The 140,868-nt window shown below is 38.0% G+C and overlaps 4 protein-coding genes across 6 annotated transcripts; 2 read left to right on the top strand and 2 right to left on the bottom strand.

Annotated features, from left to right (window-relative positions):
- Window positions 1-21,973: 21,973 nt before the first annotated feature.
- On the bottom strand, window positions 21,974-41,674 carry LOC121379754 (peptide-N(4)-(N-acetyl-beta-glucosaminyl)asparagine amidase-like). 3 transcript variants are annotated; one of them, XM_041508407.1, is made up of 7 exons: window positions 41,449-41,674; window positions 40,787-41,020; window positions 33,953-34,452; window positions 31,773-32,025; window positions 30,746-31,226; window positions 27,013-27,123; window positions 21,974-24,642 (listed from the first exon to the last, which is right to left on the bottom strand). In XM_041508407.1, exons 1-7 carry the CDS (start codon window positions 41,662-41,664, stop codon window positions 24,470-24,472), a joined length of 1,968 nt encoding a protein of 655 aa, XP_041364341.1. In that variant the 5' UTR covers window positions 41,665-41,674; the 3' UTR covers window positions 21,974-24,469. The 3 variants fall into 3 exon arrangements, with proteins under 3 accessions (XP_041364341.1, XP_041364348.1, XP_041364356.1); XM_041508414.1 differs by having other exon boundaries at window positions 24,480-24,642; window positions 27,047-27,123; XM_041508422.1 differs by having other exon boundaries at window positions 24,509-24,642; window positions 27,051-27,123.
- A 242-nt stretch (window positions 41,675-41,916) lies between these two features.
- LOC121379159 (coiled-coil domain-containing protein 112-like) lies at window positions 41,917-107,810 on the top strand. Its single transcript, XM_041507658.1, has 15 exons — window positions 41,917-41,937; window positions 43,777-43,862; window positions 47,329-47,450; window positions 48,733-48,822; window positions 50,697-50,772; window positions 52,359-52,542; window positions 53,178-53,264; window positions 53,576-53,725; window positions 55,188-55,322; window positions 57,024-57,119; window positions 58,109-58,258; window positions 60,392-60,487; window positions 65,508-65,626; window positions 66,086-66,237; window positions 106,938-107,810. Exons 1-14 carry the CDS (start codon window positions 41,917-41,919, stop codon window positions 66,117-66,119), a joined length of 1,446 nt encoding a protein of 481 aa, XP_041363592.1. The 3' UTR covers window positions 66,120-66,237; window positions 106,938-107,810.
- Window positions 107,811-110,724: 2,914 nt separating this feature from the next.
- Window positions 110,725-121,665, bottom strand: LOC121376488 (alpha-methylacyl-CoA racemase-like). The gene is made up of 7 exons (XM_041504373.1): window positions 121,501-121,665; window positions 119,429-119,548; window positions 118,752-118,887; window positions 115,557-115,700; window positions 113,556-113,738; window positions 112,195-112,362; window positions 110,725-111,135 (listed from the first exon to the last, which is right to left on the bottom strand). The coding sequence occupies exons 2-7, from the start codon at window positions 119,534-119,536 to the stop codon at window positions 110,732-110,734; spliced, it is 1,143 nt and encodes a 380-aa protein (XP_041360307.1). The 5' UTR covers window positions 119,537-119,548; window positions 121,501-121,665; the 3' UTR covers window positions 110,725-110,731.
- Window positions 121,666-134,968: 13,303 nt separating this feature from the next.
- Window positions 134,969-139,050, top strand: LOC121379177 (putative amine oxidase [copper-containing]). Its single transcript, XM_041507679.1, has 2 exons — window positions 134,969-134,991; window positions 137,250-139,050. Exons 1-2 carry the CDS (start codon window positions 134,969-134,971, stop codon window positions 139,048-139,050), a joined length of 1,824 nt encoding a protein of 607 aa, XP_041363613.1.
- The last annotated feature ends 1,818 nt before the right edge of the window (window positions 139,051-140,868 follow it).

Here is a 140,868-nt window from a genome sequence, read left to right on the forward strand (position 1 = left end):
TCAGGCCACAACACCAGTCAAAGTGCCTTATGCACCGTTGACTTCACCCATAACTCCAGTTATGGGTGAGTGCATTCAATCACCTGCACAACACTCACCAGTCAAAAAACATTCAACACCAATCATACCTTTCGAAACAGTACCAGGGAACATTTTAGAAGTTTTAAATGAAGAACAGGTTTTCAGTCAACCCATTAATTACTACGGGTCCCCCATTGCCCCAGAAGTATTAGATTCAATCAACATTGAAGACATTATGGCCACCTTTGCCCCGGGGAATGAAATACTTGCTGATCAATACTTGAGCTCACCTGAGGTAGCATTACCAGTGGAATGTGATAATCCATTTGTAAGCGCACAAGACGCGCATGATGACTTTAGTGTAATGAATGAGGAAGTTGAGTTTTTGAAAATGTTGGATGCCATCGAACAGCAGAAGAAATAACTTTTCTGAACTCATCTAATGTGATGAATGATATTATGTTATATATACACCTTTACATATATTTATGAATAATTACTATGAACCTTTATCCTGTCTTGTGTTGTCTTTTTAGTATTATAACTGTCCTAGAAGACACCATGGTGGGTGGTATTAAAATAATAACAAACAAGTAATAAATATTACATATTTATTCAAACAACAACATCATATATACATATCATATTGGATAATTGTGATCTTTAACAGATAACCTATTTGGACAAGTCCGATCTCCATAAATACCCTTGACCTTCCACAACATTCTCCTTTTATTCTTTCTCCCCTGAAAATTAACCCATTGAGGTCTCTTTATTCTATTCTTCCACTGACTATTTATTCTCTTTTTATACACATCATCACCTTCATCCTTAAATTGCATAGAACTAGTATTTTTTAAGTTCTCCTTATACCCTTGTAATACTCCTTTATCATCATAATACAAGCCATGCATCTCACTACTAGGTACACCTCCCAATCCTATTGGAATATACTTAGGGCAGAAACCTATCTTAACAGTGAATTCCACAACACTGAAATAGGTAATTTGAAAGTTAGCATGATAATTAAAATATACATTTGTTGCAGATGTAGGTTCAACATCAGGATAAACACCTATCATATACAATGGAGGTCTATTACAAAGACCACTTCGTCTATTAAACCCATCTTGATCAGTATTAATATGTGCTCCATCTAAACTATTTTTATTAATACCAGGTTTTTCAAAACCAGTTTTACTAGATACTGCAGAAGTACGTGCACCCAATTCACCAGCAGTAACTGCATTTGTCGTATCAGAGGAATGCGTTTTAGTATATTGCTGATTAAAATATGTTGTTTCAACATTACCCATATTAGCACCAGAAACAACATTCTTTACATAATCTTGAGTAGGCCATACTTCTAACTCAACTGCTTCTTTATGCGGACATTGATAATTCTTTTTAACACCTCTACCACTGATATGTCCGAACCTTAAATCATGACTAGTTTCAGTAGGGAACAAACAAACAGGACCACCTTTAACTTCATATTCTAAGGCAAAACCACCACTACTAATAACAGTTTCTCTATACCCATCATGTTTCTTTATGTTATATATATAATTAGGGGATATAGCCTCAAAGCTATCATGATCAAGACGTTTCCATGCAGGATTTAACAATTGCATTCCTACATCACTAGGTAACCATAAATGTCTAGTTGGCTGAATTGATAATTCTCTTTGAGTAGTATTATCAATACAATCTTCATCTCTAAAATAATCATTATGACTAAAGTCAGTATCTTGCCATGCTGGCAAACCATAATCATTATGGAGATCGGTAAAGGTCCATACTCTAGCATTGGGTGGAGCTAATACAGGTATTTGATTAACATCAGACTTATTGTTATTCATAATATAAAGAGTCATATTTGGAATATTAAAACCAAATTTTTTTATTTTATATCCTAAAAATTCATCAGGCAAATTCCAATCTTCATCAGTCGTACTGGCATTCTTATACCAATAAGGTATAATATAACCACCATGACTGAAATGTAATTTACATAAACAAGGATCACCTATTGCATTACTCCACCCTTCACCACCTTCATTAGGATATATAGTCATAGTAGCATGATTAAATTTTTTAAATGTAATAGCACTACTAAATGTTCTTTTATATGTTCTTGTAACTTTAATTATAGTAGGATAAGATGTTTTTGTAATAGTTCCAAAGCCTTGATACAATACATTGTTGCCGGTAGCAGAGGCCATTGGTGACCCTTCGACAGCATCGCTACCACCAGTTGGAGCCAATTCTCTATCACCACCACCAGCACCACCAGGCATAACGTTTTCTTGTGGCATCGTTGCGACTCCCTCATCCATATTGTCGTCAATCACATCTACATCAAGTCGAGGAGCTATATTTCCAGCCATTTTTCTGCTTTTAGGTTCAGATGGTCCAGCTGTTTCTTTCTGTCTTTTCATAACACTCTCAATACTTTGAGAAAAGAGTTCAGGAGTAGCAGGTTCTTCTGATGTACTTGCAGCAGGTTGAATATCAGCTTCAGGAGACGCTTGTTTTTCCTCACTGAAAGAATCTCCAAGATAGTCTTTTTCAATATGATCGATATAATCGTATACCCTTCTATCTGGTATAAACGCGTTAGTAAATTGACGTCTAGTATTCAGCCACTCTTTTAACGCTTCAGAACGATCAAATCCTAGTTTCAAATACTTTCCTATAGCTTTGGCTTTAGCAATAGCCCATAGACGAGTTACAGCAGGTCTATTAAGTTTCTTTTTACTCATTAGGTACTACATTAGTATCGAAATTTCCTCTCTTATTAATGGAAACTTCGTCTTCTTCTTCTTCGTTTTCTTCTCTTTTTCTTTTATGAGTAATATCAACAAGTTCTTTATACGCTGTTTCAACACTATTCTTCGTATACTCTATAGCAGCTTCTGTAGCACCTTGTACAAGTTGTTCAGACACATCAACAACAATGTCAATAATAGGATTTTCAACACCAAGAACTTCAATTAAGGCAGGAGCATTTGTTTTCAATAATTGCAGATACAGCTTCACTTGTTACAACAGAAAACAATCCTTCTAATGCTTCAGTAGCTAGGAATGCCAATGCACAAAACATTAAAACAGTTTATGCTTCAATATGATTTGTTGTAATGAATTCATATGTAATGTATTTAAAACTAACTCCAACAATATAAACATCAACGAGATAATTGTAAAGAACAGAATAACTTTAAAGAGACGTCCGTCCACTTCGATAATTCTTTATCGTGTGACGATCTATTTGAATTTCCTTCCTTATGAACATCTTCAATTAATTGATTTACAAATGCATCCAATGAAATTCTTTCAATGTCGGAAATGACGCATTGTATACGTTGCTCTTCTTTTTCGTCCATTTTCATTTTCAATAATCGCATATCACGTGATTCCTTCATTAGTTTATCCAAACGTTGAAAATAATGATAATCACAAAGTTCGTTTGATTCATTTTCACATCTCAGTTTTATATTTTCAATTTCTTCATCAGACAATCGGTAATAATCCGACAATTTTTTTTCAACTTTTTTTCTTTCACTCATTCTTTTATCTTTTTTTACACAATCATCAATATATTGATCTAAAGTATTTGAACAATATTCAGACATGTTCACAAATCAAATAAATATTAAGTAATGACACATATACTGTAAGTAATGATATATATACCTCCGGTGGTGTTCAGATAAAATGGTATTGTGATAGATCCAACTTCCCTACTTCTAGCGAAGAGCATAATAGCTTGGCTACTAGATGGTATTTGGTGTTTAGAAACTAACTCAACGTAAACCTAAATAACCTTTCAGAAGCTCAGGCCTAATGCATCATGGGTAATCCTTCGGATGACACGGCGTACGCCCGAAGGTGTCATAGTTTACCCATGATGCATTAGTTTCTAAACACCAAACACCATCAAGTAACCAAGCTTTTTAAAAACTCGTTAGATGTAGGGAAGTTTAATCTATCACATGCGTACGCCCGAAGGGAGCTTGCGTTATTTAGGTTTACGTTGCAACTCTTCTTTTTGCTCATTTCTTCTTCTTTCTTCCCTTCTATATTGTCTAGATTCCTCTAGCAATTGATCCAATTTACAATAATAATCTTTTCCTGTTAAACCAGACAATTCATCTTTTTTTGTATGAGACATGTTGTCAATTTAAAAGTATATTATACAATGACATATATTTTTAATACACATATATATATATATACCTTCGGTAGGAATATATTTTGGTCTTTGGAAAAAATGGTATTGTGATAGATAAATCTTCCTACATCTAGCGAAAGCATAAAAGCAAGGCTACTTGGTGGTGTTTGGCGTTTAGAAACTAACTCAACGTAAACCTAAATAACGCAAGCTTCCTTCGGGCGTACGCCTAAGCTTCTGAAAGGTTATTTAGGTTTACGTTGAGTTAGTTTCTAAACGCCAAACACCACCAAGTAGCCTTGCTTTTATGCTTTCGCTAGATGTAGGAAGATTTATATCCAACTTTCCTACATCTCTAGAATTTTAAAAAGCCATAGGTACCTAGATGGTGTTTGGTGTTTCTGCATCTGAAAGCCAAAATGTACTTGTAGCTAAAAGCCAAAATGTACTTTAACGTGAACCCTTCGGATGTTGGGCGTAGCCCGTAGGAACATAAGTTCACGTTAAAGTGCATTTTGGCTTTTAGAACCTAGAACACCAAACACCATCAAGTAGCCTATGGCTTTTTAAAAACTCCAGAGACGTAGGAAAGTTGGATCTATCACATTCCCTTTTTCCCCCATACACACTCGGAAATCATTCGGGAATTTTCGGAAACCCGAACATTTGGACAACATACGAGATCTAATTATTAGATCTGTTATAAAGAGTAGCTTTGTATAAGTAATGTTTTCTTCCCTACATCTAGACCAGTGAAGCCATTTCACCAACATTTCTTTCTGTCTGTTCCTTGTTCTCCTTTTCACAATGTCTTGAATGTGGTACAGTTGCTCATTTGAAGTTCGGCAGCATAGAATGTTCCTTCGATGGGATCTCCACCCCAGTCTTTTAATTTGTACAAGTCTTTTCCTTGAGACCAGTACCTTTTCTTGATGATAAATATTTCACCAGACCATTTCTCTTGGTATTCCCGATCAAAGGTGCTCCGGGGATGACCGACTCGTACTATGTCAAAGGTAAACGTATTCTGGATTACCGTTTTCCTTGATTTCCAGAATTCTGTCAAAGTCTCTGCTACGTCTTTCCCCACTTTCGACACGTGGTAACACCCACAAGTCTATGAGAACAGGTCAGTGATCACCATGAGATATTTCACCCCATCGTTGTATTGCGCCAAACTGACCATATCCATATTTCACCAATTTCAGCAAACTCGTTTGTGGCCAATACAGCACAAAGTTAAAATTCAGTATCTGTAAAATTCTGTGATATTTGTGTTTTTGCACTGTTTTTGTTTAGGTCTTGAATTTTTGTATTGATGTTGATCATCACTTTGTTTTGTTTGCATTACCATAGTTTGACACCCAATAGCCGATGTATTTTTCGTGCTGGGGTGTCGTTAAACATTAATTCATTCCCTCTCTCTCTCCCTCCCCATGTAACATGACGTCACACGTACCCGCACTCATACACATAACCAATCTAAACCGCTCTGATAGTATGTTTTGATGTACATTAAAATGTATCAATTAAACTGCTTTGTACAGAAAGCCAAAACACAAGAACAATAAATAAATAAACAAAACAAAATGGGTCGTGTGAAATAGTATTACCTGGGTCTGGACATGAGAACATGTATTCGGACAATCCTCTTGCATTACTCTTGTATTCTATCTCATAAGCTTACGAGACAGGAGCGGGGCAACTGCTCCCTCAACCCTCCCCTGTAGTGTTAGAGCAAAACCTCAAATTCGGGCAAAAATGATAAGATATTTGGGTAAAATGTGCTAACCTGAGAACTTTTTACCATATATTTCCATCATTCTACCCTCAAACTTTGTTGTAAACCAAGTTAAAAAATGCATAGTGATTCGCTTACAACATATAGCTGTTTGACAGTAATGTTAAAGGGACATACTCTAGTTTTTAAACACCAAGGAATATTTTTTACTATTATAGCCGTTTTATTTTTAGAGGGTATTTCACCATTTCAAAGTCACAGACTCATGTTTCACTCAATTGTAACTTTATCCAAATGTGTTACAGGTTTGCAGATTAACTAAACTTAGTGTTAATTTTCACGTGTTAAAACTAGTCTGTCCCTTTAATAGGAAGAAATATAGGCCCGTATGCCCATGTTCTATCTGGTATGTATGCTGCTCTTCGTGCATGTGTGTGCAAGGTGTACACACGTTTATTAGTGATCTTCCGGCAGAGTTAGATCCTGTCCCCACACTCCCAATGTTTAAGTAAGACAAATTATCTTTGTCACACACAACAACAAACACATTCAGTGTGTAATAATAGGCCCGTAGGAAAAATTCCATTCAGGTTATAAAAGTGAAAGAAACATTAAATGAATGAATTGAGCAAGTATATATTAAGCTCTGACATAGATAACAAGTTAACCATACAGAGTTAATACCACACTCCCTCTAGAGGATATTGTTAAAAGTCTGTCCTCAGTTTCCTGTTACTGTTGAGATGTTTTCAACTATTAAGCGAATTTTCAAGGACTAAAATTACATGCCGTATTAAGTAGAGAAAACTACAGTAATGACTGACCGTCCACGGTGACGCAGTCGTTAAGTCATTGGACTACAGGCTGGTACCGGCTCCAACCCAGAGCGAATTCTTGAGGGCTCAATGGGTACTTTGTAAGGCCACTACACCCTCTTCTCTCACTAACCAATAACCAACTGATAACTAACAGACAGACAACCCAAATAGCGTGCTTCAACCTTAATTGGATATAAGCACAAAAATAAGTTGAAATAAAATGATTGTTAGATACCATTTATCTTACTAGTTGTTTCAAAAACATATTGAATGACTAAAAGCAAGTAGGTATATATTTAAACAATGAATTCTAAGATAAATGGTATCTAACGGACACGAATGTCATATTTTGTTTGTTAAATATTTTTAAAAACCGGTTTAAAATAAATTTAATTGTCTTTTCCAACTGAAACTTGCTGCAATGAAGTTAATTTGTGTCATAGACTAATCAGTTCCAGGTAAACATTTCATGGCACAATCAATTCTGATTATGTTTATTGTGGTATCATAAATAACGAAAATAAATAAATCAAGAAATGTTTTATTTAACGATGTACATTTTAACTACACTTATTTGGTGCCGGACATATGGTTAAGGACCACAGAAATAATGAGAAAGGAAACCAGCTACCACCATTCCATGGTCATCTCTTTTCTATTATCAGCAAGGAAACTTTTGCAATCATCATCCCACAGACAGGATAATGCATAACATGCCTTTTGCTACACCAATTGCGTAGCGCTTACTGGAACGAGAAATAGCCCAATGGGCCGCAGACAAGAACTGATCCTAGACTATCCAGACATCAGGTGAGCACTTTACCAATGGGCTACCTTCTACCCAGCATAAATAACAAATGGTGTTTATATTGGTGCCTATTAGGGGTGACTATTGCTGTCAGTTTTACTATTTTGTAATAGTATTGGATACTTAAAATACTATTGTCATAGTATTGCAATACTATTGTGAATACTTAAATCGCTTGATATGTATGTATGAAGGTAGGTAGATGGGTATGTATGTGTGTGTTTATCTGTGTGAGTGTACATACACTGTATTTGTTTTGTACATTTTAAATTATTAGGAGGAAAAAATAAATCTGAGCTGCTATAAACATTAAGATGAACAGAAAGTATATATTTAATATGCAATTTTAGTCATTAAAAAGAACTACGATCTCTTTAAAATGCAGGGTTTAAGCAGCTATTTTCCTAAATTGCCAAATACAAGCTATTTTTAAAAACATATTTCTTTTTACAAAATCAAAACATTGAAAATTCAGCAATAGACATGCAGGATTAAGCATTGTCAATAATTTTTAAGGGTGCAATTTTTCCCTCATCAACATTTTGAGAGAGCAACTTTCCATTCTCCCAAGTTTTTCAAAAATGTAAGTCTGTAAAAGTATTTCCTGTTGGCTGCTCCGTGAAGGTAAACGTACAGCAAGATCATCCAATTTTCAGATATTTTGTTGCTTTGGGGGAGGGGCCATATCAAGCGAAAAGAAGGAAGGAAAATGTTTTATTTAACGATGCACTCAACACCTTTTATTTACGGTTATATGGTTAAGGACCACACAGATATTGAGGGAAGAAACCCGCTGTCACCACTTCATGGGCTAATCTTTTCGATTAGTAGCAAGGGATCTTTTGTATGCACCATCCCATAGGCAGGATAACACATACCATGGCCTTTGATGTACCAGTTGTGGTGCACTGGCTGGAGCAAGAAATAGCCCAACGGGCCCACCGACGGGGCAAGCAAAAAGAAAACCACCATAACCAAGGATATTTCTCACATCTTGCACATTGTATCTGTTTGATTTCCTCACATTGAATTCTCTGGATTTGTGGATCACTTTCCAACTTTCACATGATGTGTGTTGGATTTCCAAGACACTTTTAGCCAAAACCTGACGCAAAAGAACAACTCAGTATATTTTTAAAATATTTCTTCTCTGTCTGTTTGGTATTTTTAATAGCTTGGCTACTAGATGGTGTTTGGTGTTTAAGCAACTAATGATCATGGGTAATCCTTCGAGTAAACTTACTACATCTATCGGTATTTTTAATAGCTTGGCTACTAGATGGTGTTTGGTGTTTAAGCAACTAATGATCATGGGTAAACTATGACACCTTCGGGCGTACGCCATGTCATCCGAAGGATTACCCATGATCATTAGTTGCTTAAACACCAAACACCATCTAGTAGCCAAGCTATTAAAAATACCGATAGATGTAGTAAGTTTACTCTATCATCATAACATTTCGACCAAAGTCCACCGGAGGTATATATATCATTACTTATATTGTATGTGTCATTATTGCATATACATTTGACTTGTAATCATGTCTGGTGATGCTACTACTGATATGGCTTATGCATATAGAGATTCAATTAAACGTCTCTGTTCATCTTCATCTTTTACTATTTCAATACACGAATCTCTATATGCATAAGCCATATCAGTAGTAGCATCACCAGACATGATTACAAGTCAAATGTATATGCAATAATGACACATACAATATAAGTAATGATATATATACCTCCGGTGGACTTTGGTCGAAATGTTATGATGATAGAGTAAACTTACTACATCTATCGGTATTTTTAATAGCTTGGCTACTAGATGGTGTTTGGTGTTTAAGCAACTAATGATCATGGGTAATCCTTCGGATGACATGGCGTACGCCCGAAGGTGTCATAGTTTACCCATGATCATTAGTTGCTTAAACACCAAACACCATCTAGTAGCCAAGCTATTAAAAATACCGATAGATGTAGTAAGTTTACTCTATCATCATAACATTTTCTCCGAAGTCCACCGGAGGTATATATATCATTACTTATATTGTATGTGTCATTATTGCATATACATTTGACTTGTAATCATGTCTGGTGATGCTACTACTGATATGGCTTATGCATATAGAGATTCGTGTATTGAAATAGTAAAAGATGAAGATGAACAGAGACGTTTAATTGAAAGGGAATATAGAAAGTACCAGATCCATGAGGCATTACATTCTCCTGAGGCATAGTCGCAACACCTTCATCCATAGAATTATCTACAACATCCACATCTAAATTACGATCCAAATGTCCCGCCATTTTGCTTTTTTTTTGCTTCTGAAGGTCCTGCAGCTTCTTTCTGTCTTTTCATTACAGTCTCAATACTTTGAGAAAAAAGTTCTGGACTAGTAGGTTCAGGAGATATATTATTTTCAATTGGAGCTTCAGGTGATGGATTGTTTTCTTCACTGAAATCTTCTCCAAGATAGTCTTGTTCTATGTGGTCGATATAATCGTATATTCTTCGATCAGGAATGAAAGCGTTAGTAAACTGACGTCTGGTATTTAACCACTCTTTCAAAGCTTCAGATCTATCAAATCCCAATTTTAAGTATTTACCAATAGCTTTAGCTTTAGCTATAGCCCATAGACGTGTTACAGCTGGTCTATTAAGTTTTTTCTTACTCATTAGATTTTACATCAATATTATTATCAAAATTCAATCTTTTGGTACTAGATATATCTTCGTCTTCGTCGTCTTCTTCTTCTCTTTTTCTTTTTAAAGTAATATCAATAAGTTCAGAATATGCTTTTTCAACACTATCTTTTGTGTATTGAATTGCTGCGTCAGTTGCTGTTTTTACAAGTTGTTCAGAAACATCAATTGCAAGATCCAAAATAGGATTTTCCACTCCAAGAATCTCTACTAATGCCGGAGCAGTTGTTTCCACAATAGCTGTTACAGCTTCACTGGTGACGACTGTAAATAATCCTTCTAAAGCCTCAGTTGCCAAGAATGCCAAAGCACAAAACATTAAAATAACTTATGCTTGAGTATAACTTGTTGTAATGATTTCATATGTAAAGTATTCAATATTAACTCCAACAATATAAATATTAACGATATAATAGTAAATATGAGAATAAATTTAGTAATACTATGACACCTTCGGGCGTACGCCATGTCATCCGAAGGATTACCCATGATCATTAGTTGCTTAAACACCAAACACCATCTAGTAGCCAAGCTATTAAAAATACCGATAGATGTAGTAAGTTTACTCTATCATCATAACATTTCGACTTTGCTTACTACATCTATCGGTATTTTTAATAGCTTGGCTACTAGATGGTGTTTGGTGTTTAAGCAACTAATGATCATGGGTAAACTATGACACCTTCGGGCGTACGCCATGTCATCCGAAGGATTACCCATGATCATTAGTTGCTTAAACACCAAACACCATCTAGTAGCCAAGCTATTAAAAATACCGATAGATGTAGTAAGTTTACTCTATCATCATAACATTTCGACCAAAGTCCACCGGAGGTATATATATCATTACTTATATTGTACGTGTCATTATTGCATATACATTTGACTTGTAATCATGTCTGGTGATGCTACTACTGATATGGCTTATGCATATAGAGATTCGTGTATTGAAATAGTAAAAGATGAAGATGAACAGAGACGTTTAATTGAATCTCTATATGCATAAGCCATACATCAGTAGTAGCATCACCAGACATGATTACAAGTCAATGTATATGCAATAATGACACATACAATATAAGTAATGATATATATACCTCCGGTGGACTTTGGTCGAAATGTTATGATGATAGAGTAAACTTACTACATCTATCGGTATTTTTAATAGCTTGGCTACTAGATGGTGTTTGGTGTTTAAGCAACTAATGATCATGGGTAATCCTTCGGATGGCATGGCGTACGCCCGAAGGTGTCATAGTTTACCCATGATCATTAGTTGCTTAAACACCAAACACCATCTAGTAGCCAAGCTATTAAAAATACCGATAGATGTAGTAAGTTTACTCGAAGGATTACCCATGATCATTAGTTGCTTAAACACCAAACACCATCTAGTAGCCAAGCTATTAAAAATACCAAACAGACAGAGAAGAAATATTTTAAAAATATACTGAGTTGTTCTTTTGCGTCAGGTTTTGGCTAAAAGTGTCTTGGAAATCCAACACACATCATGTGAAAGTTGGAAAGTGATCCACAAATCCAGAGAATTCAATGTGAGGAAATCAAACAGATACAATGTGCAAGATGTGAGAAATATCCTTGGTTATGGTGGTTTTCTTTTTGCTTGCCCCGTCGGTGGGCCCGTTGGGCTATTTTCTTGCTCCAGCCAGTGCACCACAACTGGGTACATCAAAGGCCATGGTATGTGTGTTATCCTGCCTATGGGATGGTGCATACAAAAGATCCCTTGCTACTAATCGAAAAGATTAGCCCATGAAGTGGTGACAGCGGGTTTCTTCCCTCAATATCTGTGTGGTCCTTAACCATATAACCGTAAATAAAAGGTGTTGAGTGCATCGTTAAATAAAACATTTTCCTTCCTTCTTTTCGCTTGATATGGCCCCTCCCCCAAAGCAACAAAATATCTGAAAATTGGATGATCTTGCTGTACGTTTACCTTCACGGAGCAGCCAACAGGAAATTACTTTTACAGACTTACATTTTTGAAAAACTTGGGAGAATGGAAAGTTGCTCTCTCAAAATGTTGATGAGGGAAAAATTGCACCCTTAAAAATTATTGACAATGCTTAATCCTGCATGTCTATTGCTGAATTTTCAATGTTTTGATTTTGTAAAAAGAAATATGTTTTTTAAAAATAGCTTGTATTTGGCAATTTAGGAAAATAGCTGCTTAAAACCCTGCATTTTAAAGAGATCGTAGTTCTTTTTAATGACTAAAATTGCATATTAAATATATACTTTCTGTTCATCTTAATGTTTATAGCAGCTCAGATTTATTTTTTCCTCCTAATAATTTAAAATGTACAAAACAAATACAGTGTATGTACACTCACACAGATAAACACACACATACATACCATCTACCTACCTTCATACATACATATCAAGCGATTTAAGTATTCACAATAGTATTGCAATACTATGACAATAGTATTTTAAGTATCCAATACTATTACAAAATAGTAAAACTGACAGCAATAGTCACCCCTAATAGGCACCAATATAAACACCATTTGTTATTTATGCTGGGTAGAAGGTAGCCCATTGGTAAAGTGCTCACCTGATGTCTGGATAGTCTAGGATCAGTTCTTGTCTGCGGCCCATTGGGCTATTTCTCGTTCCAGTAAGCGCTACGCAATTGGTGTAGCAAAAGGCATGTTATGCATTATCCTGTCTGTGGGATGATGATTGCAAAAGTTTCCTTGCTGATAATAGAAAAGAGATGACCATGGAATGGTGGTAGCGGGTTTCCTTTCTCATTATTTCTGTGGTCCTTAACCATATGTCCGGCACCAAATAAGTGTAGTTAAAATGTACATCGTTAAATAAAAACATTTCTTGATTTATTTATTTTCGTTATTTATGATACCACAATAAACATAATCAGAATTGATTGTGCCATGAAATGTTTACCTGGAACTGATTAGTCTATGACACAAATTAACTTCATTGCAGCAAGTTTCAGTTGGAAAAGACAATTAAATTTATTTTAAACCGGTTTTTAAAAAATATTTAACAAACAAAATATGACATTCGTGTCCGTTAGATACCATTTATCTTAGAATTCATTGTTTAAATATATACCTACTTGCTTTTAGTCATTCAATATGTTTTTGAAACAACTAGTAAGATAAATGGTATCTAACAATCATTTTATTTCAACTTATTTTGTGCTTATATCCAATTAAGGTTGAAGCACGCTATTTGGGTTGTCTGTCTGTTAGTTATCAGTTGGTTATTGGTTAGTGAGAGAAGAGGGTGTAGTGGCCTTACAAAGTACCCATTGAGCCCTCAAGAATTCGCTCTGGGTTGGAGCCGGTACCAGCCTGTAGTCCAATGACTTAACGACTGCGTCACCGTGGACGGTCAGTCATTACTGTAGTTTTCTCTACTTAATACGGCATGTAATTTTAGTCCTTGAAAATTCGCTTAATAGTTGAAAACATCTCAACAGTAACAGGAAACTGAGGACAGACTTTTAACAATATCCTCTAGAGGGAGTGTGGTATTAACTCTGTATGGTTAACTTGTTATCTATGTCAGAGCTTAATATACTTGCTCAATTCATTCATTTAATGTGTTTCTTTCACTTTTATAAACATGGAATTTTTATTACATACTGAATGTGTTTGTTGTTGTGTGTGACAAAGATAAATTTGTCTTACTTAAACATTGGGAGTGTGGGGACAGGATCTAACTCTGCCGGAAGATCACTAATAAACGTGTGTACACCTTGCACACACATGCACGAAGAGCAGCATACATACCAGATAGAACATGGGCATATGGGCCTATATTTCTTCCTATTAAAGGGACAGACTAGTTTTAACACGTGAAAATTAACACTAAGTTTAGTTAATCTGCAAACCTGTAACACATTTGGATAAAGTTACAATTGAGTGAAACATGAGTCTGTGACTTTGAAATGGTGAAATACCCTCTAAAAATAAAACGGCTATAATAGTAAAAAATATTCCTTGGTGTTTAAAAACTAGAGTATGTCCCTTTAACATTATTGTCAAACAGCTATATGTTGTAAGCGAATCACTATGCATTTTTTAACTTGGTTTACAACAAAGTTTGAGGGTAGAATGATGGAAATATATGGTAAAAAGTTCTCAGGTTAGCACATTTTACCCAAATATCTTATCATTTTTGCCCGAATTTGAGGTTTTGCTCTAACACTACAGGGGAGGGTTGAGGGAGCAGTTGCCCCGCTCCTGTCTCGTAAGCTTATGAGATAGAATACAAGAGTAATGCAAGAGGATTGTCCGAATACATGTTCTCATGTCCAGACCCAGGTAATACTATTTCACACGACCCATTTTGTTTTGTTTATTTATTTATTGTTCTTGTGTTTTGGCTTTCTGTACAAAGCAGTTTAATTGATACATTTTAATGTACATCAAAACATACTATCAGAGCGGTTTAGATTGGTTATGTGTATGAGTGCGGGTACGTGTGACGTCATGTTACATGGGGAGGGAGAGAGAGAGGGAATGAATTAATGTTTAACGACACCCCAGCACGAAAAATACATCGGCTATTGGGTGTCAAACTATGGTAATGCAAACAAACAAAGTGATGATCAACATCAATACAAAAATTCAAGACCTAAACAAAAACAGTGCAAAAACACAAATATCACAGAATTTTACAGATACTGAATTTTAACTTTGTGCTGTATTGGCCACAAACGAGTTTGCTGAAATTGGTGAAATATGGATATGGTCAGTTTGGCGCAATACAACGATGGGGTGAAATATCTCATGGTGATCACTGACCTGTTCTCATAGACTTGTGGGTGTTACCACGTGTCGAAAGTGGGGAAAGACGTAGCAGAGACTTTGACAGAATTCTGGAAATCAAGAAAACGGTAATCCAGAATACGTTTACCTTTGACATAGTACGAGTCGGTCATCCCCGGAGCACCTTTGATCGGGAATACCAAGAGAAATGGTCTGGTGAAATATTTATCATCAAGAAAAGGTACTGGTCTCAAGGAAAAAGACTTGTACAAATTAAAAGACTGGGGTGGAGATCCCTTCGAAGGAACATTCTATGCTGCCGAACTTCAAATGAGCAACTGTACCACATTCAAGACATTGTGAAAAGGAGAACAAGGAACAGACAGAAAGAAATGTTGATGAAATGGCTTCACTGGTCTAGATGTAGGGAAGAAAACATTACTTATACAAAGCTACTCTTTATAACAGATCTAATAATTAGATCTCGTATGTTGTCCAAATGTTCGGGTTTCCGAAAATTCCCGAATGATTTCCGAGTGTGTATGGGGGAAAAAGGGAATGTGATAGATCCAACTTTCCTACGTCCTCTGGAGTTTTTAAAAAGCCATAGGCTACTTGATGGTGTTTGGTGTTCTAGGTTCTAAAAGCCAAAATGCACTTTTAACGTGAACTTATGTTCCTACGGGCTACGCCCAACATCCGAAGGGTTCACGTTAAAGTACATTTTGGCTTTTAGCTACAAGTACATTTTGGCTTTCAGATGCAGAAACACCAAACACCATCTAGGTACCTATGGCTTTTTAAAATTCTAGAGATGTAGGAAAGTTGGATATAAATCTTCCTACATCTAGCGAAAGCATAAAAGCAAGGCTACTTGGTGGTGTTTGGCGTTTAGAAACTAACTCAACGTAAACCTAAATAACCTTTCAGAAGCTTAGGCGTACGCCCGAAGGAAGCTTGCGTTATTTAGGTTTACGTTGAGTTAGTTTCTAAACGCCAAACACCACCAAGTAGCCTTGCTTTTATGCTTTCGCTAGATGTAGGAAGATTTATCTATCACAATACCATTTTTTCCAAAGACCAAAATATATTCCTACCGAAGGTATATATATATATATGTGTATTAAAAATATATGTCATTGTATAATATACTTTTAAATTGACAACATGTCTCATACAAAAAAAGATGAATTGTCTGGTTTAACAGGAAAAGATTATTATTGTAAATTGGATCAATTGCTAGAGGAATCTAGACAATATAGAAGGGAAGAAAGAAGAAGAAATGAGCAAAAAGAAGAGTTGCAACGTAAACCTAAATAACGCAAGCTCCCTTCGGGCGTACGCATGTGATAGATTAAACTTCCCTACATCTAACGAGTTTTTAAAAAGCTTGGTTACTTGATGGTGTTTGGTGTTTAGAAACTAATGCATCATGGGTAAACTATGACACCTTCGGGCGTACGCCGTGTCATCCGAAGGATTACCCATGATGCATTAGGCCTGAGCTTCTGAAAGGTTATTTAGGTTTACGTTGAGTTAGTTTCTAAACACCAAACACCATCTAGTAGCCAAGCTATTATGCTCTTCGCTAGAAGTAGGGAAGTTGGATAGTAAACTTACTACATCTATCGGTATTTTTAATAGCTTGGCTACTAGATGGTGTTTGGTGTTTAAGCAACTAATGATCATGGGTAATCCTTCGGATGACATGGCGTACGCCCGAAGGTGTCATAGTTTACCCATGATCATTAGTTGCTTAAACACCAGTAAACTTACTACATCTATCGGTATTTTTAATAGCTTGGCTACTAGATGGGTTTGGTGTGTTAAGCAACTAATGATCATGGGTAATCCTTCGGATGACATGGCGTACGCCCGAAGGTGTCATAGTTTACCCATGATCATTAGTTGCTTAAACACCAAACACCATCTAGTAGCCAAGCTATTAAAAATACCGATAGATGTAGTAAGTTTACTCTATCATCATAACATTTTCTCCGAAGTCCACCGGAGGTATATATATCATTACTTATATTGTATGTGTCATTATTGCATATACATTTGACTTGTAATCATGTCTGGTGATGCTACTACTGATATGGCTTATGCATATAGAGATTCGTGTATTGAAACAGTAAAAGATGAAGATGAACAGAGACGTTTAATTGAAAGGGAATATAGAAAGTTCACCATTCCCATCACCAGATCCATGAGGCATTACATTCTCCTGAGGCATAGTCGCAACACCTTCATCCATAGAATTATCTACAACATCCACATCTAAATTACGATCCAAATGTCCCGCCATTTTGCTTTTTTTTGCTTCTGAAGGTCCTACAGCTTCTTTCTGTCTTTTCATTACAGTCTCAATACTTTGAGAAAAAAGTTCTGGACTAGTAGGTTCAGGAGATATATTATTTTCAATTGGAGCTTCAGGTGATGGATTGTTTTCTTCACTGAAATCTTCTCCAAGATAGTCTTGTTCTATGTGGTCGATATAATCGTATATTCTTCGATCAGGAATGAAAGCGTTAGTAAACTGACGTCTGGTATTTAACCACTCTTTCAATGCTTCAGATCTATCAAATCCCAATTTTAAGTATTTACCAATAGCTTTAGCTTTAGCTATAGCCCATAGACGTGTTACTGCTGGTCTATTCAGTTTCTTCTTACTCATTTACATTAATATTGTTATCAAAATTCAATCTTTTAGTACTAGATATTTCTTCGTCTTCGTCGTCTTCTTCTTCTCTTTTTCTTTTTGAAGTAATATCAATAAGTTCACCATATGCTTTTTCAACACTATCTTTTGTGTATTGAATTGCTGCGTCAGTTGCTGTTTTTACTAGTTGTTCAGAAACATCAATTGCAATATCCAAAATAGGATTTTCCACTCCAAGAATCTCTACTAATGCCGGAGCAGTTGTTTCCACAATAGCTGTTACAGCTTCACTGGTGACGACTGTAAATAATCCTTCTAAAGCCTCAGTTGCCAAGAATGCCAAAGCACAGAACATTAAAATAACTTATGTTTGAGTATAACTTGTTGTAATGATTTCATATGTAAAGTATTCAATATTAACTCCAACAATATAAATATTAACGATATAATAGTAAATATGAGAATAAATTTAGTAATACTATGACACCTTCGGGCGTACGCCATGTCATCCGAAGGATTACCCATGATCATTAGTTGCTTAAACACCAAACACCATCTAGTAGCCAAGCTATTAAAAATACCGATAGATGTAGTAAGTTTACTCTATCATCATAACATTTCGACTTTGCTTACTACATCTATCGGTATTTTTAATAGCTTGGCTACTAGATGGTGTTGGTGTTAAGCAACTAATGATCATGGGTAAACTATGACACCTTCGGGCGTACGCCATGTCATCCGAAGGATTACCCATGATCATTAGTTGCTTAAACACCAAACACCATCTAGTAGCCAAGCTATTAAAAATACCGATAGATGTAGTAAGTTTACTCTATCATCATAACATTTCGACCAAAGTCCACCGGAGGTATATATATCATTACTTATATGTACGTGTCATTATTGCATATACATTTGACTTGTAATCATGTCTGGTGATGCTACTACTGATATGGCTTATGCATATAGAGATTCGTGTATTGAAATAGTAAAAGATGAGATGAACAGAGACGTTTAATTGAATCTCTATATGCATAAGCCATATCAGTAGTAGCATCACCAGACATGATTACAAGTCAAATGTATATGCAATAATGACACATACAATATAAGTAATGATATATATACCTCCGGTGGACTTTGGTCGAAATGTTATGATGATAGAGTAAACTTACTACATCTATCGGTATTTTTAATAGCTTGGCTACTAGATGGTGTTTGGTGTTTAAGCAACTAATGATCATGGGTAAACTATGACACCTTCGGGCGTACGCCATGTCATCCGAAGGATTACCCATGATCATTAGTTGCTTAAACACCAAACACCATCTAGTAGCCAAGCTATTAAAAATACCGATAGATGTAGTAAGTTTACTGGTGTTTAAGCAACTAATGATCATGGGTAAACTATGACACCTTCGGGCGTACGCCATGTCATCCGAAGGATTACCCATGATCATTAGTTGCTTAAACACCAAACACCATCTAGTAGCCAAGCTATTAAAAATACCGATAGATGTAGTAAGTTTACTATCCAACTTCCCTACTTCTAGCGAAGAGCATAATAGTTTGGCTACTAGATGGTGTTTGGTGTTTAGAAACTAACTCAACGTAAACCTAAATAACCTTTCAGAAGCTCAGGCCTAATGCATCATGGGTAATCCTTCGGATGACACGGCGTACGCCCGAAGGTGTCATAGTTTACCCATGATGCATTGGTTTCTAAACACCAAACACCATCAAGTAACCAAGCTTTTTAAAAACTCGTTAGATGTAGGGAAGTTTAATCTATCACATGCGTACGCCCGAAGGGAGCTTGCGTTATTTAGGTTTACGTTGCAACTCTTCTTTTTGCTCATTTCTTCTTCTTTCTTCCCTTCTATATTGTCTAGATTCCTCTAGCAATTGATCCAATTTACAATAATAATCTTTTCCTGTTAAACCAGACAATTCATCTTTTTTTGTATGAGACATGTTGTCAATTTAAAAGTATATTATACAATGACATATATTTTTAATACACATATATATATATATATATACCTTCGGTAGGAATATATTTTGGTCTTTGGAAAAAATGGTATTGTGATAGATAAATCTTCCTACATCTAGCGAAAGCATAAAAGCAAGGCTACTTGGTGGTGTTTGGCGTTTAGAAACTAACTCAACGTAAACCTAAATAACGCAAGCTTCCTTCGGGCGTACGCCTAAGCTTCTGAAAGGTTATTTAGGTTTACGTTGAGTTAGTTTCTAAACGCCAAACACCACCAAGTAGCCTTGCTTTTATGCTTTCGCTAGATGTAGGAAGATTTATATCCAACTTTCCTACATCTCTAGAATTTTAAAAAGCCATAGGTACCTAGATGGTGTTTGGTGTTTCTGCATCTGAAAGCCAAAATGTACTTGTAGCTAAAAGCCAAAATGTACTTTAACGTGAACCCTTCGGATGTTGGGCGTAGCCCGTAGGAACATAAGTTCACGTTAAAGTGCATTTTGGCTTTTAGAACCTAGAACACCAAACACCATCAAGTAGCCTATGGCTTTTTAAAAACTCCAGAGACGTAGGAAAGTTGGATCTATCACATTCCCTTTTTCCCCCATACACACTCGGAAATCATTCGGGAATTTTCGGAAACCCGAACATTTGGACAACATACGAGATCTAATTATTAGATCTGTTATAAAGAGTAGCTTTGTATAAGTAATGTTTTCTTCCCTACATCTAGACCAGTGAAGCCATTTCACCAACATTTCTTTCTGTCTGTTCCTTGTTCTCCTTTTCACAATGTCTTGAATGTGGTACAGTTGCTCATTTGAAGTTCGGCAGCATAGAATGTTCCTTCGATGGGATCTCCACCCCAGTCTTTTAATTTGTACAAGTCTTTTCCTTGAGACCAGTACCTTTTCTTGATGATAAATATTTCACCAGACCATTTCTCTTGGTATTCCCGATCAAAGGTGCTCCGGGGATGACCGACTCGTACTATGTCAAAGGTAAACGTATTCTGGATTACCGTTTTCTTGATTTCCAGAATTCTGTCAAAGTCTCTGCTACGTCTTTCCCCACTTTCGACACGTGGTAACACCCACAAGTCTATGAGAACAGGTCAGTGATCACCATGAGATATTTCACCCCATCGTTGTATTGTGCCAAACTGACCATATCCATATTTCACCAATTTCAGCAAACTCGTTTGTGGCCAATACAGCACAAAGTTAAAATTCAGTATCTGTAAAATTCTGTGATATTTGTGTTTTTGCACTGTTTTTGTTTAGGTCTTGAATTTTTGTATTGATGTTGATCATCACTTTGTTTGTTTGCATTACCATAGTTTGACACCCAATAGCCGATGTATTTTTCGTGCTGGGGTGTCGTTAAACATTAATTCATTCCCTCTCTCTCTCCCTCCCCATGTAACATGACGTCACACGTACCCGCACTCATACACATAACCAATCTAAACCGCTCTGATAGTATGTTTTGATGTACATTAAAATGTATCAATTAAACTGCTTTGTACAGAAAGCCAAAACACAAGAACAATAAATAAATAAACAAAACAAAATGGGTCGTGTGAAATAGTATTACCTGGGTCTGGACATGAGAACATGTATTCGGACAATCCTCTTGCATTACTCTTGTATTCTATCTCATAAGCTTACGAGACAGGAGCGGGGCAACTGCTCCCTCAACCCTCCCCTGTAGTGTTAGAGCAAAACCTCAAATTCGGGCAAAAATGATAAGATATTTGGGTAAAATGTGCTAACCTGAGAACTTTTTACCATATATTTCCATCATTCTACCCTCAAACTTTGTTGTAAACCAAGTTAAAAAATGCATAGTGATTCGCTTACAACATATAGCTGTTTGACAGTAATGTTAAAGGGACATACTCTAGTTTTTAAACACCAAGGAATATTTTTTTACTATTATAGCCGTTTTATTTTTAGAGGGTATTTCACCATTTCAAAGTCACAGACTCATGTTTCACTCAATTGTAACTTTATCCAAATGTGTTACAGGTTTGCAGATTAACTAAACTTAGTGTTAATTTTCACGTGTTAAAACTAGTCTGTCCCTTTAATAGGAAGAAATATAGGCCCGTATGCCCATGTTCTATCTGGTATGTATGCTGCTCTTCGTGCATGTGTGTGCAAGGTGTACACACGTTTATTAGTGATCTTCCGGCAGAGTTAGATCCTGTCCCCACACTCCCAATGTTTAAGTAAGACAAATTTATCTTTGTCACACACAACAACAAACACATTCAGTATGTAATAAAAATTCCATGTTTATAAAAGTGAAAGAAACACATTAAATGAATGAATTGAGCAAGTATATATTAAGCTCTGACATAGATAACAAGTTAACCATACAGAGTTAATACCACACTCCCTCTAGAGGATATTGTTAAAAGTCTGTCCTCAGTTTCCTGTTACTGTTGAGATGTTTTCAACTATTAAGCGAATTTTCAAGGACTAAAATTACATGCCGTATTAAGTAGAGAAAACTACAGTAATGACTGACCGTCCACGGTGACGCAGTCGTTAAGTCATTGGACTACAGGCTGGTACCGGCTCCAACCCAGAGCGAATTCTTGAGGGCTCAATGGGTACTTTGTAAGGCCACTACACCCTCTTCTCTCACTAACCAATAACCAACTGATAACTAACAGACAGACAACCCAAATAGCGTGCTTCAACCTTAATTGGATATAAGCACAAAAATAAGTTGAAATAAAATGATTGTTAGATACCATTTATCTTACTAGTTGTTTCAAAAACATATTGAATGACTAAAAGCAAGTAGGTATATATTTAAACAATGAATTCTAAGATAAATGGTATCTAACGGACACGAATGTCATATTTTGTTTGTTAAATATTTTTAAAAAACCGGTTTAAAATAAATTTAATTGTCTTTTCCAACTGAAACTTGCTGCAATGAAGTTAATTTGTGTCATAGACTAATCAGTTCCAGGTAAACATTTCATGGCACAATCAATTCTGATTATGTTTATTGTGGTATCATAAATAACGAAAATAAATAAATCAAGAAATGTTTTATTTAACGATGTACATTTTAACTACACTTATTTGGTGCCGGACATATGGTTAAGGACCACAGAAATAATGAGAAAGGAAACCCGCTACCACCATTCCATGGTCATCTCTTTTCTATTATCAGCAAGGAAACTTTTGCAATCATCATCCCACAGACAGGATAATGCATAACATGCCTTTTGCTACACCAATTGCGTAGCGCTTACTGGAACGAGAAATAGCCCAATGGGCCGCAGACAAGAACTGATCCTAGACTATCCAGACATCAGGTGAGCACTTTACCAATGGGCTACCTTCTACCCAGCATAAATAACAAATGGTGTTTATATTGGTGCCTATTAGGGGTGACTATTGCTGTCAGTTTTACTATTTTGTAATAGTATTGGATACTTAAAATACTATTGTCATAGTATTGCAATACTATTGTGAATACTTAAATCGCTTGATATGTATGTATGAAGGTAGGTAGATGGGTATGTATGTGTGTGTTTATCTGTGTGAGTGTACATACACTGTATTTGTTTTGTACATTTTAAATTATTAGGAGGAAAAAATAAATCTGAGCTGCTATAAACATTAAGATGAACAGAAAGTATATATTTAATATGCAATTTTAGTCATTAAAAAGAACTACGATCTCTTTAAAATGCAGGGTTTAAGCAGCTATTTTCCTAAATTGCCAAATACAAGCTATTTTTAAAAACATATTTCCTTTTACAAAATCAAAACAATGAAAATTCAACAATAGACATGCAGGATTAAGCATTGTCAATAATTTTTAAGGGTGCAATTTTTCCCTCGTCAACATTTTGAGAGAGCAACTTTCCATTCTCCCAAGTTTTTCAAAAATGTAAGTCTGTAAAAGTATTTCCTGTTGGCTGCTCCGTGAAGGTAAACGTACAGCAAGATCATCCAATTTTCAGATATTTTGTTGCTTTGGGGGAGGGGCCATATCAAGCGAAAAGAAGGAAGGAAAATGTTTTATTTAACGATGCACGGTTATATGGTTAAGGACCACACAGATATTGAGGGAAGAAACCCGCTGTCACCACTTCATGGGCTAATCTTTTCGATTAGTAGCAAGGGATCTTTTGTATGCACCATCCCATAGGCAGGATAACACATACCATGGCCTTTGATGTACCAGTTGTGGTGCACTGGCTGGAGCAAGAAATAGCCCAACGGGCCCACCGACGGGGCAAGCAAAAAGAAAACCACCATAACCAAGGATATTTCTCACATCTTGCACATTGTATCTGTTTGATTTCCTCACATTGAATTCTCTGGATTTGTGGATCACTTTCCAACTTTCACATGATGTGTGTTGGATTTCCAAGACACTTTTAGCCAAAACCTGACGCAAAAGAACAACTCAGTATATTTTTAAAATACATCAATTTGGTGCCTGACAGATTAACTTCCCCCAGAAATAGGACAGAACATACCACAGCCCTTGACATACCAGTGGAATGAGACAACGCTAATGGGAACTCCAAATTAATGAGGCCAATTCAACTGATGAAAATGGGAGAATTGGATTGGTGCAAAGTACCTGAACCTACTACTAAAACAGACCTGACTTCCCCCCACCCAACATTCCATTTCTTCCACATGGCACAAATAAATAATGATATTCATCACAGATGAAGAATAATAATAATAATAATACCACTGTCCGTTTGAAGTTATCAAAATCATGTGGTGATTATCAAACAAGATTAATCTTGATTTCAAAAGGGTAATCTGTCGCATCCATTGGTTGTCGGAAAAGCTGAGTGTGTTGCCAGGCAACGTCTCCCTGTCCTCCACTCAAACGAGCAGTCACACTGAATATCCGGCTGCCTTTAATATTCACATCTGTCAGTGTGTGTAGTTCCTCACCTGTAACAACAATAATAAAACTGTCACACACACACACTTATTAGACTACCATACTATATTTCTGTTTAATGACACCTCAGCACATTGTTACGTTATGACCATAAGTGTACGAGCTCCCATTTTTGTAGAGGGGCAATGCTGCTTTTTGCCCGAATTAACATAAATGCCCATATACACATTTTTACAAGGCTTACAGCCAATTTTGGGTGTAGAAGGGCGTCAGTTTAGCACATTTTGTCAGAATATCTCTAATTTTTGCCTGAATTTAAGGATTTGCTCAAGCACATTTCCCCCTCCTGTTACCCTCTCCAACCCCGTCTCATACACTTATGGTTGAGGCTACCAGTATTTTATGTCTAACATATGGCTATTTTGACATTTGGTTGAGAGAAAAAAGAAAAGAAAACCCACCAACACCATACAGGATATTCATGCTGATAAAACACATCTATTGTTCACTGGGATATACACTACAGTAGCTAATTTTTCCTTTAGTACACCTGTTCAACATCCATTTTCTACACACGAAAACATGCCCACATCACAGCATATTTACATCAATTCCATCATCAAAACTGTACGAATAATTAGTTTAAAGTTAACAATTATCGTTAAAAGATTGTTTTGTTTAATGACACCACTAGAGCACATTGATTAATTAATCGTCAGCTATTGGATGTTAAACCATTGGTCATTCTGACTCGGTAATCATCAGAAGAAATTTGCTACATTTTTCCTAATGCAGCAAAGGATCTTTTATATGCACTTTCCCGCAGACAAGAAAGCACATACCAAGGTCTTTAACTAGTTGTGGTGCACTGGTTGGGAAAAAAATAACCAAACAATCAATTGAATGGATCCACCGAGGTGGTTCGATCCTGTGACACAAGCACCTCAAGCAAGCATTCAACCGGCTGAACCAAATTCTCCCCAGCAATTGTTCAGGGATAGCTCGGAGTGAGCAAACAATATCGCCAAATTCTCCCCAGCAATTGTTCAGGGATAGCTCGGAGTGAGCAAACAATATCGCCAAATTCTCCCCAGCAATTGTTCAGGGATAGCTCGGAGTGAGCAAACAATATCGCCAAATTCTCCCCAGCAATTGTTCAGGGATAGCTCGGAGTGAGCAAACAATATCGCCAAATTGTCTATAAAACTTGAACATTTTCAGGAATCGACAGTTATCTTATCTAAATTGTCAGTTATTACATGAAATTATTTTGCCAAATTAAAATAAAATTCGCCAAACTGCTTTCAAATTCGCAAAATGGCTAGCCCTGGGTGGAATTTGTCGAAGCACGGAATCCTGTCAAATTCCCCCCACCCACCAATTGATGATGAAATTCCAACTGATTCCCAACATTACACCTTAATTATTAAAAGGCCATGTTTCGTTTCTACAGACACTACCTCTATGTATAAAGTTAAACATTTGTGTTGTTTAACGACACCACTAGAGCACATTGATTTATTAATTGTTGGATATTGGATGTCAAACATTTGGTAATTTTGACATACAGTCTTAAGAGAGGAAACCCAGAACAATTTTCAGTTAGTATCAAGGGACCTTTTATATGCACCATCCCACAGACAGGACAGCACATACCACGGCCTTTGATATACCAGTCATGAGGCACTGGCTGGAACAAGAAATAACCCAATGGGCACACTGACGAGGATTGATCCCAGGCATCAGGCGAACGCTTTACCACTGGGCTACGTCTCGCACTCCTACCTGTATATAAAGGTAAAATGTGTTTTGTTTAATGACACCACTAGAGCACACTGACGAGGATTGATCCCAGACCTACTGTGCATCAGGCGAACGCTTTACCACTGGGCTACGTCTCGCACTCCTACCTCTATATAAAGGTAAAATGTGTTTTGTTTAATGACACCACTAGAGCACACTGACGAGGATTGATCCCAGACCTACTGTGCATCAGGCGAACGCTTTACCACTGGGCTACGTCTCGCACTCCTACCTCTATATAAAGGTAAAATGTGTTTTGTTTAACGACACCACTAGAGCACACTGACGAGGATTGATCCCAGACCTATTGTGCATCAGGCGAAACGCTTTACCACTGGGCTACGTCTCGCACTCCTACCTCTATATAAAGGTAAAATGTGTTTTGTTTAACGACACCACTAGAGCACACTGACGAGGATTGATCCCAGACCTACTGTGCATCAGGCGAACGCTTTACCACTGAGCTACGTCTCGCACTCCTACCTCTATATAAAGGTAAAATGTGTTTTGTTTAACGACACCATAGAGCACACAGATTTATTAATCATACGCTATTGCATGTCACCTCTATATAGAGACCAAGGTTTCAGTTCTATAGACATACACGTATACGGTACCTCTAAATACAAGACACTCGTCGTCGGTACACACTTGCCAGTTAATGACGCCATTCTCGAATGTTGCACCTTGAGCCTTAAGTTGAAGTCGTCCTATCTTCAAATCTGTATCTGGATAAAGAACAAATGGCAGGTAAACCATTCATGCTTTTACTTCTAAGTCAGACACTCATGGGTTGAATTCTGGGAAATTTAAAGACATTGTACAGAGATTTACCTAGGCATTCTTTGGGTCTGAACATAGGCCCCTTCCCAAAAGAAAGCAGCACTCAAAATTCCCAATTTCTGTTCCAAACATTCCCAATACATACATACATACATACCGGTCTGCCTACTGTTTCATGCATGTAAGCGGGATCGACCGCGTAAATTGTAGGCCCCATGCATGTGGTTGAGTTAAAGAGCATCCTTTTTATGGATGCCTCAATAGCTCAGAGCGCATCGTGGTTAGTCTTGTAATTTGCGGGCAATTCGGTGCCACAGGTTCCGAGTCCCAGCAACGGCATGGGACAATTTGTGAGGCCAGAAAGGATTTAATTATCCCCTGCGCCAGTGCCTTAATATCTATGTATGTAACAGTCAACCTCGACATACATACAATATATAGATATTCATACATAAATACATACATACATACATACATACCCAAAGATTTCTTTCAAGCAGAAACACTGTAGGCCTACATATATATTTAATTATGATTGTTCTAATAAATTAATTTAACAGCCTGAAAACATATCCCAAGCATGATATTCTTTAGCTAATTTTCCCAATGCCATCACACATGAAATGCTGGTGAAATATCCCTGTTATATATATAACTGAGAATATTCAGTTCAACTTAAGAAACATAAATATAAAGTAGCAGTACAGCCATGGCCATGCCACTTTTTAAAGAGCCATGGCCATACCACTTTTCAAAGAGCACTTGGCCGTACCACTTTTCAAAGAGGCATGGCCGTACCACTTTTCAAAGAGGCATGGCCGTACCACTTTTATGTGTGTGCGCGTGTGGGTTATATTTATTGTATCTGTGAAAATGTCTTACAAGTAATTTGAAAGGCAAGTCTGGCAACCACGATCCGTACCACTATTTTTTAAACTGTGCCGCCCTTGAGTAGCCTTCATGCATATGCATGTTGAAATAATCAAATATTCACACAGAACTGCTGTAGCAAATGTCCAAAATATATTCATTGAAAGGTATATTTATAAAAGTTAAAGAGAAGGGAATTTTTACAGAAGTCTTGTATGGGAATTTTGTCTTCAAAATTGTGAATATAAAGTGATTTCCTATGGGGAATTGTTCTTAGAGACGAACAAGACAAACCCTGAAATCAGAGTGCAACAAGTATTCTGAGAGTACTGATAAAGCCATACCGGACCCAACACGTTTTCTTACGTTCAAGGGTTGTAACTGTTAATAAATCACCATGACAGTTAAATTTAATCTGTAACTGTATATAATAAAGCAATATTCAGGCAATGCAAACAAACAGTCAGAAAAACTAATCTTCAAGGGCCATAACTCAAACAAATTTTCATATCCCCTATGTATTGTATTATACTTTCACCCACAGCTCCTTACACTGTGGTTTTACATAAATAAATCTAAATAATATTTTCATATACTTACCATTTGTGACACCCAATAGCCCATGTGTATTTTTGTGCTGGGGTGTCGTTAAACATTCATTCATTCATTCATTCATTCACGTTCAGGGGCCATAACTGTCAAAAATGGGTAAATTGTCATGAAATTCAAACTTGATTTGTAACAGTAGATAGTAAAGCCATACTAAATGTTTCAGCTCAATATCATTGGGGGGAAAATCTGGAAAACAAACTGCCTTATTTACTAAGTTCAAGGGCCATAACTCTGTCAAAAATGGGTAAAGCATCATGAAAGTCGAACTTGATCTGTAATAGTATGTAATAAAGATATACACAAAATTAGAGCTCAATATCTTAAGGCATTTGAAAAAAAAAAAATTCTGAAAAACTATAAGTGGGATAGACAGACAAAAGGACAGAGATAAAACTTAAAAGTTAAAGTTTGTTTTGTTTAACGACAACCCTAGAGCATATTGATTTATTAGTCATCGGCTATTGATGTCAAATATTTGGTAATTTTGACATATAGTCTAAGAAAGGAACTCGCTACATTTTTCCATTAGTAGCAAGGGATCTTTTATATGCACTATCCCAGACAGGATAGCACATATCATAGCCTTTGATATACTAGTCATGCTGCACTGGCTAGAACGAGTAATAGCCCAATGGATCCACCTACGTGGATTGATCCTAAACTGACAATGCATCAAGCGATTGCTTTACAACTGGACTACGTCCTGCCCTTGAAAACTATAGTACCCATCGGTTGGACTGGTAGGGGACTAACAACCAAAACAACACAATTACTGGAACATTATAAGGTACTGGCAGAGCTTCTAGAATTTTTATAAAATCCACTAGCCATGGGATCAGTGATTTAAACAGGTTACTAGCCGCTATTAAAAATTCACTAGCCCTACTTTACTTTAAGTTAATATAATTTTACTAAATAATAGTAATAATCAGATGTCAGCTAAAGAGGGAGATAGAGCTTAAAGAAACTAACATTGGGGGTTGGGGTGGGGTCAGGCTATTCATATTTACAAAATAGACTTAACTGCAACATTTGACTTTTTTTCACTAGCCATCAGGCATAGGAATATTAGTTATTTACTAGCCCAACAATGAATATCACTAGCCATGGGAGTGGGGCTACCATAATCTAGAAGCCCTGGTATCAGAGAGAAGTATTTTACAACCACCGGTCTGTGTTAACATTATTTTGTTTAATGATACCACTAGAGCACATTGATTACTAATCATCGGCTATTGGATGTTAAACATTTTCTTTAACAAAAAAAATAATAGTAGGTACCAGTGAAGTCAAACATCCATGAAACTGACCGGCCTCGGTGGCGTAGTGGTTAGGCCATCGGTCTACAGGCTGGTAGGTACTGGGTTCGGATCCCAGTCGAGGCATGGGATTTTTAATCCAGATACCGACTCCAAACCCTGAGTGAGTGCTCCGCAAGGCTCAATGGGTAGGTGTAAACCACTTGCACCGACCAGTGATCCATAACTGGTTCAACAAAGGCCATGGTTTGTGCTATCCTGCCTGTGGGAAGCGCAAATAAAAGATCCCTTGCTGCCTGTCATAAAAGAGTAGCCTATGTGGCGACAGCGGGTTTCCTCTAAAAACAATCTGTGTGGTCCTTAACCATATGTCTGACGCCATATAACCGTAAATAAAATGTGTTGAGTGCGTCGTTAAATAAAACACTTCTTTCTTTCTTTTCCATGAAACTGAAGGTGTCAAGCAGCAGAATTAAAAAAATAACAAACATAGGCGTGTTGAGTGAAATAAAGTTCTGTTCTGCTCTGTGATTTGAAGGGTGGGGAAGAAAGGTATTACCAATGAAGTCAAACTTCAACAAAATTGAGGTTAATTGGTGTTGCATGTGTCAAATTACAGAAGTTAAAAAACCCAGAAAAAACGTAACTGTGTTCTGCGATTTGTAGGGTAGGGGTGGAGGGGTATTACCAGAGAAGTCGAACATCCACAAAACTGAAGGTGTCAAGTAACAGAATTAAAAAAAGAACTAAACATAGCTGTTTTCTGCTGATTTCTAGGGTGGGGAGGGGATGTGAGGAATAGAGAGCATTGCCCAACAAGTATTACCAGTGAAGTCAAACTTCCACGAGACTGATGCCGCTGTCACAGCTGCCGAACCCTCCTGCCTAGCGATGTAGACCATCCTCCAGTCCCGCTCCTCCTTCCTGGCCAGGTTCCGTGCCTCGTTTACGCAGCTCTGCCAGCCAGCGACCTGCACCCCTCCGGAGGATGCCCTGTGGTAGACGTCTCCAGCACAGCTGTACGACACGTGGAAGAACTCGCTCTTCTTCTCCTCCTCGGTCAGCGTGAACATGAAGCCAGACCCCTGAGCACCGTCTGGATCTGCCCCTGCCCCTGCCCCTGCCCCTACCTCCCCCCGAGACTCCCTCCAGGCCAGCGAGCCAGACGTTCGGCCGGAGAGATTCTGACCATCAGCTGACCGGACAATGGTGAACTCTACGAGCTCCGAGACCAGCCGGACGGTCAGTTCGTGACGTCTCTCCTCGGACATCGCCTGTAGCTTCCTCTTCCAGTTCTGGTGAATGACCTGCAGCGTAATATAGATTGTTGAATGTCGTTTAAAAACCTGTATACTTATTGTATTATAAAAGCAGGGCTAGCTCTGAGTGAGCAAAATATTTCGTCAAATTGTTTATTAAACTTCAAAAATTGTAGAAATTGTCAGTTATTTTCAAAAAAATGTCAATTATTACATGAAATTATTTCGCCAAACTAAAATAAAATTTGCCAACTGCTTTCAAAATTCGCAATTGGCGAATTTGACGAGTGCCAGAGCTAACCCTGTAAAAGATTTATAGGATATTAATGAGCTTCCAGTACGTATCATGTTTATGTCCCATGTGAAATAATTGTCATTGTCAGAAGCCTAGCAAGTGACAATGAACATTATATGACAAGGGACATAAACATATCACTTTGACATGTACCAAGATATTTTTAACCATACGGGTAATAATTGTATAGTCAACTGTTTTAATTACACCTCCAGTTGAGCCTCCGTTTTAAAAAGCCATCTTAGCGCTGAGATCACCTTTCCATTTTCAGAACACTGGAAAAATTCCTAATCGTGTACCTGCAGCAGCCAGTGTTCCCGACACTCTGTTCTCCTGGCTAAGACCTGTTCGTGGTTCGTTGTGTACCTCCACGTGACGTCCTGCACCTCGTCCCGAGAGAAGGCCAGCACGTACGTGAGTTTCTTCTTCCAGCCGGCCTCATACAACAGAGGCTTGTCACAGATGTTCTCGCACGCGTCGCAGTGCATCCAGCGACTCTGAGACCGGGAGTAGACCTCTGTCCACACGTGATCCGTCCAGTCTAGGACATACCTTGAAACACCAATATAACAAACAATTACTATTTTCTGTAGCTTAAACAAAATTCTGTAACTTTGACATCCAATAGCTGATTATTAATAAATCGATGTGCTAAAGTGGTGTCGTTAAACAAAACAAACTTTAACTTTTTACTCTGTAAATAAAATAACAATTACTGTTTTCTGTAACATAGGCCATGATCCATCCTGTCTAGGTTGTACCTCGAAACCCCAATATAACAAACAATTACTGTTTTCTGTAACATAGGCCATGATCCATCCTGTCTAGGTCGTACCTCGAAACCCCAATATAACAAACAATTACTGTTTTCTGTAACATAGGCCATGATCCATCCTGTCTAGGTCTAGGTCGTACCTCGAAACCCCAATATAACAAACAATTACTGTTTTCTGTAACATAGGCCATGATCCATCCTGTCTAGGTCGTACCTCGAAACCCCAATATAACAAACAATTACTGTTTTCTGTAACATAGGCCATGATCCATCCTGTCTAGGTCGTACCTCGAAACCCCAATATAACAAACAATTACTGTTTTCTGTAACATAGGCCATGATCCATCCTGTCTAGGTCGTACCTCGAAACCCCAATATAACAAACAATTACTGTTTTCTGTAACATAGGCCATGATCCATCCTGTCTAGGTCGTACCTCGAAACCCCAATATAACAAACAATTACTGTTTTCTGTAACATAGGCCATGATCCGTCCTGTCTAGGTCGTACCTCGAAACCCCAATATAACAAACAATTACTGTTTTCTGTAACATAGGCCATGATCCATCCTGTCTAGGTCGTACCTCGAAACCCCAATATAACAAACAATTACTGTTTTCTGTAACATAGGCCATGATCCATCCTGTCTAGGTCGTACCTCGAAACCCCAATATAACAAACAATTACTGTTTTCTGTAACATAGGCCATGATCCATCCTGTCTAGGTCGTACCTCGAAACCCCAATATAACAAACAATTACTGTTTTCTGTAACATAGGCCATGATCCATCCTGTCTAGGTCATACCTCGAAACCCCAATATAACAAACAATTACTATTTTCTGTAACATAAAAAAAATTCTGTAACTTTAACAACCTATAGCTGATGATTAATAAATTGATGTGCTAATGTGTCTTAAACAAAACAAACTTTCACTTAACCTTTTTTCTTAAATTTTTTATTAAAAAAGGTGAGACAAAAAAACAGGAAAGAAGAGATATGCCAGACATGACAGACTGAAAGGCACTTACACAGAGTCCAGCTCTTGAATACAGCAACGTGCCTACGTGGACAGGAAGAAGAGAAAATAACCCATTTCCTCCAGGATTGCAGGCAGCATCAACAAATAAGTTGACTAAATATGGCCTGCTTACATATCAGTGGCAGAAAAATTACATACACATGTAGCAACAAAGAACACCTTAAGAAAACTGCTCAGTTCACCCTGATGTCTGGTAGAATCGTTTAAAGTTGGAAAAGCAACCTATTTAGGACTTGACAGTCATGATCAGTGAAAAAAAAGAAGAGGAGACAGATACCTGGCTGATTGGCCTCAGTGGTCTCGTGGTTAAGCCATCAGACTACAGACTGGTAGGTACAGGGTTCGCAGTCTGGTACCAGCTCCCACCCAGAGCGAGTTTTAACGACTCAATGGGTAAGTGTAAGACCACTACACCTTCTTCTCTCTCACTAACCACTAACAACTAACCCACTGTCCTGGACAGACATGCCAGATAGCTGAGGTGTGTGCTCAGGGCAACGTGCTTGAACCTTAATTGGATATAAACACAAAAACAAGTTGAAATGAAATACTGCCCAGTTCATCCTGATGACGGGTAGAATCACTTAAGTTGGGAAAAGCAACCTGGTTAGAACTCGACAGTCATGATTAGAGTGACCGGAAAAAAAGAGTAGGAGAAATACCTGGCTTCAAATCCGACTGCCCTGCAGCAGAGCGTGAAGCAGTTGGCCCACTCTCCACACCTCCCTCTACGAGTCTCCAGCAGCTTGCCGGGGTGGTTGTACCGAGGAAACCGCGTCAACTGGTTGCACGAAGAACACCTGTAGTTCTCCACCCTCGCCGCACCCCATATCTGTTCAGCCGGGGAGGGAGTCACCCCACCCAGCAGACTCGTCGTGTTGGCACTGCACGCATCACACTGCGGGGCATCCACCCATCTGAAGAACGACGTCTTGAACCAGTTGAGAAGAGCAAGCAAGAGGAAGTCTTGGGCATCATACGGAGGCTGCTGGGCACTGTGGTTGCTGGAATGCTGTAATGTCTTTAATTGTTTGTCAGCTTCTGTCTGCAGGTTGGAGAGCGGAATTATCTCCCTTGCTTTCCTCTGGAGGTTTGCGTCTTCGTACAGCAAAACGTGCGACAGATTGGTCTGGATCTTATTGAGGAAAACGGCCTCAGATACCTGAAAATATAAAAAATACCATATTTAACAGGTATCGGAAAATTGGGAGAATGGTCGTTTCATTCGTGCATTGCTCATGCATAACTAATTTTGTGTAACCTATTATTTGTTCCCACAAAATTTCTAGCACCATGTACATGGATATAACGGGTTACGTAAAAATTAAATGGGTTACAAGTACAGTATCACATCACGATTTGCTACACAAGTCTTAGAGATTGCTACACAATTTCAAAACATTAAACTGTTACAGCAATTGCTTGCTAATCAATTTTCAATCAACTAGAAATGTCACTAATCACGATTTTGAAAACAGAATGTTCCTTGGTACATGTAGGTGTATGTGCTTATATCCTCAGGGTTCATACACACTTACTGTGGGCACAGTCTCATATTAAAATCAGGAATTGTTCCCATAGTAAGATGGGCAGACATTTTCTATACATTTAGTCTAATAATAAAGTTTAATTTGCGACAAATTTAATTAATGTGCACTAATTTTTTTTATGGGGTTTCCAATGCTTTAATATGTTATTGTGTGTAACTGGTACTAAAAAAGTCAAAATACCCATCCCATTTCTTTGTGTGTTTGTATGGTATGTATTAACATGCTTATATAGTTTAAACAATATTTATTGCCGTCAAAATGCGGTTTGGGATTGGCCAACAGGCAAGAGCCTGAACATGCTTATATCCCTGAGGGTTCAAGCTCGGTGTGGGCACAGCCTCTGATTCAATTTACGAATTGCTCCCACAGAAAGAGTGGGGATGGGATGGGGGAATTTGATGGGTAGACATTTACAATACATGTAGGTTAATACATGTAGGAAAATTGAATAAACCCTACCATTTTCATTTCATTCATTTATAGTTATTTTCCGTGCTTATATCCAATAAAGGTTGAAGCACACTGTCCTGGGCACACACCTAGTCTATCTGGGCTGTGTGTTCAGGACAGAGGGTTAGTTGTTAGTGAGAGAGAAGTCAGTGTAGTGGCCTTACATCTACATGTACCCACTGATTCATTAAACTTAATTTTTCTAGGTGGGAGCCGGCACTGGACTGCGAACCCAGTACCTACCATACTAGCCGTATGTCCAATGGCTTAACAGTACACCACCGAGGCCCTATACCCCCATTACATAAACTATTTCTTAACAGTTCTTAGCTATAATATCACTGAATCCTGTTAAGAGAGATCAAATCTACCAATGTGCTAATTAAGCTGGTAATTAACCACACCACTAATCCTCTTGACTGGAGACTTGAAAGAAGACTGAGCTGCTTTGTCTCTCACATGAGTGACCAAACCAATTCCATTAGCTGTTGTTTGAACTTACTGTTTATTCAGTTGTTAGCTGCTATTGTTTATTCAGAATAACTGGCCTCCTGATACAAACAGGCTATATAATCACAAAGAAATTGAAATTTTAAAATATCATTTTGTGCTAACAGCGTGCATTTGTTCATTAACCCAAACTGATATAGACTGCAATACCGAGGTGTTTTTGTGTGTTTTTTGTTAGAACGGCAGATATTTTGTGAATTCGTGGAGATGGAGAGATTTACTCTGAACATGTTGCGTTCCTACATTAGAAATCTTTTACTGAGCTGTGATTCTGCATTAAGTCAGCTGGAATATTTAAGTGAGTACTTACTTATTACTTGATCATCCAATTCCTAAATTAAATAAACTGTATATGCACTCCAGTTTTATTTATCTATAGATAACAATTCTGCTTTTATCTACCTGTATATAAATAGAGATTATTAGCTAATCACATAAGATATTGGCTTTATCCTGTGCAGGTAAGAATGGGAAATTTCTCATTCGGTCTGAACAGGATAAAGTCGATATCCCACTTCATTAACTAGTTATTATCTTTATCCTGCAGGCCATAAAAATTAATGGAAAAGCTGTTGTTTCTGTTATTTCAGCTACATTGTATGATGACCTAGTGGTCAAATGAGTGATTTTGTAAACTAGTTGTTTATAATGTGTTTATATTCTGCTATGCTATTTGCTTTATCCGTCCCCATAATCTGTCAACAGAAACAGTGGTTGCAGGATAAAAAGCAAGATTGTAATCTAGCTATAGATACATAAAAGTGCATATACATGTACAGTTTACTTAATTAAAGAAATGTATGCAGTTTATTTAATTTAGAAACAAAATAATTTGACAACATCAAACATGTTAATAGAATATTAGATCTGTCTCATCCTTATAGAATTAATCACACCCCTCTATTTGTTTCACTGCGAGATCTCTCTCATCCTTATAGAATTAATCACACCCCTCTATTTGTTTCACTGCGAGATCTCTCATCCTTATAGAATTAATCACACCCTTCTATTTATTTCACTGTTAAATATGCCTCATCCGTATAGAATTAATCACTGCCCTCAATGCGACATCTGTGCTATCCTGTCTGGGATGGAGCATATAAAGGATCCTTTGCTACTAATGAAAACAACTGAACGGGCTTCCTCTCCAAGACTACATGTCAAAATTATAAAGTTTTGTTGACATCCAATAGCCAATGGTTAATACATCAATGTGTTCTAGTGGTGTCGTTAAACAAAACAAACAACCAACAAACAAACAAACAAACATCCTTATTGCATGTGTCCAATCTTTCAGACATCTACATGGGGCGACTCTCCACCCTGCTCACATCATGGACACCGAACGGCCACATCGTGGGTGGCCTCCAGCTCGTACAACGGCAGATGATCGTGCAGGGTCTGATCGACGTGTACACCATCTACTGCCACACCAAGCAGACCGAGTCTGACTCTTTTCTCAGCCACTTCGACAACCATGGTGACCAGCGCAGCGACGATGAAGACAACGATGATGATGTGTTGCATGTCTCAGACGACCATGTGCACGTGTCTGACATAGGAAGGATGTTCAGCATCGACTTCTGCCAGTTCCAAAGAGGATGTTAAGATGGCATGCCAATTCTATAGAGGGATGTCTTGTTGATGCTAAAGTGGTTATTACGGATGGCTTATTGATTCTAAAGAAGGTGTTAGGATGGTTTGTTGGTGCTAAAGAAGACGTTAGAATGGCTTGATGATTCTAAAAACGATATTAGGATGGCTTGTTGATTCTACAGAGGATATCAAGATGGCTTGTTGATTCTAAAGACAATATTAAGAATGGCTTGTTGATTCTAAAGACAATATTAAGAATGGCTTGTTGATTCTAAAGACAATATTAAGATGGCTTGTTGATTCTAAAGACAATATTAAGAATGGCTTGTTGATTCTAAAGAATATTAAGATGGCTTGTTGATTCTAAAGACAATATTAAGAATGGCTTGTTGATTCCAAAGACAATATTAAGATGGCTTGTTGATTCCAAAGACAATATTAAGATGGCTTGTTGATTCTAAAGACGATGTTAGAAGATCAGATCTTCTGATTCCAAAAAAGATTTTAGCAGTATAACTTTTGCAATTTCCAAAGGATGTTACATTGCTGGGAAAACTGGTGACTTCCAAACAGGATGTTACTGTACGGATTTAACCTGTTTTGTGCTGAACTGTTCGTAAAAAGTTAATTATATGACTCAATACTGAACCAAATGTAACCTGGAATAGTGTGCAATTTTGGTGTAAAAAATTTTAAAGTGTCATAAAGACTCTCTGTTTGCAGTTATTTAGAACCTGCCACCAACCCAACGAGCCCTGCTGTGCGTCTCCAGTAGAACAGAAGATACACTAAATGTTTTGCATGAAACCATGGAAAATATTGCTATTCATGACTGTGGTTTCCCAGGATTTTGAGATATATGTTGACTGTCATTTCAAAGAATCAATGTAATTTGTACAAATAGTGTGGGTTCTTATGCTAGCTAAGTTAGAGAGTCCTATATGATTTTTGAGAGCCTCAAGCTCCCGGACTCCTCAAAATTGCACACTTGAACCTGGTTTTACTTCGCAGTGCTAATATTATATGAATGGTCCATGTACTGGATTCTCTACAATGAATTATGTCATAGTTTACATGTATTTTATATGAACTCTTCTTAAAAGGGCTTCTACTGTATATTGTATTACAATGTATGTGTTTAGTTTAAAATAAACAATACTCGATGTATGTGCTACACTGAAGATAAACTATTTTATCCATACATGTTAAGTGTTCTCTTTTATACAGAATAGTAATCACTGCAACACAAAAAAACTGTGTACATGCATTACTACAGATCATGATGTGCGGTTGCTTTGAGATCGATCCCAGTCAGTGGTCCCATTGGGCTATTTCTCATTCCAGCCAGTGCACCACAAGTAGTACATGTATGTGCTGTCCTGTCTGTGAGATGGTGCATACAAAAGGAAGGAAGAAAATGTTTTATTTAACGACACACTCAACACATTTTATTATATGGTGTCGGACATACAGTTAAGGAGGACAGAGATGTTGAGAGAGGAAACCCGCTGTTGCCACTTCATGGGCTACTCTTTCCGATTAGCAGCAAGGGATCTTTTATATGCACCATCCCATATACAGGATAGCACATACCACAGCCTTTGTTACACCAGTTGTGGAGCACTGGCTGGAATGAGAAATAGCCCAATGGAGTTGCATATAAAAGGTGCATATAAAAGATCCCTAGCTACTAAGGAAATAAATGTACATAGCATGTTTCCTCTCTAAGATTATATATCAAAATTACCAAATGTTTGACACCCAATAGCCGATGATTAATATATCAATGTGCTCTAATAGTGTCGTTAAAAAAACAACAACTCTACTACAGATCAGTGATTTGAATGTTAACCAAGTGTTCTTAGTTACAAGCCACTTGTATTTTCTTTTCTCCATTAATTTGTTGTGGAATAATACAGGCACAGTCAAATCTGCTTATTTGAAAAAAAAAATTATTTAATGACACTCAACACATTTTATTTACGGTTATATGGCGTCAGACATATAGTTAAGGACCACAGATATAAAGAGGAAACCTGCTGCTGCCACTTCACGGGCTACTATTTTTGATTAGCAGTAAGGGATCTTTTATATGCACCATCCCACAGACAGGATAACACATACCACTGCCTTTGATATACCAGTCGTGGTGCACTGGCTGGAACGAGAAATAGCCCGATGGGCCAACCGACCGCACATCAAGCGAACGCTTTACCACTGTGCTACTGCTTATTTGGATACATGTGCCTAGTGCAACAAAAATATATTCAAATAAGCAGTTTACACAATAAACCAAAGTTACGTTTTCGACATGATAAACCCAATTACCCCTTCACAATTTATGCAAATCCAAATTAAGATTCTCCCAATTGGAGCCTCTTGGCATGTGCAATTTTCGTCGAAACGGTTAAGTATTTTGAAGTATTTAGCCTGGTTACTTGTAGGCCTACCTGAAAACTGTTATTAGATGAATCTTGACTAGCCTGGATACTTGCAGGCTTACCTGAAAACTGTTATTAGAATCGATGAACTTGACTAGCCTGGCTACTTATAGGCCTACCTGAAAAATGTTATTAGATGTAGCTTGACTAGCCTGGATACTTGTAGACCTACCTGAAAACTGTTACTAGATGTAGTCTGACTAGCCTGGTTACTTGTAGACCTACCTGAAAACTGTTACTAGATGAAGCCTGACTAGCCTGGTTACTTGTAGGCCTACCTGAAAACTGTTATTAGATGTAGCCTGACTAGCCTGGATACTTGTAGGCCTACTTGAAAACGGTTACTAGATGAAGCCTGACTAGCCTGGTTACTTGTAGGCCTACCTGAAAACTGTTATTAGATGTAGCCTGACTAGCCTGGATACTTGTAGGCCTACCTGAAGACTGTTATTAGATGTAGCCTGACTAGCCTGGATACTTGTAGGCCTACTTGAAAACGGTTACTAGATGAAGCCTGACTAGCCTGGTACTTGTAGACCACCTGAAAACTGTTATTAGATGACGCCCGACTAGCCTGGATACTTGTAGGCCTACCTGAAAACTGCTATTAGATGTAGCCTGACTAGCCTGGATACTTGTAGGCCTACCTGAAACCTGTTACTAGATGTAGTCCGACTAGCCTGGATACTTGTAGACCTACGTACCTGAAAACTGTTATTAGATGACGCCTGACTAGCCTGAATACTTGTAGGCCTACCTGAAAACTGTTACTAGATGTAGCCTGACTAGCCTGGTTACTTGTAGATGTACTTGAAAACTGTTACTAGATGAAGCCCGACTAGCCTGGTTATTCGTAGACCTACCTGAAAACTGTTATTAGATGACACCTGAATAGCCTGGATACATGTAGACGTACCTGAAAACTGTTATTAGATGAAGCTAGACGTACCTGAAAACTGTTATTAGATGACGCCTGACTAGCCTGGGATCTTGAGCACGTTGTTTTAGATGGAACACTAGCTGTGGTGTTCATGCCGACCCTCTCATTTGGTTCTTCTCCACCAGAGGTCTCTAGCGGGGTCGAGTTAACACCCAGTCGTTGCCGCTGTTTAACTAGTTCATCATACACATGCTGCATTCGGTTCAGACGTGATGTTGCTGGCATCGTCAAGAAATCCCCGTCCTGAAAGAATGAAAAATATTTAACATCACCTTGACACAGAATGAAATTTTCTCCTTTTCCAAATAACAGCTTTTTTAATAAATGAAAGTAAATATTTTAAATATATTTTCTTATTTGGAAGGATGGATGAAATGTTTTGATTGTATTGCGTCGTAGATACATATATACATATACAAGGACCACACAGATAATGAGCGAGTAATTGATACAATAAGCTTAATTGAATTGAATTGAATTCATAATCCCACAGACAGGATAACACATACCACGACTTGATATACACCAATCGTGGTGCACTGGTTAGAACTAAAAAAAATTTACTACTTTTCTATTTATATATTGTAAAGATAGACTTGTAGAAGTGTCACAAAGATCACTACCATACGCATTCCTGTTACAGTGTGCATGGTTATGATCATGGTACAAACCTCTAAAAAGCCCATTTCAAATAAGCATTCTAAAGCACCAGAAACTGGTAACAATTTTGTTTGTACTACGGGGTTGCCAACTCTGATTTTTCTATATTTGGGATCATTGGGATTTTTCAAAACATTGCTGGCAAATTTTAACAATATTTCTGATGCTTCTAAGAAAGAATCTTTTGAGTTTTCTGACAAAAGCTGTTGTATGGAATCCAAAGCCATCTCAGCAGTAATGTACTTCCGGGATAAGCAAATGTAAAATGACAATTGTTACCGGGGTTATAAATTATTATAATTATCAATATGCTAACAAGTGAAGTGAAAGAAAATTTAATTAATTATCGCTTCATTTTATATTAATATATTACTCGTACTCGTTTGCATAATACAAATTAATATGATATGGATTAATAATAATAAATCCTTAATTCGGAAAATATATCGAACGTATTTTAGTCAGAATGAAAAAAAAAAATGGCTTCGAAAGGAAAAGAGGTTTGCGTTAAGTTTTTGAGCTGTTGTAAATTTTGTAATAGATTGTTGGGGTTTAATAGTTAACCACTCTGTTTTAACTCCTGTTAATGCATTCGTACTTCTAGATCACCAACGTTTTGGTTTTATTATATTTGTAGTTTTTAGGTTTTGTAAAAAAAAAAAAAAAAAAAAAGTAGTCTGCGAAAACATGATGATGATGATCATGAACATTACACTTGCAGCTGTGTCCGATGTATCTGCGCTTCCGGTGATTCGGCGCACTTGGTATTTTGCTTAGGAAGTTGTTATGTTGTCGGTGTTTTTATTATTTTAACGGATTAAAGTTCAATTCCTTTTTCAGTGGTTAATCAAGTATCAACATTTATTATTTATTATTTAAGGTTGCAATTAAAAATTATAGTAAACGGTATAATTATGTGTATTTAAACTGAAAATGAGAACATAGACAAATGCAAACAAAAGTCTTAAAATTTGAAAAGTTTTGCACCTTAACTAACGGTCATTCCAGTTCACAAATGTCACATTGTTACAAAACTCTTGAAAACATAAATTTGATAAAAGCGAAATAAAGATCCATGTGTGTGCACAATCTACCTGAGAAAAAAATCCATGTAGGCATCTTAGCCATGCATGACAATGAACATAATGTATGCATCTGCAGTGCTGTGCCACTCAAAAAAATGATTCCGAAACTGATTATGATCTAGTTCATAAAAATATACTCAAATGTAAATGCACATTACTGAGTTTATAGGGCCGATCAAATTTTCCATAGCAAAGACACATTGCGGTCGAAATAGCAACTACCACCACCTTTTCCAACCCTAATCGTGTAGTGTGATCTTTTTCAAGCATATGGAGACTAAGAAATACTTACTTTGAAACGATCTTCACTTTGAATTAAAGGAAAAACGACTGACTGCATGACTTGTGTTTGAAACGCGCTGTGCATTATGATAGGAAAATGAAACTCGGAACAATCTTGTATGTGGAAAAGGATTGGTGAAGTCATTTCTCGTTCCATAATGAATAAAAAAAACAATAAAACTAAAAATTTATTAAAGTTAATAAAATAACTTAAAACGTCAAAATAAATTAAAGTTAATAAAATAAAGTAAACTAAAATAAAAGAAATAAAAATTGCTTTTTCTAAAGCGCTTCAAATCAAGGCGTAGCGGCAATTGATTTACAGCGCTTTCACGCTGTCAAATCGCTTACTTTATGGGCCAGGGCGTGTCGGGCCACTACGCCTAACGGCCCTGGGGAAACCCCTGTGTAGTGTATTTCTGATTATGCACTGCCTCATTGGTGAGAGACACATTTTATTCAGTATTTCACAGTGTTCGCATAGAAAATGGTTTTTGAATGCTTAGGTGTGTTGATACTGTATTAATTATCATAATTCAATATACTTTGCTATTTTAAAGTTATTTCAGTTACAAACGTGACATTTCGTAGACCTCACCGCAGTGACTACGCAGTCATGAATTATTTTATTTTTTAATTGTAATTTGTTTAACGTTTATTTTAATACCAAATAAGTTATTTGGCTTGGCTTCATCATTTCATGGAAAGATATCATTTCCAAATGAAATTGTAACTTAACAGAAAGTCAAACGAACCATCGACTTGTTTGATAACGGCGTTCAAAATAAGCAAGTTTGTCCTGACAAGTGAACATTACTATTACTAAACTCCCATAAACTCCAACTAGAAGTCAGGACCCGAATGCCTGTGTAACTGGTAATGGGTTGGGGGGGCGAATTAACATATTTTGGGGGGGAGGAGGTGGGGGATTAAAAATTAAAAAGTTACCTGTTTCCTTTTGTTTGTTTTCAGACTGAAACCTCATCTGCACTAAGATGTAGGAATAATCAAACAAAGAAGACAGAAACACTTCGAGAGATACACAAGTTAGCCGTGCAGTACGTTTTGTTTCTTTCTAATTCACCGTTTTCTTTCTTTTTAATATAATGTTTTTTTGTTTCCAAGCTGGAGGTTACATGTGGAAATACTGATGAATTGTATTTCAGCGGCATTTAGTAATTCTCAGATCATTTAATCAGTCCACTCTTCTAACACCCCTTCTACCCCAGTGTACATTTAATTTTTATCTCTGAAGCATTTTTATGGTCCACCTAAAAACATTATGTTTGAATTTCATTATACTGATTCAGTGATTGTTCAATGTGCAATAAAATTTACTTTTGTTAATTAATATATGTAAGCTTTACTCAGAGTATGACAAATATTTTGAAAAGTCACTAGTCACAGGGCTAGTGGGTTTGTGAAAACCACCAATATAAGCTATAATAAAAATTTAGTTTAACAGATTTTGAAATTTTCACACCCATGGACCAAATACCACGGAATGGCCCTAAACTTAGAACCTGAGCAGGGTAAATCAAATATGTTAACGACAGAAACCAGTTATTTTAGTTATCCTGCAATTCACATAGAAATAAAATAAAAAAATGAAATGAGCCATTTTATTTCACAACTTTACCGTTTTTAGATAAGTACATGTATCTCCACAAGTGTTGAATGCCTTGTCGTCTACAGTATTTATACACAACAAAATGTTTTTTGTTTTTTTGGGGGGGGGGGTTAATTAAAATTTGTCTTCAATTTCAAAACGTTTTTAAATAATCAAAACAATCACTGGAAATAAAAGAATAAGTAACTTTGAACAATATATTCATTTGCTAATTGTAACTAGTGCAGAAAATACATGTAGATCCGTCCCAAAAATCTATATTTTTGGTCATTGACTGGAAATATAGTTTTTTATTTAGTCATCATACATTGTACAGATCTTAACAATACATGTACATGTATATGTGGCTTGTGACAGATGGAACTAAATGCAAACATCTATTGTTGTCACCGTCAGAAATGTAAAACCTATTCCGACGGCGACAACAATAGATGTTTGCATTTAGCTCCATCTGTCACAATCCACAAGATGTACATCAATGAAACTTAATTCATAGCTATGTGGGGCGGGATATAGCATACTGGTAAAGTGCTCGCCTGAAGCGCGGACAATCTAGAATCGGGTAATTTATCATTCCAGCTAGTGCACCATGACTGGTATCTCAAAGGCTGTGGTATGTGTTATCTTGTCTTTGGGATGATGCATTTATGTGTAAACGATCCCTAGCAACTAATGAAAAAATGTAGAATAGCTAAATGTTTGACATCCAATAGCCAGGGCTTATTGCATTTTTATAAAATCCACTAACCATGTGTTCAGTGATTTCAAACATTTACTAGCCACGATTAAAAATTAATTAGCCCTACTTTACTTTTAAGGTGATACAATATTACTAATAGTAATAATCGGATATGTCACCTAAAGAGGTATACACGGCTCATACGCGGTTAAGGAAAATCTGGAAAGTTATGGAATTTACAAATACTTTTTCCAGGCCCCCTGTCGGTGGACCCATTGGGCTATTTTTCGTTCCAGCCAGTGCTCCACAACTGGTGTAATAAAGGCTGTGGTATGTACTATCCTGTCTGGGATGGTGCATATAAAAGATCCCTTGCTGCTAATCGAAAAGAGCCCATGAAGTGGCGACAGCGGGTTTCCTCTCTCAATATCTCTGTGGTCTTTAACCATATGCCTGATGCCATATAACCGTCAATAATATGTGTTGAGTGCATCATTAAATAAAACATTTCCTTCCTTTCCCCAGGCCCTTGAAGGTACTGGAAAAATTTAATTTTATTAAAAAGTATTGGAAAGTTATGGAAAATCGTGAGGATAGATATTTTTTGTCAATTTACAACGATTACTCAAATGGCCAAATGGTGACAATGTCTTAAGTGAACTCGGCCAATTGATGCCCATCTATTAAACTGGAACTATATAGTGTAAATAAGTTAAATAGTTAGGCCTAGTTTTTGTTTATAATGTATGTGAGATACCTGTGACCCAGCAGAACTTATGAGTACAAGACTAAAATTGATGCTCATTATAGAGCTAAAGGTACCGTATGTATGTTTCATATATCATGATATATTGTAGACCAAAAATCATGAAACATGCGGTGCTGTGGAAAAAACCCTGTAAGTTAGCACATTTGGTTGTTGGAAAATTATGGATGACGGTCCTGGAAAATTTTGGAAATTTGTTCTGCTAAAAGTGTAGAACCCTGGTATATAGAGCTTAAAAACACTAAGATTGTGTGGGTGGGGTCAGGATATTCATATGTACAAAATAGACAAATGCAGCATTTGACAACTTTTTTTATCACTATGGCAATAGTGGTTATTTACTAGCCCAACATTGAATATCACTAGCCGTAGCAGTGGGGCTACCATAGTCTAGAAGCCCTGAGTAGCTGATTAATATAGCAATATGCTCTAGTGGTGTCATTAAACAAAACAACCAATAGACCTCTTTCACATTCCACTGCGCATGACCCTATCTGATAGACGCTAACTGTGAACTCACGTGAGATCTCGCAAAAATAGCCCTGTGTACATTTTGGGGGGCACAGACAATGGGAGGCCACGCAATAGGAATGTGAATATATCTCTATGATTAATTATTCTATCGGTAGGGAATCCGAAAATTCGGTCGACATCCAACAAAGACTTATTAGAATTTAAGCCAAAATAATTAATTGTATGAATCTTTTAATTTTGCATTGTTAAAACCCTTGACAGGCGGCTCTAGAGACTTCGTCTAAGTTAATGTTTTACTGCTTTTGGTCTTAAACCATTCCGATGTCAACTTTCTGATAAGAAATATGTACATTTGTTGCTAGAGATTCACAGCTCCTACGAAGCTACTCATGACGCTCATGACAACTGTCGATCATGCCGCCCCAAGTTGTATATATAGCTTGGATATATTCTAATTCGGCAAGGGACGTTACTCTTTGCGCACAATGGGAATGTGAAAGAGGTCTATTGTATATGTATGAATGTATCTAGGTGCATGTAAAAAAAAAAAAGAAATTTATTGAATTAAAATTTGAATTTAAAAAACTGCTTGCCTTGTCACATGCCGATATTGTTAATTATTTATTTACTCAAAATTACTGTGAACTGAGAGCTACTGCTCCCTACATAATTTCAGGAGAACTGTTTCTCACTCACTATTGATTTTCAAACCCTAAAGCTCTGTCCTAACCAGCTGCGAGTGATTATTTTAGAAATCATTAATTTCCATTGCCTCATTCTAACTGTGCGCAACGCAACAGATTTATATGTCACATGCGTACGGTTAGGATACAGCAATTGAAATCAATGATTTCTAATATAAACCCTCGCGTCGCGCCCACCCGGTTAGGATAGAGCTTAAGGCTAAGCACTGTATTCAATGTTATTGAAATTACTTACTTGTTTATTTGTGTTTTCTTTTCTTTTTATTAATAGAATCCAAGCCCTGGAGGGTGAAAAAGGCACACATATTTACAGTAAACGAAATGATTTTTATGCTGACTTCAGACAGCTGGAAGAAACCGATAGCAAACAGACATCTGAGAGAAAAACAGAAGGTACAATGTAGCTGGTACTAGAGTTTTTGTGAACATACACAGCATAGCTCTGCTACTCACCAAGTTCACCATTTGCAAATTTTAGTTTAGCTTAGTAAAATTATTTCTTTTTTAACTTGGGCTGACCTGAACAAACGGCATTTTCTCCTATGTTAATTGACTGGTCTGAACATCCCAACAGCCAATGAGATGGCTTAAAATCTTCCAATGAGTCTTTTTATGAGTCACTTTTCAATTTACTTAGTAATAGATATTGTTATGTAATGTAATAACAAAAATTGGCAAATAAAATCTGTTTTGGGCTTCTACCAATATTAGTATGACAACAACAGACACCTTGTTTATGTATATCTATAGCGATATTCCAAACAGAAAAATATTGTCAATACCTACAGGTATGTTATTTTAATTATTAAAACGGATCTACTAGTCATAAACATGTTACAATAGTAGAAAACTCAAGCTTTTATCACCTATGTTTCTAGAATCCAATAATCAACATCATTCCTCAAATACTACCGGTATGTAAATTTTTTAATTACCAATCTGAATGTAAATTATTATTTTTTAAATTATTATATAAAGATATATTTTAAAAACGATACGTAACACAGGACAAACACTGCTTCTCTCACCCAAAATAGATGTATTAATTTCAATAAATTACAAGTATATGCATAGTATTAATCTTTCAAATTCTAACATGGCTTACTGGTAATAAGATGTTTTTTACAATGAAACTCAAAATTCCTTTTTTTTTTTTCTCTTTTTTTATTATAAAACAACGCTAAAAGTTCAAGTTAAGGGCTTCCAGTCAAATTTTAGAAATAAAAACCTGAAACTCTGGACAGTGTCATTAGAGTCTGACAGTCTCTGTTTCCTACTCCTCAAAATGAAGTTTATGTCATGATGAACATTATACATAGTAGGCCATTCTCAAGTATCCTTTCTTTCGTTTTTCCTTTTTTGGATGAAGTATTACAATTGCCATGTTAAACAGTTCCACTGCAAGTAATAGCCAGCATATATACTGCCACACATCTAAATAAGTGTTCAAACTGGAAATAATGTTATTGCAGTATGTAAAAATTTGTGAATGTTAAAATACTTTTTGTATTGTGAAATAACATAAAGTAAAATTCTTGTTGATAAATAAAATCTTTTTACTAAATCCGGTATGATAAAGAATGTTTTTTGTTTTTTTACCAGCACCTAAATCTCAGTAATTGCATATTCTTTTTATTAAGTTTTATAAATATAATATTTTGTCTTTTTTTCTCAGGTATCAAACTGAGGCAACAGCTTGATAAGATAAGCCACATGGTGAAGCGATTTCAGAGAGAACTCAGGGATGTGAAACCCACTCCAGAATGTTAGTAATGTTTTGTAAAATACAATCATAGTACAAGTCAGGGCTTTTGCCAGAGTGTAAAACGGGTATGGCACCATTCTCAATTATTTTGCTGATTATTATTTTAAGTTTATCTTTTGACAAAATTAATGACTTGTCATTATTGTATGATTTTCTTAACCCTAACCCTAACCTTAAACCTAACCTATTTTTGTTCTTGGTGAGAACCCCAATCCCCCCTGTTGACTGCATTCAGCACACCCCAATCCCCCCTGTCGACTGCAGTTGCATTCAGCACACCCCAATCCCCCTGTCGACTGCAGTTGCATTCAGCACACCCCAATCCCCCTGTCGACTGCAGTTGCATTCAGCACACCCCAATCCCCCTGTCGACTGCAGTTGCATTCAGCACACCCCAATCCCCCTGTCGACAGCAGTTGCATTCAGCACACATAATGAATATTGTAAAGCAAGGCTAGCTCTGTCACTCGCCAAATTCGCAAATTTTATTTTGATTTGGCAAAAACATTTCATGTAATAATTGGTATTTTGTTGAAAAATAACGGTGGATTTTGCATATTTGAAGATAATTTGGCGAATTGTTTTGCTCACCCAGAACTAGCCTAAATATTCAGTTCCATAGCTCCATAACCACAAATTTGTTTCTGGCAGAAACCCTGCAAATTAAAATGGTTTAACTTTCAGATCATTGAATGTAGATTAGAGGTAAAGTGCAGTGCAGTCATACCAAATTGTCAAACATTTTTATCTTGGTATATCTTCATGTTACTTTCAAAACCATCATGTCTAACTATTAGGTAACTTTCATTTCTATCATCTTCATTAATTTATTACCAGCGTCGTGGTAGGCCATCGGTCTACAGGCTGGTAGGTACTGGGTTCGGATCCCAGTTGAGGCATGGGATTTTTAATCCAGATACCGACTCCAAACCCTGAGTGAGTGCTCCGCAAGGCTCAATGAGTAGGTGTATACTACTTGCACCGACCAGTGATCCATAACTGGTTCAACAAAGGCCATGGTTTGTGCTATCCTGCCTGTGGGAAGCGCAAATAAAAGATCCCTTGCTGCTAATCAGAAGAGTAGCCCATATAGTGGCGACAGCGGGTTTCCTCTCAAAATCTGTGGTCCTTAACCATATGTCTGACGCCATATAACCGTAAATAAAATGTGTTGAGTGCGTCGTTAAATAAAACATTTCTTTCTTTCTTTCATTAATTTACTAAATATGTGTCTGTGTATTAAATGTAGGGAGAGGCCCTAATATAGGCATCAGCCTAGGTGCCAATCTCAAACTGCTGTATTTGATTGCAGAATAAAATGTAGTTCAAACCAGTGTACTAAACACATACAAATTATTTTTAGCTATTTCAGCTATTTTGTATCATTAACGTACACATCACTTCTTGTGACAAATTTACAGTCCTGAATCAAACTGAAGAGTTCCCACCAACAGCAGTTATAAACAAATTGTCCAATGATGGCAATTTTTTTAAAAGTGACTCTTGTAGCAAATAAACATGACTGGAAGGTTATATTAATGTATGTTGTCATATTTCAAATGTACAAAACTTCAAGGATCAATAAAAGTATACATTATGCCGTCATCGACAGCAATAAATTTTATCCAGCAACACAAACGTGCAGTTGATGACCCCCTGACCCCCTGACCTATGACAATTTATAATTGTATCTCAGCAAGAGCAATTGCCGTCAGTGCCATTGTTATGTTCGAGCCATGAATCCAACGTTGTCTTGTTGTTAGCAGTATCTCAAAATTAATTTTATGCAAAACCCAAAAATGTTACGTAACTTAATCTAGTGTCTGCAGTTTGAAGACCTAATGTAAAGTTTATGTAATGTTTTTATCTTCCAGTTGTGACGAAGCTCAAATCAATTATGGAGGATATTGAATCTACTATAAACACTTTCAAAGAACAGCAGCGTTCCAAGTGAGTTATTGATCATATTTAAATACGTCACTTTGTATGATGAGGCCCCTCAGCTGACCATTAGGGTTGTTTTGTTTTGGTTTTTTCCTCTTCCAAACATTACCCCATGACTGGTGTATCAAAGACTGAGGCATAAGCGTACGTGCTCCCATTTTGGTAGGGGGACAGGCTGGCTTTTGCTTACATTAAAGAAAAAGAAAAATTAGGGATCACATTAATGCCACCACTAGAGCACAATGGATGCTGAATGTCAAAACATTTCATCAATCTGACACAGTCTTCAAAGGAAAGTTAAATCTGTTTTGTTTAATGTCATCACTGTAGCCCATTGATCAATTAATGTTTCACAGACAAGACAGTATATACCTCAGTCTATAAGCAAACAAGTGCTGGAGGAAAACCTCACATTCGGGTAAAAACAGCAGATATTCGGGGAAAATATGCTAACCTGAAACCTTTTTACCATGTATTTTCATAATTCTACCGTCCAAATTAGTTGTAATCCATGTAAAAATGCATAGAGATTCATTTGCAACCCTATATAGCTATTTGGTAGTTATGCTAATATGACCAAATGTTCTTATCCTGACTGGCATTTTTCACTATTAGGGACATTTTTGATCACTGAAAGCAGACGTTTCTTAGACTTTATTATTTACATTAACAATTTCCAAACAACCGAAGTGGTTCTGGTCATCCTGGTGTTTCTAATATACAAATGACATTTTTCATATTTTAAAAACTTCACATACGTCTGTCATCTAAGGGTTATGGAGACGAGCTCTAGTCGTATTTCCCCATTTCAACATCACACACTCATATTTTAAAAACTTCACATACGTCTGTCATCTAAGGGTTATGGAGACAAGCTCTAGTCGTATTTCCCCATTTCAACATCACACACTCATATTTTAAAAACTTCACATACGTCTGTCATTCAAGGGTTATGGAGACGAGCTCTAGTCGTATTTCCCCATTTCAACGTCACACACTCATATTTTAAAAACTTCACATACGTCTGTCATCCAAGGGTTATGGAGACGAGCTCTAGTCGTATTTCCCCATTTCAACATCACACACTCATATTTTAAAAACTTCACATACGTCTGTCATCTAAGGGTTATGGAGACGAGCTCTAGTCGTATTTCCCCATTTCAACGTCACACACTCATATTTTAAAAACTTCACATACGTCTGTCATCCAAGGGTTATGGAGACGAGCTCTAGTCGTATTTCCCCATTTCAACATCACACACTCATATTTTAAAAACTTCACATACGTCTGTCATCCAAGGGTTATGGAGACGAGCTCTAGTCGTATTTCCCCATTTCAACATCACACACTCATATTTTAAAAACTTCACATACGTCTGTCATCCAAGGGTTATGGAGACGAGCTCTAGTCGTATTTCCCCATTTCAACATCACACACTCTTTCACTCTATTGTGTTACAAGTTTGTAAATTAACCAAAACTTACTTTTCATTTTTACGGGTTCAAACTAAAGACTTGGGCATTGAACGAAACCTGCTTTATTTACACTAATTTTGAACATTATAATTGGTGTGCTGTGTGCTGTTTTCCAGGTATGAAGAGTTGATGAAAGAGGAACGAACGACAAGTCAGGAACTGCATGCCCTGGAGAAGCGGTTTGAGTCGTGGAGTCAGGTTCCCGACCCTCCCACCTCATCCAGAGTGGCCTCCTCCAGGCCTCCAGCCAGCGCTAGAGACGTCACCAAAGACCTCCCACCTGAAGTAGCACAGTTTGAGGTGCGTAGCATTGTTGCTTTTTGTCTTGCCTTTGCGAAGTAAAAAGGCAAGATTTAGGTGTTACTTTTACAACAGTAGTGTCAAGTTTGGCATATAGGTCAGTTTGCCACAAACTGTAAGTCCTAGGTCAGTGAAACGTGGTTTGTAGTTGTACCTGTAGATATTCATCACTTTGCAAAGTGTAAAAAACAAAAAAGATCTTACCCGAGGAAAGCCATACTGAACTGAAATGTTTAGTTGTTAAATGTACAACAAAAAGTACACTGATATTTTATTTTTGTCTGGACTAGTGTTTGTACAAATTGCGTCTAAAACTAGAAAGTTTTTTCTTTCAAAATACCTTTTCTTGCTCACCCTAGTTCCTAGGATACATACCTTTTTTGTTTCACATAAAATTAATATTGACCAGGACAATCGGAAACACTGATAACTTAAGCAAGAAGTTGTAAGTAATATGTGATAAAGCTGTGCTTGCCAAACATTTTACACTGTCAATGGTAGCAGTCTTCGATTATTTACACGTGAACCTCATGTATCAGATTTCAGTACAAAGATACCATTCTTGGATTCATTACTGTGTTCATGGATTATGATGAAAAACACATGTTGTAGTTTCTTTGTTGTTTCGTTTTCAGAAATTTCTGCAGCAGAGTGGAGGAGTGAGGGGTGGATGGGATGAGTACGATCACCAAACATTCCTCAAGTTCCGCAGTCGATACAAGGTGAGCTTTACACTCCATACAAGGTGAGCTTTACAATTGTTACAAGGTGAGTTTTACTATCGATATAAGGTGAGTTTTACAGTCGATACAAGGTGAGTTAGTTTCCATACAAGGTGAGTTTTACAGTCAATATAAGTTGAGTTTTGCTATCTATATAAGGTGAGTTTTACAGTCGATACAAGGTGATTTTTACAGTTGATAGTGTTGGAAAGACATTTACAAAAGACTAGATCACTTCAAGCCCACACTACCTACACAGACTGAGGGGACTTGTATAGTAGATTTATTTTAATCTGTTTTATTTCCTGCAGGGGAAGATCGTGTTTGTAGATCACCTCAAGCCCGCACTACCTACACGGACTGAGGCTGAGATCCGTGAACACGAGGTGTGGTACGAGGAGTATCTCTTCCTCAACGATGTAAAAAAGGACAGTATCAAGAAGTGGAGAATGCAGAAGGAGGTACGTTACCAATATCTGTGAGGTATTGGGCGGGACGTAGCCCAGTGGTAAAGCGCTCACTTGATGCACAGTCAATCTAGGATCAATCTTTGTCGGTGGGCCCATTGGGCTATTTCTCGTTCCAACAGCCAGTGCACCACGTATGTGCTATCCTGTATGTTGGATGGTGCATGTAAGAGATCCCTTGCTATTAGTGGTAAAATATAGCAGGTTTCCTCTCTAAGACTAAATGTCAAAATTACCAAATATTTTACATCCAATAGCCGATGATTAATAAATCAAAGTGCTCTAGTGGTGTCGTTGAAGAAAACAAACTTTAACTTCAGTCAGGTATCAAAATAACCATATATATCACTTTACAGTTGTAATTTAATGTGCTGAAGGTGGGTGGTATGTAGTCCAGTGGCGAGGTGCTTGCCTGATGTGTGGTCAGCCTAGGATCGATCCCCGTCAGTGAGCCAATTCTCATTCCAACCAGTGCTCCTCCTCTGGTCTAACAAAGGCTGTGGTATGTACTTTCCCATCTGATTGTGCATATCAAGATCCCTCACTGCTAATCTAATAGTAACCCATGGAGTTGTGCAGTGGGTTTCGTCTCTAATTAACTGTGTGACCGGCCTCGGTGGCGTCGTGGCAGGCCATCGGTCTACAGGCTGGTAGGTACTGGGTTCGGATCCCAGTCGAGGCATGGGATTTTTAATCCAGAGACCGATTCTAAACCCTGAGTGAGTGCTCCGCAAGGCTCAATGGGTAGGTGTAAACCACTTGCATCGACCAGTGATCCATAATTGGTTCAACAAAGGCCATGGTTTGTGCTATTCTGCTTGTGGGAAGCGCAAATAAAAGATCCCTTGCTGCTAATCGGAAGAGTAGCCCATGTAGTGGCGACAGTGGGTTTCCTCTCAAATTCTGTGTGGTCCTTAACCATATGTCTGACGCCATATAAGCATAAATAAAATGTGTTGAGTGCGTCGTTAAATAAAACATTTCTTTCTTTCTAATTAACTGTGTGGTTCTTAGACAAATGCCAGATGTTATGTAACAGTAATATCGTTGACACACCAAATACAGTTCTGTCAGTGCATATCAATGCGTACTGATCTGATAACAAGTGACAAGGCACTGTCCAAATCGAGTGTGTCGATAACATTAAGCACAACACTAGCCTTCGTCATCGAGTACAACAATGTTTTAAATAGTTCTTTTATGTACTTGATGTGTTGCTTGTGGCATTATTACACCAGAATCCAAAACCGTACTGACCCATAAGCATGCTGTTCAATCCACATACATATGTGAATTGAGACCAAAACAGATTGATATAATTTTTTACCTGTATTTGGTGTATCACGACCCATATCCTTTCCAGATCAAAACTCATTGATACGTTTTGAAGTTTGGTGTGTCAACGGTATAAATAAAAATGAGATAGTGCCTTGTTAATTCTTGTCGTTTATTTCAGGAACACAAAGATGAAGTGATCATTCGGGCTCAGGAGGATGTATCCATGGCAATGCAGTCACATGACCCATCGACACTTGACGAGCAAACTCAGGCAGAGAGGCATGAAAAACTGGTCCAATTAAACGCTTGGAAGGTAAGTACATGTGTGACTAAAACACGGTCTTTGTTCTGCTGTGTAACATCTCGAAATGAATAAATAAATATCCCTTGTGTATGACTTTCACAGGATCTATTTTTAGGTCCCTACCAGTTTAACTGTCTGTTCATCTGTCTGTCTGTTCCACGTGTAGATTTTCTTACATTTTTTGCTTCACAATGCCTCAAGATATTGTGTATAGCTTTACCACAATATTATAGAGTTACAGGTCAAGTTGGACTTCCATGATGATTATTTACCCAACGTGTTGGCCTTAGAACTTGGTGTTGGCCCTCGAACTTAGTGTTCACCCTCGAACTTATGAGATATAAAACTTGGACCCAGTAGGGGACGTACTGCTTAGCTGTACTCTCAGAATGTTTGTTGTCATTTGCAAAATTCATAATTTAATTGTGCTGTGCTGTCATTAATTTTTGTGGGGAGTTTTGGTGATGTCCTGTAACTACCGCGGAGAAAACCCTTGGGATTTTTAAGAAATTTGAACCCAGTCTGTAATTTTAATTATGTTTTTAATTCCATCGCAAATAGTACCCCATGACTGGTATATCAATGGCTGTGGTATGGTTTTTTTTTTTTTTTAATGCATTACGTCAGAATTATTAATCCAATGTTTGACATCCATTAGCCGATGAGAAATAAATCAGTGTGCTCTATTGGTGTCGTTAAACAAAACATACAAAATGTTTCACACAAAGCTTACTGTAGCCCACTACTTTACAAGACTAAGTAGTTTTGTTTTTGTTGGGGTTTTTTTTTTGGGGGGGAGGGGGGGGGGGTTTGTTCTGTAACTTTTTATCCTTGTTATTTAGTCCATTAACTACTCTTGATGCCATCATGCTCGTTTTCATATTAGTTCCATACCGGACCGGTCCAACCAAAATGGTTATAGGTTTTGTCTCTGTTCATGTGTTTGAAATATATACTTTTGCAAAACAATTTTAGTGTACAGGGGGCAAGACGTAGTCTAGTGGTAAAGCACTCGCTTGATGCACGGTCGGTCTTGGGTCGATCGCCATCAGTGGGCCTATTGGGCTATTTCTCGTTCCAGCCAGTGCATCACGACTGGTATATCAAAGGCTGTGGTATGTGCTATCCTGTCTGTGGGATGCTGCATATAAGAGATCCCTTGCTACTAATAGAAAAATGTAGTGGGCTTCCTCTCTACGACTATATGTGAAAATTACCAAATAGCCGATGATTAATAAATCAGTGTGCTCTAGTGGTGTTGTTAAACAAAGCAATCCTTTTTTTCTTATCATCTACAGATAAAAATCAAGTTTGTCTTTCATAGCGATTTGGAACAGAATTTAGCTCAGTCAGTTGAATGCTCGCTTGAGGTGCTTGCTACCACCTTGGTAGATCTATTTAACTGATTGTGTTTTTTCTTGTTCCAGTCAATGCACCACAACTGGTCAAAGGCTGTGGTATGTACTTTCCTGTCTGTGGGAAAGTGTATACAAAAGACCCCTTGCTGCATTAGAAAAATGTAGCCCCTTTTAAGACCATATGTTTTAGAAGCACTCTCAAAATGTTTGTTGATGCCGTTTTGTTTATGGGTTTCTGACTATGTTTTAGGTTCATTTTTGACACCTAATAACCTAATAGTGTATTTTTGTGATGGGGTGTCGTTTTAAACATTCGTTCTTTCATACATTTATTCATTTGTTCATGTTTTAGGTTCAGAAAGAGTTGGAAAAGGCCCAGGAATCTGAGCGTAAATTACGAGAAGAACTCAACCTAAAAAGGAAGAAAGAAGAAGACAGAAAGAGACAGGTTTTTATAAGAATTACTTTTTGTTTTGCTCAACTCACATTAGTGATGTTACAATGATTGTTTATAATTTCAACCTCTGCAGTTAACAGGGTTCGTACGGAGTCCGGAAAACCTTGAACATTATGAAATTTTGAAAATCCATTTGCCAGACCTGGGAAAAAGTATGGAGAAATACCATTTTTGTGAGTTGGTTTGGAAAATGTACATTTGGGAAATCAAGACTAACAATTGCCGACATTTATTGAAGATTTGAAGTATGCGCTTGCACAATGCATATGACAAAAAGATCGTCTATTTTGAGTAACGTGAGTCTTGAAAAATATTTTTTTGTCTTGGAAAAAGTCTGGAAACAGTCTGGAATATTTTTGTTTCCAAAGTGTATGAACCCTGAATTAAGAAAATGTCCATGCTAAAAATACATGCCATTGAAAAAAAACCTGAATATAGTCCAGTGCAAAAAACTGCTGTAGGGAATTAAAAATTCCACGGCATTGATTTACCGTGGGCAAATGCAGGGGTTGAATTGAAAATGGATTGGTAGGGTTCTACTGGTGTGATAATTGATTATTAAAATCCATAATTGATGGTTGTGGGAAACGTTAACTGTGCAGGATCTAGATGGGTTGGTAGAGTGCTCACCTAAAGTGCTTGGGTTGTAGAATTGATAGAGATAGAGAGAAAATTATCAGTTTATAGGCTTGGCAATATATACATAGTCGTAACCATTCTGATCTTCCTTAGGTTCATATACATACTAACTGACTGTATTATAAAAACTTGATTCTTAGGACGTGGTGCTTAGTAATGATGTTGAATGAATTAATTAATGGATTAATGTTTAACATCACCCCAGCACATCGGCCAACTACGGTTAGTCCCGCCTGTGATTACTTCTATGTCTTGCTTGGGTGTAATATTTCTGGCTAGTATTTTTTTTTCTTTTTTAAATTTTAAAAATAACCTCTCTTTTTTTTTGTTCTTTGAAATAGCTTGCAATAAAGGCCCAAGTTGAAGAGAACCGGAGACAGAGAGAGGAGGAGGAAGAGTTTCTCAGGCGACAGAAGGAAATGTGGGAAGAAGAAGAAACTGAAAGAAAGCGACAGATTTCTGCGAGAGAGATCGCAAAGTTTAGAGAAAGGGTATGTAGATGTTTAAGCATTGTAAGTATTAGGGGTGTCACGATACACCTACCTCACAATACATAGCCCATTCCTGTTTACACAGATGGATCACGGGATGGGAATTCTGTGGCTTGTGCTACAGTTTTTCCATCAGACGCAATAATTTCCATGAGATTGCCCGATTCAACATCAATCTTTACTGCTGAAATTTGGGCAATCATTAAAGCCCTGGAACAGATTAAGGATTCATGTGCATCTAAGTATATTATTTTTACAGACTCACTTTCGTGTCTCCAAGCTCTACAGTACATGAAATTGGACCATCCCTTAGTTGGGATGATGATACGAAAGTGTCTTTTTATCAATTGCCAATAAAGATGTTATATTTTGTTGGGTACCCAGCCATGTTGGCATTACGGGTAACGAAAAGGCAGATGTTGCTGCCAAGTCTGCTTTGAACTTGTTCCGTGTCCATGTTGGTGTCCCCTACAGTGATTTTAAATTTCATATTAACCAATATATCTTTTCGACTTGGCAAGATGATTGGGACGGTGCGGTTGCGAATAAGCTTCATTCTGTCAAGGCAGTCCTGGGAGAGTGGCAGTCATCCTACAGGTGGTGCAGGGAGGATGAAGTAGTCTTATGCCGTGCCCGCATCGGCCATACATATTTGACTCATTCATTTATTTTAAAGGAGGACCCTCCTCCTCAGTGTACACTGACTGCGGTACATTTTGGTGTGATCATCTCAAGCCAACGAGAAATGATATATTTGGCAACAGAAATGTTTTGGAATCGTTTAAATTCCATCCAGTGTTAATTGTAAAGTTTTTAAAACACTTTGACTTCTATACAAAATTTTAAGATATACTTAACTTGATTTTATATATTGTATGATACTTTCCCGCCACAGCTCCTTACACTGTGGTTTTACATAACTATATATAAATAATATGTTCATATACTTACCATTTGTGACACCCAATAGCCGATATGTATTTTTGTGCTGGGGTGTCGTTAAACAAACATTCATTCATTCATTCACGATACACCTACCTCACAATACATAGCCCACGATACACCGACCTCACGATACATAGCCCACGATACACCTACCTCACGATGCACAGCCCACGATACACCTACCTCACGATACATAGCCCACGATACATCTACCTCACAATGCATAGCTCACAATACACTTACCTCACGATACACCTACCTCACGATACACCTACCTCGCGATACATAGCCCACGATACACCTACCTCACAATACACAGCCCACGATACACCTACCCACGATACACAGCCCACGATACACCTACCTCATATACACAGCCCACGATACACCTACCTCACGATACATAGCCCACGATACACCTACCTCACGATACACAGCCCACAATACACCTACCTCACTATACATATCCCACAATACACCTACCTCACGATACACCTACCTCACAATACATAGCCCACGATACACACTCGGCCCATGATACACCTACCTCACGATACACAGCCCACGATACACCTACCTCACAATACATAGCCCACGATATGATATGTATCATGATTCATTATTCACAGTGTTTTCCCTGTAAAACAAAAGGCTGAAACAAAGAGAAAATATTGATTAGCCACAGTTTTAGTGTAGAATAACTCAAAATAGACCTATAAACATAAGCAGTTATATAATGTTCTCTCTCCACTTCACTGTGATTCCTTGACTGAAATAACTTGTCAATAAGTACATCGCAGTTGGTGTTAGTAAATAAATACGAAATTAAAATAGGAATATATATATATGGTCAAAATAGGAATCAATACACGAACAAGGGTATTATTTATCGTATCATCAGCAATAGTATCGTGATGCATCGTGACACCCCTAGAAACTATATGTAGTTACATGCATGCAAGACAACAACAGACTGAAAATTTGGATTTATATATTCATGTTTTACTATCTAAATTTGTACACTGCAACTGGTTTAATGTTTTATGGGCCAGGACCCTGATTAATTAAGTGTACTGTCGCGAACAGGTTAATTTTATGGTTATTGACCCAAGTACCATATGAAGTTGCATGAAATAATAAAATTATCTTACTGTACAGTAAATATAATCCACATACTTTCTTTCACAGGATCTAAATGCAGTACATCAAAAAGTTCAAAAGGAAAAAGAACAAAAGGAACTTGAAAGGGAAAAAGAAAGACGGCTGGAAAGAATAAAACAGCAAGTAAGAAACGTCCCACGGAATACCCATTGTATGAAACTTGGGGATAACTTTACTGTTTTCTATTTTTTGATGGAGATTGATGGTTTTAGTGTCACAAGATAAAGCAGGAAGTTTGTTACGGAGGAAGTATTGATCTGCAAGTATTGATCTGCGTGCCCGGGACAACCAAAATATGTTGCGGGCAACCATTCTTTGTCAAACAGTTGCCCCGACGGGCAACCAAGAAAATCATAAAACAAGTAAAATGAAAAGCAAAACTTCCCAACACTCGGACAGTCACGGGCAATTCAAAAGTATCGAAACTGATAACTTGACTGACAGGCAATATGAATATCCACCCTAACGCTGCCATCCACTCATGGTCGACCGTGCATGATTTTGACGAGTTCAATGCAGACAGATACGTTTCAGAATGGTGGTTATTAGCAAAGGGCACAAGACATGTGAAAGGCCACAAACTACACCAACAAGCATCCAGTTCTGAGCTAAAAATTTGGCTAAGCCATTTTCTATCTTCCGATGTGAACAATCAGTTACATAATCTATCTGACACCTAACATATAATAATAATACCAAATATTAACAGGGATCTCGTGACTGGTAATGAGAAGCGGTGTCATCAAGAATTCAGCATAACAATGTTTGATTATTTTAATAATTACAGTTATTAATTTTAATGGCAACATGTATGCAAGAAAAGTCTGGAAAATCTGTAGCCTGTTATTTTAACTCTGTAAAGTCTTTGAGCCAAAGTAATAAAAATGGACCGAAATTGCGTGTCAGTTTCAATACACATGCTAGTTCAGGGCCAAAGACAAGTAGGCTAGGGCCGAGTTCAGGTAGACCGAGCAAAACAAAAACGTCCACTAAACTGGTTTATGCGCTTCACGTTAAACCCAATGTCCATGTCAGGAACCAATCGCATACTTCGCGAACGTCGTTGGCTGTTCTCAGTGTTCATATAGGTCACGCTTGACAGTCAGCCGAGACTTGCACGTGTCAAAAGACATTGTTGCAGACATTAAACAATACGATTACACGTAAGTAAATCTTGATGTAAATTTGTGAGAAGAAACCCCACCACCAAATAGTTGTTCGCATTAATGAATACTTAATTGCTGTTTCGTTTGTTTATTTCCGTTGTCTTTGTTAATTTCGCACTCATGCATTTCGCGATGACGTAAATGGATAGTTGTTATAATGTGAAGTCAGCATTCTTAAAGCCGCACGCCCTAGTTCCATCCAGCGAAAATAAATTATAATTTTGGTTAATCTACAAACCTGTAACACACTTAGATCACATTTTTATCGAATGGAGTGAAAAAGCAGGTTTTATATCGATAAATACCATGGGAATCCCCATGTCCCAATTGCTTGAAATAATTTTGAAAGTTAGTATTCTGATGTTACCGGTAGATGTCGCTCGAAGCACAACAATGCCTACGTCACGACAAATTTCACAGAGTCCTGGTTGTATCCCCTCTCCAGATATCGTCAGACTTAGCAAAATTATTGGTTTTAAGGGTTTGTAACGTTTTGTATTGAGATACTTACTTGTCTGAACTTCCTCTCCAGATATCGTCAGACGTAGCAAAATTATTGGTTTTAAGGGTTTGTAACGTTTTGTATTGAGATACTTGTCTGAACTTCCTCTCCAGATATCGTCAGACGTAGCAAAATTATTGGTTTTAAGGGTTTGTAACGTTTTGTATTGAGATACTTACTTGTCTGAACTTCCTCTCCAGATATCGTCAGACGTAGCAAAATTATTGGTTTTAAGGGTTTGTAACGTTTTGTATTGAGATACTTGTCTGAACTTCCTCTCCAGATATCGTCAGACGTAGCAAAATTATTGGTTTTAAGGGTTTGTAACGTTTTGTATTGAGATACTTACTTGTCTGAACTTCCTCTCCAGATATCGTCAGACGTAGCAAAATTATTGGTTTTAAGGGTTTGTAACGTTTTGTATTGAGATACTTACTTGTCTGAACTTCCTCTCCAGATATCGTCAGACGTAGCAAAATTATTGGTTTTAAGGGTTTGTAACGTTTTGTATTGAGATACTTACTTGTCTGAACTTTATTGTTAACAGGCTTGCAAGCGGGCCCATATTTTCCTAATTTTCCTTATTTTTTGACAGCAGCCCTAATATTCCTTATTAAAGCTTCAAAATCCTAAAAAGCCCTAATTTTTTGGTGAAAATCCGAAATTTTGAAATTTTTTGATAAATGCAACATAAAATAAGTTGGAATTAATTAAATCTAGCCTTAGTATACTTTCAGATAATTAATATTTTGAATTAATGTATTTCTCAGAAGACATCTTGGTGGTTATCAGCATCATATTCAGCATGGATTTGCACCATATCAGATTACTTTAATCTGGTTGTATTGATATGCTGAATATCGCTGTTGATGACCATTGGCATGATCTTCTGAGTTGGTAATTAGCTTTTGTATTTATGTTCTCCCTGGAGGTGAGAACAGAATGTTTTTCTTTTATATTGATTATTGAATTTCAGTCCTTATTTTTGTCAAAAAAGTCCTAAAAATTCCTAAAAATAGACCTTATTTTTTAAGAATTTTGCCCTAAAAAAAGCCCTTATTTTTCACAAAATCTTGCTTGAAAGCCTGTGTTAATGAAAATGTTCACGAACTGTGAAGAAAAATCTCACACATGAACAACAAGCAAACGACAACAAATCAGATGTTGATTGCGCGAACCATGCACGAGAAAACAAACCGAACCAAAATGATAACGGCCACGTGGTATACCAACGTCTGTGACATTGAAATGGGAATATCCCCTCTAAAAATAGATTAGACCTTGTCTGCTTAACGGTTTTTTCTCAGAGGCCTGTCGCTTTTTAAGAAATATGAAAAATGCATTTTGTGATATTACAAACACCAGAATTACCAGGATTACCAAAAAACACTTCAGGTGAATCGAAATGTATATTGTAAATAATAAACGGTAAGTAAAGTGCAATTTTATTTGTGAAAAAATGGGTTTAATAGCAAAAAACAACGGCGTAATAGTTAACAACTATGGCGTGTCCCTTTAAGGCTACGTATTTTACAAGCTGAAATCAACAGCAAGCATTTAACATGACGCTGAAATCAACAAAATGGCGCAAATTACGAAATTGTTGGGGTGTGGAATAGATGGGTTATTTTAAAATACAATTAAAATAAAGATTGCCATTTTCCAGAAATAATGAGCACTGTTTAAAAAAATAAGTAGAGTATTGGCTCTCAGATTTTTATTAATGCCATAGGCCTTACAATTTTGGGTGTGTTTGCAGAGGGCACTGGCTTCCAACTCTGCATATCCTCCCTCACCCACTGAAAATCAAAGTAATATATTAACTGCTCCTACCCCCATTGCTGTTTTTGATTTTGATCGGGGATAATTTTGTTATTCAGATGTATTCCAGTTTGTACATAATTAGCTGGAAAAGATACAAGTTTCATATTCATATATAAATACTCTATATAGTACTACACAAAACAATTTTGGCTAAAACATTTTCATTATGGCAAATAAAAATCCCATTTGGCAGTTTTTTTGGCAACAGGTATTTTTAATCTTGGATGAGCCCTGAGTTCATCAAGTATTATGACTGACAGCCCAAGCGAGATCGAACCACCTCTGTGGATCCATTCAGCTGATTGGGTTGTTTCTCGTTCCAACCAGTGCACAACAACCGGACAAAGGCTGCGGTATGTGCCTTCCTGTCTGTGGGAAAGTGCATATAAAAGATCCCTTGCTGCATCAGGGAAAATGTAGCAGGTTTCCTCTGATGACTATGAGTCAGAATTACTAAATGTTTGACATCCAATAGCCGATGATTAATTAATCAGTGTGCTCCAGTGGTGTCGTTAAACAAAACAAACTTTTTTTCAGCCTAAGCAAAGATGAGCTGTAGATAAATAATGTTAAAAAAGAAATAAAACTAAAGTGATAAGTAATGATAATAAAAACATTTTAAATTTTAGTTCGAAATTATATTCATAAAACATTTTATGAAATATGTGGGCAACCAAGAGATGATGTTGGGCAACCAAACTTCAGCTACTGGTTGCCCACCGAGCAACTATCACAATTTCACATTTGTGCACCCCTGTGATCTTATGTAACCAGCTAATAAAAAAAATAAAAATAGGTTGTTTCCAGGGCTTTAGATCTGACTGATTTGTCACAACAGGCTTTTTGTGTGTTCTGAACACACCAAGGTCATTTTAGTTGCAGTACTGTTAATAATAGCTGTTGTACATATTCAGAAATGCATTTCAAGTTACAGTCAAACCTGTCCTAGCGGCTACCTGTAATCAGCGGCCACCTTTTTCCCTCCCAAACGATTTATAATGTAAATACACGTGTAATAAGCGGTCACCTGTCTAACGTGGCCAGCGGCCACCTAAATCGGATCCCAAATCGCTAAAATACCTGTATTAAGCAGCCACTTTTATCTACTCCCTTATGTGACCACTTAAGACAGGTATAATCTAATTATATCTTATACATTCCATTGATTTTAGAGGTGAAATGATTATTTTGGGCATATTTGTTTTCGGCACACCCTTTATTGTATTAGCTTTGGTGCAATCTAAAGCCCTGTTTTAATTGGGTTTTTGGTAACAGATTTTATAAATTTTAGTAGAATAAGCTGATAAAATTCTTACTTAACCCAAGTAGCCGAACCATTAATGGTTGTAACATAGAGCTCATTCACCAGCTCTCACGAATGGATGAAGCCTCATAAAACAATACACTGATTTCTCATTTAAAAATGATCCAGCATTTAATGAATTCTATATGATGTATGTACACTGGTGAAATTTTCTTCATGAGGTCACTAGAAAATGCACAGTTCTTGTTTTAAATTATGACATAATTCGCCTTTGAACATAAACCGCAGGTTTAACAAACTCGGTTCTTAGTAGAGAACCCTTGAATTTGTTTTCTTACAAATATTTTGAATTATTGCATCTTGACAGGTCTGTTTGTTTTTTCTCAGGTTGAAGCTGGTGTGACGAGAGATCCCAGTCGATTGATTAAACCAACGCAGGGATGGAAACAGAGACTTAAAGAAATTGGACCAAGTGGGTCGGGGCCAGTCTTACAGATTCCTCACAGGTAAACAGAGACTTAAAGAAATGCATGCATACATTCGGAATGGAGGCCACTATTTTAGACCATTGTGCCGCCCCAAATCCAATGGCAAATATTAATATTTCCAGATTGGTTTTTTTTTCTTCTTTTTTCGTAACCTGCTTTAATCTCTGGGTAAGCCTCATACATGTTTCTCTTGATCGAGTATTGGTGTTTTATAGATTCAATAGTGGTTTTACAAATTACACATTAAAAAATAGAACATTTTTGTTAGTTCCAAAGCCAGTTTCTTTTTCCATTTATGTCAAGACAGACTAAAATAATTAATGAAGAAACTTAACATTAAGTTTAATCTGGAGGCCAACCTATTAGTATTCTTTAAAGTAATTATGCACTATCTCAACATTTAAAATGTTTTGAATAATTAACTGTTAAGATTTAACTTTATTTGTGAATTTATTTTTTCTCTTTTTATTTTTTTAGGGCCGTACCATCATGGCGACAAGGCATGCACTGACCGTGTTGAAAGAGAAATATTTGTACTTAAAATAATCCGTCCAGAAGCCGTCCGTGGTGCTGAAGACATTTTTCTCTCATTTTGTGTTCGAGCAGAAGGTAGACGACGCAGCTGTCAGGTGTGTTAATATTCACGGAATGTGTGTGTGTATTCTGCAATTCCTGCTGAAAACAAGGTGATGTTACAAACCTAGCATGAATTCAGTTACAAATTTCTTCAACAATCCAGACGTTTGTATGCATATTTGTTGTGAAAGATTACATATTTTTTTTTTTTTTTTTTTTTTTTACAGCTCTGTACATTTACAAATTTCTTCAGTGATCCAGATATTTTTATGCAAGTGTGTTGTGATAGATTACATAGTTTATTTTTTAATTATTTTTACAGCTCGGTACAATGACATAGTCCCTAAAATGGGCATTCTTATTATCCAATTAGTCGCACAGACTTGTCGCATGTGATAGAATCGTACTTTGAGAACACTTTATTTTTCAAATTATTTTTACAGCTTGGTACGATTACAAACTCCCTTAAATGGGTGTTCTCATTATCCTATTAGTCACACAGAGAGAGAGAGAGAGAGAGAGAGAGAGAGAGAGAGAGAGAGAGAGAGAGAGAGAGAGAGAGAGAGAGAGAGAGAGAGACTTGTCGCATGCATCGAATCATACTTTGAGACCACTTTAGTTTTCAAATTATTGTTACAGCTTGGTACGATTACATATTCCCTTAAATGGGTGTTCTCATTATGTGATTAGTCACTCCAACTTGTCACATGCTATCGAATCGTACTGTGAGAACACCTGAATCGGAACGACTTTAGTCTTATACATTCCAATTTTTGTAGGGTCGACAAATTGCATGCGACAAGTCGGTGTGACTAATTGTATAATGAGAATGCCACTTAACGATCCATATGTTTGTATTGCATCTGCATTGTACATGATCAAATATTTAATTTTTTTACAGCTCGGTAAAAATTAAATAATTGTTTCTTGGGTAAAAAAAATCCCATTGATAAAACAGAACTGTTCATGTTCCACAATTAAATCACTTTTAAAAGTAATGGGTATTTTTTTAACATTCCAAAATTGAAATGCCATGTATTCCTCTATCTTAAAAATAATCTTGCTTGCGTGAAATAGAGACAAGCATAAAATTGCCTTGACCTCCAGTATCTTGTGAGAATAGGCTATCTCAAGGTCAGGAAATGGTGCCATGGCATGTTTTTCACTAACAATATCTCAAGTTTGTTGGCTCAGTCTCCCTCAACATCAAAATGATGAAGATTGACTATATACATTATTAAAACATTTTTAAATATCTCAATTCCCTTTTATAGTAAAAAGTGTTAGTGGCTTTATTAGATCAAAGTTTTGATATTCAGATTAATTCAAACAGCAGCTAATGCTGCTTTGAAATATATATATATATATATATATATTATTGGGGTTTTTTATTTGTTTTTTTTGTTTTATATTTAATGATAGCAGTGTGTTTCAGTACAAGGAATAGTTCATCTCGTAAACAATAGGTGATTTGCATGAATTTAAATTTGCATAACTGACGCACAAGCAGAACTAGGGTTCACGTAAAATATTGTGCCTTGAAAGCAGTTCCCTGTGGAATACAAATTGTTTAAATTTGCCTTGTTGCAGTGAAACAGATCAATTCCAATAGAGAATAACACGTTAATGACATAGGATATCGGCTGTATCCTGTGATGGTAAAGATGGTAATAAGGATTGTCGGGGTGGGTGAGTGCGGGGGGTGTCATGTTCATCTGGGTATGAAAAAAAAAAATCATCCACAAACGTATGTGAAAACGGCTTCACCGATTCCACATTTTGCTGAATATTTTATTTTTTTCATACCCTGATGAACATAATAGAAATAACAGACCGAGTACGGTAATTAAATGACCCAGTACAGTAAAACGGTGCAGAGGGTGTTCCTAGCTTTGCAATGATTGGCACGTTTCTTAAACCATTAAGGACATTACAATGTCTCCAACATTCATTTCATTTCATTTCAACTTACTCTGGGCTGTCTGTCCAGGACAGTGGGTTAGTTGTTAGTTGGTTAGTGGTTAATGAGAGAGAAGAGGGTGTAGTGGCCTTACACCTTAAGAACATGAGCTCTTAAGAACTCGCTCTGGGTTGGAGCCGGTACTGGGCTGGGAACCCTGTACCTACCAGCCTGTAGTCTGATGGCTTAACCACGACGCCACCTAGGCCGGTAATGTCGCCAACAATCAATTACATATCAGTTATTGTGTTTTCAATTTTGTACAAGTTATTTAGCACGAATCTTCAATTTGGTTTTCTCATAGAGTGTTGGTCAATTGATGATGTGTCGATTGGCACTGTCACTATCTCCATCTTTCTTAGTCTTACGGAACACCTCCGTCAGTGAGTTCGATTGATGACGTGTTGACTGGTACTGTCACTATCTCCGTCTTTCTTAGTCTACCAGACACCTCCGTCAGTGAGTTCGACTGATGACGTTTTGACTGGTACTGTCACTATCTCCATCTTTCTTGGTCTACCAGACAACTCCTTCGATTGATGACATGTCGACTGGTACTGTCAATACCTGCATCTTTCTTAGTCTTACGGGACACTTCTGTCAGTGAATTCGCTTGATGATGTTTCGACTGGTACTGTCACTACCTGCATCTTTCTTAGTCTACCGGACACCTCCGTTAGTTGAACCATCTGCATGTTAGTAATTTAGACATGTATTGACATCAAAAAAAGAAAAGAAAAGAGATTCTTGTTTGGTCCGAGCAGGTGGGCTGATTCCAACAGATGTGTTGGTCTTCGCAGATGGGCGGGTCCTGGCAGGTGGACTGGTCCTCGCAGATGGGTGGGTCCTGGCAGATGGGCAGGTCCTGGCATATGGGTTGGTCATAGTAAGGTTGGACCTCCTGCATTTGAAGGTACTAGGGCAGGAGCGCACATCCTTCACTGGTCGTGATTTCTTTGGTGCCATGAGTAGTATCGTGATCTAAAATACAGAACATAACCCATACCGGCAGAAGTGAAAAATATACATGTATGTTACATCCACAAACAAAACATCTTAGGGTGTTTGCCAAAAAGTAAGAAACACACAATTTGTGAATTATGTTGAATTCACAACATAATCTAGTACACTATCTGGTACACTATCTGAAAGAATTATACTGAATGCTGGGTTTAAATTAATATTAAGAAGCCATATAACATGTATTATACTGAATACACACAAGGCTAACACAGCAAACAACTTTCTGTATCTGAATGCAATTGTAATTACATATATGTGTAAACATAAATAATCACGTCAAACAAAAACCTTTGCATCTGCAAGAAATAAATGGAGATAAAAAATTATCCATAGTGAGTACATCAGTCATGCTTTGCACTTAAAATGTCAGTAACTTATTGGCTTGCAGGATGGCACTCTTTATGCTCTGCAAATACTTTCCCATGGCACGTTTGTTCAGATGAACTCCATCAAATGAAAGGAATGACAGGTCCTCTGTCCAAAAGCCACGAGGTTTTGTTTTTTGCAAAATTAAGTGTGGTTACTCTCATTGATCTACATCAAAGCGTTACGCTTTACCAAGCTCCAAGGAAAGACTTTCTTGAGACGAGCATCAGAAAAACTCATCTACAAAAGGATGAGTGCCAGAAATATTTTCCAGGTCAATCAATCTAATAATTTTACTATAATTGTATAAAATTCACTGCATTTTATTTTTGTACCATGATGTCTCTCAGTTAATATATATTATGTATGTCACAAGAAGGAATGCGCAGTGTTACTTACATATATATATATATATTATGTATGTCACAAGAAGGAATGCGCAGTGTTACTTACATATATATATATATTATGTGACGTCACCTACTACCTTTGCTTAGGGAATGATGTAATTAGCAGGTAGCAATGGCCGTCTCCCTACTAAACGACAAGCCCAATTAGCAAACGAAAAGGGCGCATTACCATCTAGACGGTTTTCTTCAAGCACAGCTCTCTGGTATCTTTTTACCAGCTGATTGAAGTAAAGTGTTGTTACCCATTACAACAAAGACCCCACCGAGGTCTTCCCTAGTGGTACTACCCTCTGTGATATTCTATGGTGTCTCCATCTCTGAAGAACATAAATAAAATGATAGGGAAACAGGACGAGAATCAAAGAAAGTTTCATGTTCCATGACTCATCTGTGGTGACAGAACAACACATTTCTTTTGTCCTTTTCTCAAAAAAAACAACCCATTATATATATATGTTGAAACAAGTATCGCAACACCAGTGAGGTGTCACTACATATAATGATAATGTCATGTTGCCAAATGATGCTTATCGTTATGAATTGGGAGAAGCAAATGTCTGTGAGTGATTTATTGGTTGATGTAAAAGGTACAAACTTCTTTGAAAAAACTATGGGGATTCCAAGACAGTACAACTGTCCACACTCCTGTGCTACACGTGCAGTCCTAGACAAATGATTAAAATCACCAAGACAGGTGATAATGTCAGTGTCGAGTGTAGCCACCATGTGCCATTATGACCGCTTGAAAACGTCTCCTCATTGAGTGGATAAGACACTGGATCTGTCTTTGAAGCAGCATGTTCCACTCCTGGTTGAGAGAGTCTTCCAGTTCGGTCAGATTCTGTACTGGTGGAACCATTTGATGCACTGGCGTAGGAAGTGAGGGGGCACTTTGTTGAAGCAGCCTTGGTTTTTATATATTTATACATGTGTGTGTGGGGGCCCCCCACCCCACACACACACACACACACTTTTTGGCACCTTCCTATGCCTGTGTCAGACATAAACAACACCTTAAAATGTCCCAAAGGTGCTCAATTGGATTGAGATCTGGACTTTGTGCTGGCCTCTAATGATGTGTTGTGATATTCCGTAATGCCATCCTCTGTGATATCATCTGTGTTGTCTTCATCTCCGAAGAACACAAATAAAATGACAGGGAAGTATGGCGAAAATCAACGACAGCTTCATGTTCGTTACTGTCATCTGTGGTGACAGAACAACAAATTGTCCTCTTCTGTCAAAAAAAAAAAATATATATATATACATGTATATATATATATATAGTACTCAAAAGAATTTAAGGGTCAAAAATTTATAACCAAATAAGTTTCAGAGTGTATTAGATTGATGATGTAAACTACAACAAAAAAATTATTTATTGTTCCATATTTACAAAAAAACACAAATAAGCGTCACTGTATACAAGAAAGTCACATGACATGCTGTCAAAGTTGAAGGTTGTCAAACATGGATTTTACACATTAGAACATTCGTTTAATAGTGTGTGAATCCACCCCTGGCGCGAATACACTCGACACATCGTTGCCTCATGCTGTTGATCTCTTAGGGAATGGCCTGCCACTCTGCCATAAGAAGTTGACCCAGATCATGAAGGTTGGCCGGAGGGGCATGGTTATCCCGAACTCTCCTGCCTAATTCGTCCCAGGCGTGCTCTATTGGGGCCAAGTCAGGCGAATATGCTGGCCAATCCATCCTGGCGATACCTTGTTGTCTGAGAAAGTCCGTTACCACCCTGGCGCGGTGGGGTCTGGCATTGTCATCCTGCAGAACTGCCCCGCCGCCAATCTGCTGAAGGCCTGGGAGAACCAACGGCCGGATAATCTCATTCAGATAGCGGATTCCATTCAGATTGCCATCCACCACATAGAGAGGGGTCCTGTGGTGGATAGAGATGCCACCCCACACCATGACGCTGCCACCACCGAACCGGTGACATTGTCTAACATTAACGTCAGCGTTGCTCCCCAGGACGTCTGTAGACACGAACCCGACCGTCGTTGAACTGGAGACTAAACCTGGACTCATCAGTGAACATCACTCGACCCCACTGAACACGTTGCCACCGCAGATGAAGCGTGCACCAGTGACGTCTGGCCGTTCTGTGACGTGGTAGGAGTGGTGGTCGAACTGCCTGGCGACGGCAGCGTAGATTATTGGCTCTCAGACGATTGCGTATGGTTTGATCACACTCGAGTTCCAGTCACAGTCCGCAGATTGTCACGTAATCGGCGTGCAGTGGTTGTGCGTTGACGTAGAGCCATATTGGTGATGTAGCGGTCCTCTCTATTTGTAGTGCTTCGGGGTCTTCCCGAACGTGGACGATTTCGAACAGAATTCGTTGCTTGGTACCGTTGCCACAGTCGGCCAACGACACTCTGACTGACACCAAGTCTCAGAGCAACATTTCTTTGCGTATTGCCATCCTGAAGCCAAGCAATAGCCCTTCCTCGATCTTCGATAGTCAGTTGAAGTCGTACCATTGTCGAATTTGGAGTGTGCACCGTACATGAACGCAAGCTCTAATTATACGGAAATTCAGCATTGGGAACATGGAATACACGTGCAAAGCGTGCAAATGAAGCGCTTTGTGAACAAGCAAGTTATGGGCACTTAGCAGACCTTTCGCTTTCGCCCTAATTTACGTGCAAATGTAAGCATGTTTTCGCCATTAGAACTAGTCGACAGTGTCAATGACAGTGGATTTTAATTCATTTATGGGTTGCTTAGACCCACTTTTGTCAAAATGGAACAATACCATGCGTGACATTATGGTCTAGCTAATATAATTGACATTCAGAAAATATCGTCCGACCCTTAAATTCTTTTGAGTAGTATACATATATACCAATAGTTAGTTTGATACTGTTGTTACCCGTCTCCATTGATATCTTCCCTAACACCCTCCTCCATGATATCCAATATGGTGTCTCCATCTCCGAAGAACACAAATAAAATGGTGGCAAACAGGACGAGAATCAAAGAAAGCTTCATGTTCGGTGACTGTCATCTGTGGTGACAGAACAACAAATTGTGTCCTCTTCTGTAAAAAAAAATAAAAAAAAATAAAAAAATATATATAGTTAGTTTGATACTGTTGTTAGCCGTTAAGACACAGTCCCCACCAATATCTTCCCTAACACCCTCCTCCGTGATGCCTCCATCTCTGAAGAACACAAATAAATGGTTGCAAACAGGACGAGAATCAAAGAAAGCTTCATGTTCATTGACTGTCATTTGTGGTGACATAGGTTAACAGAAACTGGGAGAAATTTTGACCAAGTGTGGTAGGGTTTTTTAAAAAAAACACCTACTTAATAACGGGTATGACCACCTCTTGAATTGACCACTGCAGTGCATCGCAGGCGCATAGAATTGACTAAAGTGTTGATTTCTGCCTGTGGAATATTGTTCCATTCCTGAATGCGCGCTTGACGAAGTTCGTTGACGTTAGCGGGTGGGTTGGGACGATGCCTCAATCGTCTGTCCAGACTATCCCAGACATGCTCGATGGGGTTGAGATCAGGACTTTTAGCTGGCCAGTCATCAATGAAATCAATGTTATTTGTCCTAAGAAAATTTACAGTGTCTCTAGCTGTATGAGAGGTGGCATTATCATGCTGAAAAATTGAGATGTTGGCGTTGTTATGGAACAGAGGAATGACGTGATGAGCGAAATGTCATCGTGGTAACGTTGAGCATTTAAATTGCCATCAATGACGACTAGTGGTGAACGATAACCATGAGCAATGGCTGCCCAGACCATGACACAACCCCCACCCCCGAAACTATCTCGTTCAAGAACACAACAGTCAGCATAGCGTTCATTTCTCCTACGGTAGACGCGCACCCTGCCATCACCACGTTGTAAAGAAAATCTGGATTCATCCGAAAAAAGAACGGTATTCCAGCGTCGACGTATCCAACGAGTGTGTACACGTGCCCAATTAAGACGATTTAGACGATGACGTTGCGTTAAAACGCATCCGACTTCAGGACGTTGTGCATGTGAACCGTTCTCCCACAGACGATTACGAACAGTTTGCCCACTGATTCGGTTATTATGAAGCCCAGGTGTGTTAGCAGCAGTAGCAGTGGCAGTTTGGAATCGATTGCGCAAATGCGTGTTCATGATATAGCGGTCTTGACCACGCATTGTAACACGCGGACGTCCACGACGTGGCAAGTCGTTGGTGCTTCCTGTCGTTCAAAATCTTACGCGAAGATTTCGTATCGCTCGACTAGAACTCCCAGCATACCTTGCAACGTCTTCTGTCGACATGCCAGCATCAAGCATGCCAATCGCCCGTTCACATAAATTATTGGGTATTCTTGGCATACTGAAAATGCTACAATGTAAAAAACATTAATTTGTTTACATATTTTGAAGCGTTTTCATTCACTTGACAACAATGTCAGTAAGACAAGTAAAACAAATTGACCGAATACTACACGGGACATGTCGAACCATGCAAATTGAATTTCACGTTGTCGACGATTAACAGTGCAAAAATAATCGATAAAATTCATGAATCCTGATAATACAGCTCACGGCTAATACTACACAATGAATTCTTTAACACAACAAATAGTATATGTACAAATCGGAAGTTTCTTTTTTAGTTCAGTATATATCATAATATCCAGTGCAATCAAAGTATGTAATATTTTTCAGATCACATACTTTTAAGTATTTGATTACTTTACAAATTAAAGTAACCGAGGTCACAGCACTAGGTTTATTGACATTTAAGCAAACGTACTAGGGTGACACTCCATAATTCATGTGTGCATTCATAGTCATCAAGCACAAACATTACAATATCAACTTTACATTGAAAGCTGCCCAGCGTTTAGAAAACCAAAACGTTATGCATTAATTCATTTTTGTGTAAATTTAGATATCATTTGAGTTCGATGTCATTTCCATTTAAAAAGACGCCGCGTCATATATGTATACGTCATTTGAATATCGGATAATGGCTCACTGGAATTAAAGTTGTGTATACAGTTAATAAAACATGTTGTATCAAGCTTGAGATTATATGATAAAGACTATCAAACTAACGATTGGTATATATGTATGTATATATATACCAATAATTAGTTTGATACTGTTGTTACCCATTATGACCGATATCTTCCCTAACACCCTCTTCCCTGTTATCCTATGGTCTGTCCATCTCTGAAGAACATAAATAAAATGGTGGAAAACAGGACGAGAATCAAAGAAATCTTCATACTTCGTGTTTGTTACTTTCATCTGTTGTCACAGAACGACAAATTGTCCTCTTCTGTATATGTATATATAGTGGACTCTGTATATATAGTGGACGCTGTCTAAACCAGACTCACTTCATACCGTCGAAATAGTCCGGTTTACATAGAGGACCTTTTAAGACAGAGTTCATCCAGAGTTATGGTTCCGGAATGATCAACAAATTTTTTATTGATTTAATAGACATAAAATAGCACACAGAGTTTGTTGTTTTAACAAGTGTCACATTGACTGGATGAACTATATCGAATAAACAAACATTTTATTTATTTAAATAGCAAATGTGAAATCAGTTAGGTATCAACACACACACTAATATTAATCCGATTGATTTACCGCAATAAATGATTTTATCATCGGCTATTGGACGTCAAACATATGGTTATTCTGACACTGTTTTTAGAGAAAACCCACTGTTGCCACATAGGCTACTCTTTTATGACAGGCAGCAAGGGATCTTTTATTTGTGCTTCCCACAGGCAGGATGGCATAAACCAGGGCCTTTGTTGAACCAGTTATGGATCACTGGTCGGTACAAGTGTTTTACACCTACCCATTTAACCTTGCGGAGCACTCACTCAGGGTTTGGAGTCGGTATCTGGATTAAAAATCCCATGGCTCGACTGGGATCTGAACCCATTACCTACCAGCCTGTAGACCGATGGTCTAACCGCGATGCCACCGAGGCCGGTACATCGCAATAAGAGTAAACTTCACATGAGTGCGATTCCATTTGTATTTGATCTTGCGATGTGTCCTGATTACTTCGCAATTGACGATCAGTGTTCAGCTAATTAAGCAGCCTGTCGTTCAGTTAAATCCCAGTCTGGTGTAGACAGAGGTAATTAATGCATGAACAGTTCTTTCATTCTTGATTTTTGATCCGGAGTTTGGAGTAGACAGAATACGGATTAGGCAGAGATTTATACCTAAGAGATAAACGGTAGCTGGACGGGGCTTTAGAAATGGACCGGTTTACGTAGATCGCGATCCGGATTACACACAATCTGGTTTAGACAGAGTCCAATGTGTGTGTGTGTGTGTGTGTGTGTGTATATATATATATATATATATATATTTATTAGTTACGCGGTTTTTGCCAGGGCGTACGGGATTGTACGCCCCCTGTATACAGAATTTGAAGGGGCGTACAATCCCGTACACCCTGGCAAAAACCGCGTAACGAATTTATTACCTTTTAGATCTTTTTCAAAAATTTTGAACAAATCACACAAAGATTTTTAAGGTTTTTAAAGGTTTAAAATATTTTTATAAGATAAAATTTCAACATCATTTAGCTCAGAAGCATTAAATTCTTCAAAATTAGTTGGTTTCTGTTTTTCTAACAAGTAGCTACGTAACGTATTTGCGGCCTTTTTGTTTGCTGCTTGTGTGTTGCTTGGAATGCTGTTGATTCTTTTTTACAATATTTCTGATTCTGTATGATTTCCGAATCGTTTAGCCATTGTAGCGAGCTGTCAAATGCAGACGATTTGTAAACAAAGGGGGGCAACTCTTATCACCTTAATGACACGGGTCTTGTCAATTTAGAAATAAAAATCATTACACGGAAAACTACCAAACAACTGATTACACTCGGGCACATAGATATTTATCAAACTATACTTACCCATATAACATTCCAAAGAATGTATGTCATGCGTTTTTCAAAGAAATAGTTTTTTTATAGTTCGGTCGCCTACACAGTGATAGTTCCCGCCATTAAATTTACAATGCAGTAGCATGAGTATGCGAAAATCAACGATTTTCTATATTTTTTGGTTATAATATGTTCAAGAAAGTATGTATTTAAAAATAATAAAGTAATAAAAAAACACTTACCATAAATCGCAATCTCTTTCAAACAGAATTCAATACGTATTTCCTAGTTTAAGAGCTGAGGCGCGAGAGTGAAAAAACAAAACGATAACAATTCTGCCGAACTTACAAAGCAGAAGTCACGTAACAGTTTCGTACACCCTGGCAAATTTTGTATTGGTGCCCAAATTCTGTATTGACCCTGAAAATGACACGGTGTACCTGTGGTATGGATTAGCTATTGACCAAATAAAAGATTAAGCATTTTCTTACAAACTGTATACCATGTATAATTAATATAAAGTCTTTCTTATAGCAATTTTGCACCCACCAGTATTGTTTCAGTTCACAGTTACCACCTTCTATATTCTCTCTGTTCATCTCTCCATTCTCTTTTTCTCATTCCTCTCATTCTCCCGTCTTTTCCCAAACAACCTTGATCTTTCTTTCTCATTCCCTCAATCTCTTTAATGTTCCCTGTTACTATGCATCCACATTCTTTCCTGCATGGTTATCCATATCTGCTCTTTCTAATAAAACAATCGTTTAGATTCTTCATAATGGTTGAATTCTTGAGAGCCTCAGCTAAATCAGACATGCTACTCATAATTAATGATGGCGTCAAATGGTAAACAGTTCCATGGCTTACAATGTTAACTGCTTATTTTCCGCACTGCTAGACCCTGTAGAAGAAACCGATCCAGGTGGCAAACTTTCTGCCTTGGAAGGTTCTAAGTTCTTTCATTCTTTCCACCTTGGCTGCTACTGGCTCTACAGTTATCTCGTCAAGTAGAAAATCAGTAAACTAGGAAATTGCTGAAGACATCTCCTTCTTGTAGTGTCACCGTGCAGGTCTGGTGCAGGTTGTTTAGTTGTTGTTGTTGCAGCCACTGGAGCCTTTGGCATTGGAATGTAGATGATCTCTTTTGTGGGCTCTATCGCTGGCCTAATTTGCCTCTGCCAAACCCTTTCAGAATGTTCCTTATCAAGGCGCACAGTCTCGCTCTCTTGCACCTTGTGTGGCTTCACACTTCGTTTTTGGTGGTAGTATTCTGCAAACTCTGTCTCTATCCATGATATACTTGCACTTTTCCTTCTGAGGCTTGTAGGTTGTAAGGTGCTTCTCCAGTTCTTCTTGTCTTTCACATCTGAATAGACAGCGTGCAGTAAAAGGGTGCTTCATCTAATGGCACATGTGTCTTGTATATGTGGCTGACAAACCTTCTTCGTTCTCCGATATAGGAACACCTCCCACTGATACACCCGACCATGTGCTGTCACCATGCTTATTCTTGCCTGCATGTTGATGATGTTGTTAATAACCACAAGAACAAAATTTTATCCATTATATCTTCTCTGAAAATGTTTGCATGTTAAATGTATATATGTCCACTAATTTATACCTTCTACTGGCTCTACATGTATGTATTTATTATGTATTAATATACTTTTAACAGACTTCTAGATGCATGTACTTTTATCTGCATAAATTACTTCTTCTCAAATTGACTAGTTTAACGTTAAAACCATGCAGGAAAATTGTTATGTTTTTAATCTAAAAAAATAATAATAATCCCTATCGATAATTCTTTATCCATTCTTCTCTTATAAGATTGACTAAATGTTCTTGCTTTCTAATGACTTCAAATCCTCTACTCTCACAACTATACTCCAGTCTGTGTTCCTCTTCCTCCTATATCTCATCAAACCCATCTGTCACATACCTCCAAAATATACTCTTATATTAAAAAAAATTCTGGCACCTTTCTACCGGTTGACTGAACTATACTGTAATTTCACAGTTGAACAATACCTACAGGTTGCATGATAAGGTTCGATAGACACGTGGGGTCAGTTTGTGAATTGTGCTGAAATAAACATGGTCAACTTTTCCAATACATTTGTAGGCAATGAATGTCTAATAACGGGTATGGCCACCCTGAGCATCAATACACACCATGACGTCTCATGGAACGGGTCAATCACCTGATGACGTCATTGGGTATTCTTCTCCATTCTTCTGCCAGAGCCTGTGCAAGCTGTTGTCTGTTACCTGGGGGGGTTGGGACGTTTCGGATTTGTGTATCAAGTTGATCCCAAAGGTGTTCAATCGGGGACATGTCTGGAGATCGAGCTGGCCAAGGTAAAACATCGATGTTGTTAGCTTGTATGAAGTTCTGTACTATCCGAGCAGTATGGGGCCTGGCGTTGTCGTGTTGAAATATGGTTCCACGTTGCTGTTGTTGAAGAAATGGAAGAACCATGGGATGCAGGATTTCATCACGATATCTAACTGAGGTTAGATTACCATCGATGACGACAAGTTCCGTTTTCTGGTCACCACAAATGCCGCCCCACACCATCACACTGCCTCCGCCAAAAGGCTCATGCCGTTCTTTCTCCTCTTTTGGGTGATTTTATGAACAAGTGGACTCTGCACATTCATACTTCTGCGTTTTTATACACATTTAGTATGTGCGACTTAAAAAGTCCATGCAAAACGTTAAATTGATTTTTCACCAATTGATTGCGACAACAATGGCCAATGCCAGAACAGGGAGTGGTGTTTGCACGGACAATGTCAATATTATAAAAAAAATTATTTAATGCACTTTGACTATCGGTCTGATATATAGAGGCTATTTCATGGGTTTTTTTCGAATACGAGTTTTATGTCAACGAGTGATGTGTGAAAACCATATTTTCACGAATTGCGAAGCAATGAGTGAAAATATGGTTTTCACACATCACAAGTTGACATAAAAATCGTATTCGGAAAAACACCATGAAATGGTCTATTTATTATATACATATTTCCAAATTTTTGACAATATCTTTCGCTCTTTGGTAATATCTTTCACTTATCCTATCGAAAACACGTAACGTCATGATATATTTCTTCCTATGGAACTTTGCCAGAAAATTTACTTTACCATAGACTTTTAAAAAGAAATTTGATTAAATATATCTTTATTAACATTTATTTAACAATACTGCGGTGCAAACATACCTGACAAAGTGATCCTCTAAAAACTCCCACAAAAACAAAACGAGTCGAATGCCGTTAAATTCTTACACTTACACTCGATGACACTACATTGTGTCATTATTTAGCTTCGTATTCAATTTGTTTTATATATTTTATCATAATTGCACTTCGTATCCCGTTTTTATAGGTACAGTTGTTTAAATTACGTTTTTTATTTTTCAAATACGATCAGATGCATTGGTAATCATCAAATTTAAATACGAAGAACCGAGACAAAGGGAGATAATTTAATCATGCACTTTTACAAAAAAGTAAATACGACTTCTATATTTTCACTGTAGCTAAAATACAGTGAAAATATGACTTTTCACCGGATATGACTTTTATGGTTTCCGTAGATCTATATATTTCATTGCTATGTATATAATAAAAGAAAATATTTAAGAAATCATTGGTATACTTTCTTTTGCCCGTCAGTTGTTACCCGTTACAAAACGTCTCCAAGGATATCTTCCCTAACGCCCTCCTCCATGATATCATCCATGGTGCTTCCATCTCTAAAGAACACAAATAAAATGGCAGGGCAATATTATGAGAATCAAAGAAAGCTTCATGTTCAGTGACTGTCGTCTGTGGTGACAGAACACTGTCATCTGTGGTGACAGAACAACATATTGTGTACTCTTCTGTTAAAAAAATATATATATTCAAATGCAACACAATATAACAGAGATGTATTCACTTTTTATTGCAAATAATAATTTATGGTCCTGCTGAAAGAGTTCTCTCTGTCAATCCAAAATGGCAAGCATGTGACAGCGAAGAATTTCATCCCGGTAGCGTACAGCTGTCGGGTTGCCTTGTACGAACACAAATTCACTTCTGCCGGTGTATGAGATGGCTCCCCACATCATGGCACTCCCTCCACCGAATCTGTCAACTTGGGCAACACAGTTGTTGGCAGATGTATTAATTTTTATTGCAATAATAATTAATTGTAAAACACAAGCACTCATGTGACAAAGGATTGGCATTAAAGATTATAGCCTGGATAGTAATATATAGGTCCAGAGAAGACACAGATAAGCAACGGGGGTGATGCTTGTCAGTTTGATGTTTTCAATATTTGCACTAGTAACAGGTAAAACTCTTGTGGTTCGCCAAGCATGCACGAATTAATGTGGCATGCTCCTGATTAAACGTCCGATAACATTTTGGGGTATCCTTTTCCATTCCTCTTGGAGAGTGGCACCTAATTCAGCCAAGTTGGTTGGCTGACGTTCTCAGAGATGTCATCTGATGATTTCCCACATGTGCTCAATGTGTGAAAGATATCTTCGCTAACACCCTCCACCATGATATCCTTTGGTGTCGTCATCTCTGAAGAACACAAATAAAATGGTGGCAAACAGGACGAGAATCAACGACAGCTTCATGTTCGTCAATGTCATCTGTGCTGACAGAAAAACAAATTGTCCTCTTCTGTAAAAAAAAAAAATATATATATACTGACACACAAAGAAAACGCAAAAACTATTAATGAATTGATGGATAATGTAATATGACATTAATGACTGGTATTCATGAGATACATGCACATGGAAACATGGCCAGTTATCATCAGTAATCGAGTTGCATTCGTAATCGAAAAGTTCAAACCGATCACATTCCCTCACACATCCGTCAGCTTACTGTTCATGGAGTCTCCTGTACACACGTGCTCTTCCATCAGCAAAGGAGACAGAGAAACGGGACTCCTCTGAGAAAACAATGCTCCGGTAAAAGGCTAGTGGATGATTCTTTTTTATAGCAATTTTGCACCCACCAGTATTCATTTAAGTTCTCGGTTAACTTGCCATAGGATGTAAATTGTATGTTTTGTCTGATAAATCTTTTGTTTATCATATCTTATGATCCCTGTTAGTTCTTCCATTCCTTTCCAACTCCACAGTTTGTATTTCATTAATTGCAAACCTAATTTCTAGATGGTGGTGTTGCTGTAAATTCTTATATAATGTTCTCATATATTTTAACCTACTTGAATATTGTTATATCATTTAACCTTTCGCTATCTGTTGATCATTCTTTATCCATTCCCCTCTTATTACATTTACTCATTCTCTCGCTTTTTTTTTTTTTTAATTGGCTTGAAATCTTCCACTCAAACATCTACACTTATCAATCTGCGTCCTCTTCGTCCCATATCTCATCAAACCCATCTGTCCTGTCCCATACCTTCAAAATATACTCTTTTTATACCTTTATTTCTAGCACGGCTTTCTGGCACTTTCTACCAGTTGATTGACCAGAAGGTTGTTAGCCGTTAGGACATGGTCTCCACTGATATCTTCCCTGACCCCCTACTCCATGATATCATCCGTATTGTCTCGATGTCTGAAGAACACAAATAGAATGACATGGAAACAGGACGAGAATCAAAGATCAAAGACAGCTTCATGTTCGTTGACTGTCGTCTGTGGTGACACAACAACAAGCTGTGTCCTCTTCTGCAAATAAAAACAAATAATAATAAATATAAAAATATATATAGTTAGTTTGATACTGTTGTTACGTGTTAAGACACGGTTACCGCCGATATCTTCCCTAACACCCTCCTCCGTGATGGCTCCATCTCTGAAGAACACAAATAAAATGGAGGCAAACAGGATGAGTATAAAAAAGCTTCATGTTTCTTGACAGTCATCGATGGTTAACGCAACACATGTTATTCTCTTCTGTAAAAAAATAAAATAAGAAGTAAAATAAATAAATATATATATTGTTGCCTCATGCTGTTGATCAGACGTCTGAAGAACTCTTGGGGAATAGCCTGCCACTTAGCCATAAGAAGTTGACCCAGATCATGAAGGTTGGCCGGAGGGGCATGGTTATCCCGAACTCTCCTGCCTAATTCGTCCCAGGCATGCTCTATTGGGGCCAAGTCAGGCGAATATGCTGGCCAATCCATCCTGGCGATACCTTGTTGTCTGAGAAAGTCCGTTACCACCCTGGCGCGGTGGGGTCTGGCATTGTCATCCTGCAGAACTGCCCGCCGCCAATCTGCTGAAGGCCTGGGAGAACCAACGGCTGGATAATCTCATTCAGATAGCGGATTCCATTCAGATTGCCATCCACCACATAGAGGGGGGTCCTGTGGTGGATAGAGATGCCGCCCCACACCATGACGCTGCCACCACCGAACCGGTGACGTTGTCTAACGTTAACGTCAGCGAAGCGCTCCCCAGGACGTCTGTAGACACGAACCCGACCGTCGTTGAACTGGAGACTAAACCTGGACTCATCAGTGAACATCACTCGACCCCACTGAACACGATGCCACCGCAGATGAAGCTTGCACCAGTGACGTCTGGCCGTTCTGTGACGTGGTAGGAGTGGTGGTCGAATAGCCTGGCGACGGCAGTGTAGATTATTGGCTCTCAGACGATTGCGTATGGTTTGATCAGACACTCGAGTTCCAGTCGCAGTCCGCAGATTGTCATGTAATCGGCGTGCAGTGGTTGTGCGTTGACGTAGAGCCATATTGGTGATGTAGCGGTCCTCTCTATTTGTAGTGCTTGGGGTCTTTCCGAACGTGGACGATTTCGAACAGAATTCGTTGCTTGGTCTCAGAGCAACATTTCTTTGCGTATTGCCATCCTGAAGCCAAGCAATAGCCCTTCCTCGATCTTCGATAGTCAGTTGAAGTCGTACCATTATCGAATTTGGAGTGTGCACCGTACACGAACGCAAGCTCCAATTATACGGAAATTCAGCATTTTGAACATGGAATACATGTGCAAAGCGTGCAAATGAAGCGCTTTGTGAAAAAGCAAGTTATGGGCACTTAGCAGACCTTTCGCTTTCGCCCTAAGTTACGTGCAAATGTAAGCATGTTTTCGCCATTAGAACTAGTCAACAGTGTCAATGACAGTGGATTTTAATTCATTTATGGGTTGCTTAGACCCACTTTCGTCAAAATGGAACAATACCATGTGTGACATTATGGTCTAGCTAATATAATTGACATTCAGAAAATAATGTCAAAAATATCGTCTGACCCTTAAATTCTTTTGAGTAGTATATATACCAATAGTTAGTTTGATACTGTTGTTACCCGTTATGATACGGTCTCCACTGATATCTTCCCTAACACCCTCCTCCATAATATCCTATATCGTGTCTCCATCTCTGAAGAATTCAAATAAAATGGTGGGAAACAGGACGAGTATATGGTAACGCAAGATGTTATTCTCTGCTGTAAAAAAAAAGAGAGAAAAAGTAAAATAAATAAATAAATATATATTTGATACTGATACTGATGACATGGTCTCCACTGATATGTTCCCTAACACCATCTTCCCTGATATCCTATGGTGTCGTCATCTCTGAAGAACACAAATAAAATGACTGCAAACAGGACGAGAATCAACGACAGCTTCATGTTCGTCACTGTCATCTGTTGTGACAGAACAAGAAATTGTCCTCTTCTGTAAAAAAAAAAAATATATATATAACAATATAGTTTGATACTGTTGTTACCCGTTATGATACGGTCTACACTGATATCTTCCCTAACACCCTCCTCCATAATATCCTATATCTTGTCTCCATCTCTGAAGAACACAAATAAAATGGTGGGAAACAGGACGAGTATATGGTAACGCAAGATGTTATTCTCTGCTGTAAAAAAAAAAGAGAGAAAAAGTAAAATAAATAAATAAATATATATTTGATACTGATACTGATGACATGGTCTCCACTGATATGTTCCCTAACACCATCTTCCCTGATATCCTATGGTGTCTCCATCTCTGAAGAACACAAATAAAATGACTGCAAACAGGACGAGAATCAATGACAGCTTCATGTTCGTCACTGTCATCTGTTGTAACAGAACAAGAAATTGTCCTCTTCTGTAAAAAAAAAAAAATATATATATATAACAATATAGTTTGATACTGTTGTTACCCGTTATGATACGGTCTCCACTGATATCTTCCTTAACACCCTCTTCCCTGATATCACATGGTGTCTCCACACAACACAACACACTGCAAACAGGACGAGAATCAACGACAGCTTCATGTTCATTACTGTCATCAGTGGTGACAGAACAACAAGTTGTCCTCTTCTGTAAAAAAAAAAAAAAAAAAAAAATATATATATATATATAACAATATAGTTTGATACTGTTGTTACCCGTTATGATACGGTCTCCACTGATATCTTCCTTAACACCCTCTTCCCTGATATCACATGGTGTCTCGACACAACACAACACACTGCAAACAGGACGAGAATCAACGACAGCTTCATGTTTGTTACTGTCATCAGTGGTGACAGAACAACAAGTTGTCCTCTTCTGTTAAAAAAAAAAAAATGGTGGGATGGTGGCCCACTCGGCCTGCAAGGCTGCTGCCAGCTCGGGCAGGGTCTGGGGCTGTGGTTGTCGCTGTCGGAGGCGTCGTTCCAACTCGTCCCATAGATGCTCAATTGGGTTCAAATCCGGTGATGTCGATGGCCAAGAAAGGACATTAATGTTGTTGTTCTGTAGGAAAGCCGTTGTGAGACGTGCTGTGTGAGGCCTGGCGTTGTCATGTTGGAACACTGCGTTGGCGTTGGCCATAACTGGAACGATGTGTGGCCGGAGGATCTGGTCAATGTAGCCCTGTGCATTCAGGTTGCCCTGCACATGGACCAGGTCAGTTCTGCCAGTGTGTGAGATGGCTGCCCACACCATGACACTACCCCCGCCGAATCTGTCCACTTCCTGCACACAGTTTGCCGCATAATGTTCACCACGACGCCTATACACGCGACATCTTCTATCATGACGTCGGAGCAGAAATCGGGACTCGTCACTGAACCACACCTGTCTCCATCGCAGTTGAGGCCATTGTCGATGAATCTGGCACCACTGCAGTCGGAGTCGACGGTGTTGTGGTGTTAAGATGACACCTCGAACTGGACGTCTGGCACGAATTCCTACCTCACGTAGGCGGTTCCGTACTGTCTGGCTTTCTGGCACTTTCTACCAGTTGATTGACCAGAAGGTTGTTAGCCGTTAGGACATGGTCTCCACTGATATCTTCCCTGACCCCCTACTCCATGATATCATCCGTATTGTCTCGATGTCTGAAGAACACAAATAGAATGACATGGAAACAGGACGAGAATCAAAGATCAAAGACAGCTTCATGTTCGTTGACTGTCGTCTGTGGTGACACAACAACAAGCTGTGTCCTCTTCTGCAAATAAAAACAAATAATAATAAATATAAAAATATATATAGTTAGTTTGATACTGTTGTTACGTGTTAAGACACGGTTACCGCCGATATCTTCCCTAACACCCTCCTCCGTGATGCCTCCCATCTCTGAAGAACACAAATAAAATGGAGGCAAACAGGATGAGTATAAAAAAGCTTCATGTTTCTTGACAGTCATCGATGGTTAACGCAACACATGTTATTCTCTTCTGTAAAAAAATAAAATAAGTAAAATAAATAAATATATATATTGTTGCCTCATGCTGTTGATCAGACGTCTGAAGAACTCTTGGGGAATAGCCTGCCACTTAGCCATAAGAAGTTGACCCAGATCATGAAGGTTGGTCGGATATCCTGCGCAAACCTGGTATTGCTGCGGTTGTGGAGGTGGCAGTAGTCAATCGTTCCCGAAGGTGGCGTACCTGGATGTAGTGGTCCTGCCCGGGGGTAGTGACCCGTGGTCGACCGGATCTAGGGAGGTCACGTGTTGATCCATGTTGCTGGTAACGGTCCCACAGTCTGGAGATGGTGCTTGGGGACACATGGAATGCCCTGGCAACGGCCATTCTGGATTCGCCTGCGTCTAGTCGGCCGATGGCATTGTTTTTTTGCGGTTCACTGAGACGTGGCATGTCCTGGATTGTCAACTGTCGGCCAGATACAGAGGCCAGGCAAGCGAACACCCTGCACTTTTATACTGTCGGTGTTCATGGTGCACGTGCAGACAACGCACGTGCAGTGGTGACATGGTTTGCACGTGGCTGCGTTTTTGCGAATATTCACATTTTGAAACTTTATTTTACAGTAGCTGCGTTTTATCGAATGTAACCGTGGGAATGTGTTTGGGACATGCAATGACCTTATATTCACAAAGCATGAACCGGTAGGAAACATAAAATCGGAGTTATAACCCATTTGTACCCTTTTGCGTTTCTTTTTTTGAAGAGTATATATATATAACAATATAGTTTGATATATAACAATATAGTTTGATACTGTTGTTACCCGTTATAATACGGTCTCCACTGATATCTTCCTTAACACCCTCTTCCCTGATATCACATGGTGTCTCCACACAACACAACACACTGCAAACAGGACGAGAATCAATGACAGCTTCATGTTCAGTGGTGACAGAACAACAAGTTGTCCTCTTCTGTAAAAAAAAATAAAAAAATATATATATATACCAATAGTTAGTTTCATACTGTTGTTACCCATTACAATACGGTCTCAACTGATATCTTCCCTAAAACCCTCCTCCATAATATCCTATGGTGTCTCCATCTCCGAAATGACAGGGAAGTATGACGAGAATCAACGACAGCTTCATGTTCGTTACTGGCATCTGTGGTGACAGAACAACAATATGTCCTCTTCTGTAAAAAAAAAAAAAAGTAGTATATATATACTACTCAAAAGAAGTTACGGGTCAAAAATATTTGTGCAAATAAAAATAAGCTAATATGCTAAAATTGTGACGACTAATGACAAATTATTTATTTGATGTCTCAAGAACAGAAAACGCAAAACAAAAAACCTTTGCTTGGAAACTAGTTTACTATACCCAGATGGAGAAAGTCATGCACCCCCAAAAATAATGTTCACACATGTAGTAGTAGCATGGCCATACCAAAATTTTATGTGATGCAAATGACAAAGTGTTCTATACTATTTGAAAGATCTTGTTAAGAGAAATGCCATGCTTTTTGAATTTTGCAATTCGGACTAGGCATTAAAAAGTTATGGCAGTTTAACAGTCGAAAATCTATGATAACTTTCAGACAATGCAGAGTATGGCTGGTATGTCAAATACATTAGAACCGTGTTAGGTAACATGGTATATTGGTTCACTCACTTTTGGTTTACAGGACATATACAAATCAATGTAGGTAGAGTTCAAGTACTGGTAATGAAATGAAAGTAGGCGTGTCAGACTAGTTTTTCGTGTGGAATACAATGACGATAATCCCATGCCGATATTTTTATTATGTAATTAGCATAATTAGCATAATTTATGCAAACTTTTAGAAAATTTGGCCATGACCAAATTGAAATAATTGTTAATGGATCAAGTTTAGTTTTCTTTTCAGTGGAAAACAAAACCAGATAGAAAATGCAGGTAGGATGAGAAAAAATTACCAGCAATTCAAGATGGCCGACAGTTACCATGGTAACAGGCATGCCCCTCCACCCCCAAAATGTTTTTGTGTCCAACCCTATCATGTCATATATCAAATTGAAGCTCTCTTCAAGGAGAACTGAAGTCTGGTAGTTGTAATCATGTACATAATCATTCTGCAATACAACTTTACAATGCCATCTGCACCTGGAACTCCAAATCTGTCCTCGGGTCTCGAAACACAACTCAAAACCAACATCATGTACATTACAATTTATTTGTTCCAGCAAAATAGAGTTCTGCATATTCCTCATGCCATCAGCATCTGGAACACTCCAAATACGTCCTCGGGTTCTCGAAACCGGCTCAAAACCTACATGTAGCACAAATTTAATTTCCACCAGTTGTTTGTCCTTTCCATTAGGCCATTTGAAATCCCCAAGACACTGGCAGCGTGTTCCAAAGTCAACGATGACCTCATGATCAGACTTCCTTCCACAGACAATACCTGAAAAGACAGAAAAGAAATAAATTATATGCACTTTCTCAGACGGGACAGCACATACCACAGCCCAAACTGCAAATGGGTCTTGCTATGACACCAATGCTATATAATCCTAATAGTAAAAAGGGACTTTTCTACATTGCTATTATTTTATTTTAAAAATTGTGGTTAAGAAAACTGTCTATTAAAAGCACTTGTGTTACTGTTGGTCTATTAAATTTCCACTAATGACTCAGGGCCCCAACCCTGACACTACCATAATACTTCAATTACTTAAATAAATAAATTGAATAATAAATTAAATAATAACAATTTTAATAATTAATTTATAATAAAATAAAATAAAAATATATATAATAATAATCTCCACTGAGTGACCCACATGTTTCATAGAGAAGAAAAAAAGAAAGAAAATATTTATATAAATCGCATTCTGAATGACAACAAACAAGCCACGTGTGTAGCAAGCTACAAATAGAATGTTAGCTCGCTTACACCAGCCAATGAACGATCGTCGATCGAGTCACGTGATCCTATCAACCGTGACTTGGCTTGAACCCAGACGCTATTGTTTTAATTATACCAGCGTGATCAATTTTATGAAAACAGCGAACTTTAAAACTCGTTCCGCAGTACTAAAACTCTTTTGATTTCCACACTATATATATCAAATGATTATATAGACTCTTGCCTTTATTGTCGATGTGTCGCATTTATGAAATAATTCGTAAAAATTATGAAAAACAAGTTCAACTTTACCTTATAATCGTAACTCGACTTCTGTCCCTAGAACTTCCGTTCCAGCACCGGAGTAATGGGAATCCTCTCCTCTGATTGGTCGTAAAGTTTCAAAGTATTCCAACGCGGTTTACTACTGCGCTTTTCATGTTGAAATTGGACTGTGCGAGGTACCCGTCACCAAGTTAAGCCAAATGTCAGTAAGCGGTACTAAGCAAGTGTGCGAGGAGCGCGCATTGGATGAAAGTCATTTAATCTCCGTTATTATTTATTAGATTATAATAAATATATACATCACTGGAAAGGATTTTAATCAAGGATAATTCAAGTGTTGAAAGGTTTATGATGTTATTATTTTTTTCTTGTAAAATTACTAAATTAGTTTGAGTGGTTCTCTGTGACCCAATTCTACCCATTGTTTTAGCGGCTCGATGAATGAACAGTGTGGGTACATTGGCCATGCTAGTAGTAGAAGCGTCAGTAACTGATGTAGCCACCATTAGCATTCACACATTCTTGACAACGTTGGCGCATGCTGTTAACCAGGCGTTGGAAATAACGTTGAGGAATCGCTTGCCATTCTGCAACTAATTGCTGAGTCAGTTGCTGGAGGTTGACAGCAGGGACGTGATGTGATCGAATTTGCAGTTCTAGTTCATCCCACATAACTCAATGGGTGACAAGTCTGGTGAATATGCAGGCCAATCCATGTTCTGAACGTTCTGCTGCACCACCCTGGCACGATGAGGTCTTGCGTTGTCGTCCTGGAACCAAGCTCCTCGTCCAATCCGCTGCAGAAGTAGAATTACAAAAGGTTGAACAATCTCGTTGAGATAACGGTGACCAGTCAAATTTCCATTAATGATGTACAGAGGGGTTCTGTGATTCATGGATATGCCCACCCACACCATTACACTTCCTCCTCCAAATGGTAGATTTTGAACAACGTTAACATCAGCAAATCTTTCTCCTTGACGACGGTAAACACGAGCCCGGCCATCATTGAACTGGAGCAAGTACCGTGACTCATCTGTGAATAACGTGTCTGCCCATTGCCCACGGTTCCACCGGATATGATCTTTGCAAAAATCAATTCTGTGATGGGCAAGTAGCTGTGGTCGGACTACAGGACACCGACATCGCAAACCTTGGTCGCGCAGACGACTCCTAATGGTCTGGTCAGACACATTGTTGCCTGTAGCAGCTCTGAGTTGCTCACCCAGACGCCGTGCAGTCACAAAACACTGTTGCAACGCCGTTATCATCAGGAAACCGTCTTCTCGTGCTGTTGTTGATCGTGGTCTTCCAGAACGGGAGCAATTCTGAATAGAATTAGTCGTCCTGAACCTCTGCCAGAGTCTACCGATAACACTTTGGTTTACATTTAGACGGTGAGCCACAGATCTTTGAATGTGTCCATCGTGTAGCCAGCCCTGTCTTGCACGTGCAAATGGTGCACGAGGTGTCACAGTGGGAGTATCGAGGCAGGTTGTCAGTTTAGTCTGACTATGTTTTTACTTCAAATCCATGAAAAGGAAATCTGGGTTAACTTAAACAGTTTCTAAAGATAAGGGCAATGATTGCATGCCCCTTAATAATGTGATGTCTTTAGTCCAAATGACAACACAAAGGTTAATATTCTAACCCTATCTGGCCTAATAAAAACATAGTTCCAAAAATGATCAAAAAGTTCCTTTGACCCTTAACTTCTTTTGAGTAGTATATATATATACCATTAGTTAGTTTGATAATGTTGTTACCCGTTAAGATATGGTCTCCACCGATGTCTTGCCTAACACCATATTCCCTGATATCCTATGGTGTCTCCATCTCGGAAGAACACAAATAAAATGACAGGGAAATAGGACGAGAATCAACGACAGCTTCATGTTTGTTACTGAAAAACAATATGTCCTCTTCTGTAAAAAAAAAAAATATATATATATATATATATATATATATATACCAATAGTTAGTTTGATACTGTTACCCATTATGATACAGTCTCCACTGATATCTTCCCTAACACCATCTTCCCTGATATCCTATGGTGTCTTCATCTCCGAAGAACACAAATAAAATGGTGGGAAACAGGACGAGAATCAAAGAAAGCTTCATGTTCCGTGACTGTCATCTGTGCTGACAGAACAACAACTTCTCCTCTTCTGTTAAAAAACCCCACCCTAATATACTCTTCAAAAAAAGAAACTTGACAATGATTTTCTAAGTTTAATATTTTTTTTTATTAAAAACTGGTCAGCATGATACAAGCTAGCAACCAAAGATCAACACATCATGGCATGGTGATTACTCTGTACCGTATATCTTTGCCTGTAAGTCGATCTTGGCTATAAGTCGAGTCCCTAATTTCAAACCCTGAAAACTTATTTTTTGTATTGACCCGTTTATAAATCGACCCATGATAAACAACTTGTAAATATTAAAGTATTTCTTATTTTCAGCACACGAGAACAATAATGTAGGATATTTGAACAAAAGAAAATTACCTGTATTATAAAAACTTCGGTTTTCACGTTTTATTGTACATCGCAATATTCCAATCAAACTACATAGTATCAAAACGAAATATTCCCTTAGTAGATAGTGAAAGCTGTTTGGCTGTTACCCTATGGCACTGTACAGCATGGCTTTGTGCACATAACAACTTTGTTTATCAACACTGACAACAGATCACTACGATAAAACTGAAAGTATTGTGATATCATCAGTTAATTATGTTTTGCCGCCATATTAATATATGTAAGGAGGATAACTCTGGAAAATACACTGGTTTTTGTACCAAATGATGTGTGTCCCTGTTGCTCTAGTGAACTGCAGAGACCAGTCTAAAGCCTCATTCACAAGGACAGAATTTACATGTAAGTAAATTTACTCATGGAGTATACATATATATTCGCGTGTGCAAAAGTAAATTTACATTGTGTTTAAATGCTCGAAACCATCGTGGTATAGGAGCATGTAAATATTTTATTGATTGTTGACATGATGTTTATGTCAGGCAGAAGTAAACTTAATTATATGATAAACATCACATATTTTAAATCATTTGACAGAATGTCGCTGAGCAGGCTGGTCATGCAGAGGCATAAGAGGGACTTCCATACTGTATGGGATTAGTCCTTGAATTATGTCAGGAAAGGGGTGTATGGAAGAGAGAACGATATTGTCAAACGGACATTTCATGATAAATTCTGAATTGACAATTTTCGCTTGATGAGAGGAACATACTTTTATCTTTGCGAAGAACTACAACCATGTTTTCCTGCACATGAGGTTTATGTGAGAGATCCTCTGGAGTTGAATCATAAGGTGGCCATAACAATCTACTGGCTTGCATCCTCTGCCGAGTATAGAACTATTGGCAACCTTTTAGGAGTTGGAGTCTCGACAGATCACAAATGTGTACATGATGTCTGCAATGCAATCACAGAAAGATTGTTAGCAAAATATGTCATGTTTCCAAAGAATGAGGAGTTGAAATGTGTCATTGATGGCTACCAACAGACATGGGTATTCCCCAACTGTGCAGGTGCAATAGATGGAACCCATATCCCCATAATGGCCCCACCATTGGCTCACGGTGACTGTCAACAGGAAGGGTTGGTACTCCATTCTCGTCCAAAACTTCATCAGTGACACTCGGTTCAATAGGATCCTGTTCAATATCACTATCCAGTGTTAGACCTTGGTCTTTGTGAACACTATTTTCTTCACCAATATCACTTCCTTCATCAGATGCATTACGTCTGGCTCTGGTTAATGATTCAATCACCTTAATGGGAGATGTAGCTGGTCTGTTTCCCAGGATTTCATCAAGTTTATCAAAATGCTTGCACAATCACCGACTGGCACCACTCTTATTTACTTTATTTTTGCAGTTTCGGTATGTGCATTTTAAAGTAGGCATTTTTATCTTGCACTATTCTGATGATTTTTCGAAACCAAAATCCTCCAGGGCAGACGATAAAGTTTTATAAAGGTTTGACTTGTTGACTTTTGGATCATCCAATCTTTCTTCAATATTCAATTCCTTCCATAAATTTTAGAACAGTTAAAGTTTCATCATCGGTCCATGCTTGTCCTCGTCTTGAGATAGATTTTGATTTTGCAGCCATTTTCACATTTAATCCCCGTAAAGCACAGGAAAATGAAAGCAGCTGTGTTAAGTTTTCAACAAATTTTATGCAGTGAAGGCCGTTTTGGCCAAATGTCTAGATAGCCTTTTACTAAAAATATAATGCTTATGAAATCTACATGTCTGGTCTGATGATGATTGTTTTTTAAACCTTCTCAATCTCAAGTTTATTAAAATGGTAATACTTATGTGAGTATTTTTACTAAGCGTTCGCATAACAGAATTGCATATGGAGCAAATGAGTAAATATACTTTTGCATGTGCTCCGGACCACATGCAAATTTACTCCTGGAGTAATTTTACTCACGTGAGCAAATGCGTTCGCATGACATGTATACTCACATGAGTATATTTACTTACATTAGTGAATTTGTTTACGTGAGTATACATGTGCATGCGTTTGGGGTATAAGTAAATATACTTTTACTAGACCTCCTTAGGTGTAGCAAAAATACTTTTACTTATGTCGATTTACTCCAGGAGTATATTTACTCACGTAAGCAAATGCGTTCACATGCCACCATAAGTAAATTTACTTGTGTAAGTATATATATACTCACGTGAGTAAAAGTGACCATGTGAATGAAGCTGAAGATTAATCTCTCTTGGATGATTTAAATTAATGTGTTTTTTGTAAACAATAATTTGTAATTACTCTATCTTAAAAAAAAAAAGAAGATATATATATATATGGGTGTTTGTATTGTATACCTATAAATATTAAGAAATGTGGAATATCTTTATTGCACTAGTTGTTGTTGTTGTTGTCTTTAGCCAAGTGATTGTCAAATGGACTGTCGGAGAGACTTGAACTCTCCCAGTGCTATCAACTCCATGGCTTTGTAGTTATAGAGTCTCGCTTTCCTGGCAGGCAAATCTTCATTATCATTAATTGACTGATTCGAATTGGGTGTTCCCGGGAGTGCCAGCATGTGCCACTTACCGAGGAGGATCTGCCTGGTAATGAATAAACATGATACAGAGTTGATCTCCTCCTCCAAGCACATCTATTCCCACTGAAGAAGCATTTTATGGGCTGTTCGTTGTTTCTGTCCAGTGGGTGGCCACTTGATGGTGATGTGACCGGTCTTTATATCTACTTGCTGATCGTCCCAATTACGTCATGCTGTAGGCATGTTGTATGTGGTATTTATTTTGACTTTATGCTGAAACCATTACAAACACTGGATGGACACCTTGTTTAACTTGTCTTTCTATATGTATCCCTCACTTGGAAGCTGAGCTATGAGACTAGGTACGGTTTCAGATTCATGTATGGTCATACCACGATCATTCAGTCCTTCGGTCATGCACAAATCCTGCTTCACCTTGACTGAACCATCGTCTCCGACTGTCATCCATGCAGTCTGTGATCTGATGTCCATCAGTAAATTTGACATGCTGGTGTTTTTTTTAAAAATTTACTCTCAAAGATGCCCATACACACCAAGGCAGTGGTGTTGTATTGAGCAAACGGATTGATGCCATTAATGTAACTGACATCTTTTATGTCAATGTCAATCTGATTTTCTCCTGTGGCTTCTGTCACCAGTGCTTGAAATTTAAGGCAAGCTTCTCTGAGAACAGTGACATCTGATACACAATACTCCTTTATTTCTTTATGAAAGTCAGACATGCCACTTCAGAAATTCTGTTCTATTCTTGGATGCCATGTAATTTACACCAGACATCTCTGGTCCTGGAAACGGCCCACGGTAGTTCTGATTTTCTTGGGTCTTGAAGTAATAAGGAAAGTATCCTTTCTTCAGCTCTGTCAAACCAAATGCTTTGGGGAGAGCAGCCAGCTTCATGAGAAGAAAATTCAAACTGTCGATGATCCTGATGTTGAGTCCTCTCTCCAATTGTAGGTACATGATTTTTGGATCTGATGTAGATGATTTTCTGTGGGTACATGGACTGGTAGATCATGTACTCTAGAAGAAAATATGCATCATAGGCATTGTTTTTATGAGCAAAAGCAGTGACATTTTTGTGGTTGTTTTCGAACAGCCATTGACAAAACTGGTTGTGTGCTCCATCACACTGGAAGACGCCTTATCGGAATCCACAGCTTTGTTGGCAGGGTTCTTTCATGTATTCCTTCTTCTTGCCGTGTCTGCTGCAACATGGATGTTGCAGTGTGTCTTGTTATTATATGGTTTTAGACAGTGTTGGCAAAAATAAGACACCGAAAAAAAGTCTGTAATGTTCACAATGGTGTGAAAATGTGGCTGTGGTTGTTCCACAAAGTACAGGAACAGTTTTAGTGCTTCTTATTTCTGGTCATCCACTCTCGGAAATTTATTTCCTAGTTCTGCACTCACCACAAGAATCTGACAGTTCAGTAGTTGCTCGAAGGTGGGGGATGTCGTTCAAGCTGCAGGGACGATCTGTGGGGATTCCTGCCAATTCACATAATTTCACAGCCAATGTCTTCTGTTTATAACTGGGCGGTATACCATGTATACCATTTGGTATCGGTATCGGTATCATGTCAATACCAATTTACCATACCGAGCAAATCTCAAAATACAAAAATTTCGGTATCGAAAATGTTTCACACCATTTAGTAAAGCACTAACTATATATGGTTAACACAAAATAGCTGAACAGAAGAGCCTTGTGTATGAAATTTAATTTGATTTAGATGAAATTAGCAGGTGAGATTTAACTTGGGCATGCATTTAATGCTGACTATACCAAAAATTCCGCTGAATATCGGTATTGGTATTGTAATGTATCAATACCGAATACTGTACTGATGTAAATCACTCCAAAAATACTGATACTGAACGTGAAATTTCAATACTGTGTGAGACGGCTTCAATTTTGTTTACTCACACACACACATCTCGATGACTGTGTGTGTGTGTGTGTGTATATATATATATATATATATAAAGAAAAAAACAAATACATAAATTAGTTTTTGAATATATTATTAGTAATACATCTTTACATATGTTTTAAAATGGTTCCTCCTTTGGAGGTGGGGGTGCCTCGAATGGTCCTGGGATTGATTGCATTTTCTGAATTAAAAAATGTTTTAAAGTAAATAAATATTTTGAAATAACTTTTTGAGAAAAGCAAACTAATATTATATTACTTTTAATTGGAGCCTAATAAGTGTGCATTCATGCGACATAATGTTTTACCTTTATTTATTTTTCTGCGAATACTCAGCAGCTAAAAAACAGAACAAAAAAGCACATTGGTACTAATATGTATGTAATTAAACATACTAAAGCGAATATTGATAATTTAAAAAAAAAATTCTTTATACATACCCTTTTCAATAACTATATAAACTGATGCAGATACAACAGCTTCAACTGAAAGAAGTGAAAAAAAAAAAAAAGTTTATAAGATATGCAATTAGTATACAGATAACAATCCCTTATAACATAACAATCAAACAATTTGATTATGAAACACTAATAGGACTATATAATAGTACTTGAATATAACCTTTTTCAATGCGCACCCGGCATCTTTGCTGGACATATGCCCTCGTTTTCGAGATCATTACAGGTCTCTCCTTTTTCCTCGTCATTTTCACATGTTTTCAAGGGCAGATGTTGCTGCAAGTTTATTCCATCTTTAAAGACATCCCGCATGTATCGCAGAACTGCATTTTCTTGACTTTTTAGTAAAGCACTAACAATATATCTGATGAACACAAAATAGCTGAACAGAAGAGCCTTGTGTATGGAATTTAAATTGATTTAGATGAAATTAGAGGGTGAGACTTAACTCGGGCATCCATTTAATGCCGAATGTACCACTCAATATGGGTATCGGTATTGTATCAATAAATACTGTAGTCCAGGGTCCAATTTTACGCTATTCCGCAAATACTAAATGAAACGGAATAGTAAAACAATTCTTCCAATATTCCATCATGAAAGTGAAAATAAAGCACGAAATACCGAAAATCGCCTGCGACTATTCCGCTTAAGCTTTTTCTCATGCACTTACCGGTACAAAATAAACGTCTTTTTGATCGAGACTAATGTTTGGAGTGAGTTTGTTTGTAATTCCAGCTAGTACGCAGTAATGCATAGACTGGTATATAAACAAAACGTAGCACAGTCAGGAAAACTAGTGGTACATTAATAATTGAAGGGATAGTACATTTTTAGACAGAATAGTGTTTTTTTAAATTCACTATTCCTTTGGGATACTGGTAAAAAAATTAATTTCAACCCCTGTGTACTGATGTAAATTGCCCCAAAAATACTGATTGTGAACATGAAAATTCAATACCGCCCAGTTCAACTTCTGTTCATTGCGAATTTTGGTTCTCAGATAAATATAAAATGATTTTGGACATTTCTTATGCTGCAGAATTAACGCGACGAGTGGCGTTTTACAACAGGGTCCACCTACGAGGTCTTGCCAGTCCTTGCTTGAGATACAGTTGGCTTTGGCCCAGGCAACACTGATAGCATAGGGAGTAAATCATCGTCATTCACAATTTCTACAAGTGATCTTTTTATGTGAATGGCATTGTCGGGTCCAGATAGATCCGTCAGGGTGGTAATGGATCTTCCTCCTTTTGGTGTTTGAATGGATCCCATCTGAATTCAGTTCGGCCAGTGGCTTTAAAGACACGGCAATGTGTGAATTCAGTGAATCATGGTGAAGAATCATTCGACCGAAGTTATTATCTTCTAAATACACTGTAGCTTCTTCCAAAACGTCTTCAAAACATTTCATGTAAATCTTCATGTTATTTTTTGCCCTTTCCACTGCTCGTTAAATTTAATTTCGTATGCCGTGTCTACGGCCACTGTCTTTTTATGTGACCTCACACTTTTCTTTTTAAATATGTATGGCGAGTGAATGGCCTCTGGAAAAGCAGGTCCTATCCCTCCTTTTTGATTGATCAAACGCTGACGTTTAATAGGTGGTACCGATGATGATGTGATGTTGCCTTAGATCTGGCATCTTTCTAAATGTGTCATTGCAAAAAGGACATGGTAATTCTTTTTTTCTTTTTGTTCCTGTTTTGTTTCCAGGGGCTCTTTCACTCTCAGGGTAGAATGTGGAACAAGCAATTCCACGGTGTAAAGTCTTGCCAATTTGTTATTGTCGAAATACCAATACTCGTCACAAAGTTTGACAAGTTCGTCATATTCTTCTTGTGTAATATATTCCTAGCTATACTGCCTCATCAATTTTTAGAACAGGCGGTAAAATCTCTGACACAGCAGCTTTCTCGAATTGTTCAATTTCCTTGTACAATAATTACACAATCTTCAAATTCACGTGTTCGTCATTCTCCAGACCAAACTGTTTGGTCCAGGCAAGCAACTGTTCCCTGCTCATGAAGGAGTCCACCGTGGTCATTGTATTCATGATGAAGCAATCCACTTGGAAAATAATGGTTATTTCAAGAAGTGATTAATTGTTTGGGGATATACAATAAGGAACGTTTTAATCAGTACTCTCTTAGAGAGTCTTGCTTTCGGAGATACAACTTCACCTTGGATCAGAAACTTGGAAAACATTTTTGACCAATCAGGTAAGATTGTTGTAATTTACTATGTGTACATATATACAAGAATATACATATAGTTTGTTCTTGCGTAAATCAGAGTAAAACATATAATAATCTTTTTATGAAATAATCCACAGAACTTCAGTGAGAATATAGCTGCTAACTGAATGAGAAAACACACATGCTTCGCACCAGTGGCTTGGGAATTTGTAACATGAAGCATTTTTGCTGTAACATAGTTTACAGGGTTATCTTTTCAGATATTGGATTCCAGATGTTGGTGATAGATTCAGTATACATAGGAAAAATTCACATAGATGCTTACTTGTGAAAATTATTTTAGCAACTAATCTTATATGGAATAAGGCGTCACAGTTTGGGAGTCAAATTGAAATGTGATATCTGTCAGCTGTGAATCCTTCAGTTATTAGATGCCATGCAGCTTCCCTTGATCTGCATCCTGGTAATCTATACACAGTGTTGGATTCAGGGGTATGGGGAGGGTGGCGAGTAGGTAAAGGGGAGGATGTGGGGGGGGGGGGGGGGGGGGGTGCCCCTAACGGTCATATTTATTTATTATAAATATATGTGTAGAATAAATCTTTTAAATGTATCTACTTCAAAAAGAATATTCGTTTAAAAGTATAAGAAAAACCCCAACATAAATTAGTTTTTGAATATATTATTAATAATACATATTTACATACCTATTTTGGGGTGTATTGGAGTAAATAATCAGACCAAAAATACTGCTCAATACAGTATCGGTATTGTATCAATACCGAATACTGTAGTCCAGGGTCGAATTTTACGCTATTCCGCAAATAGTAAATTTCGAAAAGGAATAGTACAACAATTCTTCCAGTTTTCCGTCATGAAAGTGAAAATAAAGCACGGAATACCAAAAATCACCTGCGACTATTCCGCTTAAGCTTTTTCTTCAGGTACATTTTTCTGCAGAACAAATCCTCACGCTACTAAGACCTTTCTCATGCACTTACCGGTACAAAATAAACATCTTTTTGATCGAGACTACTGTTTAGAGTGAGTTTGTTTGTAATTCCAGCTAGTACGCAGTAATGCATAGACTGGTATATAAACAATTGTTCGTTACACAATGTTGTACAGGGCGACGGAGCACAGTCAGGAAAACTAGTGGTACATTAATAATTGAAGGGATAGTACATTTTAAGACGGAATAGTGTTTTTGAAATTCACTATTCCTTTGGGATAGTGGTAAAAAAAAAAAATTTCAACCCCTGTGTACTGATGTAAATCACCCCAAAAATACTGATACCGAATGTGAAAATTCAATACCGCCCAGTTCAACTTCTGTTCATTGCGAATTTTGGTTCTCAGATAAATATAAAATGATTTTGGACATTTCTTATGCTGCAGAATTAACGTGACGAGTGGCGTTTTACAACAGGGTCCACCTACGAGGTCTTGCCAGTCCTTGCTTGAGATACAGTTGGCTTTGGCCCAGGCAACACTGATAGCATAGGGAGTAAATCATCGTCATTCACAATTTCTACAAGTGATCTTTTTATGTGAATGGCATTGTCGGGTCCAGATAGATCCATCAGGGTGGTAATGGATCTTCCTCCTTTTGGTGTTTGAATGGATCCCATCTGAATTCAGTTCGGCCAGTGGCTTTAAAGACACGGCAATGTGTGAATTCAGTGAATCATGGTGAAGAATCATTCGACCGAAGTTATTATCTTCTAAATACACTGTAGCTTCTTCCAAAACGTCTTCAATACATTTCATGTAAATCTTCATGTTATTTTTTGCCCTTTCCACTGCTCGTTAAATTTAATTTCGTATGTCGTGTCTACGGCCACTGTCTTTTTATGTGACCTCACACTTTTCTTTTTAAATATGTATGGCGAGTGAATGGCCTCTGGAAAAGCAGGTCCTATCCCTCCTTTTTGATTGATCAAACGCTGACGTTTAATAGGTGGTACCGATGATGATGTGATGTTGCCTTAGATCTGGCATCTTTCTAAATGTGTCATTGCAAAAAGGACATGGTAATTCTTTTTTTCTTTTTGTTCCTGTTTTGTTTCCAGGGGCTCTTTCACTCTCAGGGTAGAATGTGGAACAAGCAATTCCACGGTGTAAAGTCTTGCCAATTTGTCATTGTCAGAATACCAATACTGTCACAAAGTTTGACAAGTTCGTCATATTCTTCTTGTGTAATATATTCCACTAACCATACTGCCTCATCGATTTTTAGAACAGGCGGTAAAATCTCTGACACAGCAGCTTTCTCGAATTGTTCAATTTCCTTGTACAATAATTACACAATCTTCAAATTCACGTGTTCGTCATTCTCCAGACCAAACTGTTTGGTCCAGGCAAGCAACTGTTCCCTGCTCATGAAGGAGTCCACCGTGGTCATTGTATTCATGACGAAGCAATCCACTTGGAAAATAATGGTTATTTCAAGAAGTGATTAATTGTTTGGGGATATACAATAAGGGACGTTTTAATCAGTACCTTCTTAGAGAGTCTTGCTTTCGGAGATACAACTTCACCTAGGATCAGAAACTTGGAAAACATTTTTGACCAATCAGGTAAGATTGTTGTAATTTACTATGTGTACATATATACAAGAATATACATATAGTTTGTTCTTGCGTAAATCAGAGTAAAACATATAATAATCTTTTTATGAAATAATCCACAGAACTTCACAGTGAGAATATAGCTGCTAACTGAATGAGAAAACACACATGCTTCGCACCAGTGGCGTGGGAATTTGTAACATGAAGCATTTTTGCTGTAACATAGTTTACAGGGTTATCTTTTCAGATATTGGATTCCAGATGTTGGTGATAGATTCAGTATACATAGGAAAAATTCACATAGATGCTTACTTGTGAAAATTATTTTAGCAACTAATCTTATACGGTATAAGGCGTCACAGTTTGGGAGTCAAATTGAAATGTGATATCTGTCAACTGTGAATCCTTCAGTTATTAGATGCCAGCTTCCCATGATCTGCATCCTGGAATCTATACACAGTGTTGAATTCGGGGGGGGGGGGGGGGGGGGGGGGTGGGGGGGGGGGGAGTGCTCCTAACGGTCATATTTATTTATTTCAAATATAATATTTTAATAAATATATGTGTAGAATAAATCTTTTAAATGTATCTACCGGTAATTCAAAAAGAATATTCTTTTAAAAGTATAAGAAAAAAACAACATATATTAGTTTTTGAATATATTATTAGTAATACATATTTACATACGTTTTAAAATGGTTCCTCCTTTGGAGGCGGGGGTGCCTCGAATGGTCATGGGATTGATTGCATTTTCTGAAATAATTTTTTTTTAAAGTAAATAAATATTTTGAAATAAGTTTTTGAGAAAAGCAAACTAATATTATATTAGTTTTAATTGGAGCCTAATAACTAATCTAAAGCGTGCATTCGTGCAACATAATGTTTTACCTTTATTTTGTTTTCTGCGAATACTCAGCAGCTAAAAACCAGAGCAAAAAAGTGCATTAATTCTAATATGTATGTAATTAATCAAACTAAAGAAAATATTGAGAATTTAAAAATTAAATCTTATTTTTAAAAAAACAAATTCTATGTACATACCCTTTTCAATAACTATATAAACCGATGCAGATACAACAGCTTCAACTGAAGGAAGTAAAAAAAAAAAAAACTTTATAAGATATGCAATTAGTATATTAGTATTTGTATAATTAGCTACACGGCTCTCTCCTCTTGATTTCAGGAATCTCTTCGGCAAACTCATCATTCCTTTTTATCAAACTCGGCCATGCTTTAAACTTCAGAGAAATCCCTTTACGTGTAGGTTTCAAATCGTCTTCCCCCATCGGGGATCCACCACTGTCTAATATCCACCACGTGATAGGGACTCGTCACGCTCTCGTAGACGTTGCCACCCAAATGAGTGAACATTTTCACTGTCTTTCAATTTTCAATTGTGAATTAGGCCCCTGGTATTACTACTGCTATGACAGCAGCCATTCCTACAGTGGTCACTACGGTTTCGCCATCGAACTGACTGAACTGCTTCGAACCAATTTTCTGAAAAGCATAGGCTATTTCGGCGTAGTTGCTGAATATAGCGGTAGTTGTGCTTAAATGGCCACATGTTGCCCACTTTCCCTCCCGTACTTCGCTCCTTTTAAATGCTCCGAAAAGAGTTTTGTAGTTTTCATAAACTAGTCCGAGTAACATTTCCTCTTGGTGGTTGTCCCACCGTCCTCTTCTCTTTTTTGAAAGTACAGCGGGTGTCTCTTCGAGTGTCATTTTGATGAAAGCGGAAAAGACGACCAAAAAAAAAACAATTATAATAAATTAATTAAAATTAACCGGAAGTAAATTTTGGGCCGCTTATGGTAAATACAAATGAGACTGTGAAGTCGAGACTCTTAATAGTGTAGACTCGAGTTTGAGACTGGAGTCCAGACTCTAATAGAGTCTGATATTCTAAGTTTTATAAGCACCGAACCAGAATCCTTAGAAATTTGCACACCTATCCGCGGTCATGTACGGGACAACAAAATGTTTCAAGGTCATCTGGACACTCCACGTGTCCGATGTCGTTGTTGGTGGATGCCTGTTTCCGTGGATATTTCATGGGGGGGGGGGGGGGGGGGTGCCCCCCGTCTCCCCTTGGCTACAGGGCCGTGTGTGCCCATCTACATACACAGAGATATTCGTGTTATTAATTTGATGTGCTGTATACGCTATAGGGGAGAGCGGGGATGGTTCGGACAGTTTTTACCGAACCCTTTGTAAAACTTTAGCAGTGGTACATGTATATATGGAGGTCAAACTGTTATTGTGGTAAAGCTCGACATCCCTGCTATATACAATTGTGCTGCTAAGCAATTGTGTTTAATACTGATCAAGATATAACATGGTTTTATAAATTTTCAAAATGTCCGATCCATCCCCTATAGTGGGGATACATCGGACAAATTATACAGCATATCACAACAGAATCTAATTTGATCTCCAATGAAAATTTTAATGAAAACTTAGTACCTAATGTGTGATAATCTAGAAATGAACATTACTGAGATGATTTTCAACTGTTCAGTATGTGAATGTTCATAAAATGAAACATCAATTATAGCTTGGAAGTCTCATACGTCATAGTCATTTCACGAAACCTGGTATTTCAACGAATGTTTAGTCCACTGAATGACACACCAAATTACAGGTATCCACTAAGTCTTTTATTGGCCACAGTTAATGGTTTTGGCAGTATGGCTTTTATTTGCTTTATATTTACAGCTGCTAGATCTTTAACATTTGGGAAAATGAAAGAATCAAGAACTTTTGCTGACTTTCTCAAATAAGAAATGTCAAAGTCATTGACTTCATTTTTGTTGCTAGTTATCTGCCCAATGTAGTGTATCTTCTTATCAAATTCAACTAGAACAAACTCCTCAATGTGTGGATCCCTGTCAATTGGTGTGTCATCCAGTGGTACTGTAAAATCTTCATCAGAGTATTCTGATTCATCATCAACAATGTTGCTATCATGATCATCACATTTTTTCTTCTTTTGGAATAGGCACTTCTTCTTTAACTTTTTATTCCTCAATTCTTCTATTGCATTCCTTTCTGGTGTGTTTGTTGCAATAATGCATTTACCGTGCTTTCGTCCCCTTTGGTTCTTTTTCTTTCTATTGGGAGCTTTAGGATAAACAGCAATATCATATTTCCAGGGATAATAACCCTTTGGCTTTTCCTTTTATACCTTCTGGGCATTATTTTTCAAACATCAGTATGTGTCAGAATGCTGTAAAAAGACAGATAGAAATGCATTATTTAATGATACACTGCACATTTTAATTAGGCCTACAGTTTAATTAGATCTGACTTTCCCATGGGTAATACATGAATGAATTAACCAACTGCCACCTTGCCATGGGTTACTATTTTTTTTATTAGCAACAAAGTTTTTGTTGAAAGTACCATCCCTCAGACAGCACGGTACATACCACATCATTTATTACAACAGTAGTACAGTGTGAAACAAACCAATGCCCACTGAGGGATGGTTTGGACACCAAAGGGGTAGGTTCGTCCATCTGTCCGGAACTACTCCAGGATACTTCAACATATAAAAATGGAGGCACACACAAATATCACGGTGTAATGACATCAATGTTGCATGCTAAATATGTGTAAATGTATCTTAGTCAACATATTGTACGATATTTGTATGTTCCTGAAATACTTAGCTAACAAACAGTTACTTTCTTGGAATAAAAAAATACATCAAAGTTCTGAAAAATCAACAAAATCCATACTCACCTAAACAAATGCCACTCTTTACTTCATTTAAAACATGGTGTTAAGACAACTTCTTGGAGATGTTTTCAGCCAATCGGGTTCCTTGTATCAGCTGTCATTTAAGAGGAAGAGAGGATGTCCAGACCATCCCTCTGTCCAAACCATCCCCGCTCTCCCCTACATTTGTTAATTCATTTAAAAAATAAATGCTTTTTGTTATTTAATGTTCCCATAAGAATACCAAACTTGGTTTGTTTCATCTAAAGTCACATGCAAGCAACTGGCTTTCTTTTCACCCTGGTCACTATACTCGTCTTCGTTTCCCTGTAGCTTAATTTCACGCTACAAATAAATAACATTGCTCATAAAATGTCACACAGCTATGTATTTTAATGAAGGTTAAAGCGAGGTTTTAGAGTTCACGTTCTTATTTTTAATTTACATATTGTTAATAAAAAAATTAATGGCACTAGTGATTTCAAGCATTACACAGCACGTCTGTATTTCATCTAGCAACACCTAATTACTTCAACACACTTTTGGCGGCTGCATTTTTTTCAGTACGCAGAACATAAAGATGAACATTTAATAGGGTCTCTTCTACTGTGCGAGACGTCATTGTCGTTACAAAAAGGTTTGTTATGGGTATCTCTTCCATCGCAGTGTAATATACATGCATGTAACGATGTATCAAAGCAGAGCAATATTTGGAAGGAACTATCATTCCGTTCATGTGTCAGTTATGCAAATTTAAATTCACGTGCCCTAGAAATAAGACACACAGTGGTAATAATCTCTATCATATTAATGTGCCAAGCTTAATATGTACATGTTCTTTGTTTTGTTACATATTGTTTCTTTTCTTTTTCTTTTCTTATTTTTGTTTGTTTGTTTGACATACAATAGAACAGCCGATGATTAATAAATTAATGTCCTCTATAGTGGAGTTGTTAAATAAATTAAACCTTTTATGCCAACATTGTAGATCATGCTCATTGAAAGGTCGGGGGGGGGGGGGGGGGGGGGGCGAGACATAGCCCAGTGGTACAGCGCTCGCTCGATCCCCGTCGGTGGCCCCATTGCACTATTTCTCGTTCCAGCCAGTGCACCATAACTGGTATATCAAAGGCTGTGGTATGTACTACCCTGTCTGTGGGATGGTGCATATAAACGATCCCTTGCTGCTAATCGAAAAGAGTAGCCCATGAAGTGGCGACAGCGGGTTTCCTCTCTCAATGTGGTACTTAACCATTTGTTAAATAAAACTTTCTTTTTTTTGTGCTATTGTCACTCTATTCAGGTACATGTAAGCTGATGTATTAGACTGCATTTATCGATGAATGGACTTCACATACGATGGATGGATGAATGTACACATGTGTACATGTTAAACGTCTTTAAAACAGCACTTCAGAAATTGTCATAGAAGACACGGAATCAAAAATAAAACCCCACCTTGCTGGTCTCACAGGTAGTTCACTTGGATGTTGGTGGGGTTTTTTGGACAAATAAAGCCAACTTACATGTACTTACATTGGTAGGTGTTTTTGTTAGGGGGTTTTCTTTTCGTAGGGGTTGTGTTTTGTTTATTGTTGGTTGGGGAGGGTAGGGGTTTCTGTTTTAATTTTTTTCATTGGGGGTATTGCGTAAAAAGTGTGTTCCTGTGGGCATTTCTGGGACAGCCCAAAGTTTTGCTCCATATTTCTGTTGTTTCAGAATTGTATTTTCTATTTGAGACTGTTTAAATTATATGCCACATGTAATTATTGTTAATGACATGCCTTTATTTATAAATTTATTTATTTATAAAAAAACTTGTTTATTATTTTGTTAATTGTGAATAAAATATTGAAAAGTATTATCCTGCTTTACATGTTTGTTGTTTGTGAGATTGATGTTGTCGAGTACCCTGTATGGGACCATTCACAAAGTATGTATGCCAAACATTCTAGCTTCAACGATGAAGATTGCTGGATCCTCGGTATGAAGTAGTTTAAGCCTCCACGAATAGTGTCAAATTTGAAGTGGACTGGGGGTGGGGAGTTACATGTAAAAGCACTGGCCACTACACCAGCATACATGTATGGGCAATTCCACAGTGATGGCGGCGATTCAGGCAATTGTTGAATTTCAAACACCTGTACTTTGGTTACCGTATATCTTCGCCTGTAAGTCGATCTCGGCTATAAGGTGGTTTGAGGTGGGCGGAATTTGGAAAAAAGCCATTTAGTAAGGTCAACGCGAGCGCGGACCAAATAGCAGACACTTCGCAAACTTGAAGTACACCGAGTGGGAGCCGTGTTCTGATTGGCTGAATTTCGATTCCTCGGTGAAGCCTGTATTTTACCTAAGTCTACAAAGAGTAACTGCATCCAAAACATGTCCGGACTCTAAAATTTATCCCAAAATAGTTAAGACTGCTCAGCCAGAAGGTTTTGATTTTGCAATTGAACGGGCGCCAAAGTAAAATGCATTAGACTACTTATAAAAAAATAAACATAAGAATTTTGAACTGCTTCCAAAACGTTTAAAGTCTAACTAGCCCAATAAAAGAGGTTGGTACTCACGGAGGCAAAGGTTGGTAGGAGATTGGTGGGAGATTGGTGACTACGGCGAGGAGAGCCAGACTCTGGAATCGTAGTTGGGCAGGAACTGGTGGAACTCTGGTGTCCCTAGGGCCTTGGCAGCCTTAGGGTACTGATCACCTCCGAAGATCTTCTTCAGGATGCGATGGATTGAGACGTTATCCATCTGGGTGATCAGCAGAGCCTGGTTGTAGAGTTGTCCCTTGCGGTATGTCACTAACAAACATCTGATTCCATCGTTTAAGCTGATGACATGGCTTTCGTGCTCTCCATCGCCGTCGGGGATCTGCCTAAATCCATGGTCGAAAGGGGGGCAGAGAAAGTTTTCAGGTTGTGTGATGCCCATCCTGTAGCATTTGCCATAGCGCTTGTTCAGGTGGCCATGGAGCATCCAGGCTTGAGTGCCTTCCACTGGTTCCGCCCCTTGGGGGGGCGGCGGCGGTTGTTGAGGAGGGTCCCTGCTGGTGGTGGTCGCAGTCGTCTCGGCCTTCCTCTTTCCAACGGCGGGTAGGGCCGAACTCCAGGCGCGCTCCTCCTTGGTAACACGGTCAAATTCCGGAGTTGAAGTAGAGTGACGTTCCTTCCCTGGCACGCTTTTCCTCTTCCTATATCTTCCTCTCTTCGGAGATGGTGGGTTCCCGTACACCAAGGTCACGGAAGCCCGTGACCCGGTGTACGATACCCGGTATTCTAACAGCATTCCGTAGGACTTGAGCAATCCCCCCAGGTGGGGGGGCAGATCGAGAGAACAAGGGCTAACGTCCGTCTTCATCGAAAAATAGTACAGATTTCAAAATAAACTCAGGCAACAGGTAGTTAGTATTGTTTACATTTTTACTATTAGTGATGACTGTTAATTTAACTAAGTGGACTGTTGTCTTGGCATGTGAGTGAGATCGTACGCCTTTTCGCATAACCAAAACCGTTCTAATGCCAAAAAAAATAGCTTATAAAAAATAAATGTGTCAAATTAACATATTTGAGTATAAATACATGGCATACTTCAACAATAAAACTTGTAAAATAATCCCCAAAACAGTAGTATTTTTTGGTGAAATTTTTTTACCCTCTTATAAGTCGACCCCCCAAGTTATAAAATAATTTTTGGGTGAAAACAATTTGACTTATAGGCAAAGATATACGGTACTTTGGTATCCTGTACTTTGGTTACTTCGGTATCCTGTACTTTGGTTACTTTGATATCCTGTTGTTAGGTTCACATCTGAAAAAGTTTGTTTGGTTTAACGACACCACTAGAGCACATTGAGTTATTAATCATCAGCTATTGGATGTCAAATATTTGGTAAATTCAACATACATGTAGTCTTAGACAGAAAACCCGGTACATTTTTCAATTAGTAGCAAGGAATTTTTCATATACACCATCCCAGACAGGCTAACACATACCACGGCCTTTGATATAGTAGTTGTCGTGCACTGGCTAAAACGAGATGTATTCCAAATAGGTCCACCTACGGGGATCGATCCTAGACTGATCTCTCATAAGGCGAACGCTTTACCACTGGGCTACGTTTGAAGACCACAGTTGGCTTCGTAATGTGGCAGCTGAAGTTCATCAGGCTATCTTTGGTGACCCATTGGCTATTTCTAGTTCCAGCCAGTTCATCATGACTGATATATCAAAGGCTGCGGTATGTGCTAACCTGTCTGGGATGGTGTAATTGCCTTTTAGAATTTTGTGACACACACACGCACACACACACCCTTAGCCTTTACGAAATCCTGGATTCGCCCTTGGTTCTTTTCTCATAGAGAGATACTAGCGGTGGACACTGTATACCACTTTAGATGTAGGGTCGTTAGCCCGGAATATATATATTTATTATATACATAGCAATGAAAATATATATACATGTATCTACAGAAACCATCAAAATGATATCAAGTGAAAAGTCATATTTTCACTATTTTAGCTGCAGTGAAAATATAGAAATCATATTTACTTTTTTTTTTAAAGTTCATGATTAAATTATCTCCCCTTGTGTCGTTTCTTCGTACTCAACGTTCATGATTACCAATGCATCTGATCATAATTGGAAAATTGAAAAAATATAATTTAAACAATTGTTCCTATAAAAAAGGGATATGAAGTGCAATTACGATTATATATCTACAACGAATTGAATACGAAGCTAAATAATGATGGCACAATACCCTGTCATTGAGTTTAAGTTAAAATATAAACGGCGTTCGATTCACTTTGTTTTTGTGGGGGTTTTGGAAGGATTAAATAAAAACAATTTTTCTTCAAATTTCTTTTAAAAAGTAAATTTTCTGGAAACGTTCCATTCGAAGGAATATATAATGGCATTACGTGTTTTCGATAGGATATTGTCAAAATTTAGGAAAGATGTATATAATAAATAGACCATGTATATAATAAATAGACCATATTTTCACTCATTACTTCGCAATTCATGAAAATATGTTTTTTACACATCACTCATTGACGTAAAATTCATATTAGAACAAAAGTCATTATTTAGCTTTAAAGTTTTGATTGCACATTTTGTTCAATGACATTAGCTTCTATGAGATGTTCAATTTCACTTTTACTGAATCCAGCTTCCAACAGAACACTCTCCGTATCGTGACCAGTTCTTGGCTGTGGTTTCACACGGTCGACACCAGGTGTTCGGGAAAGGTTTGGAGCAGGGCCAGGCTCGGGGTCGCCACTGGACGTGTGCAGAAATGATTGGTTCTCCTTATTGTGTGGGTAACACGGAGCTTCGTCGGTCTCTAACACCGGGAAAACACAAGCGTCCAAGTGTCCGTCAACAAATATGTTTGTCCATTCGTCTCTCGTCTTGGAGAGAAATTTCTCTCGGAAAACAGTTTTCAACTCCTCAGGGTCGTCAGTTTGACTCACTTTCTCAGGATCCAGCCCCAAACCTGAAAGTAAAAACACAGAGTTTGTGTGAAAACACGAAATATATATTGAGTGTTTGGCTATGTTATATTATTTGAGGAATACAACAACTGACTTGTGACAATACATGTAAGCTCAGCCTGAAAAGTAAAGTTCTAAGAATTGTGATGTGTTAACACACACAGATGCGTGGTACTGGTTTCAAATTATCGTTGTAACTCTTAGTATATTATTAAGCATATTAATAGTTCACTAACAAAAGAGGCTAGATATGTTCCAAGCTATCTTAGCACTAGAAATATTGTAAAACCATCATATGCATAGGCTATGACATTACTATAGCCTATGACTGTTTTATGATATCGTTGTGCTAAGATAGCTTCGAAAATATGGGCCCAGGTAGTGAATCAGCCAAAATAGTTAGTTGGTACTAGATCTTTCTTACACACGCGTTGGTGAGAACATTAATAGTTATTTGGTACTAGATCTTTCTTACACACGCGTTGGTGAGAACATTAATAGTTACATTTTATAACACATACTTGTTAACACATATATGTTCGATAACATTTCACAGACATACGACTGGCTGCACCTAGGTGATGACCAGGTCACCAATGCCATACCACACAATGGAAAAGCACGGTAGAAATTGACTTGTATGCAACGCACAAGTTAACTTTAAGGGCTAGAGCCGTACATAGGTTTTAGTTGGAAAAAGCTTTTAAATTTATTTTTAAAACTCTTTTTCTGAAGATACACAGTGTATGTAAGAAATGGAATACTACATTCATGTCCGTTAGATACCATTTATCTTACAAACTGTTGATTAAAAATGTATCCAACTTGTTTTCGTTCATTGGATAGTTTTTTTAAACAACTCGTAATACCAGCAGTATCTAACAGCCACTCATGTAGTAATCTCCATATAAACATAATGCAATTCTTAAATTAGCTTTTTGACAAATTAATAATGAAATAAATTCATCAAACTGAACTTTAAATTATTATCTGGTGATTTGGTAAACAGCAGCATAAAGCCTGGATTGACATTGTCCATAACTGATAATAAATATGATCACCTTTAAGCAAGTCGTTGAAAAACTGTGGTTCCAGGGCCCCAACAGACATGTATTTATCATCGGCTGTTTTGTAAACCTCGTAGAACGCGCTGCCATGATCCAGCATGTTCTGTCCTCGAGGGTTCCCAGACAGAAACGGCAAGTCTCGCGTTCTCCAGATGAAACTACCTACAAAAATATATCGAACAAACGTCATTAGATTTTTAAACATTTAGCAGTTCTACAAGATAAAATACCATGGTTGAATTTGAAGGTCACCCAATTTTTTATTATATTGTCCAGTGGTAAAGCGCTCACTTCATGTAAAGTCAGTCTAGGATCGATCCCCGTCGGTGGACTTACTAGGCTATTTCTCATTCCAGCTAGAGCACTACGACTGGTATATCAAAGGCAATGGTATGTGTTATCCTGTCTGTGGGATTGTTCATAAAATAGATCCCTTTCTACTAATGGTAAAATGTAGCAGGATTCCTCTCTAACATTACCAAATGGTTGACATCCAGTAGCCAATGAGTAATATAACATTACCAAATGGTTGACATCCAGTAGCCAATGATTAATATAACATTACCAAATGGTTGACATCCAGTAGCCAATGATTAATAAATCTACGTGCTCTGGAGGTGTTATTAAACAAAACTAACTACCGTAACTTCTAATATCACGAGTACCAGAGAGGTACATAATAGGGCCATCAAAAGTAGGTCGCGGTGACCTAGTTATGGTATGCAACACACCACCGTCCCAAGTTGTACTTGCAAGCAAGGTTTGATGATCCTTTATAAAATAATAATAAAGAGAGGCTCCGGAAACAAAACAATACCGGACAGACAGGTACAGACAGCTATATAAAAATGTCTAGTTAGCACAAAAATCACTCTTTAGTATCAATACTAAGATGATACATGGGTGACCTGTAAAATACATAATTGGTCTTTAATGAATTGCACAAGAATTCAGTAGAATTAAATGTCTCGCATACCACCAATGGCGTAGCGTGGGTTGCCAGCACCCGGGGCAAGGCAAGTATTGCGCCCCTTAACCAGTGGACTGTTGGCACTCCCAGAGTTCCTTCCACCAGTCCAGAATTTTGCGCCCGGGGCAATGGCCCCAGTGGCCACGCCCACACTATGCCACTGTATACCACAAACATTCAGTGTCACCAATTGTTGTATCCATATAGATATATTCATCTCAAGGCATGTTTAAAAAAACAAAGTCAATTAAAATTCTGATTTCATTTTTAACATCTTTTGAGATAAACATGACATTCAAAGCTGATGCGAATAGCCACTAATAAGTTCATTTTCTCCTGTTCTTTCACGTCTTAACGACATTACTGTGATCCGTCCGTTCATTACCTATGTAAGCTGCTCCCTCTACCATGTTGGCATCCACAACCTGCCCTTTTCCTGACCTAGTTCTTTCAAACAGGGCCATAGTGATCCCTAGGGCACACATCAGTCCCCCGCCAGCAAAGTCTGCCAGCAGATTTAGAGGGAAACTTGGATTCTCATTGTGTCGGCCAAACCTCGACAAGACACCTGTAACATAATAAATAGTATTACCCCAGCAGGTTTAGAGCGAAGCTTGGATTCTCGTTGTGTCGGCCAAACCTCGACAAGACACCTGTAACATAATAAATAGTATTACCCCAGCAAGCACTCTCATAACGGGGGAAATAAAAATCATAATTGCTCACTGAAAAATTATCATGCACTGGTGTAACATCAAATATTATTGGACTATTTGGTATTACAAACTAATGACTTTAATATAACATCATCAAAATTTGGCAAATACACATATACATAATGATGATTCAATTCAATTTCAATTCTATTCATTGCCCAATAACAAACAGTCTGGTGTCGGCAAACAGATAAAACCATACAACATCAATAACAACAATAACAATATTACACACTTAAAATAGTTTGCATTTACATCTTTAAATTTTTATTTTAATTAACATGTTACTCAGGCTTGCAATAAAATAATTTTCAAATATTTTAAAAAGGCTCACTTATTTTTATTTTATTTTAAAATATTTTAGCAACTGGAGGAAAACTGATGTATCTGTGTTAAATTTGTTTTGTTTAATGAAACCACTAGAGCACAGATTTATTAATCATCAGCTGGATGTCAAACATTTGGTAATTTTTACATATAGTCTTAGAGAGGAAACCTGCTATCTTTTTTCCAATAGTTGCAAGGGATCTTTTATATGCATCATTTCACACAGGATAGCACATACCACGGCCTGTGGTATACCAGTCGTGGTGTACTGGCTGGGACGAGAAATAGCCCAATGGGCCCATCAATAGGGATCAATCCCACACCGACTGACCGCTTTACCACTGGGCTACGTCCTGCCCACTGTTTTGTTTTAATGACCACACTCGATCACTTTACCACTGGGCTACGTCCTGCCCACTGTTTAGTTTTAATGACCACACTCGATCACTTTACCACTGGGCTACGTCCTGCCCACTGTTTAGTTTTAATGACCACACTCGATCACTTTACCACTGGGCTACGTCCTGCCCACTGTTTAGTTTTAATGACCACACTCGATCACTTTACCACTGGGCTACGTCCTGCCCACTGTTTAGTTTTAATGACCACACTCGATCACTTTACCACTGGGCTACGTCCTGCCCACTGTTTAGTTTTAATGACCACACTCGATCACTTTGATTTATTCATTTATTTTATCCCACTGCCGCCTTTCTTTTTCTCCTTTCAATTCCATCTTCTTTCTTCCCAATCTGGCAACTCCTATCTTTCAACTTCTTTTGCTGTCCACTTCCACATCCCAGTCCTCGTCTCTCTAACCGCAACAGGTACTTGTCTCTTGTGGCTATATGTGCTACACACCTGCTATTCCCCATCAGCTTTTAGCTGTGGACTTAGTCTATCCACTTCGGGGAGTGTTCAGTAGTTACTTCTGGCATTGTTAAGAGGCACTATGCACCCCTTCTACCGGCAGTCGTTAGTGCTGTGGCTTTATTAGCGGCAGAGGATGAGGATGCCAGGTGGGTGAAGGGTGACTGCACCAGTGGAGGAAGTTGAGACAGGTAGGTGATGGTGTGGACAGCTCAGTAGACTGAGTTGGAGGAAACTGACAGAAAGGGTCGAAACAGATTGAAATCGTGGGAGAAATTAGAAAGTTTTTCATATTAAGATAATGAGAATTATCAGATAGACAGAGGGTGAGAGATGAGAAAGATGAATGAATGTGTGAGCCAGCTTTGACAGGATTTGAACCACTGTCGTCAGCTTGATTAATACATCAATGTGCAATAGTGGTTTTGTTAAACAAAAACAATCTTTTAAACGTTTTGAAGCGAGAGTTTTACCTGAAATGGCCAGGTAGTTGATGTCATGTCCTGCCTTTCTAGCCAGTGGACCGCTTTGTCCGAAACCGGTCAGTCTGGCGTACACCAGTCTCGGGTTGTCGGTCAGCATCACGTCCGGCCCCAGACCAAGCTTCTCCATCACACCTGGACACAGAGGAAAGGAATGTTTGTTTACCAACACATCAGAACATTTTAAACTGCAACTATTTAGGGTCTAACATATGGTTATTCTGACAACTGGTTTGTAAAGGAAAGGAATGTTTGTTTAACGACATCTCAGCACATTGTAAACTATGGCTATTTAGTGTCTAACATATGGTTATTCTGACACTTGGTTTAGAAAGGAAAGGAATGTTTGCTTACCAACACATCAGAACATTCTAAACTGCGACTATTTAGGGTCTAACATATGGTTATTCTGACAACTGGTTTGTAAAGGAAAGGAATGTTTGCTTACCAACACATCAGAACATTCTAAACTGCAACTATTTAGGGTCTAACATATGGTTATTCTGACAACTGGTTTGTAAAGGAAAGGAATGTTTGTTTAACGACATCTCAGCACATTGTAAACTATGGCTATTTAGTGTCTAACATATGGTTATTCTGACACTTGGTTTAGAAAGGAAAGGAATGTTTGCTTACCAACACATCAGAACATTCTAAACTGCAACTATTTAGGGTCTAACATATGGTTATTCTGACAACTGGTTTGTAAAGGAAAGGAATGTTTGTTTAACGACATCTCAGCACATTGTAAACTATGGCTATTTAGTGTCTAACATATGGTTATTCTGACACTTGGTTTAGAAAGGAAAGGAATGTTTGCTTACCAACACATCAGAACATTCTAAACTGCAACTATTTAGGGTCTAACATATGGTTATTCTGACAACTGGTTTGTAAAGGAAAGGAATGTTTGTTTAACGACATCTCAGCACATTGTAAACTATGGCTATTTAGTGTCTAACATATGGTTATTCTGACACTTGGTTTAGAAAGGAAAGGAATGTTTGCTTACCAACACATCAGAACATTCTAAACTGCAACTATTTAGGGTCTAACATATGGTTATTCTGACAACTGGTTTGTAAAGGAAAGGAATGTTTGTTTAACGACATCTCAGCACATTGTAAACTATGGCTATTTAGTGTCTAACATATGGTTATTCTGACACTTGGTTTAGAAAGGAAAGGAATGTTTGCTTACCAACACATCAGAACATTCTAAACTGCAACTATTTAGGGTCTAACATATGGTTATTCTGACAACTGGTTTGTAAAGGAAAGGAATGTTTGTTTAACGACATCTCAGCACATTGTAAACTATGGCTATTTAGTGTCTAACATATGGTTATTCTGACACTTGGTTTAGAAAGGAAAGGAATGTTTGCTTACCAACACATCAGAACATTCTAAACTGCAACTATTTAGCAGGACTTCTAGAATGTTTAGAAAATCCACTAGCCATGGGATCAGTGATTAAAAAAAATTACTAGCCACGATTAAAAATTCACTAGCCCTACTTTACTTTAAGTTAATACAATTTTACTAAATAATAGTAATAATCAGATATGTCACCTAAAGACTATTAGAGGGAAATAGAGCTTAAAAATACTAACATTTGGGTAGGGTGGAGGAAGGATATTCATATTTACAAAATAAATTCAACTGCAACATTTGACCAAAAACAATTCACTAGCCGTAGGGCATGTCAATAGTAGTTATTTACTAGCCCAACATTGAATATCACTAGCCATGGGAGTGGGGCTACCATAATCCAGAAGTATTTAGTGTCTAACATATGGTTATTCTGACACTTGGTCTAGCGAGTAAAGAAAAAGAATCTTTTTTTAATGACACCTCAGCACATTTTAAACTGCGGCTATTTTGTGTCTACCATATGGTTATTTTGGTTTGGAAAGGAAATGAATGTTTGCTTAACGACATCTCAGCACATTTTAAACTTCAGCTATTCCATGTCTAACATATTATTTCTACACTTTGTCTAGATAGTAAGAGGAAAGGAAAAGAATGGTTCTTTAATGGCAAATGTGCCGAGGTGTCGTTAAAAAACCCATTCGTTTCCTTTATCTCACTATCTAGACAATGTTTAAATAACCACATGTTAGACACCAAATAGCTGTAGTTTAAAATGTGCTGAGGTGTCGTTAAAAAACCCATTCGTTTCCTTTATCTCACTATCTAGACAATGTTTAAATAACCACATGTTAGACACCAAATAGCTGTAGTTTAAAATGTGCTGAGGTGTTGTTAAACAAATATTCCTTTCATTTTGAAACCAAGTATAAAAACGCCACAAAAATAAAGTATTTTACAGTATCTTTCCTCAACATCTACAATGACTGGTTTTGTCAACAACCATTCAATATCAATACACCAGGCCTCTGAAAATTGTGAAAACTATTTCATTTGCACAAATCTAATTTTTATCACAACCCATTTTTTCCTTTGCGCACAAATTAGAGCACCAATTATGCAAAAAAGAAATTGGAAGGAAGAAATTGTTTTATTTAACGACGCACTCAACACATTTTATTTATGGTTAAGGACCACACAGATATAGAGAGAGGAAACCTGCTGTCGCCACTTCATGGGCTACTCTTTTCGATTAGCAGCAAGGGATCTTTTATATGCACCATCCCACAGACAGGATAACACATACAACGGCCTTTGATATACCAGTCGTGGTGCACTGGCTGGAACGAGAAATAACCCGATGGGTCCACCGACCAGGATCGAAAAAGGAAATGGGTTACCTAAATTTATTTCTGCATATCCCATAAATGGGTTAAGCAATTTTTCAATTCTCAGTGGCATGCACATTACTCAAGATTGGTGACAGGATATATTTTAGCTCAGTTGGTTGAGTGCTCGCTTGAGGTGCTTGTGTCGCAGGATCAAACCACCTTGCTGGATCCATTCAGCTGATTGGTTTTTCTCGTTCCAACCAGTGCACCACAACTGGTCAAAGACCATGGCATGTGCTTTCCTGTCTGTGGGAAAGTGCATGTAAAAGATCCCTTGCTACAAACGGAAAAATGTAGCGGGTTTCCTCTCTAAGACTATGTCAAAGTTACCAAATGTTTGACATCCAATAGCCGATGATTAATAAATCAATGTGCTCTAGTGGTGTTGTTAAACAAAAACTCTTTTTTTATCACCGAAGATTTACCATGTCTGAACGGCTCTATGAGCACATCAGCGCCTCTACACAATCTCTGTATGACCGTGACCCCTTCCTTCTTCTTCAAGTCAACTGCAATCGATTGTTTTCCTCTCGCAAGCCGGTCCATATCAGCATATTTAGTCTGTCAACAGAAATGAGAAATTAACAACACCAGTTATATTGACAACTAGTCAAATTGTTTTTAAAATGTAACCAAATTCACATTTTGATATAGCAATCATAGGGCATTGGGCTGTATGGGGAAAGGAACCAATTAGAAAAATGTATCCACTAAGGGAATTCATTCCTTTGACCCAAGCACCCCAGGCAATATAAATTATAAAAATGCAAGCCACTCAAATCTCTAAGTCTTGTCCTAATTTCTAAGTTAATATACCTTTCTTTGTTTAACATTAAGCCATTACAAATGCCAGGGTGACCAGAAACATAAAATTGAAATTATACTGTGTTATGTAATAATACAAAACTGAGATAGCCAAACACATTTTACCACACCAATAATAACTTAGGTCAGGATCTTCAAATAATCTTGTACAATATACCCTGTAGGTGTTTGTTTGGGGGGTTTGTGTTTCGTTGGGGGTTTTTTGGGGAGGGGGAGGGGGGGTTTGGGGGGTTTTAATTCAGTAGGTAATTGTCAATGTCCTTGATTTTCATCTCACCCTATCCACACGGATAACTCTAGCACCGAAGTCTGCCAGAATCATTCCGCAGAATGGAGCTGGCGCCAGACCGGCCATCTCAATGACTTTCACTCCCTTCAGTGCCATACTTTCTGTCTCCTGCAAATATAAACAAGAGGCACGTCAGCTTATACCACTCAGCTGTTTACTTTTCACTTTTATCAGTAGCAGATAATTCATTAATTTGTGAAGACCATCTTAGAATATCCATGTGTCAAGTTTAAGAATTAATGAATTAAAACTGTACAACACATATGAGATTTGTAAAATAACTTTTTATTTATAATAAATTTTATGAAATTTGTTATCTTTGTTAGTTTTTGGATATGCCCTGATTGCAGTAACTTCTTTCAGAACTAGTTAAATAAAATGTTCAATGTTAAATTTTTATTTAAATTTAATAAAAATTAAAAATTTATAAAATCACTCTACCCTTGAGGATACTCATACTAAGTTTCAGAATTCCAATCAAAACTCTAGAATAAAAACCTTTAAATTTACAATGTTACATTTCCCTTTAAAAAGTTTAAATTTAATAAAAATTCACTAACGAAAATTTTCCAAAATCTCTGTCTATTAGTTTGTAAAGACTGCCCCAGAGAATCATAGTACTGTTTCAGAACTATTTGATCAAAATGAACTGTATGTAATAAAAAAAACAATTAATTATAAATTTCCAACATATCTCTCCAATAGCGAGCCTTGTGCATGGTGCCTCAATCAAAACTGTAGGAGAGATGGCCTTCAAAGGTAAAGTTCAAGACGGACGCTGGACAAATCGGTATTAGAAAAGCTCCACTGACATATGTCATAGTGCAGTGGAAACAAATGTTCTTGTTTAATACTCCATGTACTACTAGACAGAGGTCGAAATTGGCTACATTAACAAGAGATCTGATACATGTATGCATTTTCCCATCAACAGGCAACACATACCACAGCCTTTTACAATTTATATACCAGTCATGGGAACAGGAAAACCCCCAACATATGGGTAGTTGGTCCTACCTCAGACCAGCCATCTAATGACTGACCTGTAGTCGTTCCCACAGGGGGCGCTGGTTGATTTTTTTTTTTAAAATTTGGGGGGGGGGGGGGGGGGGGGGGGTGTTACTATGGTATTTGTACTACAAGTTATTTATTTCTGAGCCAACTGTTTTCTAAACTGCACACAAAAATAGTGGGGGTTTTTATTATTATTTCCACAAGACCAGGGCTTCTAGATTATGGTAGCCCCACTCCCATGGCTAGTGATCAATATTCAAAGTTGGGCTAGTAAATAACTACTATTGCCATGCCCGATGGCTAGTGATCGATATTCAAAGTTGGGCTAGTAAATAACTACTATTGCCATGCCCGATGGCTAGAGAAAAAAGAAGTCAAATGTTGTAGTTATTTTTGATTTTGTAAATATGAATATCCTGCCCCCCCCACCCCCAATGTTAGTGTTTTTAAGATCTATCTCCCCATATACGTGACATATTTGATTATTACTATTATTTAGTAAAATTGTATTAACTTAAAGTAAAGTAGGGCTAGTTTTTAATTTTTAATTATGGCAAGTACATTTTTTAAATCACTGATCCCAAGGCTAGTGGATTTTTAAAAAATTCTAGAAGCCCTGAAGACTTTACATTTTCTTCTTACATCAAATCAAACTTAAATTATTTAGAGAAAAAAAACATTGTTCATGAAGGCTGGGACGGACTATAACACCTAGTAGGAGTCCTACCAAAAAAAAAAAAAAAGTAAATAATTTCTGTTTGTTTTGGAAGAAAAGTGGAACTGTTCTGGAAATTAAAAAAACAAACAACAACAACAGAAATAAATAACTTGTATTAAGTTCCATGGTTTGAAAAAAAGGCGTTCCCTGTGAGGTTGATTCTAGATCTACAAAACTTAAAAGGCTTGTCGATGTTGCCAGTGTTGGCGTATCTCAACCTCCACTAGTTCATCAAAATAAACGTCTCCGGCACTATATTTATTATTGTGATGTTTATTGCTGTGCCAATAAATGTCAAAATGTTAAAAAACGGACCGTAGATGTTTACCTTGGTGAACTAAACCTCCACCACTCCACACACCTACGACAAAACTGTTACGAGTTGTTTTTAAAAGTGACAACAACTTAAATCATGTTTGTACTGCAAATTCGCACAAAATATTGCATGTTACAGCAAAAACAGTGTTTTGCTTTTTCTTGTCTGTGATCTTTGCTCTAGGGGCAAGTAACTCTAACTTTCAACAAAACTGAAACTACTAAAGGTTCCATAACACCAAATAAAAACTTATTGGCGATAAAGTTAACTTTTTTCTGGGTTTTCTTTTTTATTATTAATTTTTTTTTTTTTTTTTTTTTTTTTTTTTTTTGGGGGGGGGGGGCTCTTTCTTTGTTTTTTTTGTTTTTTGTTTTTTAGCTTTGTATCAACCCATCCATCTTCGCAAGCCATGGTTACATGATGGTATCATTCCGTATAACTACTGCATTTCGTAATGCATTAGTTATACGGAATGGTATACCTTGGTTTGCGAAGATGCCATTTTAACTCATCTTGGTAGCACAAACGTAATAATTATATAGAAAATAGAGAGGTTTTGCAACCAAACCGTTACTGTTACGGATAGTGAAACGTCACCAGTTTGAGGGTAGTTGATGACGTCACAGCAAACAAGACACCATTTGCTTCCCGCTGACGAATATCAGAAAGGAACTCAGCAGGATTGGTTTATGTTATATATGGAATTTAGATAAGTTAGAACAGTTACCGAGCCCGGTACACACACACTATGGAATGCTTAATGGTTGTGCATAATGTGCTAGTCGATTTAAATATGTGATATTAAATTACATATGTAATTGTGTCCGTTACACTATGTCCGTTACACCTTGTCTGACAAACCGGCCTCGGTGGCGTCGTGGTTAGGCCATCGGTCTACAGGTTGGTAGGTCCTGGGTTCGGATCCTTGTCGAGGCATGGGATTTTTAATCCAGATACCGACTCCAAACCCTGATTGAGTGCTCCGCAAGGCTCAATGGGTAGGCGTAAACCACTTGCACCGACCAGTGATCCATAACTGGTTCAACAAAGTCCATGGTTTGTTCTATTTTGTCTGTGGGAAGTGCAAATAAAAGATCCCTTGCTGCTAATCGGAAAGAGTAGCCCATGTAGTGGCGACAGCGGGTTTCTTCTCAAAATCTGTGTGGTCCTTAACCATATGTCTGACGCCATATAACCGCAAATAAAATGTGTTGAGTGCGTCGTTAAATACAACAGTTCTTTCTTTCCTTGTCTGACAATGACGCTGGACTCGCTATTCCGATTTGTTTGCGTATTTTCACTAATAATGCATTTATTTGCATCGTCAGTATACGTCATGTTGTACGATTTGTTACCTATGTTTATTCCACTGAAAATATGTGCATGTTTGCTCCCGAAACCGTCTTTATTACCGATTCAGACAGTAGAAACCTTATCGTTAGGCGAGGAAGTGAATTTCTGTATCGTTAATGCAGCTAGCGATACAGAAAATCGCAGCTAGTCATTTAGTCAAATTAGTGTACACTTCCGTTCGTACACAGTGATATATACACAAACACATGCATATTAATTGCAAATATCAAAACTTTATTAAGATGCCATTTTAACGAGTCAGTCATTCTGTAAAAAAGTAATATACCATCTAAGAGATGTTACAGGGTTGTGGGGTGGGGGCTTTTTATCGCCCCTGTAATATATATACATGTATTTATTTATTTATTTGTTGTCGTTTGTTTCAGTATCAACTCACAATGCGTTTTTATCCGGTACTTGATATTACACTTCTAAAAGAATTGATCGCTCTTCATTTTGCTGAAGACAAGTGGCTAAAAGTGGTCGAAAAGTTAATGAAATTATATAGATAATCAGACCGGACAGTGCCATAACTGAACGGGCATGCAATGACACAGTTAAAACTCTACTGGACGCACACACACAAAAAAAAGAGTCTTTTATATATATATATATATATATATATATATATATATATATATATATATATATATATTTTAGAAGCGACACAGGTGCAAACAGACTGTGTAGGAATCTCCCCCGCACCGAGCACTTCAAGACAATATAACTTCATTTGTGTCCTACTATATACAACACCGTTACTGTTACTGATACGGTTAGCTAATCGTATCGTTAACAGTTAGTACTAACCGTTTATCCGGTGAAGGTAAGAATGGGAAATTCCGCGAGACTCGGTCATGCATTTACATTTATCAGGGGTCGAATTTTAATTGGGGGCGGGGAGATAAGTGTTAATAAAAAATAGGGTACCAAGGTAATTATTTGGAGGGGCACGAAGGCAAAACTGGTTACACGCGTGTTTTGATATTGAGAGAGAGAGAGAGAGAGAGAGAGAGAGAGAGAGAGAGAGAGAGAGAGAGAGAGAGAGAGAGAGAGAGAGAGAGAGAGAGAGAGAGAGAGCACGAGCGTTCGGGTTCTGGTCTGAGGTTATAGATGTATGATTAGGGGGTGAGGGAGGGAGAGAGAGTTCATCGACTGGTACTAATCATACACCTATAACCTCAGACCACAGGACCCGAACGCCCGTGCATGTATATAGTCTTAGAGAGATAACCCGTTACATTTTTCCATTGGTAGCAAGGGATCTTTTATATGCACCAATCCCACAGACAGGATAGCACACACTACAACCTTTGATATATACTAGTCGTGGTGCACTGGCTAGAACGAGAAATTACCAAATGGACCCACCGACGGGGATCGATCCTAGATCGACCGAGCATCAAGTGAGGTCTTTAAATAGATAATACACGTTATGTTGTTCGCATGTGTTACTAATATTGTTTTTACCATGGCCAACAGGTGGGTAAGAATAAGAAGTGCATCTATTTAAATATGCTCCGATTATTTTTTACGGCCCTTAATATCGTTTAAAAAAATAAAAAAAACCCAAAAAACCCCAATCCATTAACAAAAAAGATACCATAAAATGTTGTCAACACAGGTATTATGTTGTTTACCAGCCCGTGGCCATGACCTGTTTTCAATTACCTTGGGGCTATACTAGTACAGCCATTCATCGTATAATACAAAGCCGATCCCATAACAAAGATATTTGAACTTAAAGTGGGGACGTGAGCTATTTCACGTGGACGCTGTAGCTATAAGAGTTAAATCCAGACATAATTTTAAAGTTTATTTTGTTTAACGACACCACAGTAGCACATTGATTGATTAATTAATCATCGGTTATTGGATGTCAAACATTTGGTAATTCTGACTCGTAGTCATCAGATGAAACCCGCTAAATGTTTTCCATTAGCAGCAAGGGATCTTTTATATGCACTTTCCAACAGACAGGAAATCACATACCACGACCTTTGACCAGTGGGGGTGTCCTGGTTGGAAAGACAAACAAAAAAAACCCCAGTCAGCTGAATGGATCCACCGAGGTGGTTCGATCTTGCGACGCAAACACCTTAGGTGAGCGATCAACCGACTGACTGGCCTCGGTGGCGTCGTGGTAGGCCATCGGTCTACAGACTGGTAGGTACTGGGTTCGGATCCCAGTCGAGGCATGGGATTTTTAATCCAGATACCGACACCAAACCCTGAGTGAGTGCTCCGCAAGGCTCAATGGGTAGGTGTAAACCACTTGCACCGACCAGTGATCCATAACTGGTTCAACACAAAGGCCATGGTTTGTGCTGTCCTGCCTGTGGGAAGCGCAAATAAAAGATCCCTTGCTGCTAATCGGAAGAGTAGCCCATGTAGTGGCGACAGCGGGTTTCCTCTCAAAATCTGTGTGGTCCTTAACCATATGTCTGACGCCATATAACCGTAAATAAAATGTGTTGAATGCGTCGTTAAATAAAACATTTCTTTCTTTCGATCAACCGACTGAGATAAATCCCGCCCTCTGTGACACTAAATGCTTTATCTGTTAGTGGCATCGAAAGCGAATTCCCGTCAGAAGAAAAAGAAATCAGCGATAACAATGATCGGCTGTTTTGAGTGCGAGTGCGAATAATTTTAACATGCTCATATACCACTAGAGTTTCGAGCATGTTTCTGGATAGCCAGTGATTTGCTCCGGGACAGAACAAAATTAAGGGGATAATTTTGAAATTTACATCCAAAAATTAAGTAGTGGGCCTTTAAAATTTTGATGCGTATCTCTAATTAATATAATTAACAAAGAAAATTCTACTCATTAAATTTGGTCGTTAGATTAGATCGGGCGGTCAAAAAGAAATTAGATAGATAGATAGATAACACGCCTGATTTGGGAGGGGGGGGGGGGGGGTGTTTGAAAATGGACCGAATTTTGAAAATAGCAATTAGTAAAAGAAATTAGTAGGATTAAAATTAGAAAGAAAAAAGTTACAAGCCAAAAATAATTGAATTGACTGCTCGTCCGAATATTTATATAATTTGGAGCATTTTAGAAGGACAGTCCAAAAATAAAGAAGAGAAAGTAGAGAGGATTGGACTATTTAATAATATTTTTTAAAAAAATTTGACATAAAATTTTGAACGAAGGTCTAAAAGTTTAAAGTCCGATCTATATGGTCCGGGCCAGGGTGGGGGTGGGGGGGGTGGGGGGGGGGGGGGGGGGGGGGGGTAAGTTTGAGGTGGGCGGAATTTGGAATACGAATTTAGTAGCTATGTCAAAGACCGAAGACCAAAATGTGCTACAGAAGTCCAAACAATAAAATTAGAGTGCTCGGCCGAAAAGGTTTTAAGGTGATTTGAGCAATTTAGACGGGCTGTCAAAATAAACTGCGTCGACTGTTTACAAAAAAAAAAAAAAAAAAAAAAAAAAACCATAAAATGTTGAACTGCGGCCAAACTTTTTTAAGTCCAACTAAGCCCTAAAAAAGAAAGTACATGTCCTAGGAGAGGGTGCGCAGCGGAACTCATGGCGAGTTGATGGGATGATCGGCTCGGAACTGAGGCAGATCGATGTAGCACTCTCCCCGAAGTATTGCTGAGTAGTCTTCCGGAAGTATCAGCTTGATAATCCGATGGATTATCCATGTCTGATTTCAGCAAGCCTTGCCGGTACATCCCGTTCCGCTCCGACGTCAGGTAGTAGGTGCGACTTCCCTCGACGTTCTGGAACTGGTACCGCCTTTGACCAGTTGGTGTTGGTCTCCAGCTCTTGGTGACGAAGGGGCCTGGCAGCTGAGATATCGCAGTGAACTCCCCCTTCACACAGTCGCGGTACCGTCCAGGAAGCTTGTTGTCGTGGGCTGTGTGTCGGACAAGTCCTGGACCGACACCTTCCTCTTCTTGGCTTCACGCTCTGCAACCGCTGTCGCAACAACTCGTAGAGACGCCGGTGGATTGGTTGGTGCGGACGACACTTTTCCTGTTTCCATCGTCGTTGGTGCTGCAGGGGGAGGGGCCGCCATTGTCGGTTTAGCCGACAGCTTTGGCTTCCCCTTTGCCGCTCCTGGCGTTTGCTGCTTCCGAGTAGTGGGGGACGGTGACGCAGAAGAGGCCGCCGCCAGCAGTTGAACTGCCGGTTTTGGCCCCTCCTGAACTGCCCCTGCCGGTCTCGTCTTCTTCTGTGAAGCAGGAGGGACCGCCGTTGGCGGTTGAGCCGCCCGGTTTGCCCCCCCCCCCCCCCCCGAGCTGCCGTGGGACGCCGTCTCCTACTTCATCTCTTCTGTTTATTGTCACCATAATACAAGGTGACCATAGCCGTGCTCCCATTGTGTTCAACACGATACTTGGCCAAGCTCGTGCAGCACAGCCCCAAGGGTGGGGGATGTGGGGGGGGGGGGGGGGGGGGAGGCGAGAAACCTTGATGTTTGATAAACACAACCGCATTGTGCGCTGTCTCGAGTAGGAATCTGGCTGTTTTGAAGGTTATTATTTAACAAAGGGGCGGGATGTAGCCCAGTGGTAAAGCGCTCGTTTGCTGCGCGGTCGATCTAGTATCGATCCCCGTCGGTGGGCCGATTGGGCTATTTTTCGTTCAAGCCAGTGCACCACGACTGGTATGTCAAAGGCCGTGGTATGTGGTATTCTCTCTGTCGGGTGGTGCATATAAAAGATCCCTTGATACTATTGGGCCAAAATGACCATACCCTGTATGTTTGACATCCAATATGTGTATTTGTGGAAATGTGCAAATAAAAAGATACCTTGCTCCTAATGGAAAAAATGTAGCAGGTTTCCTCTTTAAGACTACCTGTTAAAAATTAGCAAATGTTTGACATATAATAGCAATGTGCTCTAGTGGTGTCGTTGAACAAAACAAAGTTCTTGTATGAGTGTCTGTCTGTCTGTCTCTCTGTGTCTCTCTCTCTCTCTCTCTCTCTCTCTCTCTCTCTCTGCGTATGCGTGCGTGCGTCACTGTGTTTGTCTATGTGTGTGCCTGCTTGCCTGATTGTGTTTGTGTCTGTGCGTGTGTGCGCTCGCGTACGTGCGTGCGTGTGTGTGTTTGTGTCCATTCTCGTTCCAGCCCGTGCGCCATGACTGGTATATCAAAGGCCGTGGTATGTGGTATTCTCTCTGTCGGATGGTGCATATAAAAAATCCCTTAATACTATTGGGCCAAAATGACCACACCCTGTATGTTTGACATCCAATAGCCGATGATTAATAAATCAATGTGTTCTAGCGGTGTCGTTAAACAAAACAAACTTTACTCTAAAATTTTGCAATAAAGAATGAATGAATGTTTAACGACACCCCAGCACGAAAAATACATCGGCTATTGGGGTCAAACTATGGTAATGCAAACAAATAAAGTGATGATCAACATCAATATAAAAATTCAAGATTTAAAGCCGCACACCCTAGTTCCATCCAGCGAAAATAAATTATAATTTGGTTAATTTACAAACCTGTAACACACTTAGATCACGTTTTTATCAAATGGAATGAAAAAGCAGGTTTTATATCGATAAATACCATGGGAATCCCCATGTCCCAATTGCTTGAAATAATTTTGAAAGTTAGTATTCTGATGTCACCAGTAGATGTCGCTCGAAGCACAACAATGCCTACGTCACGACAAATTTCACAGAGTTCGCAAAGACTTGGGGTGCGTTCTTTTCACCTCTCCTGGACATGTTCCAACTGTTCTGTCCTGGTTGTATCCCCTCTCCAGATATCGTAAGACTTAGCAAAATTATTGGTTTTAAGGGTTTGTAACGTTTTGTATTGAGACACTTACTTGGAATTTGGAAGTCCAAGAAAGCCCTAGGAGAGGTTCCGCAGCGGAACTCATGGCGAGTTGATGGGATGATAGGCTCGGAACTTCGGGAAGAAGTGCGGCAGGTCGATGTAGCACTCTCCCCGAAGTATTGCTGAGTAGTCTTCCGGAAGTATCAGCTTAATAATCCGATGGACGATTGGATTATCCATGTCTGATTTCAGCAAGCCTTGCCGGTACATCCCGTTCCGCTCCGACGTCAGGTAGTAGGTGCGACTTCCCTCGACGTACTGGAACTGGTACCGCCTTTGACCAGTTGGTGTTGGGTCTCCAGCTCTTGGTGACGAAGGGGTCTGGCAGCTGAGAAATCGCAGTGAACTCCCCCTTCACACAGTCGCGGTACCGTCCAGGAAGCTTGTTGTCGTGGGCTGTGTGTCGGACAATTCCTGGACCGACACCTTCCTCTTCTTGCCTTCACGCTCTGCAACCGCTTTCGCAACAACTCGTGGAGACACCGGTGGATTGGTTGGATTGGTTTGAAAAACACAACCGCATTCTGCGCTGTCTCGAGTAGGAATCCATTGACTTGCAGAGTATGTATGTATGTATGTATGCCCACAAATGACTGTCAGGTCAGATGTCGGGAATTAACGTGCTTATATCAATTTGATGTTCAAGCACGCTCGTTGCGAGCACAATTTCTGACTAGGGCCAGAAACTGTGCTCACAACGAGGGGTGGGGAGAGTGTTGGTAAAAAAAAAAAAAAAAAAAAAAATTAAAATTAAAAACGTTTATACATTTGATTAGATAAAAATACTAATTAATGGTTAAATAAACTTTATTTACAAGGAAGTTAAAAAGTGTTTATACAAAGGGTTAAAAAGGGTTTCTACAAATGATTACGTAAAAAGTAGAATATTGACAATAAAATATGTCTGGTTAATCTGGTATTTATGTCGGAGGAGAGTAGACGGGAAGGTCTGCCCCATTTTAATTCATTTCCCTAGGCCGTCCCGTCCACCACCTCCAGCATAATGGAATTGTTAAGAATTGGAAAGTGGAGATTGATGAATGATATCTCCATATTAACCATAACATGAACCCGCATAAAACTGTGTGATTGGTGTTGTGACGTAACTTAAGTCAAAAGAGCTATCACCTAACTGACTTGCAGAATATATTTTGTGTAATTGAAGGTTATTACCCATGTGGCATGTTTGACTCATTTGTTTGTTACATGTCACCGCTAATCCTTCAGTGGAGTATGACCGTTGATTACAGCTGAATAAGATCAGGAGTCGCTTAAATAATCCGAACACGGGACATCTGCAATGACCGCCGCCTTTGTAATTCATGTTTATTTACCAATCATGTCTGGCTAGAAACAATGAAACACCTAACATAATACCTCATTTGTTTAGTTTCTCGAGACTCTATAGTGTGACCATACTTACAGATTACATTATGTAGAGCCAATGGGAAGTCGTCTACTATTCAGTGAGGATGCTGAGAACCAATCGAATTACACCACCAGTAACTGCGTGTCACGGCAGTTATTGAAGTGTCCGTTTGTTTTTCAATTACGATCAGAGAATTACGATGGAACTTTACTTTGATGGAAAATAAACCCAAAGCTACAGACATGGCCATATAAACACATTTAATTTATAATTTTTAAGATGACTGAAACAGTAGACATAACCAGGGTCAAAAATAAACCAAAAAACGTCGATCATCTTGTGACCGTTATAGCAGGTTCAACCTGTGATTTTGGGTTAAAAATAGTGACCGCTAGCCGTTATGGACAGGTGACCGTTATGTACAGGTCATATAAGGAAGGAAATGTATCGGGGGAGAGATTTATAGTGGCCGTTATAGGCAGGTGACCATTATGTACAGGTGACCGTTAGACCAGGTTCGACTGTATATATTAATATTCCTCCCCCATTATCAGTGTGTCTGTCTCTACGCAATGGTTCATTATTTAGAAAGTTATCAGTTGCTATATCAGAACTATTCACATTATAACTTAATCGGGTTTCTGTTACACAAATAATATCACAATCACCAAGCTCAGTATTTATTACTTCTATCTTATTCCTTAGATAGTTGACATTGATGTTAGCTATTTTAACATTACGTCTACCATATTTAGAGGTATCTGGACCAGGGTTGGGATGAATATCTGATAACGTAAAGAGAAGTAATGGCAGTACAGGTAATAAGAATAAGATATTAGAGAATCTAGATGAGTTGCTGTTCACCAGGGAATCCTGCACGACAACGAGATAATTATGGAGGGAACTCATTTTGTAGTAATATTTTATATGTTTTTCCAGTGCAGTTGCAGGACCCTGTGAGCACTAACTTGAATTTTGGTTTAATGGAAATGAAAGGAGAGCTCCAACCAATAGGAAATGATATAGAAAAAGCAAAAAGGAAAACTAATATAGGACAATATGTACAGCATGTACAAAATGACTTCTATATATAACCATTTAATACATGGGATATATCGGTGAAGGAAAATTAATTATAGTTGTTACTATGAATTTAGCATAAGAAATGGAAATAGTGTATCATTGATGCAATGGACAGTAGCATGTGGTACTATGGTTCAGAAGATTAGATAAGCAAGTTGTCTCATACATACATACATACATACATACACACACACACACACACACGCATACACATACACACACATACATACACACACATACATACACACATACATACATACACACACAAACGCATACATACATACATACGTACGTACGTACATACATACATACATAAAAACTAAGCATATATACATATTGTATAAGAGGCTAACTCAAATTATTTGGATTTTAGGCATGCAGTAGAATAGGCAAACACAAATTATTTAAATATCTGGCATATACAAATAAGTCCTGCAATTGGACAAGTAATACTGAACTACTGTATAATACTTTATTTTCGCGTGGAATTTATTTTCGCGTTTTTCGCATGTGAATGAAATTCGCGAAAATATATTCTACGTGAAAATAAAGGCCGACTAAGGCTAATAGTAACAATGCATTGTCCCTCCTGTCACAGAAAAAAACAAACACAAAATCTGCTTAAAACTTTAAATCAAGAACACGATGCAAAGTACATAAATGATAATAAAACAATACTAACATTAAAAAGCTTTATGCCGTTTTCAAGTTGACAAGTGCTAGCGATCAGTTCATCAGATAGTGACTACACGTGTTGAACGACGGAAGTTACACATGTTAAAATGTGGAATTGAAAAAACCCGGACTAGGCTTATCACAAATATTATTGATAGATGTTCAGATTCAAAATGTTATATCGCTTGTTCTGCAGACAAACATTCTTTAGGATTTGGTAAAACCGATAATTTTGGTTTCTGAACTGTATTCAGCCACTTTAACAACGACATTTTAGAACTTTACCAATGCAGATACATTTTCGAAATGAATGTAAGCGCTACATTCATAATGCACGTCGCGACTTTACACTAAAGATTTTGCCTGTTAGACAATCACAAATCGTTTTTAATTATTATTTTGACGGCAATTTATTACTAGTATTGTTACCAATCAAACTCAGTTACTGAGCACTAGTAGCTTGTGCCTTCAAATTTCGTTTCGTTTTGTTTTCAGTTTCGGTTTTTACAACAATTATGAGGATTAAGGAAAAACTATGATCAGCACCTTCTCTAAGTTTATAAGCTTGTAAACAATAAAAGTCTTGATTGGTTCAAGTAGGAAAACTGTTGTTTTATGGTTTTACTCATTACAGCAGATCTCTACTGTGTACAGTAGGCCTACTCGTGTGTGCATATTATGGGGTTTGTTCTACAGATTAGCCTCACGACCGGTGAACCGGCAAAACTAAGTTCCGTTTTCAAATCAAAATTATTGATATCAGTACTACTACTTCTATTTTTTTTTCTTTTTCTTTTCTGTTTTTTTTTTTTTAGGGGTTGGCGAATTCGCGAAAATAAATGTTCGCGAATTGACTCATTTTCATTAAATCGCGAAAATTTGATCTCGCGAAAATAAAGTATTATACAGTATTTAGGAGCATAAAAAGAATCACTAATAACAAATATACATGTTTAGTGTTCAACAGATAAGCACAAATCATTAGGATAGTTAAGATACACAGATAAACAGTAATAAAGATAGAGACAGGAAAGTATATCTAAAAATATGCACAAAAATACATGTAAACACACACACACACACACACACACACACACACACACACACATATATATATATATATATATATATATATATATATATATATATATATATATATATATATATATATATATATATATATATACACACACACACACACACACACACACACACATACATACACATAAAAACATATAGCCTGCATGGGCATATATACAAACTGATATACATATATGGTTTGTAAAATAATTAAGCAAATTAATTAGATGCTCCTATAAACCATAATTATGATTGTGAACCATGCATATCAATACACAAGCCACTAAGCTATGTTGTTATCATGCATACCAAGACACAAAACATTATGCTATAACAAGTGTTATTAAATATATGCAAATAAGTATGGTTGACATATTTGTACTAATTTAATACAAAAGAAATACATAAATATATTTATGCTCACACACATGTACACAACATTAACATTGAAATTACACAGAGTATGCAGAGTATATATAAAACTACACATAATTAAGACTAGAAACCATAATTATGATTGGGTATCATGCATATCAAAACACAAGCCACTAACCTACAATAAATTATGTTATTATCATGCATATAATACATAAGACATTATGAAAGTGTTATTACACTTGAAGCTAGGCATGGTGGACATATATGTAGTTATTTACTACATAAATAGTACAGTATAAGAAGTTAATTGAAATTAACCAAATTAACTAAATGAGATACTGTGGTGGCTGGGTATGGGGGTAGATGTTAATACAGCATCCTGATCACTGTTGGGTACAAAGCATGCAGATGTTGCATTGAAATGTTGCGTAGTGTTGGGATGATGTCTTGTGATAACAGTGGAGTTGTTTGTCTATTGTGTTTGCATTGCTCTCTGTTGACATTTTAATTTTCAAAAACGTTTGCAAATCAATCTCACTATTTATTTTTAGTATTCTCCCATCATTGGATTTCACTACATTCAGGTTCAGAACATAAATATTATTACTTTTTTTCAGAATTTTTCCGATAACCACGACTGGACCTAAAATTATAGCCTTCGATATAATATATATATAGGCTACAGTTACCCTAAACCCTTTTCACACCATGCGTTAAAACAGGTATTGTGTTGTTTACCACCTATTCGAGGTCATCAACTGTTTTCAAGGACGATCTAAAAATAAGTGTGCAATGAAAAGGTATGGACAATTATTTTACAATATACTTTGAACGTTTGCACTGGGCACTGGCGTTGGCTCGTAACTATAATTGGATCATCGCTATCAAACAGCCACCCTCGGTGGCATCGTGGTTGAGCCATCGGACATATGGCTGGTAAGCAGAGGGTTCGCAGCCCAGTACCGGCTCCCACCCAGAGCGAGTTTTAACGACTCAATGGGTAGGTGTAAGACCACTACACCCTCTTCGCTCTCAGTAACCAACTAACAACTAACTCACTGTCCTGGACAGACAGCCCAGATACCTGAGGTGTGTGTGCCCACGACAGCGTGCTTGAACCTTAATTGGATATAAGCACGAGAATAAGTTGAAATCAATGAATGAATGCTATCAAACAATGTTTGGATAACTTGGGAATGATTGAGGTTTGGATATCACAATATTTCATATTAGTAAACTGTCTTTCGCAACAAAGGCAATCCAATCAATATTTTCAAACATGCAGAAATAACAGTGATCGAGAGCAATGGCGTAGCCAGCATGAGGCAGACGAGGCGCTTGCCTCGTCTGCAATTCCCCCCGATTTATTTTATTTTTCCCATGACACTGATATTTATTTTACAGGTCTGGGTGTTCCTCGGCGTTTTTTCCTCTCTGGCTACGCCCCAGGAGAGGGAAACATTTTTCAAAAATTACTTTAGTATTCTTCCAGAAAAGCTGTGGTCAGTTGTCATAAAATTTAGAACATCTATCATTTTACCCGTTGAAACTGGTAGAGCTGGGCGGTATAACGTATATACCGTACATACCGTTTGGTATCTGTATCATATCAAAACCGATTTACCGTACTGAGCAAATTTTAAAATACCGATATGTCGGTATTGAAGAATGTTTCCCGTCATTCAGTAAAGCACTAACAATATGTCTGACGAATGCAATATGGCTGAAAAGAAGAGAAACAGGTATCGTCCTATTCCTCAGAATCAACAGAAAAACAGCCAGGTTAACAACATTTATTCATGAATATTAATTACCATTATTGCCAAACAGCTGTATAGTTACAATAGAGACATTTTATTTTGCGGTTAGCGTTAACTCGCGCATGCATTTAAAGCCGAGTATACCGAAAATACCGCTCGATATTGGTATCTGTATCGGTATTGTGTCAATACCAAATACCGTACTGATTCCGAGGTAAATTACCCCCAAAATACTGATACCGATACCGAACCTGAAATGTCGATACCGCCCAGCTCTAGACACTGGTCGTTTGGATAACATACCTATACATTATGCGTCGTAACCGATATTGGCGATGGGCGAGTTTCACTATCTTCTTTTCTTGTTTCTTGTTTTTCATAATTCAAGAATCGAGTATTTACATTCATATTACTATACACAAACAAGTACTTACAAATTTAACTGAATTAATGAACAGTACGCGAATCAGAATATTAATGAAATTAACATAATTTAACATATATTATAAATGTAATTATTAATACCTTTAAACGTCCCATACATAAATATATCATTAGTATTTATCCACGGTGACACACATACACACACACACACAATTTTTGACTGTCTATTTCAATGACCTAATTTTGGTATAGTCATTATTCTGTATGACATGTACATCTATTTTAACTATTTAGAGTTGGTGTCAAACACCTTGTTCTTATAGAAAGTTATGCTATTTTATCTGTTTATTGTCAACCATCTAGTCACTTGAATGGTATACATTTTATATGTATATATTCCTCCCATGCCGTTGTGCTACAGCCCGAGTGTAATAAATTCTTGTCTTGGCTGGTAATCATAAAACTAAAAAACCCCAATAAAGCCACATTTATCTCAATAATAAGATCGTAATAAGTTACAAGGGAGATAATTGGAGCATGAACCTGTTCACAATATGATTTCTATACTGTCACTGTAACAAAAATACAGTGAAAATATTACTTTCCACCGACTATATATCTTTTATGGTTTCTGTAGATTTATAGATTTCATAGCTATATACATTTTTTTATTTATTGGCCACGTCATGCCCAAAGCTCGAATCCCATGAATGAACTGCGATTTTTTATTATTATTTTTTTTATTTTTTTGGTAAATTAATAATTATTATTATTTTATTTTTTATCTCTCTGTTTAATTTTGTTTTATTTCTTGGCTACTACATGCCTAAGGGGATGTTGAATTCGAAATTGCATATTTGGATAATGTTAGTTAACAGCTATGCTATCGTTTCATCATACATGCTTACATACATACATGCTTACATACATACACACACACACACACACATACATACATACATGGACGTCTTGATAGCTCAGAACATATCGTGGCAAGTATGTACGTTGTGGGCTATTCGGTGCCACAGCTTCGAATCCCAGCAAGGGCATGGGGCAATTTGTGAGGTCAGAAAGGATTTAATTATTCCCTGCGCTATTGCGTTAATATCTATGAATGTAATAATCAACCTCAACATACATAAAATATATAGATATTCATACATTAATACATACATACATACATGAATATGTACGTCGTATGTTAAAAAATATGTATTTAACGTATTTAGAGTTGGTGTCAAACACTTTGTTCTTATAGAAAGTTATGCCATTTTATTTTTTTAATTTAAAAAAAAAAATTAAATAATTTTTTGTTGTTGTTGTTGTTGTTGGGGTTGTTTTGTGGGGTTTTTTTTTTTGGGGGGGGGGGGGGGGAGTAAATTAGTATTATATTATCTTTATCTTTTCTGATCTTTTTATTTATTTTTGTTTTAAATTTTTTTATTCGTACAGTTCGAATCCCAAGAATAGAACACTTTTTATTATTATTGATTTATTTATTGGCCACTACATGCCTAAGGGGATTCTGAATTCTAAATTGCATATTTGGATAATGTTAGATAACAGCTAGGAGACCGTTTCATCGCCGCTAGCAGATTTACTTATTATTATATTACAATGCAACTCCTCTAAACCGGACACGCTCGGACCAAGTAAAAAATCAGGTTTATAGAAGCATCCGGTTTACAGAGGTTCTCTTGTGCACACATATTTTTAAAAAGGACCATGAAAAACGTCCGGTTAATAGGTAATTCTGGTTTACAGAGGTTTTGAGAGGTTTCACTTTATTATTATCATCATCATTATCATTATCATTATTATTATTATGTTTCTAATCATGTTGTTTGTTTTCCCAGTGACAAGGATAGCGTTAAAAGCGCCGCACGGTGGCGCTGTGTAGCAGGGGTCCTCGTGTTACTGAGCCTAGGGCTCCTTGTTGCCGTCATCGTTCTGGCTGTCAAGAAAAACGAAAACACACAGACAGACGCCGACTCTGTCATCGCCAAACTGAAATGTAAGGGAGGCGACTCTGTCATTGACACGTCAGAACCAGAAAACCCAGGTGTTTTTGACGGTTTGACGCACAAGGAACTCAAATCTATCCAGGAATACATCTACGGTGTCTCGGAACTAAACCTCGCTAGACCTAAAGAAGCGAAAATAAATTCCAGTTACTTGTACGGTTCTGATTATTTTCCACCAAAGAAATCCGAGGCACTTCAGTACTTGGACAGAAACGGAAACAAACCGGCGAGAGAGGCTCGGCTGATTATTTTTCGGGGAGACAAGACACCACCCATTGTCGAGGAGTATATTGTTGGTCCTCTCCCAAAACCGACCTATCACAAGCTTCTGAAATCAACAGCTCGCAAAAATCCCGTACCATATGCCCATAGACCTCTAGGCGGAGTGGAGCTTGGCGAACTGTTCGGACATTTGTACTCCGTAATAGACCGAGAGGTTGGATACCTTCTGAAGGACAGCTATGATGCAACGTTCACCCACTGCGGAAAGAAATGCTTAACGTCTTTCGTTTCTCCGGTGTCGTCTGCTATTCTGAAGAAGGACGTGAGAAAGATGTGGATATTGGCTAAGTATAACATCGAATATTACAGCATTCAGCCGGTAGACATCGCATTCCTGGCCAACATCGATGGTTCCGACTCATCGAAGTTCTACATCGAAACTGTAGTCTATGCAGACCAGGTATACTCAAGCCTCCAAGCCTTGGCTGCTGCCTACAATTCAACTTCTAATCCGATTAACAAAAGCAAAGTAGAGTTCCCTAAATATGACGAGAATTTGTTTTCAGCTATGTTCAGACGTGGGCCTCCTTCCTCCTCTTCTTCTTCTAACAATCCTCAAAGACCTGCTAAATCTGTTGAACCCGATGGTAAACGCTACAGCATCAAACACGGCGAAATCACATTCCAGGGGTGGAAATTCAACTTCCGAATGTCCACCCTAACGGGTCCCCAGATCTATGACGTCCGTTTCGGTGGCGAGAGAATAGCCTACGAGATTGGTCTTCAGGAGATCGCAGTCTTCTACTCTGGACAAAGCGCCGCACAGAGAGCCGCGGATTACATCGACAGTGGAATCTTAGTCGGGACGCACGCTGATGCCCTGGTACCAGACGCAGACTGTCCAGAGTCTTCAACATTCCTCCCCACAACATTTCTAAGTGACACGGCATCAGATCCCGTCAGGAAGCCGAAATCAGTCTGCATCTTTGAAGTGGACACCGGTATTCCTTTGCGGCGACATCTCTCATATTCCTATGCTGAAGGCAGCTTCTATTCCGGGTTATCCGACATCGTGCTCACAGTAAGGACAATACTGACGCTGGTGAACTACGACTACGTCTTCGATTTCGTGTTCCACCAAAGCGGTGCGTTAGAGATCCGCACCATATCCACGGGCTACATCATCTCGTCCTTTTACACCGACAAGAAAGGTCCGTATGGCTTCAAGATTCACGACAACATGATCGGCAACATCCACCACCACATGTTCCACTGGAAGGCCGACGTGGACGTGCTGGGCACGAGCAACAGATACGAGACTCTGGACATCAGCGACGAAGACGTGAACAACACCTGTCGTCCGGACTCCCGCACGAGCTCTACACCCAGATCAGGTTCGACCGAAGTCTGAAGCACAACGAGCAAGAGGCGCTGTACAAGTTCGACTTCAACCGTCCGAAATACCACGTCTTCCATAACAACGATAAGAAGACCAAACACGGCGTTCCAAGGTCGTACAGGTAACATCTTAAATATACTTACTGCCTGATGGAACGAAATGAAGGCTGACATCACAACTTAACAGGAAACATTGACTACAACCCAAAAATCCTTATCCACAGTGTCAGGAAGTTAACAGTGGTACTGACATTAACCCCATGTTAGCAACATTCAATCTCACATTTCTGAAATCCAGTCCCACATTAATATTGTATCTTTGAAATTTATATAGACATTACGACGCTATCATAGACAGGCATTTGTCTACATTATCAGGTGTTCTCTTATTTCTTTTTATTTTCTTAGTATAGTTGTGCAGTATATGTTTACTTCCATGTTCGTATAGTTATATATTATTTGTATTTCTTTTTTTTTCTAATAATCCAGCAGATATTTTCTATTTCTGGGCTATAAAAATGGTCACTGTTATACCTTTAATTTATGTATCAGTATTGCATTCAGTTCTAGGTATATATACATTTATTTATTACCTGTATTTTCTTAAACTATATAAAGATTCCGTAGAGCTATACTATTAGCGACAATGTGCCTTATATATACGAGAGAGAGAGAGAGAGAGAGAGAGAGAGAGAGAGAGAGAGAGAGAGAGAGAGAGAGAGAGAGAGAGAGAGAGAGAGAGAGAGAGAGAGAGATCCCATACACATCCAGAGAGAGGGAGAGAGAGAGGGGGTGGGGGGGGGGGGGGGAGAGAGAGAGAGAATTAGTATTACATTTAGTTCTAGGTTATTAATGTATTTTCCTTCAATTTACTAGGATTCACCTGGCTGGAATGGCGAAATAGTTGATTCCCGAGAACAATGGTAACGAGATGGCGTTGTCGTGGGCGCGGCATCAGCTGGTGGTCACCAAGCACAAGGACGACGAGCTCTCCAGCAGCTCCTGCTATGCCTTGTTCGACAACCGACAGCCCACCGTGCACTTCAGCAACTTCACCGACGACAACGACAACATTGTTGATGAGGTATGCTACGCGTTTTGAGATAGCTCGAGCGCCCTCTAAGCCTAGTCACAAATGAAGAATACTTGCATGTCATACAGAAACATATTATCTAACGAACGAGAGAGAGTTGTATATACAGAATACTACATGAGTGCCCGTTAGATATCATTTATCCCACAACGAGTTGCTTCAAAACGTATCTAACGAGGGAAAGTGAGTACGTTGGGTACGTTTTTTAAATAATGAGTTGTAAGACAAATGGTATCTAACGGACACGAATGTAGCATTATAATTATGTCTTACATATCCTGAAAAACAGTTTAAAATAAATGTAAACGTCTTGTTTCAAATAAAACCTATTTGTAGCCTTTGCAGTTAATATCCGTCAGAACGTAATCAGTTTCAGGTTAACGTATACGTCATTGGGCAATCAATTTCGGTCCTGTTATTTCATTGGATGGTATGGCTGTGGCGACCGGGTCATCACTGTGGAGGAGATAATCATCAGTCTCAAGAGTGATCTTCATCATAATATATGCTGGAGACAAAATCGATCGGCGACGGTAAATCTCTTACAAGTGTGTGTACGTATGTGGGAACAGACCCAGTGTACGCTTAGTGTTAAACTTAAGATCGTTAAATACTGTGTCGAAAATACATATAACTTCTGATATTATAGACATTTAGTTCATTAATAACATTAAACGTATATGTTTCGGTCAGTGCAAAAGTTACAAGAAGAAACGCAAATCTGGTATAGCCGTCGGT

Source organism: Gigantopelta aegis, chromosome 2 (assembly GCF_016097555.1).
Source record: "Gigantopelta aegis isolate Gae_Host chromosome 2, Gae_host_genome, whole genome shotgun sequence".
Taxonomy (NCBI): Eukaryota; Metazoa; Mollusca; class Gastropoda; order Neomphalida; family Peltospiridae; genus Gigantopelta; species Gigantopelta aegis.

Excerpts from the sequence above, each read along its gene's own strand:
- LOC121379754 (XM_041508407.1), bottom strand. The coding sequence starts at position 41,664 with ATGGCTTTGGATTCCATACAACAGCTTTTGTCAGAAAACTCAAAAGAT. Across the intron at positions 34,453-40,786 it reads CATCTAATAACAGTTTTCAG|GTATCTGAGGCCGTTTTCCT; the intron begins GTACGTCTAGCT and ends TTATATTTTCAG. Across the intron at positions 32,026-33,952 it reads GCAGTCGGATTTGAAGCCAG|GTATGTCCTAGACTGGACGG; the intron begins GTATTTCTCCTA and ends TGGTGTTTCAAG.
- LOC121379159 (XM_041507658.1), top strand. The coding sequence starts at position 41,917 with ATGGCTTCGAAAGGAAAAGAG. Across the intron at positions 41,938-43,776 it reads TGGCTTCGAAAGGAAAAGAG|ACTGAAACCTCATCTGCACT; the intron begins GTTTGCGTTAAG and ends GTTTGTTTTCAG. Across the intron at positions 60,488-65,507 it reads TGGAAAGAATAAAACAGCAA|GTTGAAGCTGGTGTGACGAG; the intron begins GTAAGAAACGTC and ends GTTTTTTCTCAG.
- LOC121376488 (XM_041504373.1), bottom strand. The coding sequence starts at position 119,536 with ATGGCACTGAAGGGAGTGAAAGTCATTGAGATGGCCGGTCTGGCGCCA. Across the intron at positions 112,363-113,555 it reads AGAGGGAGCAGCTTACATAG|GTAGTTTCATCTGGAGAACG; the intron begins GTAATGAACGGA and ends ATATTTTTGTAG. Across the intron at positions 111,136-112,194 it reads TTTCAACGACTTGCTTAAAG|GTTTGGGGCTGGATCCTGAG; the intron begins GTGATCATATTT and ends TTTTACTTTCAG.
- LOC121379177 (XM_041507679.1), top strand. The coding sequence starts at position 134,969 with ATGGCTGAAAAGAAGAGAAACAG. Across the intron at positions 134,992-137,249 it reads GCTGAAAAGAAGAGAAACAG|TGACAAGGATAGCGTTAAAA; the intron begins GTATCGTCCTAT and ends TTGTTTTCCCAG.